This window comes from Cervus elaphus, chromosome 22 (genome assembly GCF_910594005.1).
Source record: "Cervus elaphus chromosome 22, mCerEla1.1, whole genome shotgun sequence".
Classification (NCBI taxonomy): Eukaryota; Metazoa; Chordata; class Mammalia; order Artiodactyla; family Cervidae; genus Cervus; species Cervus elaphus.
Genome location: NC_057836.1, coordinates 4,363,762 through 4,506,943, shown reverse-complemented (window position 1 = coordinate 4,506,943; position 143,182 = coordinate 4,363,762). Strand labels below are relative to the sequence as shown.

The 143,182-nt window shown below is 44.8% G+C and overlaps 4 protein-coding genes and 1 non-coding gene across 9 annotated transcripts; 3 read left to right on the top strand and 2 right to left on the bottom strand.

The window, feature by feature from the left end:
* The first annotated feature begins 4,723 nt into the window (after window positions 1-4,723).
* On the top strand, window positions 4,724-13,398 carry UPK3A (uroplakin 3A). The gene is made up of 6 exons (XM_043882083.1): window positions 4,724-4,822; window positions 5,800-5,955; window positions 6,778-7,057; window positions 8,576-8,658; window positions 10,980-11,112; window positions 13,055-13,398. The coding sequence occupies exons 1-6, from the start codon at window positions 4,771-4,773 to the stop codon at window positions 13,212-13,214; spliced, it is 864 nt and encodes a 287-aa protein (XP_043738018.1). The 5' UTR covers window positions 4,724-4,770; the 3' UTR covers window positions 13,215-13,398.
* A 13,359-nt stretch (window positions 13,399-26,757) lies between these two features.
* Window positions 26,758-51,997, top strand: FAM118A (family with sequence similarity 118 member A). 4 transcript variants are annotated; one of them, XM_043881639.1, is made up of 9 exons: window positions 26,758-26,776; window positions 38,517-38,629; window positions 39,419-39,671; window positions 42,702-42,923; window positions 44,272-44,400; window positions 45,409-45,694; window positions 47,562-47,594; window positions 49,608-49,691; window positions 50,815-51,997. In XM_043881639.1, the coding sequence occupies exons 2-9, from the start codon at window positions 38,583-38,585 to the stop codon at window positions 50,832-50,834; spliced, it is 1,074 nt and encodes a 357-aa protein (XP_043737574.1). In that variant the 5' UTR covers window positions 26,758-26,776; window positions 38,517-38,582; the 3' UTR covers window positions 50,835-51,997. The 4 variants fall into 4 exon arrangements, with proteins under 4 accessions (XP_043737574.1, XP_043737570.1, XP_043737571.1 ...); XM_043881635.1 differs by lacking the exon at window positions 26,758-26,776 and adding an exon at window positions 28,994-29,131; XM_043881636.1 differs by lacking the exon at window positions 26,758-26,776 and adding an exon at window positions 35,696-35,985.
* Window positions 51,998-54,310: 2,313 nt separating this feature from the next.
* On the bottom strand, window positions 54,311-127,381 carry SMC1B (structural maintenance of chromosomes 1B). Of its 2 annotated transcripts, XM_043881634.1 has the most exons (25): window positions 127,245-127,381; window positions 121,224-121,412; window positions 120,035-120,147; window positions 119,742-119,945; window positions 117,172-117,410; window positions 115,253-115,511; window positions 114,185-114,325; window positions 110,646-110,728; window positions 109,865-110,072; window positions 106,637-106,822; window positions 105,177-105,356; window positions 95,771-95,917; window positions 85,703-85,840; window positions 85,286-85,402; window positions 83,282-83,388; window positions 75,682-75,823; window positions 74,738-74,883; window positions 73,014-73,167; window positions 69,500-69,598; window positions 64,122-64,278; window positions 63,459-63,613; window positions 60,982-61,133; window positions 58,989-59,058; window positions 56,071-56,181; window positions 54,311-54,695 (listed from the first exon to the last, which is right to left on the bottom strand). In XM_043881634.1, the coding sequence occupies exons 1-25, from the start codon at window positions 127,351-127,353 to the stop codon at window positions 54,594-54,596; spliced, it is 3,708 nt and encodes a 1,235-aa protein (XP_043737569.1). In that variant the 5' UTR covers window positions 127,354-127,381; the 3' UTR covers window positions 54,311-54,593. The 2 variants fall into 2 exon arrangements, with proteins under 2 accessions (XP_043737569.1, XP_043737568.1); XM_043881633.1 differs by lacking the exons at window positions 75,682-75,823; window positions 83,282-83,388; window positions 85,286-85,402; ... (11 more) ...; window positions 121,224-121,412; window positions 127,245-127,381 and adding an exon at window positions 82,617-82,657.
* Window positions 97,323-97,429, bottom strand: LOC122680935. The gene has a single exon (XR_006336844.1). It is a non-coding gene; the product is annotated as a U6 spliceosomal RNA (small nuclear RNA).
* Window positions 127,382-127,499: 118 nt separating the features above from the next.
* RIBC2 (RIB43A domain with coiled-coils 2) lies at window positions 127,500-138,776 on the top strand. Its single transcript, XM_043881617.1, has 7 exons — window positions 127,500-127,816; window positions 128,663-128,744; window positions 131,108-131,452; window positions 133,053-133,171; window positions 134,561-134,788; window positions 136,937-137,103; window positions 138,595-138,776. Exons 1-7 carry the CDS (start codon window positions 127,703-127,705, stop codon window positions 138,671-138,673), a joined length of 1,134 nt encoding a protein of 377 aa, XP_043737552.1. The 5' UTR covers window positions 127,500-127,702; the 3' UTR covers window positions 138,674-138,776.
* Window positions 138,777-143,182: the final 4,406 nt, after the last annotated feature.

Sequence of the window (143,182 nt, the reverse complement as noted above, 5' to 3'; positions counted from 1 at the left end):
GAGAGAGGGACGGGGTTGCTGAGAGCAACTTGCAGCTGGCGGTAGACGGGTGAGCTGCTTTGAAAGTGACTGAGTCTCCATGCATGGAGAAACTTGTCTTCCAGAACCCCACAGAGGCAGCCAAGACCAAGTGCTTGCTGGGGTGGTGGAGAGGATGACCCCCCGCTTCTCTGACATCAAAGAAACCAGTTCCGGCCTCTCTGGCCCTTGGAGAAACTTTTCTAGGTCAAGAATTTGCAGTCTATAAATTCCCCATGTTTGAGATTCAGAGGAGGCCTGTACAGGGCTGGGTTTGTATAACCTTTCACATCACACGACTTCCTGCTCCACGGCCTCCCAGCAAGCACGTAGTCTAGGCCAGGGTTCAGAAAGATGGTCTGATGGATTGAGATACATGGACAGATTTAAAGACAGGTGGAACTAACATAGTGCTGTAGTCAATGATACTTAAAAAAAAAAAAAAAAAAACGAAATAAACAAACAGCAACAAAACTCATAGAGAAAGAGATCAAATTTGTAGTTACCAGAGGTGGGAAGTAGGGCAAGTGGGAGCTGGATGAACAAAGGCAGGCAAAAGCTACCAACTTCCAGTTATAAGACACTTAAGTACTAGGGTTGTAACCTACAGCATGTTTAGTGGCTAAGTCATATCCAACTCTTTGCAACCCCATAGACTGTAGCCCACCAGGCTCCTCTGCCCACTGGCATTTCCCAGGCAAGAATGCTGGAGTGGGTTGCCTTGCCCTCCTCCAGGGGATCTTCCTGACTCAGGAATCAAACCCACATCTCCTGCATTGGCAGGCAGAGTCTTTACTGCCGAGCCACTGGGGAAGCCCAGTATGCCAATTATCTCAATAAAACTTGAAGTAAAAAAATTGTCAGACAGAAGACTCAGGGTCCCGGAACTGGCCTGATCAAAAGGGGAAAATTATTTTTTTTTTGTCTTGAAAGATTTTATAAAGAATACTTTAAATAATTAATATGGTGGTTTAATACTTCAAAAACGTTGACAAATTCTTGATAAACTACTGATTTCCATGATGTACAACAATTCTAAGGCCCTGTAACACAAAATGTTTGGATAATATCTCTGAATTGCTCTTACAGTCAAATTGTGTTTTTGTTTTCTGAGAGGTTTCATATGTTTCACTCTTCAAAGGGGAAATTTTTTAAATATTGGTATTTGCCAAAAAAATATTTTTGGAACGTCCACGTGGGCACTTGGGCTGTAGCAGGAGGACGCTGGAGGGTGTCTGGGCCTCTTTGTCCCCAGTTTCCCTCCATGGACACCAGCGTGAGTGTCTCCCTGGCTAATCTGCCACTATGAAGTCTGCCAAACAAAAGGCAGCATCTTTGAAGTGGAAACTTGTTTATAAATCCAAAACATTTTTTCTTTGCAGAACATTTTGGGCCTTAGCAGATTATTATTTTAACTTTTTCCCCCAAATATTTTCTCCATATTTGGGCAAGGCAAGAGACCAAGGACTCTTGGCATTTTCTTTTTCAGAAGAAACTGCAGTGTCTCAGAGAACGCAGTGGGTTCCCGGGCCTTCTCTCTTTCTCACGGGGGTTTCTGGGCCAAGCCTTCAACTTCCGCTCTGCTGGCCTCTGACAAACTCCGGTCCACACACCCATGGTCGTTGGACAAGAAGTGTCAGTCCATAAAAATTCCTGGAGGAACACCCCACCGTTTGCTCAAGAGTTCTTTATCTCGGGCGTTTCCTGTTCCCTGGAGATAAGGATCTGTTCTTCCACTTCTTGGCAGGTCAGGGCTAAGAGGCCATCAAGCCCCCACCCTGTTTTACAGAGAAGAAACTGACATCGGGAGAGGGATGATGCGTTTATGCCTTGAGAAGAGAATCTTTTTCTCCCAATGTTTTCACTTTGAAAAATTTCAAATCTATAGAAGTATTTCAAGAAGGGCACAGTGAATATCTGCATCGACGAGTTGCTGACATTACGCTACATTTGCTTTGCCTCTTACTGCGTCTTTCTCTCCTTAAATACGTGTGTTTCAGATGTCGTGACGCTGCGTCCACAAGAACCCAGCGTGTCTCCCTCTGAGCTGTGCTTAGTCGAGTCCGACTCTTTGTGACCCCATGGACTGTACCCCGCCAGGCTCCTCTGTCCATGGGGATTCTCTAGGCCAGAATACTGGACTGGGTTGCCATTTCCTCCTCCAGGGGGTCTTCCCAACCCAGGGATTGAACCCAGGTCTCCTGAACTGCAGGCGGATTCTTTACCAGCTGAGCCACAAGGGAAGCCCAAGAATACTGGAGTGGGTAGCCTATCCCTTCTCCAGGGGATCTTCCCGACCCAGGAACCAAACCAGGGTCTCCTGCATTGCAGGTGGATTCTTTACCAGCTGAGCTACCAGGGAAGCCTTATTGGTGACATTAGGTCTTATTATTTTGTTAAGTTGGTGTCCTTAGATTTCTTCATTTCTTCTTCCCTAAAAATATTTTACCCTATGGTTTTAACATCTGTTCTTTCTTTTTGGCCATGCTGCGTAGTTTGTGGGATCTGAGTTCCCTAACCAGGCATTGAACCCAGGGCCCTCAACAGTGAGAGCTCAGAGTTCTAAGCACTGAACCACCAAGAAACGCCCTAACATCTTTTGAGATTATTCTTTCTTGAATCACTTATTACCAGGATGGCTGTAAAATAGTAATTTTTGGTTTTGTCATTCCCTCTCCTTTTATTCACTGGTGTTCTTCTTTGAAGAAGAATTTCCCCTTCTCCTTTAAAACACTTTTTAGGACTTCCCTGATGGTCCAATGTTTAAGACTCCATGCTTCCAGTGCAGGGGGTACAAGTTTGATCCTTGGTCAGAGAACTAAGATCCCACATGTGGCACAGCGCTCCCCCTCCAAAAAAAAAAGTAAAAAAAAAAACTTTTAAAAAGTATCAGTACTCATTGATTTGTATTTTATCCAATGGATTAAATGTGTTGCTTTGATTATTGATTTTGTGCTCAAGTTCCCCCCCAATCTGGCCACTGGGAGCCCTTTCAAGATCTTTCTGTCCTGTCCCCATCATTCTTCAAGAGCATCTTTTTACTTTCGAGGCTCCTCTGGACTTTCCCCGTCTCAGTCCTGGGGTGGCCGTCCCTCCCTCCAGGGTCCCCGGTGCCATTCCCTGGGGAGAGGAGTTTTGGGTCTAAGTAAGTTCCTTCCAGCTGGCTGTTTTTCCTTCCAGGTCCTCTCAGGAGACAGAGCTGAGGAGTCATTTTGTTACTGTTTCATAACAAAATCGCTAACTGAAAACACCACAGAGCTCTCTTTCCCCTCACTCCAGACCTCCCTCATCCTATGTGAGAGCCTGGGTCCTGACAACACCAGTCCCAGGAGACCCCAAAGTCGCTTCCCAAACGTTCTGCCTCTCACCGCCCGCCCCCCACCCCCACTGCCTCACAAGCAAAGACCAGAGTCTCTTTGTCCTTAGAGGACTCTCCACCAAGGGATCACAGGCAGACAAAGTCCCTCAGATACTGCCCTTTTCTTCAAGTGTTTATGTCATCAGTATCTAACACAGATCCACTAGTTAGTGTTGGATTCCAATTTACATTTTCCTCCATCCTTTTACTTTTACTTCTTAAAGGTAAAATCTAATATTTAGGGTGTACTGGGAGACGTGTACGATTCCTGACTCTGGAGGGAACCCTATGGTCCAGGTGATGACCCCAACACTACTGTCAAAAGTCCCCCCCAATGAGCAGGCCTTAAAACTCTGCTCCATTCCTTCTGAAACAGCCCTGGACTGGCCGCAGGACTCCTGTGCTTCGTCAGCCTCGGGCCCACCAGCAGCCTTGGCAAATCCCTGGCCTCCCTGGACCTTGGCCCTGCACCTGTGAACTGAGTCACACCAGAGGTCTCGGGACAGCTCATGCACCCAGGACTTCAAAGTTTCCACAACACCAACTTCACCCGTTAACCTGTTTCACCTTCACAAGAGCCCAGTGAATGGCACATAGTAGGGTTTCCATAAACAGAATTCCATAGAGAAATTAAGGGCCTCTTTAGTGCTTTTGAACTGTGGTGTTGGAGAAGACTCTTGAGAGTCCCTTGGACTGCAAGGAGATCCAACCAGTCCATCCTAAAGGAGATCAGTCCTGGGTGTTCATTGGAAGGACTAATGCTGAAGCTGAAACTCCAGTACTTTGGCCACCTGATGCAAAGAGCTGGCTCATTGGAAAAGACCCTGATGCTGGGAGGGATTGGGGGCAGGAGGAGAAGGGGCCGACAGAGGATGAGATGGCTGGATGGCATCACCGACTCGGTGGACGTGAGTTTGAGTAAACTCCAGGAGTTGGTGATGGACAGGGAGGCCTGGCGTGCTGCGATTCATGAGGTCGCAAGGAGTCGCAAGGAGCGACTGAACTGAACTGAACTGAACTGAACTGAGCTTACAGTATGGAAACTGAGGCTCAGAGAGGGGCTGGTTTGCCCTCAAGGTCTCATTAGGTGAGAAACGCCCTGAAAACACTGCTCCATCCCCAGTACAAAGCACTTTGGTCAGGGGAAGGAGGGGGGTGGGGGGGTGGGGGAGCGGATTCGGTGAGGAGGGATTCGTGCCCTGAGCACCTCGCGGTCCCGGGGGAGCCAGGGCCGAGTTTATGCAAATTTCCTGCGAGGAGGTCGGGGATTGGCTGGCTCGGGCGGGGGCGGGGCTTGCCCTTGGCCCAGGGCCGACAGGTGCGCGCGGCGGGACAGGCGCGGTCCAAGCTCGCCCCCTGACCACCGTCCCGTCCGTCGCAGCTTTTCCCAGGCGATGCCTCCGCTCTGGGTCGTGCTGGCCTTCGGCTGCCTGCGACTTGGCTCCGGTAAGCGGGGAGTGAGAAGGGGGGGGCGTCTGTGCCAACCGTGGACGGGGTGGGGGGTGTCCTGCACCCCGCAATTCTCCTGAAGGGTCGTGAGAGGCACCTGGATGGGAACTTGACTTATTCACTCCAGGAATAGGCGTGGGTGCCCTGCTCTGCGCCAGGCCCTGTGCAGGCTCTGGGGACCCAGATAGGACTACTAATAGCTAACACTGAGTAATGAGCTTTCTCTGATGGGGATTCGAGGGCTCGGTGCTGGCTGTTACGAGAGACAGACACACAAGGCGCTGCGGGAGAGCAGGGGACGGTCTGGACTAGATTCATGGTGATGCTTTGATCAGGAGGGGAGGCACATTTCAGGCGAAGGAGCAGCACGGAAGGAGGCGGGCCGCAGGGTCTACACTGGGAACCTCCCGCCCATTGTCCATCGGTGTGGCTGGAGCCTGAGGTCAGGGGGTGTGCATACAGGTCAGGCTGGGGACCCATGAAGCAAGGCCCAGAGCTTCAGGGCCTCACTGCCCCTCCAGAGAGACTGGACCGTGTTGGAGAGCAACAGAGATCCCCCAAGGGGCCCAGTGGGAAGGGGTTGCAGTCAGCTTTGCAGGTCAGAGAGCAGAGGGTGCGGGAGGGCTGGTTCCTGGGGTCCAGGTGAAGAGGGTGGATTCAGACCGGCGAGATGCACGGGAGGGGCCGTGGGTTTCTTGGCGACCGGCTTATCTGTTGGGGGGAGCGAGACGGCAGCAGTTCAGCCGGACTGCCTGGTTTCGGCTTAGGATGGCTGGGCTGGGGGAGGGGTACAGGGGCTCTCCCCACGTCTGAGACAAGCTCCTGAGATGGCCTGTGGGGAGAGGGAAAGCCGGTGCCTGGCGCCAGCAGCTGCTCACTAGCTGCAGACCTGCGTGTGTGGGCATGCAGATGGTTGCCTGTGGGTGTGGGCAGTTCTGCCGGGGGTCAGCTCCCATCCTCACTGCCTCCTCCAGGTGTGAACCTCCAGCCCCAACTGGCTAGCGTGACCTTTGCCACCAACAACCCCACCCTCACCACGGTGGCCTTGGAAAAGCCCCTCTGCATGTTTGACAGCTCAGCGGCCCTCCACGGCACCTACGAGGTCCACCTCTATGTGCTGGTCGACTCGGGTAAGGGTCCTGCTGCCCTCGGGCTGCTTTGAAAGGGGCTTTGAGCTGTCTGTAGGCAGGAGGCGGGGAGATAAGACGAGGGTGCTCCATCCATGCAATCAAACCACCCCAGGCACCTCCCTAACACGCTCGGGTATCTGCTCTGTGCCAGCCCTGGGCTGGGTACACCTGCCCTGGAGGGATATCTAGTCTAGAGGGGGAAATAACAGCATCGATCATGGAGCACTTACATCCTGCTTGGTGCTTTGCAGACCTTAGAGCTTAGAGCTTGGTGCTTTGCAGACCTTAGAGCTAATTGTTACAACCTGCCTGCAAGGTGTCCGTTAGGATGCCCACCACAGGGGCAAATAATCAGGGCCCAGAGAGGCAGAGTGACTCGTGGGAGCTCCTGAGCTGGAGATCAAATCAGAGTCTCTGGTCCTCAAGCTCAAGTCCTTCCCAAGGCTTCCCGAGGTGGTTTGAGATGGGTGTCTGGGAGACGTGCTGGCTCTGGGCCAGCCCCACCTGTTCACTGGCAGCGATGCTGGGATCCCGGAGGAGGAACCCAATGACCGCCTCTTAGCTTTCAGCCATTTACAACAGCTCATGTAGGGCCGTGATTTTATTGACTGCCTACCCATGCCCAATCCCAGTCTGTGGGCACTGCGTGGTGTTTCCCTTGAATTTCACAAAGGGTCTAGAGAGATACAGTGAGTGGTCCAAGATCACCCAGCAAGTAAGGAAGAGATCCCAAGGCCCAGCTCGGCACTGGTGCAGAGAGGATGCTTGGGAACGTTTGTTGAATGACTGAGTGAGTGACTCAGCCCAGCACTGCCTCCACAGCCAGCTTCAGGAACGCCTCTGTGCAGGACAGCACCAAGACCCCTCTCAGCTCGACATTCCAGCAGACGGAGGGGGGGAGGACAGGGCCCTACGAGGCCGCGGCCTTTGACCTGACCCCGTGCAGCGACTCGCCCAGCTTGGATGACGTCCGGGATGTGTCCCGGGCCTCGGAGATCTTGAATGCATACCTGATCAGGGTGGGTGCCAACGGGACCTGCCTGTCGGACCCCAACTTCCAGGGCCTCTGCAACCCACCCCTGTCTGCAGCCACGGAATATAGGTGAGTGTGAGCTGCTGCTGGCAGGTGGCAGGTGAGCTCCGACTCAGTGCGGGAGAAGGGGGCGGCCTAGAGCTGGGTGAAGCGTCAGAGGCCACATTCCTTCAGAGCCTACCACATGCCAGGATGTCCTGGGTACCACGAAGGATTCCTGGCTTCCTGGGCAGGTGACCATGTGCTCAGAGGGACTACCTCTTGGCTTAATGCTCTGCCATCACCATCCTGAAATCCTTAATGTTTAAACAAGGGGCCACATTTTCCCTTTTGCACCGGGCCCCACAAAGTACACATCTGATCCCGGCCCATCACCCGTGTAGCCGTTTGTTTGACAGGGAAGGAAGGAATGGTGGTCCAGAAGCGGAAGGGGGTCACTCTGAGAAAAGCTGGGGTTCATTGTGAAGGCTTCTCCCTGCTCCCTACAGTGTACCCCACCGTGGCTCACTCCAGGACCGAGGGTCCCCGATCCACTTTCACACCTATGTCCTGAGCATCTTCTTGGGGCCGAGTTGGGGGCTCAGCCATGACCCAGGCACGGGGGTCTTACCCAGTGCCAAGCCTTGACTACACACACTCCAGTTCCCATGGGGACGCCTGGACCGGGGTCTCTGTACCCTCTGGGCCACATGTGGACCCAGGCCGTCACTCCCCTCCATCCTCTCACAGAGCCCACTCCTCCCCTCTACTCGGCCACCGGGCAGGACTTGAGTCCTGGACGTCCTTGCCCCCGACCTCAACCCTTACCTCTGACCTTGTTCTTCGTGGGAGAAAACCTCTCCCTCCTACTTGCGCCCACCCTACCTAGGGGACTCATCCCAGCCTCTGAAATTCCCATCTTCAAACCTATCAAAGCAGGGGATTAAGCAAAATGCTGGATGGTATGAAGATTTTAAGGGTCTTCATTTAAATGTCAAACTAGAGGCTGTTGATTTCTTTGATCTCAGAACATTCATCCTTTTTAACTGAGGGTGAAGAAGGCCTAAGGCTATGGGTATTCTGTACTGATCACCTGATCTTCCTTTATGATTTGCAACCCTTGATTGGGATTTTCTGTCTATAAAGTTAGCCCTTATCAGAGGGCAGCAGTTTTGCAAATAGATATTCTTCCCTTGGTTATTGTTTTTTTTTTTTAAGTCACTTTTGTGAGACCAAGGACCAGGCTAGGAATAGAGGAAGGCAAAAATGCAAGGAGGACAAATAGGTCAATACCCCGCAAATCAGCTATGTGTGTAATACATGCAGCAGAGAAACAGAGGGGCTCCCAGAGGGACAGCGTAGGCTCTGAGGGCTTCGTGGAGGAGGTGTCTGAGCTGGGGAAGCAGCCCAGGGAGAAGGTGATGCCAATGCAAAGTCCAGCAGCAGCCTGCGGCCAGAACACCCCCCTGCCACTCCACCCATTGTGGCCACCTAGATTTTCATCTCCCACAAGTCCCAGTTCGGCCCCCAACCCCACAATCCCGCCCCCTCCCCATGGCCAAGCCTCATGGGATGGATAAAAGTCATCCCCGCTCCACTTCTTTCCAGGTTCAAGTACGTCCTGGTCAATATGTCCTCGGGCTTGGTACAGGACCAGACTCTGTGGTCAGACCCCATCCGCACCGACTGCCGTAAGTGGTGGGGCTGGGCCGGGGGTGGCCCTCAAGGGAACCTGGGCAAGCAGACTCAAGCCGTCACTCGGAAAATTGTCTCCAGACACGGGCAGGTCACTGGATTAATAATTTTCCCCGAGACCTCATCCTCCCTTGCTCCTTCCCTTCCTTCCTCGAAGGCCAGGTCATGTGACACTGGAAGGTGGAGGACTTGCGGGTGTTTGGATAACTGGTGCGGGTGTTATGGGCTTCCCTGGTGGCTCAGAAGGAAAGAATCTGCCTGCCAGTACAGGAGATGTGGGTTCTATCCCTGGGTCAGGAAGATCCCCTAGAGAAGGAAATGGCAACCCACTCCAGTATTCTTGCTTGGAGAGTTCCACGGACAGAGAAGCCTGGTGGGCTACAGTCCATGGGGTCACAGAGAGTCAGACATGACTGAGCAACTAAGTATGCACTGGCCATCTGGACAGGCATAACTGGAGACAGAATCGACTGGCATCTTCAGCCCTGAGGATGCATTTGCCTCCAAAGGGCAGAGAGGTTATCGTGCATTTAGACCCTAACCCGCCCCTTTGTTGAACCCTGCCAATGATGACATCATTATCACGTAAGATGGTTCCAGAGGCATCTCAGCCACAGGGGCAGGAACCCTGGAGGCAGCAGAGTGCCATTCTCCTGTGGTTTTTCTAAAGTGGGGGGTCTTGCAGGCCCAAGCATCTGCCCATGGTCCTGCCTGTCCGTCCTCAAGCCTCCAGCTGTGTTCTCAACACAGATCTGAGGTTTATAAACTCAGAATCGTGTCTGCTAAAGCTTAGGGGCAACAGAAGTGATTTCCCAGTGTAATTTTGACAACCCATGACCCTCATTTTAGACTTCCCCAGGACTTCCTTGGTGGTCCAGTGGTTAGGACTCCACGCTTTCACTTCTGGGGGCCCAGATTTGATCCCTGGTTGGGGAACTAAGATCCCACAGGCTGCGTGGCACAACCAAAAAAACCAAAGAACTCCGCTGCCACTCACAGTGATCTCGTGGGTCAATTAGGGCTCTGCGAGGTCGCCTGAGGTCACAGGGCCAGTGAGGGTGCAGACGGGCAGGCCTGGGTGCGACTGGGTGGTTCCTCGCCACCCTCCGGTGGCACAGCCATGCTCTGTGGTCCCACTGGATCAACACTGCCCTGGCACCAAGAGTCCCAAGTTCAGTCCCAGCCGCTGAGCCTCACTGCTGTGTGAGCCCTTCAGAACCTCAGTTTTCCCATCTGAGAAATGGGAAGGAATATCCTTGCCCCACTTTCCCAGCAGGGCTCCTTTGGGCAGTCCAGATGAAAGCCCCAGGCCCTGCTCTCTAAGGGCAGGGCCTGGAGGTCAGTCTGCGTGGAGAGCGCGCCCTTGGGGACGGGACAGACCTCCAGCTTGAGGCTGGAGTCTGAGTCCTGTTGAACAGGCATGCAATCTCCCTAAGCTGCAGTAAGTGATCTGCAAATCAGGGTCTCATGGGATCTACCAGGGACACTGGATGGGAAGCGGCCAGCTCACAGTATTGTCCACTTAGGTCCAATGGGTGACACTGGTAAGAGCAGAGGGGGCCCACAGACCCCCTGGCTCCGTCAGATTAGAGACCTTTCAGTTCAGTTCAGTTCAGTCGCTCAGTTGTGTCTGACTCTGAGGCCCCATGGACTGCATCACGGCCAGGCCTCCCTCTCCATCACCAACTCCAACACCAAACTTGTGTCCATCGAGTCGGTGATGCCATCCAACCATCTCATCCTCTGTCGTCCCCTTCTCCTCCTGCCTTCAATCTTTCCCAGCATCAGGGTCTTTCCCAGTGAGTCATTTCTCTGCATCAGGTGGTCAAAGTATTGGAGCTTCAGCTTCAGCATCAGTCCTTCCAATGAACACCCAGGACTGATCTCCTTTAGGATGGACTGGTTGGATCTCCTTGCAGTCCAAGGGACTCTCAAGAGTCTTCTCCAACACCACAGCTCAAAAGCATCAGTTCTTCGGCGCTCAGCTTTCTTTGCTCCGCCTGTATTTTGTTTATAATCTGTATTCCATCCATCTTCATTGGAAGACTTGAGACCGTTTATCATTTAAAATCATGAGAAAAGACAGTGATAAGAGGGTGAGAGTAGACACACGCGAGACAAAGTTGGGGAGTGGAATACGGAGGCGAGTATAATTCCACCTCAGACCCAGGGGGAGGCATTGACCTGGCCTCGCTTCATCCCTGAGAGTTTTGGCTGCCAAGGCAGGCACGCCCTCCCCACCCCTGACCCCCCCCCCCATCCCTGGGAGGAGGCTGGGCGGTGCAGTGTCCAGGCAGTGACCACCTGCCCCCCGCAGTCACCCCGTACTCGGCGATAGACACGTGGCCCGGCCGGCGGGGCGGGGGTATGATCGTCATCACGTCCATCCTGGGCTCCCTGCCCTTCTTCTTGCTCGTCGGCTTTGCTGGCGCCATCGTCCTCAGCCTCGTGTGAGTACCTGCCAGCTGGGGGGGGCGGGGTTTGGGGACACACCCCACGGGAGGCTCTTCCGAGGTGGGGAGAGCCTGGGAGCAAAGCTGCCTTCTGCCCTGGGTGGGGAGCGGGGTTCCAGTGAGAGGGGAGCAGGGTCCCGGGGAGGCCCAGGTCAAGTCTCAGCTGGGTAAGAGGGGCGCCGCGCCGAGGCTCTGTGGATGACCCCAGCTCCGACACAGCGGTGCATCTTGGGCAAGGATCGGGCTGGCCGAAAAGTTCGTTCGGGCTTTTCGTATCATCTTATGGAAAAACCCAAACAAACTTTTTGGCCAACCCAATATCTTATCCTTCTAGGCCTCAGTGCCCTCTTCTGGAAAATGGAGATTGTGATCAATATTGTCTACCCTGTGGAGTTGCAAGGGATAGATGAAATATTACCTCTACTCTACGGCCTGTTGAGCACTCAGGCAGTTGCTGTTCAGTCGCTCAGTCGTGTCCGACTCTTTGCGACCCCGTGGACTGCAGCACGCCAGGCTTCCCTGTCCATCAACAACTCCCAGAGCTTTCTCAAACTCATGTCCATCGAGTTGGTGATGCCATCCAACCATCTCATCCTCTGTCGTCCCCTTCTCCTCCTGCCCCCAATCCTTCCCAGCATCAGGGTCTTTTCTAGTTTCAGGGCAGAATCCAGGTACTAAACAGGTCTTAGCTTTTGTTATCAGGATGGGGACACTGAGGTCTGTGGTGGGGAAGGAGGCCCAAGGTCACACAGCCCGTTAAAACGGAGCTGGCCCCGAGCTCCCGAGTCACCTGAGTCCACGACAACTCTGATGTGCGTCTACTTAGATTAGGACTGGAGGGGTCTCCTGGGGTGTCTGGAGCAGCTAACAGAGCTGCCTGATGGGAAGACAGAAGTGCAGTCACAGGACGGAGCAGGGAGTGAATCAAGGCACCCATGGGTGCAGCTGCTGTGGGAATCCAGAGGAGGGCAGTGCAGATCCTCCCTGGAGTATCAGGGTGGGCTTCCTGGAGGAAGGAATGGCAGGAACAAATTCTTATCAGGACTGGGATGAATTGAAAATTCATGTGCAGTGCGCATCTCAGCAAGAGAGGCAGGAGACCCAGGCAGCTTTAAAGGAGAGGGGGGATGCTTGTCCCAGTGTCGGTGGAGAGGGTGGATGGAAAAGCTTCTTGGAGTGGGTGAAATTAAGTGGAAATATAGAAACTAGCCAGGCAGATTTAAAGACATGTGTGGTGGGTGAAGGACGGAGTAGGGAGACAGCAGTGACCTTGGAAATCGGATTGCTCTCTGGCATTTAGATTAATAAAAACAAATAGTAGATGAGATTAGCCACCAGGGGACTGGTCTATATGGCCAGACCTGGGAGCAGGTGGGATGTGGTTACATCCCTCCCTCCCTTTGGGCAGCATCCTAACCATGGTCCTGTTATCTGACCTCAGTCTGGCTCTTCCATTGGTCTCTCCTACCTGCGACATCCCAGTTCCAGCTGCCCCCAGCTCCCCATTCTTACCCCAGACACACCCCAGTCCTTCCTATCAAATGCCTGAGATGCCTTTCTGTGCCTCCACTCTCTTCCTTTAAGGTCAGACTAACTGCCCCCTCCTCCAGGAAGCCCTCCAGTGGTTTCCCTCCCCGGATTTGTCCACTATGCCTGGTCATTGTCTGCTGTGGTCTGTCTCCCATAGAATCTTAGCTCTTTGGGGACATTTGTCCAGCTCAGTAAGACTTGTAAATTGCCCACCCGGTTCCAAAAGAGTGACGCTTTCCTTAACGCAGGGCCTGGCACACAGGAGGCACTCCAGAAAGACCGGTCTATTGAATGAAGGCCGAAGGTGACCTCTGTGAAAGCCATGTCTAAGCAGAAAGGCCCCTGCCCAGCTGAGGGGTGGGGTTAGCTCTGCGCCCCTAACCCTGGCTCTGTTCATCTCCTCTGTCAGGGACAGGGGTGATGCTGACGGGGCAACAAGTCACGACTCCCAGATCACGCAGGAGGTTGCCCCCAAGTCCCTGGGGACCTCGGAGACCCCATACACGTCTGTGAACCGGGGGCCGCCACTGGACAGGGCCGAGGTGTACGCCAGCAAGCTCCAGGACTGAGCCTGGGCGCCTCTTCTGGGCAGCCACAGTCCCCCTGAGGGCCTTGCCCGGGGGTCTGTGGGGGACAGTGTTCACACCCGGACCCCACCCAAGGCGAACTAACACAGGCCCATGGATCCAACTACAGGAAAGCGCTTAATAAAACTTTCCCGAGATTCAGAGTTCAATAAAGATGTACAGAATGACTGAGATGCTGAATGAATGAATGAATCTCTGTCATTTTGAGGGGTTGCATTGTTTCTCTAGGGGGTGGGGGCAGGGGGCTAGCTTTCAGTCAAGGTGAGGGTGCAGAGGGTAAGATCAGGGCTGATGGCACACCTTCTCCTCTGGAAGGTGGGAAATCAGCGCCCCCCATGCGCTCACGGGAGCTTTAGGGGCCGGCCCTATGACCGGTTCAAGTCCGTACTGGTCAGTGTGTCCTTGGGCTTGGTACAGGACCAGACCCTATGGTCGGACCCCATCCACACCGACCGCCGTAAGTGGTAGGGGTGGGCCGGGGGTGGTCCTCAAGGGAACCTGGGCAAGCAGACGCATGCCATTACTCAGAAAATTGTCCCCAGACACGGGCAGGTCACTGGATTAATAACTTGCCCCGAGACCTCATCCTCACCCGCTCCCTCCCTCCCTTCCTCGAGGGCCAGGTCATGTGGCACAGGAAGGTGGAGGACTTGCTGGGTGTTGGGCCAGCTGGTGCCGTGTTACCGGCTTCCCTGGTGGCTCAGGGGTAAAGAATCTGCCTGCCAATGCAGGAGACCCGGGTTCGATCCCTGGGTCAGGAGGAGAAAATGGCAACCCACTCCAGTATTCCTGCCTGGAGAATTCCGTGCAGAGGAGCCTGGCAGGCTGCAGTCCAAGGGGTCTCAAAGAGTCAGATAGAACTGAGCGACTAAGCACGTACGCACGCCAAATGGGGCACACGTGTGGTTATTAGATGCTATTTGGGGTTTGCTGGCTTTGAGGTCCTGGAAGCCGATCTGGACCCAGGGTGCAGCTCTGTGGGCATCACATTCCCCTCTGCCCCCGTCAGCTCTTTGTCTCTGGAGCTCAGTTTCCCCATTTGTAAATGGGCTGATGTAGGCAGTTAACTTAAGGGTCACGCACGCCTGGGTCAGGGGCACCGAGTCCTCCTGGGGGGCTGGACAGGCTCTCCCAGCCCCGGGTCTCTGCTCAGATGACTCCATGCTGTCTTCTGAGCCAGGTAGCAAGACCGCTTCCCTTTCTGGGGTGTGCAGAACAAGCCAGCCCCACTTCCCATCACTGAAAGAAGAGGTTGGTCAGGGGACTTCCCCAGTGGTCCATGCTTCCAATGCAGCAGGCAGGGGTCTGATGCCTAGGTGAGGAACTAAGATCCCACATGCCACGGGGTGGCCAAAAAAGAGAAGAGGTTTGTCAGAGCAGGTTTGGTTAAAGCAGGAAGCTACCTGACACCGTGAGAAAGCGCCCCCGCGGGCTGATGGGGTGCTCTCAGGACACCGGACCGTCCTCCAGGGCCATGGATGCCAGATGTGTCCAGAGGCACCAGAGGGGTCCATAGCTGACGAGGCAGGAGGTCCCCGTGGAAAAGGGGTAAACCGTCTTTGGGGAGCTGGGGATTGGGGCGGTGAGCTTGGATTCAAGGGCAGAGGTCAAGCATTTACCAGCTTCCAGCCAGTTCTAATTAATCAGCAAAACAATCCAAGCCGGGGGTTGGGGGTGGGCAGGAGAGGCTGGGCTTGGCTGCTGGGTTCTGGGCTGGACTCAGACTTCCCAGAAACGTTTAATGATACATACCCACAGAAGTCATTTTTCTGGCTCACGTCTCAGGTTCTGAAGGAGCCCCTCTTCCCATGACTGAGAGGCCAGGGCTTCCGAGCTGAGTTGTCCACCTCTGCACAGATGTGGCTTCCCCTCCCTCCCACCTCAGGCGTGGTTCATGCATGAGCCGGCCACCACACACAGGTGTGTGACTGGGGGCACGGACATGCCCTCTCTGTGCTTCTCTGACTGCCTCTGCGCGTAGAGAGTCAGGCTGCTTCGGAAGGTTGCTCCAAAATAGGTGATTTTTTCTGAAACCTAATCAATCCCAAGGGAATGTCATTCAATTAAATCCACCCAAACCCTGAGCCCCAAGCTTAAGAAAGCTTGGAGTCACCCGTCTGGTCAGAATAGAAATGCACAGGGGAGTTGTCAGAGGGGAGACCCTGGACAGAGCATGGTCTGACCTTGGACACACAGGTCAGGCTCGAGGTGTAAGAACCAGAGGTGAGATGCCCCTCCCCACCCAACCAGGGCAGGCATAGCCAGGAGGGCTTCTTGGAGGAGGCAGCGCTTTCCTCAATTTCCTACCATCTCTATCCCAGAGCTCCCGAGGCCAGAGGTCATGTTCCATGCCCTGTCCCCAATAGACAGACACTCATTAAAGGTAAAAAGTTCCTGGAATGCCATCTATCTTTCTTGTTTCTCCATTTTTAAGTGAATAATTCTAAATCTGGCAAGCAGTGGAGCACATAGTCTGCTTGACAAGAGAGACGGGGCTAAGCTGCTCTTTGGCGAGGCGCAGCCGGATCCCCTGCACGGTTCCTGGGAGTGCTTCCTTCGGTCTCCTTCCAGGCCCTCCCCAGAGCCCGTGAGGCCACCAGCAGCACCGAGATGACGGGCGCCGCCGCCCCCAGAAGTCTCCTCCTGCTGCTTTGCACAGCCGCCCTCCTGTCCCTCCTTGCCACTCCCCCGCCGACTGACCTTGCTTTCTGACGCTAAAGATTCTATAGCACGTTCTAGAATTTCATATAAATGGAACCACATAGACAGGTCTCTTTTTGTCTGGCTTTGCTCTCCTCAGAACAATTATTTTCAATTACGTCTCTGGTGGTCCCGTGGCTGAGACTCCACGCTACCTATGCAGGCGACCTGGGTTCGATCCCCGGTCACGGAGCTAGATCCCACATGCCGCAACTAAGAGTTAGCATGACGCGGCTGGAAGGTCTCACGTGCCACAGATACGCAGTGGTGTGGCCAAAATAATTAAACAAACACCCCAGACCTTGTTTTGAGATGCATCACGTTGCATCTGCATATTAACTGCTGGGGAGGAATCCGCTTTGTCAACACTCTCCAATTTGCGGATCCGTCCTTCAGCTGGTGATGTGCCATCCGCTTGTTCCCAGCTTGGGACTGTTGTGACTAAAGCTGTGATGAAGATTCGTGTACAACTTCCTGCATGGACACATGTTTCACTTCTCCTGGGTAAATCCCTAGGGGTGGGACCACGGAAAACGCTTTTTACTTTGAAACCATTAGAGATTCACAGGAAGTTGCCCCGAAGCCACAGAAATACAGGGAATACCTGTGGACCCTTCACCCAGTTTTCCCCAGTGTGAACATCTTGTATAACAATAGCATCGTTATATCAAAACCAGGAAGTTAATATTGGGAAAAGCCACAGAGTTTATTCATAGCCGCCCAGTTTCACAAGCACTTATGTGTCTGTGTGTGTTCTGTGTGATGTTATCCCCTGTGTAGGTTTGCGTCACTCCTACCACAAGCAGTATACAGAACTGTTAATGCTGTAAATCAGAAAGAAAGTGAAAGTGAAGGTCGCTCAGTCGTGTCTGACTCTTTGCGACCCCGTGGACTGTAGAGTCCATGGAATTCTCCAGGCCAGAATACTGGAGTGGGTAGCCCTTCCCTTCTCCAGAGGATCTTCCCAAACCAGGGATCAAAGCCAGGTCTCCTGCATTGCCGGTGGATTCTTTAACAACTCAGCTATCAGGGAGGCCCCTATTAGGGGAAAAAAATAAGATACAGAACTTCCCTGGTGGTCCAGAGGTTAGGAATCTGCGTGCCACTGCAGGGTTCAATCCCTGGTCTGGGCAGATCCCCCCTGCCTCCAGGCAACTAAACCCCGGGGACCACGACTACTGAGCCCTCGCGCCCGGGAGCTCTGCAACTAGAGAAGTCACCTTAGGGAGAAGCCTGAGCACCGCAACCGGAGAGGCGCTCCAAGAGTCACCGAGAGAGAAAGCCCGCAGGCAGCAACGCAGACCCAGCACAGCCGAGAAATAAATACACAAAGTAAATAAAATGTTTTTAAAAAGAGAAGGAAGAGGATACAGAACTTTTCCATCACCACAAGGCTTCCTCCTGCTACCCCACTCATAACCTCCCCCCAAACCCCCGGTAATCCCTCATCTACTCTCTCCAACTCTACAACTTTCTTTTAAAAAATTCTGTATAAGTGGAACCATACTGCATATACCCCTTTGAACAAAAATAATTTTTGTAGCAGCATAAATCCCTTGAGGTCTGTCCAGGTTGTTGCAGGTATAAACAGCATATTCTTTTTTATTGCTGAGTTCTGCCCCGTGATGTAAGCGGATCACAGTTTGTGCATCTGTTCTCCCTCTGGAAGGACAGTTTGTTTGTTTCGAGTTTTTAGCTGTTGTGAATACAGTTGCTCTGAATATTTATGTCAGCTTCTTACCTGAACATAATTTCAATTTTTCTGGGTTGAAGACCTAAGTGCTGTTGCTGGATTGCATGGGAAAGTGAATGTTTACTTTGAAAAGAAATCACCAAACTATCTTCCAGAGAAGCTGGAAACCATTTTACAGTTCCACCAGAAGTGTATGGGTGACCAGTTTCTGCACATCCTCACCAGCACTTGGTGTTAATATTTTTTTTAATTTAAGCCCCTCTGATAGGTGTGGAGCGGCTGTACACCTTCACATTCCCACCCCTGGTGTGAGACTTCCGTGGCAGCACTTGGCATGGTCAGGCTTTTAAATGTTGGTTAGTCGGTATGAACAGCTCATGGAGTTCAATATCAAAAAAACAGACAATCCAATTAAAAAATGGGCAGAAGATCTGAATCAACATCGCTCCAAGGAAGACATACAGATGGCCAAGAGGCACAAGAAAAGATGCTCAACATCATTAATTACTGAAAGTGAAAGTGCTAGCTGCTTTTTGCAACCCCATGGACTATAGCCTGCCAGGATCCTCTGTCCAGGGAATTCTTCAGGCGAGAATACTGGAATGGGTAGCCATTCCCTTCTCTAGGGGTTCTTCCTGACTCAGGGGTTGAACCACAGTCTCTTGCATTGCAGGCAGATTCTTTACTGTCTGTAATTATTAGAGAAATGGAAATCAAAACTACAAAGCGGTATCATCTCACACTGGACAGAACGGCCATCATCAAAAAATCTACAAACAATAAAAGCTGCAGAAGGTGCAGAGAAAAGGGAACCCTCATGCACTGTCGGTGGGAATGTAAATTGATATGACCACTGTGAATGTATGGAAGTTCCTTAATAACTAAAAGCAGAATGACGGTATGAGCCAGCAATCCCACTACTGGGCTCATATCTTGAGAAAATCGTAATTCAAAATGACATATGCACCCCTCTGTTTACAGTATCACTATTTACAGTAGACAGGACATGGACACAACCTAAATGTCCAACGACAGATGAATGGATAAAGAAGATGTGGTACATACACACAATGGAATATTCAGTTCAGTTCAGTCGCTCAGTCGTGTCTGACTCCTTGCGACCCCATGAATCACAACATGCCAGGCCTCCCTGTCCATCACCAACTCCCGGAGTTTACTCAAACCCATGCCCATCAAGTCGGTGATGCCATCCAGCCATCTCATCCTCTGTCGTCCCCTTCTCCTCCTGCCCCCAATCCCTCCCAGCATCAGGGTCTTTTCCAATGAGCCAACTCTTCGCATGAGGTGGCCAAAGTATTGGAGTTTCAGCTTCAGCATCAGTCCTTCCAATGAACATCCAGGATTGATCTCCTTTAGGATGGACTGATTGGATCTCCTTGCTGTCCAGGGGACTCTCAAGAGTCTTCTCCAACACCATAGTTCAAAAGCATCAATTCTTCAGCACTCAGCTTTCTTTACAGTCCAACTTTCACATCCATACATGACTACTAGAAAAACCATAGCCTTGACCAGACGGACCTTTGTTGGCAAAGTAATGTCTCTGCTTTTTAATATGCTGTCTAGGTTGGTCATAATTTTCCTTCCAAGGAGTAAGTGTCTTTTCATTTCATGGCTGCAGTCACCATCTGCAGTGATTTTGGAGCCCCAAAAAATAAAGTCTGACACTGTTTCTACTGTTTCCCCATCTATTTGCCATGAAGTGATGGAACCAGATGCCATGATCTTAGTTTTCTGAATGTTGAGCTTTAAGCCAACTTTTTCACTCTTCTCTTTCACTTTCATCAAGAGGCTCTTTAGTTCTTCTTCACTTTCTGCCATAAGGGTGGTGTCATCTGCATATCTGAGATTATTGATATTTCTCCTGGCAATCTTGATTCCAGCTTGTGCTTCATTCAGCCCAGCATGTCTCATGATGTACTCTGCATATAAGTTAAATAGGCAGGGTGACAATATACAGCCTTGACGTACTCCTTTTCCTATTTGGAACCAGCCTGTTGTTCCATGTCCAGTTCTAACTGTTGCTTCCTGACCTGCATACAGGTTTCTCAAGAGGCAGGTCAGGTGGTCTGGTATTCCCATCTCTTTCAGGATTTTCCACAGTTTGTTGTGATCCACACAGTCAAAGGCTGTGGCATAGTCAATAAAGCAGAAATAAAAGTTTTTCTGGAACTCTCCTGCTTTTTTGATGAACCAGTGGATGTTGGCAGTTTGACCTCTGGTTCCTCTGCCTTTTCTAAAACCAGCTTGAACATCTGGAAGCTCATGGTCCACATATTGCTGAAGCCCGGCTTGCAGAATTTTGAGCATTACTTTACTAGCGTGTGAGATGAGTGCAATTGTGCAGTAGTTTGAGTATTCTTTGGCATTGCCTTTCTTTGGGATTGGAATGAAAACTGACCTTTTCCAGTCCTGTGGCCACTGCTGAGTTTTCCAAATTTGCTGGCATATTGAGTGCAACAGTTTCACAGCATCATCTTTCAGGATTTGAAGTAGCTCAACTGGAATTCCATCAACTCCACTAGCTTTGTTCATAGTGATGCTTCCTAAGGCCCACTTGACTTCACATTCCAGGATGTCTGGCTCTAGGTAAGTGATCACACCATCATGATTATCTGGGTCATGAAGATCTTTTTTATACAGTTTTTCTGTGTATTCTTGCCACCTCTTCTTAATATCTTCTACTTCTGTTAGGTCCGTACCATTTCTTTCCTTTATCGAGCCCATCTTTGCATGAAATGTTCCCTTGGTATCTCTAATTTTCTTGAAGAGATCTCTAGTCTTTCCCATTCTGTTGTTTTCCTCTATTTCTTTTCATTGATCACTGAGGAAGGCTTTCTTATATCTCCTTGCTATCCTTCAGAACTCTGCATTCAGATGGGAATATCTTTCCTTTTCTCCTTTGTTTTTCACTTCTCTTCTTTTCACAGCTACTTGTAAGCCCTCCTCAGACAGCCATTTTGCTTTTTTGCATTTCTTTTCCATGGGGATGGTCTTGATCCCTGTCTCCTGTACAATGTCATGAACCTCTGTCCGTAGTTCATCAGGCACTCTGTCTATCAGATCTAGTCCCATAAATCTATTTCTCATTCCACTGGAATATTACTCAGCCATAAAAAGGAATGAAACTGGGTTATTTGTAGACATGTGGGTAAACCTTGAGACTGTCATACTGAGCAGAGTATGTCAGAAAGAGAAAACTGTGTATTAATGCATGTATGTGGCGTCTAGAAAAATGGTACAGATGAACCTGTTTCCAGGGCAGGAACAGAGTTGCAGACGTAGGGAACAGACATATGGACCCAGAGGGGGAAGGGGAGGGTGAGACGAAGCTTAGGATTGACAGATACCCACTCCCATGTGTGAGATAGATAGCTAGTGGGAAGCCGACATATAGCACAGGGAGCTCAAATCTGTGATGACCCAGATGGCTGGGGTGGGGTAAGGGAGGCAGGCCCAGGACGGACGGCATGTGTGCACACACGTGGCCAATTCCCTTGGTTGTATAGCAGAAACTCACGTAACTTTGTGAAGCAATTTTACTTCCCCCACAAAGATGCTGGCCTCCTCATGCTGCTCACGGGGCTCTCAAGGCAGGAATGCTGAAGGGGTTTGCCGTTCCCTTCTCCAGTGGGCCACATTTTGTCAGAACTCTCCACCATGACCCGGCTGTCTTAGGTGGCCCTATACGGCATGGCTCATAGTTTCATTGAGTTAGACAAGGCTGTGGTCCGTGTGACTAGATTGGTTAGTTTTCTGTGATTGTGGTTTTCAGTCTGTCTGCCCTCTGATGGAGAAGGATAAGAGGCTTATGGAAGCTTCCTGATGGGAGAGACTGACTGAGGGGAAACTGGGTCTTGTTCTGATGGGCAGGGCCATGCTCAGTAAATCTTCTGAGCATTCTGGTGGCATGGGGTGGTTTTGATTTGCATTTCCCAGTGACAATGTCGAGCATCTTTAGAAAGTGAAAGTGAAGCCACTCAGTCGTGTCCAACTCTTTGCAACCCCATGGACTGTAGCCTACCAGGGTCCTCTGTCCATGGAATTTTCCATGCAAGAACACTGGAGTGGGTTGCCATTTCCTTCTCCAGGGGATCTTCCCAACCCAGGGATCAAACCCAGGTCTCCCGCATTGTGGGCAGACACTTTACCATCTGAACCACCAGGGAAGCATCTTTGCAGGTCATTATTTGCTGTTCACATGTTTTCTTTGATGAAACGTGTTCAGATCTTTTGCTCAGTTTTAAAAAACTGGGTTGCTCATCTTATTATCAAGTTACGAGTTCTTAGCACATTCTACATCGGGTCCTTAGCTGGATATGTGTTTTGCAAATTGCTCCTTTTACTTTCAAAGGGTGTCTGTCTCTAACCCAGCTCCCCTTTTCTTTACAGCCTCCCCCCACTCTGACTCAGAGTTTACCGCCTGTTTCCCGTCTACATCATCAGCTCCACGAGGGCAGGGCTGATTTCCTCCTGTGTCCCCAGCTCCTAGGACAGCGGGTGTTCATGCCGGTCCCCCTGGCCTTATCATGGCTACTCGGGGGGAGGGCCCTTGACTGGTGAGTGGGGAGTAGCCTGTTGCAAATTTCCAAGCCTGTGGGGATGAGGCCTGAGCTGGAGCCGGGGCACAGTGGGGGAGGACTGAACGGCAGAGAAGAGGAGCCAGGGAGACTTTTCCAAGGTGTTTCTGCCAAGCTCCCCTCCTCCCTTCTCCTGCCAGCAAAGCCGTCCAGCCATTCACACATACCCCGCCTGCTGCCCAGGCTGGCATCGCAGTCCTACCTGCCAGCCTGCCCAGACACAGGTACAGCAGCGGGAGCTTCTCTGGGAAGCTGGTGTGGGGGGAGGTGTGGGGAGGATTCAAAAGGCTTGTGGTCGTTCAGATGCTAAGTCGTGTCCAACTGTAGGCCTCTTTTCCATTAGAACATCTACAGCAAGCATGTGTCACAAGGCAATGTACACCCAGGGTGAGGGTGTGTGCTGTGTGTTATCTATGCAGGTGTGGCCCAGAGATACACAATATGCATTGCTTGTTGTTGTTTAGTTGCTAAGGCGTGTTGGACTCTTTGCCACCCACGGGCTGTAGCCCACCAGGTTCCCCTGTCCATGGGATTTCTCAGGCAAGGATACTGGAATGGGTTGCCATTTCCTTCTCCAGGGGATCTTCCCCACCCAGGGATCGAATCCACATCTCCTGCGTTGGCAGGCGGATTCTTTACCACGGAGGCACTTGGAGAGCCCATGGAGAGACCAGCATGTGGCTTATGATGGATGCTTCCCTGGCGGCTCAGTGTGTAAAAAATCCACCTGCAATGCAGGAGATGCAGTTCCCACCCTTGCACTGGGAAGATCCCTGGCAGAAGGAAATTGCAGCCCACTTCAGAATTCTTGCCTGAGATAACCCATGGACAGTGGAGCCTGGTGGGTTATAGTCCATGGGGTCGCCAAAGAGTTGGGCCCGACTCAGTGACTAAACAACATCAACAATAAACAGGAGTGTACAGTTCAGTTCAGTCACTCAATCGTGTCCGACTCTGTGACTCCATGGACTGCAGCTCGCCAGGTCTCCCTGTCCATCACCAACTCCCGGAGTTTACTCAAACTCATGTCCATTGAGTCGGTGATGCCTTCCAACCATCTCATCTTCTGTCATCCCTTTGTCCTCCTGCCCCAAATCTTTCCCAGCATCAGGGTCTTTTCCAATGAGTCAGTTCTCCGCATCAGGTGGCCAAAGTGTTGGAGTTTCAGCTTCAGCATCAGTCCTTCCAATGAATATTCAGGTTTGATCTCCTTTAGGATGGACTGGTTGGATCTCCTTGCTGTCCAAGGGACTCTCAAGAGTCTTCTCCAACACCACACTTCAAAAGCATCAATTCTTCACTGCTCAGCTTTCCTTATAGTCCAACTCTCACATCCATACATGACTACTGGAAAAACCATAGCTTTGACTAGACAGAGAAAGGAACGTCTCTGCTTTTTAATATGCTGTCTAGGTTGGTCACAACTTTCCTTCCAAGGAGTAAGCGTCTTTTAATTTCATGGCTGCAGTCACTGTCTGCTGTGATTTTGGAGCCCCCCAAAATAAAGTCTGTCACTGTTTCCACTGTTTCCCCATCTATTTGCCATGAAGTGATGGAATCAGATGCCATGATCTTAGTTTTCTAAGATCATGTTGAGTTTTAAGCCAACTTTTTCCCTCTCCTCTTTCACTTTCATCAAGAGGCTCTTTAGTTCTTCTTTACTTTCTGCCATAAGGGTGGTGTCATCTACATATCTGAGGTCATTGACATTTCTCCCGGCAATCTTGATTCCAGCTTGTGCTTCATCAAGCCCAGCATTTTCTGCATATAAGTTAAGTAAGCAGGGTGATTACTCAATATACAGCCTTGATGTACTCCTTTTCCTATTTGGAACCAGTCTATTGTTCCATGTCCAGCTCTAACTGTTGCTTCTTGACCTGCATACAGATTTCTCAGGAGGCAGGTCAGAGTGGTCTGGTGTTCCTGTCTCTTAAAGAATTTTCCACAGCTTGCTGTGATCCATACAGAGGCTTTGGTGTAGTCAATAAAGCAGAAGTAGATGTTTATCTGGAACTCTCTTGCTTTTTCGATGATCCAGTGGATGCTGGCAATTTGATCTCTGGTTCCTCTGCCTTTTCTAAATCTAGCTTGAACATCTGGAAGTTCATGGTTCACAGCAGTGTACACACTCATGCGAAAGCATGTCCATTCCATACACACTGTTGTGCCACCGGGCATCCCCTGCTGTGTGCCCAGGAGGGCGCCTTTAGCACAGAGGTGAGTGGGGTCTGTCCGGGGGCTTGGGGAGCAGTTTCACGCGCACACGTGTTCGCTCCTGTGTTCATCATATGCTGAATGAGGGAGGCCAGGAGCCCCGCACCCTGCAGGGCCAACATCACATGACTCAGTCACCGAGCACGGAGCCGGCCCCTTGGCTCCCTGTCCCGCCACTGCCTTATCTGCCTCGAGTGTGGGCAGTGCTGCCAGGAGGCAGGGCCTCCCGGCGATTTTCCACAGCTCGAGTGAGGCTGCGTGTCTCCTGGATATGTGGGAGGGGAGGGAAAGGCAAGGTTCCCAGGGTGTCCCTTCTGCTGGCTTTGTCCTTGTAAGGCTTCTTGTGCCTTCTTTGTGACCCCATGGACTGTAGCCAGCCAGGCTCCTCTGTCCATGGGATTCTCCAGGCAAAAATATTGGAACTGGAATGAATTGCCATTCCCTTCTCCAGGGGATCTTCCCGACCCAGGGATCATACCTGCATCTCCTGTGTCTTCTGCATTGGGGGCGGACTTTTTATGCGCCAAGCCATCGGGAAGCCAGGTAAGGCTTCCTGGCTGAGCTTTTTGGTGGAGTGTTGAGACTTCCAGCCTATCCCTTGCCTGGAGCTGAACTGATTATTCCAGCTCCACCACCCTGTCACGCCCTGCCCAGGACCCCAGTGAACCTTGGGTCTGACCTCTGACACACCCAGGCCACAGGGTCTTGTTTATTTATAAGATCTGAGCTGGGGCCTGGGACCTTAAGGGCAGGAGCTGTGTTTTAAGGGCAGGAGTATAATCATATAGGGTAGGGGTTCCCTGAAGAAAGAACCAGGTGTGGCTTTCTTGACCTAAGAAAACCCATTTTTGGCTTAAACCTTTTGGGGATCTAAGCCTGGCCCTTGAACAAGTCTCAGTAATCAAAGATCTTAAGACAAGTGAGGGAACACAGGAACAAAGGAAAAGCCGCAACAATAGTCAGCGATAGAACAGAGACCCAGCACCTCCCCGGCTTCCCTGGTGGCTCAGCTGGTAAAGAATCTGCCTGCAATGCGGGAGAGCTGGGGTCGATCTCTGGGTTGGGAAGATCCCCTGGAGAAGGGAATGACTACCTTCTCCAGTATTCTTGCCTGGAGAATTCCATGAGGAGGAATGGCGGGCTACAGCCCATGGGGTCGCAAAGAGTTGGACATGACTAAGCGACTGAACTGAACTGAACTCAAGCCCATAATGTAATACAGTCTTTACCATTTGCAGGAACTAAGGACCCCGCCCAGGGGGAGGATGGAAAGATGGTGTTGACCTTCCTGACTTCAATCCACTAAGGCTTGGATTCTGTTGAACTTTGCCCCATTCAGTGCGGAATTCTCTACTCAAGCCCCTTCTTGAAGATGCCTGTCCCCTTAGCTTAATATTGGAGAAGGAAATGGCAACCCGCTCCAGTACCCTTGCCTGGAAAATCCCATGGGAGGAGCATGGTAGGCTACAGTCCATGGGGTCGCAAAGAGTCAGACATGACTGAGCAACTTTACTTCACTTTACTTAGCTTAATACTTCACCAATTTTGCTGTTCGGGTAGATACTGCTTTGGAAACACCCCTAATAGTTTTCCTTACTTGCTGCAAGTGAGAATAAATCCTTCCTTCTCCTGCTGTTTGGCTTAGCTGTCTTTGGCTTGACACCCTCCAAGAGGTGAGCCCAGTTTTCAGGTAACACGGGTACTCAGGACTGAAACACTGCGTCCCGACCCCTTGTCCAGGGCAGGAGGAACTGTTTGCAGCGGTGGTTACATGTTCCCCATCTGGAACAGTAACGTCGGTGACTTCCTCTCCTTCTTCCTAGGCCTAAAGAACACAGGAAAGGTCTTGGGCAAGTGCTGGCACCCATGGGAAGCCCATCTCTGCTCCTCCTTCAGTGGCCTGAGTCAGCGGCCCCCACAGTGCTCCGGGCTCTGGGGCCCCCAGAGAGTTCACAGGCTGCGGAAACTCAGGAGCAGAACTTCTCCCACAAATGGGAGGCTTCCTGTGGGGGTGGAGACAGGGTGGGGTATGTTAGCCAACTTTAAAATCAGCTAGGGGTGGGGTGGGGTGGGGGGCAAAGACAAACTGCTAAGGAGAGAGGAAATAGTCATTAACTCTGGCTGGCCTGGGCGGGGTAGGGAGTGTGGATTCAGGAAACACTGGAAGGCTGGCAAGAGCAAGTGGCTTTAGATCCGGTTAACTCTTGCTTAGGGCAGGGAAAGGTTTCCAGGGGCAGACAAGGGAGGAGAGGAATATCAACTGGAGACACGAAATCAGCTGGGCGTGGCCCACAGACTCACGGACCCGAACCCTAGCCAGCCCCATTCCCCGTCTCCGGGTGAGTGTATTTCTTCATAAGAACACGGGTGGACACTCACTCATTCACGACATTTGGGCAGCAGTTGTGTGCCCAGCACCGTTCTAGCTTCTGGGCTCCCAGGTGGAGGATGGTGGAGGGTGGGCTCCCAGGGGTGGACATGGGGAATAAGGTCCTGGCTCCCCTGGGAGGGCTGAGGAGACACAGATAATTAGTGAACATAGTTTCAGGGCTGTAAGAACTCTGAAGGAAAAGAACCCTGGGTAAGTGGAGCGAACTGGAGATTTTAGCCAGGCAGTTGGCAAGCAGGGGACCTGAGATCTGCCTGGGTCTGGACCCATCTGGGGTTGGAGAATTGAAGCTGTCCATGAGTGTGGTGCGGGGCCTGGCTGAAGAGAGGTGCCTCCGATCCCACTTAATGGTCTCTTAGTTCAGTTCAGTTCAGTCGCTCAGTCGTGTCCAACTCTTGGCGCCCCATGGACTTCAGCACACCAGGCCTGCCTGTCTATCACCAACTCCTGGAGTTTACTCAAACTCATGTCCATCGAGTCGGTGATGCCATCCAACCATCTCATCCTCTGTCGTCCCCTTCTCCTCCTGCCTTCAATCTTTCCCAGCATCAGGGTCTTTTCCAATGAGCCAGTTTTTTGCATCAGGTGGCCACAGTATCGGAGCTTCAGCTTTGGCATCAGTCCTTCCAATGAATATTCAGGCCTGATCTCCTTTAGGATGGACTGGTTGGATCTCCTTGGGGTCCAGGGGACTCTCGAGTCTTCCCCAGCAGCGCAGCTGGCCTCTATGTCTCTGCAAAGTGTGCCTGCTCCCGTTTTAGAAACTGAGGCCACACTGCGAGCACCTGCAGGGGAGGGCCAACCAGAGGTTCAGCCCCACCCGCGCCCTGCTTCTGCTTCACTAACTATGCCAAAGCCTTTGGCTGTAGGCTTTGTTGTGCCTCTGTTGTGCTTCCACAACAGACTCTGGAAAATTCTTAAAGAGACGGGAATACCAGACCACTTGACTTGCCTCCTGAGAAACCTGCAGGTCAAGAAGCAACAGTTAGAACTGGACATGGAACAACAGGCTGGTTCCAAATAGGAAAAGGAGTCCTGTAAAGGCTGTATATTGTCACCCTACTTATTTCACTTATATGCAGAGTACATCATGAGAAACACTGGGCTGGAGGAAGCACAGGCTAGAATCAAGATTGCTGGGAGACATGTCAATAACCTCAGATATGCAGATGACACCACCCTTATGGCAGAAAGCGAAGAACTAAAGAGACTCTTGATGAAAGTGAAAGAGGAGAGGGAAAAAGTTGGCTTAAAAATCAACATTCAGAAAACTAAGATCATGGCATCCAGTCCCATCACTTTATGGCAAATGGATGGGGAAACAGTGGAAACAGTGACAGACTTTATTTTGGGGGGCTCCAAAATCACCGCAGTGACTGCAGCCATGAAATTAAAAGACGCTTGCTCCTTGGAAGAAAAGTTGTGACCAACCTAGACAGCATATTACAAAGTAGAGACATTACTTTGCCAACAAAGGTCCCTCTAGTTAAAGCTATGGTTTTTCCAGTAGTCATGTATGGATGTGAGAGTTGGACTATAAGGGAAAGCTGAGCGCTGAAGAATTGATGCTTTTGAACTGTGGTGTTGGAGAAGACTCTTGAGAGTCCCTTGGACAGCAAGGAGATCCAACCAGTCCATCCTAAAGGAAATCAGTCCTGAATATTCATTGGAAGGACTGATGCTGAAGCTGAAACTCCGACACTTTGGCCACCTGATGCGAAGAGTTGACTCACTGGAAAAGACCCTGATGCTGGGAAAGACTGAAGGCAGAAGAGGACGACAGAGGATGGGATGGTTGGATGGCATCACAGACTCAATGGACATGAGTTTGAGTGAACTCCGGGAGTTGAAGTAGGACAGGGAGGCCTGGCGTGCTGCAGTCCATGCGGTCGCGAAGAGTCGGATACAGCTGAGCGACTGACTTGAACTGAATCGCGCTCCCCGCGCACTCGACCGCGCCTGCGCCAAAGGTGGGGGCGGAGCCTCTAGGGGGCGGGGCCTCCGGCTCCGAGCCGTTGGTTTCGGGGCGGAACCTTCGCGCGGCGGGGGCGGGCGCGCGGGGGAAGGCTTTGCGACTGTGCAGCGGCCGCCTCCGTTGGAGTCGCGGCTGAGGGCGGCGCGGCGTTGACTTCTCCAGCTCCGCCTCCCATTCCGACTTCGGCTCCGGCTCCGGCTCCGGCTCCGGCTCCGGCGCGCGCGCTGTCGCCCTCCCCGCAGACCGCCTTCGGCCTGGTGACCCCCAGGCGCGCGGCCGCCGGGAGCCCCCTGAGACTTGGACCCGCTGAGCCGGAGAAGGCGTCGTGGGGTGAGCTGACTGGCGGGGGCGGCCCGGGGGTGCCGAGAGGAGAGAGGCCCCCTCAAGACCTCGGGATCCTCAGGACCCGTCCCTGCCCCTCCAGACCCCCCGGCCACTCTCGGGATCCACGGCCGCCTGAAGGATCCCGAATGACCTCGGTGCCCAAGACCCACCCCCAACCCTTCTCTCGGGAACCCCAGCCCCGAGGACCCCCCCCCCCCCCGGGATCCGCCCTGGCCCCCGAGACCCTGTGGGAGTCGCCGGCCACCTTTTGCCCCTACACTTTTCAGGGTCCTCAAGTCCCGAAACCGTTCCGGACTTCCCCCCCACCCCGCCCCGCCCCAGACGCCGAGACCTCCTGAGGCCCTGCCGCCGATTCAGGGTCCCGGGACCCCGAGGATCCTCAGTTCTAGAAACCTCCCCAGATTCCTTCAGGACCCCCGCGACTGTCCCTGACTTTCCCTTCCCAGGCTTCCTTAGAACCCCCCTGGGCCGCGAAGCACCGCCCCCCCCCCCCCCACCTCCACCGTGCTGTCTCTTTCTAGCCCCCCGGATCCCTAGACTGCTGTCCCCACCCTCCACTACCTGCCCTTGAGGTTCAGTCCCTTTATGCTCCCTGTCCACGCAGGTCTGGAGGCTGGGCTTCTCAAACCTGCGGTCTGTGGACCCATCGGGCATCTGTGAAAGAGTTCCCCGGCTTTTGTAAATTCTTAGTATGAAAGAAGCAGAGGTGTCTAATGAGTCATCTGATGACCCTTTGTGGCCGGGCAGGGGGTGGAGCGCTTGCACTGAGTTGACTGTTGCACTGAGGCCAAAGCAGGACAGTGTTTAACTTTTAATGCCCTTTGCTGAGGTTCATATGGCCCCACAGAAGCACCTGGAGAACAGATGTGTTGTGGAGGGAGGCAGAGCTAAGTAGGTGAGGGGCTTGGGGTGGATCAACATGCTTTAAGGTGGTGGTGGTGGTGGTTTAGTTGCTAAGTGTGTCTGACTCTTGGCAGCCTTATGGACTAGTCCGCCAGGCTTCTCTGTCCATGGGATTTCCCAGGCAAGAATACTGGAGTGGATGGCATTTCTTTCTCCAGGGGATTTTCCCCACCCAGGGGTCGAGCCTGAGTCTACTACTTGGCAGGTGGGTTCTTTGCCCCTGTGCCCCCAGGTAAGCGTCTGACTGGAGGTGTAAGACCTTAATGAACAAGGTCCTCAAGCAATTAGAACCTGAAGTGGGAAGAATCCAGCTTTGTTCCCTGAGGCCCCATGCCCTTCGCCCTTTCCTGAATTCCTGCTTTCACTGTCCCTCTGAGTGTGTTTTGGACCAGCTCAGAGCCAAGGAAGGTGGGTGTTGGTCAGTGCATGAGGAGTGAGGGAGGTGTTTGGAGTAGGGGAGATGGGAATGGAGGAAACTGGGAAGCTCAGAGTGCGATGGGGAGGGGCAGGACCAAAGCAGGGGGAACTTTTAAGGCCCAGTAGAGAGTTTGGGAGCTTCCCCAGTGGCTCAGCAGTAAATCTGCCTGCCAGGCAGGAGACCCGGCTTCAGTCCCTGGATCAGGAGGATCTCCTGGAGAAGGGAATGGCAACCCACTCCAGTGTTCTTGCCTGGACAATTCCTTGCACAGAGGAGCCTGGCGGGCTACAGTCCATGGGGTCACAAAGAGTCAGACGTGATTGAAGCAACTCAGCACTGCAGAGAGGATTTGGTCCTGGAAAGGAGGGGGGGGCCATCGAGGGGCTTGAGGAGCAGAGTGAAGATAGATTTTGTGTTTTTGAACTGTCGCTGGGTCTGGTGCAGGAAAATTGGTTGGAGGGAGCAAGACCATGGGAAAGGTGGCAGGTGATCTGGACCAGCATGTTGCTAGCGAGGACCTCACGCGTGGCTGAGCTTCTTAAAGTCTAGACCCAAAGATCAATCCTGCTCTTTCCTGTTTGAGCCCACAGTTTTCTGCCTGGGCACTGGCGTTAGGAACTTAGTCTTTTTAGGAGAGGTTTGGTCCTTCTGCCTATAGGTCACCTAGGACTTCATCAGGGTGATTGTCTGTGTGTCAGGGTGAGTCCAGCGTCCACGCAGGAGAGGGACATGGGGCACAGTGGGTGGGAGGGCAGGGGGGAGAGGCTGGGTCTCAGGAATGGAACCAGATCATGGATTTGGTTTATTAGCTGGGCTTGGGGGTCCTGAGAGTTCAGATGTGTTGTGTCAGAAACATCACTTTGGAGACTGGGACCAGAGGGGCTGAAACCGGAAGCAGGGTGCCTGTCAGCAGTCTAGACTAGTTGAGAGGACCACAAGGTGTGGCAGAGGGTGTGGATTAGAGAGCGATTTAAAAGAGAAAGGCGCACGACTTTTGTTTGTGGAGGTCTGGACTTGGCGTGAGGGGCAGGGAGTCTCTCCCAGTACAATAATAGAAGTCTCTGTCATAATGAAGATGTTCTGTGTTCGTGCCCTCCAGTAAACTCGACACGTGGTGATGTGTGTAGTTTAAGCACTTAAAATGAGACTAGTGTCACCAAGGAAATGAAGTTCACTGTTACTTAATTTTATTTGAATAAACCCAGGAAGAATACCCACTTCCTGCATGGGGTGTAGGGCAATCACACTGTCGTAGGCTTTGCTAGTTTAAATGTTAGCCTTTTTCATGTTCCAGCAACCTTGAGATAATAAGATAAAGGAAATACACGGCTCAGAGAGGCTGAGTAACTGACCCCTATTTGAAGTTGTTCAGCCGGTAAACTCGGTTGTCAGACTTCTAAGGCTGGACTCTCTGGGCTGGATCCTACTTCCTCCCGCAAAGAGCCTCAAGGTCTCTTTCCCAGGGGAGTGAAGTCCTCTCCAGAGGTGGCTTTGTTTCCAGGCTGAGCCCTCCTTATCTGTCTCTGCTAAAGTTAACACAGACTGTTGTGTGATAAGCCGCAGGCAGGGACCCAACAAAACTCTTGTGAGCTGGTTGTTTTGCCTGAGGCTGCTTCTTGCTGCCTCTGAATCTTCCTGATGGTGGCTGTTTATTTCAGCATTCCTGGAGAATGGATGGAGCAAGGAAACAGGTGAACCTGCAGACCAGCCCTGCCATGTGGTTTGATTTTTGTAAAGTGGAAGTGTTTGTTGTTCAGTCGTGTCCAGCTCTTTGCTGCTCCACAGGTGGCAGCCACCAGGCTCCTCTGTCCATGGGATTCTCCAGGCAAGAACACTGGAGTGGATTGCCATTTCCTTCTCTGGGGGATCTTCCTGACCCAGGGATCCAACTAGGATCTCCTGCATTGCAGGCAGATTTCTTTACCATCTGAGCCACCAGGGAAGCCCTGATGTAAAGGTTTGGTAGTAAAAAGAGCTATAGATTAGTGCCTTACATGAACTTTTGGGGGTCACAGTGGACCAGGTGGTGCCTGGGATAGTGGCAGGATTATGGGGCTTGGGCCAGGAGTGAGTGTTGCTTGTCCCCTGACTTCCTGGGGAACCTTTACCAAGACACTGTCTCTCAGTCTCAATTTTCACATTTGTAAAGTAGGGTATTTGACATCACAGAACCTTTAAGACTCCTCCAACTCTGCAGTTCTATAATTTTAGATTTCACTGGAGGTTTATTTTCTATTAATAGAACATCTCTTATTCCTCTTGGGATGGATAACGCTGGTGGTTCAGCATGCCTTAGCCTCTGTACGGGCACATTTTCCCCATTATTGGCTTATCATTGAGTAACATGTCCCTTTGAGTTCTATACCGTGTCACATCCGATGGACAGACTGTTAGTGAACACTTCAGCTGTTGGCAGTATTCCGAGTAAAAGGTCAGGTGTATTTGTTTGCCATCTGAGCCGCACTGATGTTCGGAGAAAACTGGGACGACTACATTTATCATGGTGGTTGGCCTCTTGAAAGGGTTTAATGTCAGCCTTGGCCAGGTGAGAGGTAATAAGAGCCACGTCACAGGGTCATGGGGAGCTTTGAATGAGATCGTGCCTGTAAGCGCGTCGTGTTTGCCCTTGGATCTAACAGGGGTGTAGAAGGTGTCAATAATTAGTGCTGCTTTTTGAACTAAATGGTGATCTGTACATTTTTTGTTAGTGGTGGGTTTTGTTGTTTTCTTGGTTTGAGCAGGTGAGCCCAGGCTACTCTGGAGTTGCTTTCAAGAAGCAAACGGACACGTTTTGATCACTACAGAATAAGGATTTTTTTTCCGCTGCAGTTTATGTCGACTGAATAAAAAGCGTTTGGTTAAGTAGCGTGTTTTCAAATTGAGGTTTTTTATTTCCTGAAACTTGGAAAAAACCAGCTCATCCTGGAGACCTCTCGCTAGTAATGGCTAGGCCAAATGGTCAAGTTTCACCAGAATCCGGGTTAGGTGAGTATGTAGTTGTGGAGAAGTAGTGTTAAAATGAAAGTCTGCTGATGCTGAGGGAGAGAAGCTGGCTGCTGGGGTGTTGACGGTAATAGATAAACCTCTTCAGGTTAAGTGCCTTTCAGGTCTTTGGTGCGCTTAAAATCTTCAGGAGAATCCAATCAGTGATGGGGATGATGGCATTCCCTTTTGACAGATTTGGAAACTGAGGTTCAGAGAGTGGTGATGCTTCTGGTCTCCAGATCCTGTTTTCTCCACCATGGCCCTGGGCGTTGTGGTTTCAGGGCAGGCCTCTCCTTTGCAGTTCTGGAAGCTAAGTTTTTGTCCTTTTGCAGCTCGTTTTCAGCTCAAGTGAACCTAATTAGGCCAACGCACTCGCCAGAAATAACCTCTGTCAGTCAGGTTCCCAATAATTCATCAGTGCTTGAAAACTTCCTCTTGTTGCCCAGTGATTTCTGCTTCTGTGGCCCCCTCCCAGGTCAACTGGGGGAACCAGATTGCTTGGAAAAAGGCAGTTTGTGGGAATCAGGTGAGACTGAGGGCCTGAGGGTGTTAACCGCCAGGGGAGGAGGGGCTCTGCTGACAGGAAGAGCTTGCTTTGTGGCCGGAGGCCTGCAGACCCTGGGTGTACTCACCCGGGTTTGGCCTCCTGTAGGGACGTTCCAGTCTTTAGGAACCACACGGGGATAACACTCAGCTGTCATTTCCAGGTCTCCTGTCCCCTGAGGGCAGCAGGTGTAGAAATCACTCCTCAGGGTGGGTTCCTTGGGTAACTGGAGCAGATGGGGGTGTTGAGGGTAAGAGCTTGCTGCGTTGCCTATTCAGGCCTTCATCTGAATCAAGTCGTTTGTAGTCAAAGGGGTGTGACTTTTCCCACAAATTCTGGGGGCATTTTATTCCATCGCTTGATGGATTGGATACATGAGTTCAAAGCCAACATTTGGAGATTTTCATGAATGTTTACAATGTCCCGTCCCTGTGTAAGAGGAATGTATTTTGAGCATGTTTCCCACATGCCTGCTTATCTCTATGCTCATTTATACTGCTCAAGAACCATGTGATAATTCATTTATAGAAAGAAATTGACTTTTCCTAAGGATATTTTTGAGGATCCCACAGATTTGAAACTTCTGTTTCATGGTTTGTACTTGAGTGAAGGTGTAATTTGTCACAGAAAGTGATTTAAGTTTTTCATTATGCTACTTGTAATAAAGGGCTTCCCTGGGGGCTCAGTGGTAAGGAATCTGCCTGCCAGTGCAGGAGACACAGTTCTGTCCCTGGGTCAGGAAGATCCCCTGGAGAATGGAATGGCAACCCACCCCAGTATTCTTGCCTGGGAAATCCCATGGGAAGAGGAGCCTGGTGGGCTGCAGTCCATGGGGTGACAAAGAGTTGGACACGACTGACCAACTAAAACAACTTGTAATAAAACACTGCTCTTGACAAGCATTTTCTCCCTCCCCCTCGAAACTTTGACTCATTCATTCACTGATGCATGCTTTTTTTTCGTTTCTCTCTTTATCTTGATAAGCTTGGTCTTCTGCCCATCCCTCTCCTCTTTCTGGTGATGTATGGAGTGGGGTGTGTGGGAATGAGGGTTTCAGGGGTCAGCACCTGGGCCGGGTTCAGCTGGACTCTGGCTGGCCGAGCAGGTGTGCTGCCCACTGGTAGCTGTCCTGGAGGCTAGACCAGCTTGAACGGGGCTGAGTCCATTCCAGCAGGGCAGGCTCCAGCCCCAGTGTGCTTATCACACGCCTGCTTGCTTGTTTGCCGACATCCCGTTGGCCAAAGAAGTCATATGACCAAGCCGGAGTCAGTGAGAGGGGCTGACTGGACCAGGGCATGGTGAGGGGGAGGGGGTTAACTCTCCGGCACGTGGAGTTAGGGAGCTGGGAAGAAGGGTTTGCTTTGCTAGCTCTAAGTAACGAGTTTGGTGTGTGTAGTTTGTTGTGTTTTGCGTTAGACTCAGTTAGATGAACATTTATTTAGGGTGGAACATAGGCATTCAACGAGTAAGGCAGTCTTTGACTACTCTGAAGTTCGTTCATAAAATGCTCATAATCTCAAATTTAAGCAGAAAATATCCTATCCAAACTTTTATTCATGACTTTGGATAAAAAGGACAGGAACTGCTTATACAGATCTGTGTTGGGGCCGGATTTTGCTCTCAGAAAATGCTGTTAGGTCCTTGTAAAAAGGAATGGGTTGCTATGATGACTGGGCTTTGGGCCTGCAAACTGCGGTGACGACATGATCACCAGGGAAACTGAAAGATGCGGCTTCTGAAAGGTCCCTGAAGGCTTTTGTTACCATCGTTGTTGTCTGGAAGCTGATGGGCTTAGAGGATGGTGCTGGGGTTGGGGGCAGAGTGCCAGAGGCGCGCCGTCCTGTGGGGACTTGTAGGATCGGGCACTCAGCGCTGCGGAGATCTCCTGCTGGGCCCTGGGTTTAAAAACAAGGCGAGATTGGGGTACTTTCTAAAGTCACTGTGGGGTTTGGCTCTGATAATCATGCTGCTGAAAGAACAGGAAATGAGGTAATGTCTTTAAACATGTAATGTTACAATGAACTGTAAATGTCTAAATATGGGCAGCTATGCAGTTGATCACTGCATAGTTATTGTGTTGAGATTTAATGTGATTGGGTACTTCCTGTGTTGGCGGGTGTGATCCTTAAAGGTAGCCGTCAGCGTTAGAGTCTGGAGGCTCGTCTGCCTGAACGTGCTGGGGAGCCGGCTCAGGCCTTCATCACCCCCTCCTCCAGGAGGAGGACGAGGTCTGAGCGCGTAAGCCGGCAACCGGCCGCCCGGGAGCACCGGCCCTCGCCTGCTACGTAAGTGCTCAGGGCCTGCAGCGTTGACTTGTTCTCTAGGAAAACTGGGAAATCACTTCATTTTGGAGTTAAGTCCAGCCCACAAAAGTTTAAGTTGTTCACACTCTTTTGCAGAAGTGTGCTTGTAGTGTTTAGGTTTTCAGTTTGTATCTGCGATCATACATATAAAGGAGTGTCAAAAGTAGTTGAACAATAATTGAGAGAACGACAGACAGATTTCCAAAGTTCTTCACAGTGGTGACAGTTTAGGGCATGTGACTTCTGCAGTCACTGGGCGCCCAGTGACTGTTCAGACAGTATTCTAAACTGTCGTGTACAGCAGGGTGAGATAAAAGACTCCGTCCCATGTGGGGAAGTGGCGTAGATTATTTGGGGGGCAGTTGGATTCATCAGCTGGTGAGCATCTCGTATTGACGCCTCTTGTAGGGAGGAGTGGGAAGGAGCCTGAGCTCCGTCCTGAGCGGGGAGGCTGGGAAGCCTTTGCAGTGCCCGAGCCCTCTGACTCCAGGGTTTGAGTCCAGAGCACGTTTCCTCTGAGAGGTTCCCGAGCTTGCAGAACTCGGTCTGTTAGCAAGGTTTCCTGTTGTGTAGCTGTTAACACTGAGGGCCGGTGAAGAGCTAGGTCAGCCACTGAAATCGCCAGGCTAGGGCCCAAGGTCGCTTATCCTTGGGATTATAAGGTACAGTGGGAAACCTCAATATTTCTCCTTTCCTTAGAAAGTAGCAGAGAGGAATGGAAGGACCTGACCTTTGATGACTTGGGAGGAGTTAGGGCCCAGCAGCACCCTGGCACAGGGCAGGCGCAAGGGGGCAGCACTGAGCTTGCCTGCAGGCCTGCCTCAGCATCTGGGGAAGGGCCCTGACACCTGACGGCCCCCTGGACCTTCTCCCCTGGGTGGGGGGATGCCTACAGGCCGCTGCACGGGTCTGTGTCCATTTTCAGGGGATATTCTTATGATCCTCTTTAAAGCCTAATGATGCTCCTAGACTGGTTAAGCCTAGTTTCCTTACCCTGGAAAATCATTTTTAGTGACCCAGTTCTGAATGATGGGGGAGGAAAAAAAGATTACACGTGTGAAAGGTGGTTTTTACTTAGTGCGAGTTGGGCTGTGACCAGCAGGCACTTAGGCATTCTGCTGACTACTTCTCTGGAAAGTGTTTTGGCAGCATGTGCTGAGATACTTTTACAGGGTTCATACTCTGTAACTCAGCAATTCTGCTTGTCAGAAATCTCTCCTAAATAAAATTTCAAAGTAGATAAAAGCTTTGTGTACAAAGTTGGTTGTCATAGAGCTCCAGTGATGTCTTGCCTTGGGGGGGGTGGGGTGGATGAAGTGCCTGATGGCCTCGCAGTGGGACAGAAGTTCATGCATGTTGCTGTAACACTTCTACTTATGGACAGTTTTTCTTTCCTCTTTTTTTTCCTTTAGTTTTTTCTCTTTATGAATAGTTTTGAGTAACATAAAGAAATGTTTTTATTAAAATGCATGAAAAAGTAAGATATGACCTATGGTCTCGAATGATGTAAACATTTTCAAGTAAAAAATCTAGAGGGAACTATACAAATGCTAACAGTCATTGCTTGTAGGTAGTAGGATTATGGGCTTTTTAATCTTTATTTTTCTGTATATTTCCTTCTTTACAGTAAATATTAGGTATAGAATTGGTGGAGGCAATATGATTCTGGAAAGATGATAGAATGTGGAGATTGTTTGGCAATAGAGACCTAGCTGGTTTGAGAGTCCTGTTTTGTGTAAGCTAAGAACTGACCTTGGACTCAGACTGTTCCGCTGGACTGGGTGTTAGCGTGGCCGGGCGGAGGCCTGGCATGTCTCAGTGAGCCGCTCGGTGCCTTCGAGAGCGAGGCTCATCCTGGAGACCCGTGTGACTTGCTTTGCTGTCCCCTGACGTTGTTTTCCCTCCCGTGATAAATCCCTGGTGTCCGTGTCCCCGGAAGTGGTCCTGGAGCAGAGTGGTGAAGGGACAGCGCAAACCCCAGCCCTGAGCCGCTGCGTGGCCTCCTTCCCCCGCACTCCTGCCCAGCCTCCTCCCTCCAGAGTCGGGCTTCGGGGCTCCTAGGTCTAAGGCTCTGCCTGGCCTCTTAAGTCACAGGATTAGGAGTGCGGGCTTAGGAACCATTCTGGATTGTGTTTTTGTATGTGATGGTTTTCAGTAATTCTGATTTAGAGAGAGCTCTGGGACCTTTGATTTTAATTCCAGCCTCATCTTTTTCAGGGTACTGATGAAAGAATTTTCACCTGGGAAGTAGAAGTTGCCTCTGAATCTCTTTAGGGCTCACAGATGGATTCAGTGGAAAAGACGACAAATAGAAGTGAACAAAAATCAAGGTAAATGACGTCGAGTGCACCTTCACACGGGTGTATAGCCTCCACTGCAAAGCTCCTCATGTGTTACTTAGTACCTGCGAGGGCCAGTCACAGCGGGTTAGGAGATGGTCTCAGAGGCCTTTGCTTTAACATAAGAAACGTTCCAGGAGACAGTTCTCTTTCTGCCCAAGGAAACCACTGTCGCCTGGCCTCCGCACCAAGCAGCAGGGAATCAGAGGATCACCTCTAAGGCTGGAGGGTGTTGTGGTTTGCAGGAAAGAAATCTCTGACGATAAACGGGCAGGTGATAAACTTTACTCCATGAAGTAACGCAGGAGGAAGTGCTTGCCGGAGAGTGGGTCGTGGAGGACCTGCGTTTTGCCAGGGATTTTCTTTTCTGTCCCTGTAATCAGGGATCATTTATCGTCATAGTTTTGTATTTACAAGCTCTTGGCAGTTTTAAAGGAATTTAAATTGCTGAGCATCTTTGTTTACATACACGCATCACTCTTATCAACACCATGGGGGACTCGAGTCGGACAAGACAGTAGAGTCCCCACGTCCGTTACGGAGTGAGGACTGAACCAGTGAGGTGCGTACACAGAAAGGGAAGTGCGTACGGAGCACAGCGCACAGGCTCGCCCTGCGGTCAGTGTGGCGGGGTCGAGGCGTGTGTCCAGCGCCGGCTGTGTTGGACCCGCCGCCTCACGGACGGACCGCCTCACGGACGCTCACGGCTGCAGCGTCTCCCTCGAGGTGGCAGTGCTTCCATGCTGGCTTTCATTCTCCCCCTCCCTTGTTTTTAAGCAGAAAGTTTTTAAAAAGCCTCATCCGGAAACAGCCCCAGGAGCTGCTCCTGGTCATTGGGACGGGCGTCAGCGCAGCGGTGGCCCCGGGGATCCCCGCCCTGTGCTCCTGGAGGAGCTGCATCGAGGCCGTGATCGAGGCTGCGGAGCAGCTGGAGGTGCTGCATCCTGGGGACGTGGCCGAGTTCCGCAGAAAGCTGACCAAGGACGGGGACCTGCTGGTGGTCGCCCATGACCTCATCCGGAAGATGTCCCCGGTAAGTGCTTCCAGGTCAGTGCTTCCAGACTCCCTGGGGCAGCTTGGCTCGAGGCCAGGCTGGTGAACCGGGAGTACGGGGCTTAAATGACTCCACGAGTTGGGCTCACGAGCCAGAAGTCCTTCAGTTCATCAAGATAGCATCCCTTTAAATGAGGGTCCCAGGAACCTTTAAATGGGGGTCCCAGGCTGCTCTGGGGACCAGCCCAGTAACCTTGTCCTGGTTCAGTGCGGGGCGCGGCCGCCAGCTCTGCTTGGGTCTAAGCAGGTCAGCCGTGACTCCTCACACAACAGGTGGGTCCCCAGAGTGTCAGGGAGAGAACAGAGCATCTTTGTCTCTTCGGGACAGGACCCAGCAAGGAAGAGAGGTTGGCGTAGGGGCGCGTGCTCGCTGAGTGGTGCCCAGAGCCTGTCGGGCTGGTGCAGAAGCGGGGGAGCTCCCACAGGGCGCGGCCGCGTCTTCCCTGAACAGGCTGCCCTTGGAGCGGAGGTCCCAGGCACGTTTCTTCCATTTCTGAAAAAGTACAGCCATCATCTCATCTGGGGCGGAGAGATGTAGGAGGATTCACAGAGGAGAAAATGAAACTGGTACCCAGAGAAAGCGCGCGGCTTGACGGCGATGGCGTTTACAGGGTGTTTACACGCTCACGTGAAAGCCTGGGAGGGGCGCAGACCGTGCGGCCTCCGCCTCGCGCCCAAGGCCGGCTGCCCGACTCCTGCCTGAGTGACCTGAGCGTTCCGGCGGGGGGAGAGCGGCGGAGGGCCGTGCATCCTTCCTGTGGGGTCTGACGCACCACAGACCAGTCGCGTTGTCGCGACATCTGCCAGAATTTGCCCGCTGTGGCCATAGTGACTGTACCAGAGTCTGGGAAGCGTCAGTTGGGTGATGGTGCCAGGTGTGGGTGCAGTGTGAAACACGGGGTGGCTCCATCATAGCGGGGTGGCTACTGCTGGTTTGAGTAAACCAGCTTCTGCGTCCTTTTACCTATCACTTAGGGCTGCGTTCATGCTTCCGGACAGCCGGCTACCGGCCGCTGAGCTCCTCACTCGCCGAGCCCAGAGTGGTCTGCAGTCCGGAGGACCCTCGGCAGGGAGAGAGCAGGGACACTGGGCCGGGGGGCTCTGGGTGGGTCCTGGGCCTCGGGCGAGGGCGTCCCCTCCGAGGGGCAGCTCGGATGCGAGGTTAATCAACATGAGTGTCCGGGGCTTTATCTTTTCTACTTTTTTGTGTATTTTTGAGAACTTCCATAAAGAGCTAAAGTGAGGCCAGTTAGAGTGGCGGTGTTCTTCTGTGTTCAGCTGGTTGGGAGCAGGGACGTGGAGTGAGTGGGGAGTCAGTTTTCCCAGGGGTGGAGTTCTGCCTGGGGATTCCAGGGGAGCCAGGAAGGGCCGGGAAGTTGCAGGCATTTTTAGGGGTAATTGTTGTGACACCCTGTGGAGCCTGAGCCGCGTGCTGGGGTAGGCCAGTGGGGTCGTGAGAGATGGGGTCAGTGGTGGTGGGTCTTGGTGGGGCTAAGCCTCCCAGGAGCGGGGGTGATGAGTCGGGCAGGTGGGGGACTTCTGGGAAGAGGCTGGCTGTTGGTCCTGCTATGGTTTGGGGTGTGGAGGTCCCCGGAGGAGGCGACGGAGGCGTGCAGACGCTGTGGTGCAGGAAGGGTCGCTGGACGTGGACCCACGTGCGCTGTGACATGGCAGTGAGCAGGTCCGCCAGGTCTTCACCGGTCAGGCATGAGGTGCCAGGGACGTGGACGCCGGTTCTCAGGGGAGAAGGAGGGGAACGCTCACAAGAGAGCATGAAGGTGTGGGGGCTCCTGAGGGCAGGCCCGTGGAAATGGATGGGGGCGGGGGACCGGAGCGTCTGGCAGCGGGAGGGGACAGCCTGGAGGGCAGTGGGTCCTGTGGGCGCTCGTGCGTGCACGCCACAGGCCCAGGGCCAGGCTGGCTGGGGCGCCCCGGGGTCATGCGGGCCTCCTTGCCCAGCACCCCCCCTGCTCTTCAGGCGTCCGCCCGCCTCCCTCTGGCCCTGCCGGGCGGCTCCACCGAGCAGCTCTGCTCAAGGCCCCAGCGACCTCGGCGCTGCGTCCCGGGCCCATCCCGGTCCTGACCCCGGGGCTCTGCAGCACCGGCAGCGTGACACAGTGTCCTTCCCTGGACGCCCGCTGCCAGCCCCGGGCCTCGGTGGCTCCCGAGGAGGGAGAGCCCAGGCGGCCCGGAGGTCTGCAGGACCCGCGGGGTGTCGTTCCGGGTCACCAGTCTGACCTCACCTGTGTCAGATGCCCTCGCTCACCTCCTGTCAGCTCCTGCTGGGCGTGCCCTCTCCAGAGCTGCCTCTTCCTTGGCGCTGGGCTCAGAGTCCTGTATCAGTGGTCCTCCCGATGCTCTTGACCCGGGCACCCTCTCCCCCACAGGGCCGAGCCCCCTTTCTCTGCTCTGCTTTGATAGCGTTGATTGCTGTTGACATTTCATTAACATATTGACACACTATCTCCCTCTTCCAGAGTTTTAAAAAACTCTATGAAGTCAGCAGTTTTCTTTCTTTTATAAAAAATACTACTGTCTCTCTTGTTATTGAGTTACTCAGTTGTGTCCGACTCTGGGACCCCATGGACTGCAGCACGCCAGGCCTCCTGTCCATCACCAACTCCTGGAGCTTGCTCAAGCTCATGTCCATTGAGTCGGTGATGCCATCCAACCATCTCATCCTCTGTCGTCCCCTTCTCCTCCCACCTTCAGTCTTTCCCAGCATCAGGGTCTTTTTCAATGAGTCAGCTCTTTGCATCAGCTCCAATGGCCAGAGTATTGGAGTTTCAGCTTCAGCATCAGTCCTTCCAATGAACACTCAGGACTGATTTCCTTTAGGATGGACTGGTTGGATCTCCTTGCAGTCCAAGGGACTCTCAAGAGTCTTCTCCAGCTCCACAGTTTGAAGGCATCAAGTGTCTCTCTGGCACCTAGACTGTTCTCTTGTGCCTGGGGGCTCGGTGGTGGTGGAGAGACGGCGTCTCTGTAACCCCGGTCCTCCTCTCCGCAGCGCACGGGCGACAGCAAGCCCAACTTCTTCCAGGACTGCCTGATGGAGGTCTTCGACGACCTGGAGCGGCACATCCAGAACCCGCTGGTGCTGCAGTCCATCCTGAGCCTGATGGAGCGGGGTACCATGGTCCTCACCACCAACTATGACAACCTGCTGGAGATCTTCGGGCAGCAGCAGAGCAAGCCCATGGAGTCGCTGGACCTGAAGGACAAGACCAAGGTGCGGGGCGGGGCGGGGTGCCCGCGGGCGGAGGCGCGGCGCCAGGGCGTCCTGTGTTGCGATGGCAGTGCGTGTCAAGTCTGTTCCTGCGGTTTTTCCTTACTGTCCTACTGTGAGCGTTTCCCCATCACGAAGCCGTCTTAAGAAGTGTGGTTTTAGATGGAATTTCATTATGAGACGAGGTTATCATTGTTGTGAGCATTTTGCCACAGTTATAAATAGTGCTAAATGCAAATTCTTACCCTTTCTAAAAGTTCCTAGAAAAATGTTAGGGTCAAAGGGTATGACTGTTTTAAAGACAGATGATATAAATTATCCAAGTATTCTCCAGAAAGGCTCCCCGCTTACACACCACAGCTGTGGGAGGGTAACCCACCTTCCTTACCTTGCCAGCCCGTGGCGTTGCTAAAAACCCAACCCAGTGCATTTCTCCCATTGGATGGGGTGCCCATTTTATGCTTTTATTTCTGTTACTGCTAAGGTTGACCATGGTTTCATCGTATCAGCTGAGTTTCCTGTGTGTGTGTGCGCGCCTGTGGGTTTACATCATCCCTGCCTGTTCTTCCCTCACTGCGGGGGCCTCGGGTTCGGTCCCAGACCCACTCCCCACGCAGGGACACCAAGGGCCGCTGGGCTGACGCCTCGTGGTGGAGCTCCGGTTCGCGCCCTCCCCCGAATCATTAGTGACACACGACAGGACGCCTGCTCCACGTCCGAGTCACGTGGCTGCGTCCGTGGGGCCGCTCACTGTGGTACCTGGAGCGTCCAGGATCCAGCTGCAGATGGCAGGGAGCCTTCTCTGGCTGCTCTGCCCGCGCGCGTCGGTTGGTCTTCAGGTTAGTCTGTTTGTCTGAGGTGGTCAGTCCAGCGCGCTGATGGCAAGGTCCCGGGTGTGAAGATAAAAGGAATGTACGTGACGCACAGCTTCTCCAGGACCTTCATTCTGTGTCTTGAAATGAAGCCAGTAGAGAGCTACTTGATAACTTATTTTTTCTGTATGTATATATTTCAGGGTGTAAAATCATTGTATACCTAACAGTAATTAAAATATAATGTGATTTAAAATGGAAACCTTCATAATCTCCCTAAAGTCATCAGTCTTAGCCATTTGCTATCACTTGAAATGTTAAAGATACTTTCTGTGTAACTGTCTTGGTCTTGAAACAGAGAAGTTCTTTTTAATATGGGAGGATGGGAAAACCAGCCCTGACAGCTGAGTTTCTCTTAGGTTTAAAGAGATAATAACAAATCACAGCATCTCTCTTACTTACACCGCGGGTAGGTCTGAGAAGCCGTGAGTCGGGTCGGGCACTTTCCCCAGCCTGTGTTCCTCTGTCTGCCCCGCCAGGTCCTTCAGTGGGCGCGGGGGAACATCAGGTTCGGAGTTCTTCACATTCACGGCTTGTACACCGACCCGTGCGGGATGGTGTTGGACCCTTCGGGATATAAAGACGTCACTCAAGACCCGGAGGTCATGGTACGCCCTCCCTGATGTGGCCCTGGTTGTGCCCCTGGGGCTGTGTGGGGGCTGCTAGCCATGGGTGGTCTAGCAGGGTCCAGGGCTCCTGCCTCTCGGCCCCTTGAACAGAGGCTCTGTGAACTCGAGCGAGCCTCTTGCCCAGGGAGGCAGCTCTGTTTCGGGAGGGCGACTCACAGGCCCAGCTGAGGTTGGGAACGTCCCTCCGTGGCGTCCTCTCTGTCCATCCGGGCACCTCCTTTCCTTTCTCTACTGAGCAGTCTCTTTCAAAACCTAGTCTTCAAATTTCATTCTCTGCAAGGCTTTATTGTTGTCATAGACAAAAGGAGGTATGGCGAAACTGCCTTGTGGCTTCCTGTGAACTCACTTTTTATGCACTTAGAAGCCAAGGGGGTCCTCACTGATGGCTCTGGAGCTCACGGTCTGGTCCGGCTGCCGCTCCCCAGGCACGGGGTGGTGACGGGCTGGGCCCCTCCGCTGCCTTGGCATGGCCGTGGGCGGGCAGGGGCAGTGCTGGCCGACACTGAGCCTCTCTGGGTGTCTGGGTCGGCGATGAGCCTCTGTGCCCCCGCCTCAGGCACCATCACTGCCCCCCTCAGCTCCCCCTCAGCTCCCCTGCCCTCACTCCCAAGGCCAGGCCCTCCCCTCGGAGTTCCCGTCCTCCATTCGTTGAGACAGGTCAGTTGCAGGGACTAGGTGTCTCCACATAACTGAACTGAAGAAAAATTCCATGTCCTTATCGTGTGTTTTGAACATTCTAAACTGCATGTGATTCTGGAGGATTTGAATTGAGAGGCTGCGCTGGCTGCAGGGGTGGGCGGAGGGGGCAGCCGCGGCGCTGACGGGGGCCTGGCCGACACGCTGGCTCCCGGAACGAGCCCCCTCCCTCCCTCTGCCGTCCCCACTTGGCTCCTCTGCGGCTCTCGGGAGAGGCCTGTCGGGGAGCAGCGTGACGCCGTGAGAGCTCGCTCACGGTCGAGCCCAGCCTCCCGGTCGGTGCTCTCGCAGGAGGTTCTCCAGAACCTGTACCGCACCAAGTCCTTCCTGTTCGTGGGCTGCGGGGAGACGCTGCGGGACCAGATCTTCCAGGCCCTCTTCCTCTACTCCGTGCCTGACAAGGTGGACCTGGAGCACTACATGGTGGTCCTCAAGGAGAGCGAGGACCACTTCTTCAAGCACCAGGCAGACATGCTGCTGCACGGCATCAAGGTCGTGTCCTACGGGGACTGCTTCGACCACTTCCCCGGGTACGTGCAAGACCTCGCCGCTCAGATCTGCAGGCAGCGGAGTCCAGGTATGGCTTCTTCTGTTTGTTAGTTTGCTTTTTCACATTTCAGTGTATAAAACCGATGGGATTCTTCCATTCTACCCCCTTTTTATAGATATAAATTAAATGCCATAAAATTGAGAAGTAATTTTACATACCATTAGATTCACCAGTCTTCTTCTTTTTTAATGTTTCTGTGTACTTAAGAATAGCAGATTGGGGTCATTGGCATGGTCGTGATAGCCTGCAAATTGAGTTTTTTAGTTAAAGCTGCGTGTATAGTTGTACACGTCCATTCCTGTCTCAGATGACATGCCCTGCTTCAGATTACCTTAACCGAGAAAGACAGCTGCCCCGCCAGCTCCATCAGCTGTGACCCTGGCAGCCTGCAGACGCCGCTGTCTCACACCTTTATCCTCTCACGCTGCATGTTAAAAAGTTAAAACCGCTGCAGCACAAAACGATCGCATGAAGACTTACTTTCTTTTTTCAAATAACATCTTTTCCCTGTTCTGCTGAAGGCAGCACCCCTTTTAAGTAATTCTCCTCGGCCCTCCTCTGGGGAGCTGATCATCTACCAGGAGTGGCCATGATACATGAGCACTTGTTCAGCTGGTCATCTTGCCATCAGGGCAGCTTGTGGCTTGGAGTTTGTATCATAAAACATGGGTGATGGCAGACCCGGAGAGGTCTGTGTGGGCTCACCTGTCCTTGTGATAGGAGCCCAGACATAGGCACCCACAGGTGGTGGAAGTGGGGTGACCACAGTGCTGCCTGGGCATGACCAGCTGTGGACTCGAAGCCTGGAGAAGGCGAAGGCCAGGGCACACAGTGCAAGGGTGATCTGGCAGCTTGGTTTCTCCCCACTGGCCCTTTTCAGAATTGACGGTAATGAGCAAAAGGGGCCAATTTAAGTTGCATTTCCATTAATGAAAGTGTCATCAGGGTGGCAGCTTTTTACTAAGAGAAGGAGCAGGGAGCTGACACTTGCTGTTGCACATTGCTATGAATCTTATGTCCTTGACCTTATTTCATTTTTAGTCACAGTATCCACTGCTACTGGGCTTCCTGGTAACTCCATGGTAAAGAATCTACCTGCCCTGCAGGAGATGTGGGTTCGATCCCTGGGTCAGGAAGATCTCCTGGAGAAGGAAACGGCAACCCACTCCAGTATTCTTGCCTGGGAAATCCCATGGACAGAGGGATCTTGGGGGTACAGTCGCTTGGGTTGCAGAGTCAGACAGGACTGAGCGGCTAAACAACAAATCCACTGCTACTAAGCAGATGACTTTAGGGCTGCTGAGACAAGCTCAGAGAGGTGGCTCAGTTGCCCATGTTTTGAAGCTGGACTGGGGTCCTGGACTGACAGCAGGCGGACGTGCCCTCAGGGCGCCCCACACAGGCCTGCCTGCTGACTTGGGCAGCAGCTCCTGCCTCCCCCGCTCTCCGCGGACCTCACCCGGGGCTCCCTCCTGCCTGTGTCCTTCTTGGCAGGGGATTCCTGTCCCCATTCAGGCCCCCTTTCCCAGGCCCTAGCAGCTGAGTGGCTTTGACAGGCTGCCGGGGGCCGAAGGTCCTTTGGACTTAGCATCTGTGGCTGTGTCTTTGAGCACCTGTGAGGGGACAGCCTTGAGGTGTCCTCCTGCTGAGAGCAGGAGGTGGGCTGGGGAAAGCGGGGGAGGGGGGTGTGGCAGGGATGGTGCCCGGCTGGCTCGGGGGCGTCATCCCAGGGTGGAGAGGACGGTCAGGAGTCAGGCCCAGCTGCCCCGCATGCTGAGCGCCCCTCAGGCTGGGCAGGGTCCCCACGTCAGAGCCAGCCTCGCCCGCCTCCACCGCAGACGAGGAGGGAGAGCTGTCAGGCGGCTTCTGCTGACTGTTTTCCTTTCTTCTCCAGATGCCGATCGAGTGGACAGTACCACGTTGTTGGGTAAAGCAGACCTTGATTTTCACCAGCCTGGTTTTTCTTTACACATTCTACAGTCTTCCTACCGTCACTTATAAAATCAGAGAAGTGTTTCTCACATTAAATACTTAACCTGTGTTGTGTCAGGATAGCCCCACCAGGACGAACAGCAGCACCTTCATGAGGGTCGCTGCCGCCACGAAGGGGTTAAAGAGACAGCCCTTCAACTGTGGGGCTCAGCTCTGTCAGACAGGGGCCACCTACTGGCGCCAGGAGTGATGTCCTGTCCTAGAGCCCAGAGGCCAGGGGACTGGAAGAGTCTATTTGTATCATACCATTTGGTCTGAGATGTATTAACAGTTAACTTTTTATTTATTTATTTATTTATTTATTAGTTGGAGGCTAATTACTTCACATTTCAGTGGGTTTTGTCATACATTGATATGAATCAGCCACGGATTTACACGTATTCCCCATCCCGATCCCCCCTCCCACCTCCCTCTCCACCCGATTCCTCTGGGTCTTCCCAGTGCACCGGGTCCAAGCACTTGTCTCATGCATCCCACCTGGGCTGGTGATCTGTTTCACCATAGATAGTATACATGCTGTTCTTTTGAAATATCCCACCCTCACATTCTCCCACAGAGTTCAAAAGTCTGTTCTGTATTTCTGTGTCTCTTTTTCTGTTTTGCATATAGGGTTATCGTTACCATCTTTCTAAATTCCATATATATGTGTTAGTATGCTGTAATGTTCTTTAACAGTTAACTTTTGACCCATTCTCTTCAGACATTTTAATTGCAAAGGTTCTGAGTGTTCATGTAAATTTTTCTATTTACTTACTACTTCTTTGAGATGTGACTACTCTGCCTGTCTGTGAACTGACAAGCTGTGACTGAACTCGGGCGCCCCGCGTCCACCCCTGGTGAATGTTGAGCCAGGCTCTCTGGTCAGTGCAGCAGGGGCCTTGGAGTCCTTGCCCATCTCAGCAGGGCCACAGATGGAAACTGGTTAGTGCTGGACGGCTTTGGTTTAGGAATTACTGAAGTTACACTCAGCTTTCCATTTCTAACTTATTTCTATGTGAAAGGACATATTTATTTTAGTTGCTTTCTTTTGACTCCCAGAACCATCCATCTCTGTTGAAAAAAGCAGTAGCTTGACAGACATCTGTACCTAACCACAGGGATTAGTTGGTAAGCTCTTCAGTAAAATCAGATTTACAAACTGGTCCTTGGAGGGTGAATTCTAGAATAGTAAGTGGTTTTTAAATAAAAGTTCTCAATTGAAGTATAGTTGTGGTATGATATTATATAAGTCCCAGGCGTACAATATAGTGAATTCACATTTTTAAGTTGTACTCCATTAATAGTTACAAAACCCTGGCTGTCGGGTGCGCCTGCAGCCCTGGAGCTTACTCCACACCTGACAGTTTGCGCCTCTCAACTCTGCTCCTGCACCACCCTCCCCCATAGTAACTGGGTTTTTTCCTTTGTATCTGTGAATCTTTTTCGTTGTATTACTAGTTACATTTTTTTTAATTCCATGTAATATCCTACAGTATTTGTCTGACTTAACTTTACTTAGCATAATGCCCTCGAAGTCCGTCCATGTTGCTGCAAATAGCAAAATTCTGTCTTTTATGGCTGAGTAGTATTCCATTTTATGTATACCTGTCTACACACACACACCATATTCTTTATCTTCATCTGTTGACATTCACTTGCTTTCATATCTTGGCAACTGAAATCCTGCTGCTGTGAACACTGGGGTGTGTGTATCTTTTCTAATTAAGAGTTTTGGGAGGTTGTTTTTGGATATATACCCAGGAGTGGGATTGCTGGATCAAATGGTAATCCTATTTTTAGTTTTTGAGAAAGCATGATAGTTTTCCACAGTGGCTGCCCTCGATTAATTCCCACCAACTGTGTATGAGGTTCCCGTTTCTCTACGTCCTTGCCAGTATTTGTTATTCACGTTCTTTTCCATGAGAGCCATTCTTAGATAAGGTTTTTAATAAAAGTTTTCATCTTTCAGGGAATGCATGCCAGGACTGTGCAAAGAGGAAGTTAGAAGAAAATGGAATTGAAGTTTCAAAGAAACTCAGACAGTCAGATACAGGTACACGGTCTGTCCTTTCTGGGCCACTGCAGGTCGGCGTTGCTTGTAGGTGTTTGCAGTCACTGTGCTTTGCCTCAGTGTTCCTGGGCTCTGGGGGAAGGAGCGATGCGTACATTGTTCCAGCTGCCCAGAGAGACCCACTTTAAACGTTTTTTGTTTAAGTTAGCGTGTTTCTAAAGAAAAACCCGAGAGAAGCACACGAAACGTAAGCTCAGCCCAGTGAGTTTTCACAAAGTGAATGACTACACCCACGCCGCCGCCTCCTGCTCAGATGAAGCACTGTCCAGAGCCTGCCCAGCCCAGCCCGTCCGTTTTACTCGCCCCTCACCTCTTCAGGGGCGGCCGCTCTGCTGACTTGTGTCACGTCAGTGTCTGACCCTCCAGGACAGAGTCTTTCCCTCCAGACCCTCTCCTGCTGCTGTCTCTCCGTGTCGGGGGTTCCTCGGTCGCCTGCTGCCGTGTCAGAGGGTGGCCTGGGCGACTGTCCGCGTCGGCTGTGCGGATGCTGCTGCTGCATGCGCGTGGCCCGTCCCACCCCGGCCGACCTCCGCGTGGTGGTGTGTGCGCCTGTTGGCAGCAGAGCACACTGCCTGGTGGGCTTTGCTCAGGAGCGGTGGGCTCGCCAGCCCGTGGGCTCCTTGGGGATGCCCCGCCCACAGCAGCAGCCTCCTGGCCAGACGGCTCTGGCCGAGTGGAGAAGGCCGTCTCGTCTTCCTTACGGAAAGCTTTGTCCCACTGCGTGTGGGTGAGACCCAGGTTCATCCTCTCGGAGCTGCAGGCAGCCCTGTCGTGCACACACCCTGCCAGTCCGCAGGCTCCCGCTGGATGTGTGGTGAAACTGCCCCTTCTCCAGCCCACTAAGAAGGGAGCGTAATTCCTATTCCTGGGCTGAAATTTCCACAGAGCTTTGCAAATCTAATGTCATAACTGATTTTGTCCCCTGATAGTATTTATAAGTCAGAAAGCCATTTTTAGACAGTAGCCACTGTTTCCATTATGGAGGTATTTTCAAAGTCTTTAGCACATAAGAAAACTGTAAACAGCCTCTGCAATAGAGATCCCATTGCAAATACTTTTTTAAGATCAACTTTAATGTGGTATTCCTTTCTTTTTGTTGAAACAGATGACGCTGGAGGGTCTTGAAATCTTTAAAACCAATAAAAGCTGCAACCTGAAAACCAGCCTTCTGTAACCACAGTGCCATCCCCAACGAGGACGAATGTTAGAGAACTCCACACAGGCTCTCTCGATCCTAAACCATCGAAGACTCCGAGAGCCACGCGGGTACGTGCCCTCGAAGCTGGGTGAGGGAGTCTGCCGCGTGCTGAACTCTGAGGGGACGCGTGCACACAGCAGGTGTCCTGTGTGAGGACTGACGAGACCGCTCCCTCAGGGGCCAGAGCGGCGGGCAGGGACATTCCTGGTACTCCCAGCTCCACGCGACACGCCTCCTCGTGAGGTGGTCTTTCTCCTCCAGTGAAAGGGGGAGAGTAAAGGCTGTCCAAGCAACAGTAGTTGCCAAAGAGAAAATAGCACACGAGACACTTAAATTTTATAATTTTTGTGTGGAAACATGTTACTGTAGAAAAAAAATTAGAAGTATGTTTGTTACATTGTTAACTACCGAAGAAGGAATGGATGCTGGAGGCACTGAGGGAACTAGTGAGGGTGCCTAGATCTGTAGGGCTTCTTTGGAGTTCTGTACTTGCAGTTATTTTGTTTTTTTAAAGAAGGGCAAATCTACCTACTACTAAGAAGTGAAGTCTCCAAGAGGCAGAAGGCCTTTTCAAAAGCACAGGGCAGTGTCCAGGTGCATCATGTTACAGATAACCGAGAAACTGTAAGTGGAGCACAAGACCAAGTTTTAAACTTTTAAATCCCAAGCTCTCCTAGCCTTTATTCTAGGGGTTAAGGTCCAGCCTTTCTGTTCTTATCTCTTTCAAGTCCTCTCCCCGCGGCCCGCATTGAAGGATTTGCAGAGTGAAGACTTGACAGAGACTTGTGGGAGCACTATAACCGTCAGGGCTCACGGGGGCAGACAGCGCGCTGCTGTCTCGCAGGCCATGTACTTGTGCCCACGGAGTCGCTCTCTGACCCTGGCACCGGCCCCGCGTGGCTTCTATGCCGAGGCTTCCGTGTTAACAGCTCCCCACAGGTTTAGACAAAGGGAAGAACAAGGACCAGGAACAGGGAGTGAGAGAGAAGCCAGAGAGCTCCTTAAGACCTTTTTTTCTTCCTTTTTGAAGCATGGAAAACAAATCTTTTATGTCACTCTGGTCAGAAATAAAATTTTATCTTCAGCTCTGTTTGCTCGTCCTGTCTTTGGTTATGACACAATGTGGTATCATGTATTTAATGAGAATTTTTACCTTGAATTGTGAAATTGATTACTTGGAATATTTAAATATTTTTGAAAAGCAAACATCTTAAGTTGGCTTTTAAAAAATTGATACATTTACAAAATGCAACCAAGGCAACATATGTGAAAGTTGGTCAGACACAGGATACAACAATATCGGGCTTCCCAAGTGGCTCAGTAGTAGAGAACCCACCTGCCAATGCAGGAGCCGCAAGAGCTGCGGGTTCTATCCCTGGGTCGGGGAGACCTCCTGGAGAAGGAAATGGCTACCCACTCCAGTGTTCTTGCCTGGAGAATCCCATGGACAGAGGAGCCTGGTGGGCTAGTCCATGGGGTCAAAAAGAGTTGGACACGACTTAGCCGTTGAGCATGCAGCAATATTAAAGCATAGAAATGACATGAAACAGGATATAAAACTGGAGAAGGAAGAGTCCGCTCAGGATAAGCTTTGAGCACCACAGAGAATCAGAGGCCTCCCTGCTATAATCAATCAATGTGTCTATAGCCAGTTCTGCTGTGACTCTTACTTTGAGATGAAAATTCATCCCAGCATGATTGATACACTAGAAGCAATCTGAGCACAGGCCTCCCTGGTGCTCAGCGGTAAAAAACCCGCCAGCAATGCAGGGGCTGCAGGAGACCCAGGGTTCACTCCCTGGGTCGGGACGATCCCCTGGAAGAGGGCATGGCCCCCACTCCAGTATTCTCACCTGGAGAATCCCCATGGACAGAGGAGCCTGGTGGGCTACAGTCCATTGGGTCGCACAGAGACACAACTAACGTGACTTAGCACACCTGCACACAAGTATAATTTCATCTCTGAGAAAGAGTGGGTCAGGGAGTGACTAAGTATGGCTTTGTTTGCTGCCTCAAGCTAGAATAGCTTTTATATTTTGTGTTAACTATTTAGCGTGTGTAAACCCAGCTGTTTATTAAGCTCCTGTCTCTTTATCTGGGGAGCGGGGGGCACGGTTTCCCATCACCCTGAGGTTCTCACTGTGTGCTTCTGCATGGCATGCGGGTTTTCAGGAGCACGGGTATACTGCGTTACAGCAGAACAGTGATGTACTCTGAAGGGTCAGGGGCACTCCATGAGTCCGAGTTACGAGACAGCATAGCCCAGGCAGAGGTCAGGGTCTGCCCCGAGCCCGTGTGGCGTCAAAGGGCAGTTCAGTGTTAGGTGCTGGCCGTCAGGAAAGAAGGCGGTGGTTTCGGTGGTGTTCCCACCACTGAGAAAGGAGCAAGGACAGCTGCAGTGGCACCTGGGAGCTCCAGTTCTTAGGGACAGAGTGCATTTTGTTTACCTGAAATAATATTGTTCAAAAGTGACTCACTCCATTACTTTAGGAGGCCACTCCTTGATTAAATGGAACTTGGGCCCAAAGCAGCCTTAAATACAAGACGACCGACCACCAGTACCTTAGAATTCTTTAATTCCGTTTTTTAAATGGAAATGAAGTACTATTGAAAACTAAAACTTTCTTTCCTATCCCTAACAGTGCAGAGAGGGTCCACTGTATCCTTGGGCTACATATCTGTAGACTCAGCCAAACTTGGATTGAAAATAGGAAAGGGAATTTCCTGGTGGTCCAGTGCTTAAGACTGTGCTTCCACGGCAGGGGGCACAGGTTCAATCCCTGGTCAGGGGACTAAGATCCCACAAGCCACACCACATGGCCAAAAAAAAAAAGGAAAATAGTTGAGAAAAGATGTTGAAAAGTTCCAAAAAGCAGTACTTGAGTTTGCTGTGTACAAGCAACTAGTTACATAGTATTTACATTAATATTAAGCATTATAAATAATAGTAGAGATGATCTGAAGTATATGAGAGGATGTGCATAGGTTATACGCAAATATTATTACACCAATCTGTGTAAAGGACTTGAGTGTGCTTGGATTTTGAGATCCATGATGCCCAAAGATAAGGACGACTGCTTCCCTGTGAAGTCACTGTTAATTGGGAAAGCCTGTGTTCTTCAGTGTTTCCTTAACAGAAATTATATTCAGAGAACTTTAAAAGGCATAGAAGCAGACATAACTCAATTTCATCTTAAAATTTTTTGTGTTCCTAAAATTGCAGATTGTAGACATTTGAAATTAGGCTTTTTTATTGGCATTTTCAATATTGACTTCAGTTCCTCTGAAATAACTTTCCATGAAACAGTTTCAACACCCTATAACTATTTAAAAATTATGAGTTTCCCTTAAAGATTACTTAAACATACAATAAGACAAAATTAGAGTAAAGATGATGCAGGATTCAAAATTTTCTGACCGGCTTTCAGAATTCAAGTTTAAACTGTGGTGGTTTCTTTGTTAAACTCAATCAAAGCTGACTCTCATGGGACACGTTACCTACTGGAGTGGGGCCTGGACACTCCTTCACAGAGGTGAGCTGCAGCATCTCTGCCTGTAACAGTCAAGCTTTTCCACAAATGCCACAAAGGCCGCCTAGCTTCTGCTCCAGAAGCAGTTTGGGTCTGAACTGACCAGACTGGCCTGAGCACCGCTTGGCTGCTCCCGGCTCAAGGACCCTCTAGGTCCTACAGGGACTGGCGCTGTCTCCTGCTGCTTTCTCTGCCTTCAGTATCTGGATACTGAGAAAGATCTAGGGTCAAAACTCGGCTGAACATGCAGTCATCGTGCTGAAATGGAGAGAAGACAGTTAAAAGTCAGTGCCAGTAGAGAGTAAGTGGTATTAAATGTAAAGTAACAGCCATTAGTGAGTCTGGATTTGCATTTTAAAGGAACCTCCTTATAGCCATCCGAGGTGTTAACTTCTGCATTTCCATCAGCTTTACGTTTTGTTTTTGGTAAGGGCACCAGAGTACGCCACCCAAAAATATGCCTCTTTTGCATGTGCATTGTTTTGAGCCAGAGGCTACTGAGAACCAGCAGATACAGGAAAAGCTCTAAAAGCTGAGCACAAGTTTCCCTTTTGTAAAGGAAATTTACATCTATGTAAAGGTGACATCCTCTGCACTCTGAACTCTTCCTCAGTGGAGAAGGCACTCAGTCAGCAGAGCAAATCCGACTGAACAGTCTGGCTACTATGCTTTCTCGGGTCACTGTCCCATTGCTTGCCTTCCCTTCCCAGAAGCCCCAAGGGCCTTTTGCTTATTTTAGCCTAGGGTGGGCTACAAGTCCAAGTTCTCACCCCTCTGAGTTACTCACTGCTGGGTATGCCCGCGTGTATGCACGATGCACATTAATGACCCGTCTGGTGTGACTGACAGGGCCCAGCTGAGACCTGGGTTCACCCCTGAAGAGTTCGCCCCTCCCCTACACAGTAGTGAGAACTTTCACTTCTCTCTGGCAGCATGCTTCCAGTGACCCCCTGACATTAATTAGGCACAGGAAGGGAAATTTATTTTATTTTTGGGGGGAAATTTATTTTTAATCTTAGCGCTTTTTTTTCCCAGTTTTTAAAAAAAATTCATTTTTATTGGAGTACAGTTGCTTTAATTTTTATCTTAAAGGAAAACTCAGGAAGTAATACCTAATAATTGTTCAAGCACTGAGTGATCTGGATGAGCTGCTCTGCTGCATTAGCTCAGCTACGTACTTTCAACGGCTTAAGAAACGGAATTACAGAAATTACTATACAATTTGGAGCTTTGTCAAATTCTTTGTTTTTTCTTTTAGTAGTTTTGGAAGAGAAATGGTTCCTTGTTAGTTCTACCACAGTGCATTTGTTGTTGCTAAAACATTCAAACACAGAAATATGGAAGATAATATCAACAGTTTACTCTGTGTAAGTTAATGTGTACTATTGTTTTAAAAACAAAATTATACTTACTGTTGTGCAGTTTTTTATTTCCCTTTTCACTTAAAATATAACTTAAATTTCTGTGTACTGCCATAGAAAAATATCTAAGTAGTTACTATTAAGTCTCATTTGACTAAAAAATAGTTAGGCCTATATTAATAAACTGCAGAAATCAAACAGTATCTATACTAGGAACTTGTGGTGTCAGGACACACTATAAGGTGACTTTATCTCTCTTTACTTATCTTTACCTCTGGATAGATGCCTATCAGTGCATCAGCTTTGGAATAGAACTCCTCTTTCAGGGAAATGATTATCATCTGAAACTGTTCCTGAGTCTGCTCTTTGATGTAACTTGACACCTGGGAGGAAACAGAAAGCACACGTTTCATCAGCAAAGGCCTCCTTTCCAGGCGCTTTGAGGACAGGCTCTACAGGTTTCTGAATCTGCCCATTTTAGGCGACGAGGCACTTACTTCTCTCTGTAAACTCAATAAATCCACTACAGAAATGGAAATAGTTCAGGCTGTAAAATAAGAGGTTAGTAAAAAAATATATAAGGCTCATTAAATCTATGATTGAAAACTTGGAAGAATATTTTTAAGAATAAAACTCTAACTTAAGATACCATGATGTGAATAGGCAATCAGTCTTGACAATAAGAAGAAACTACCACTCGGATATTTTGAGGGTAAAGGGTGGCATTTAAACTTCCAACTTCCTATATTGCCATCAAAGCCTCAAGATGAGAAAAATATGGCAATTATATATTCATAATCCATAATCAACTCATTTGGTTAGAGGGGAACTCAAAGACTCCTTCAGCAGGCTTAATTCCAAGGAATAAGAACAAGATAGACTGAACAGAAATGGGTCTTGGTGGACAGACTCTACTCAGAACTTGGAAAATTATGAAGAACACTGTGAACTCAAACTACAGTTTAACAGATTTCTTGCCAACACCCTGGATTTCTCTGCAAGCTTACACTGTGTCTTCTCCTGACTGCACTCAGGACACGAAGGACACATTTTGGAAGCAGGAATGGCAGCTGCAGTTGAGGAATGAGTCAGCAGTTGAGGTGAATGATGAGAGGGAGAAAATGCTTCAGGCTAAGAGGCTGAATTCACGGAAGGAACTCCCTCATTAGAGGCAATGGTAGCCACTATGAGACAGGTCTTAAAAAGTCTTGGGATGTTGACAGAATGGAAGAGGAGATAGGATGCAAAAATGTAAGGCATGCATTTTGCTAGGAGTCACCTGTGATAAAGTTTGGGTACCCTGACCACAAGCGGGAGTGGAAGCTCCTTCACAGTTGCTCATATTACATCATGCTCATACTCAATTCAGCAGTGGGGTGCCAGGAACATAAATCTCAAAGGGAAACTGGAAATTAAGAGGCTTTTAGTACATAGGATAGGTGCCAATAGAAAAGAGTAGTAAGTAAGACCTAGTACTTAAAGATTCCACTAATACAAACATCTAAATTTTGCTAGAAGATATGGATATATTGGGCTTCCCTGGTGACTTAGCAGTAAAAAATCTGACTGCCAATGCAGGAGATGCGGGTTTAATCCCTGGTTCGGGAAGATCCCGGAGAAGGAAATGGCAACCCATTCCAGTATTCTTGTTTGGAAAATCCGAAGAACAGAGGAGCCTGGTAGGCCACAGTCCATGGGGTCACAAAAGAGTCAGACATGACTGAGTGACTAAACAACAATAGAATATGCTTCAGTTCCCCTTCAAAGAGAAGGGGAGTGTACGAAGTCCACAGTGATAGAGCCACCCCCGCCCCCCACACAGAGGAGATGGGATACAAAGTGCTAAAATTAACCTCCTGAGGGGAAATTCTCCCAAATGAGTCCAGCCTTGGAGTCCAATTAGCTGATACAGATTGGCTGGCATTCCAAAGAGATGAATCAAGATTCTCTTTTTACTCCTGTGTTTCCTTCTCCCGATCTTCCCAACATCTCTAGCAGGTCACAGAACGTGGCTCTGACCTGTTCTCTACAAGTTTCAGGGGACTCTTGATTTAGTTCCTAACTTTTGTGGGTGTGGCATTGATATGCTATTACGTATACCGTGACATGTTCAAAAAGCAAGGCCCTATTGAGATCTGGGTTAGATGAATACAGCCTGGGAAATGCTGGGAGATGACACTGTTGCCACTAGAAGTTACCCCAGGCTGTAGCTCCTGGAAAGTCCCTGCATCTCCCAGGCATCACACAAGAGGCTCAACAGAAAGAAATCAAGGGAGGTCAACTTCAGAGACTCAGGGTGGTGCCCAAGACTCAATACACCTCTCAGGGCTGGACTCATTAACCAAGATTGTAAGACTAAAAAGTATAACAGAGAATGCCAACTTAACAAATTACTAGAGACCTTCTCTGTCAGCATGACCAGAGCAGCCTCCTTATAAACAACTATAAATGCAAAGTCCAGTCACTTCTGGAAGGCTGATGAACCTAGAATCAAAACCAGGAGTTTAATTCGTCTCCTTCCGGAAACGGATGGCTCTGTCAATAGGACCACGGCCCAGGGTCTCTGCAGGATGGGGCTGCTAGCATTTGCCTCCATCCGGTGGTCTCCTTCCAGTCTACCCCATTCTCATGTCCGAAGTTTACAGTCAAGGTGTGTGAGGCGTCTGAGAGTCTCGCAGGCGGTCTGTCCGTCTGTGTGCTGACCTTTAGGCTGATTTTCAGTTGTGTCCTTAGTTCCCTTATGGTCTCGAATACTGAAAACAGGGTTATGTGGAAACGCACTAGCTGATGGGAGACATTTTAATACACGAAGGGGAGCAAAATTTTGAACTGTAATTCCTTTGGAATTTTATTTAGATATGTTATTTTGGTCTTTATTAAACAACTAATTTGGTCCTATTTGCCATATGGTCTACTTTTAGACCCTCTGGGTCCCAATACCTAGATTTGGGGAAAAGCAACTCACCCAGTAGCAGTGTTATGGATCCAGCAGTGATCCTTACTTAAGTCCCCTAAACCCTGAGTGAAAACTACTTCCCTGAATCATCTTATTTTTAGATTTTTAACTTAGATTTTGCTTTTATACAGCAACTGTCAAACTATGTTTGTTCAGAGTAAATTGCCTTCTAACTGCATCCTGACCCTTGAATTGTAAACACTGTACTGGAAGTTAAATCAGAAAGGAACTTACTTTGCCAATGTTAGTATTGTCCAGCGCTGCATCTACTTCATCTAAAACAAAGAATGGAGCAGGCCGAAAACTAGAAAAAAATTACAATCAAGTCAGTTACAACTTTGTTTTACGAGACCTGGAGGACAGGACTAAGAATGTTCAGAACAAATAAAACGTGTCGTTTCGTATGCCTTTGTTTAGGTCACCAATGGCCTCTATGTCGATAAATACAGTGCTCAATTCCCAGTCCACATCCCTTCAAAGGAAGGTGGATGGAACCAGGGCGGTGCTCCCCAGCTTCCTCTGAGTCAAGGACACCAGGGTCCGCTCCCCGCCCCACCACTGCTCCAGGTCCCAGTCTCCTCTGCCAGCTCCTCCACAGTCTCCTAACTTCTCGACACTGTGGTGCCTCTGGGGCTCAGTGATCAGAGCACTCTTCTAACTAGATTCTTTGATGATTTCATCTGCTCTCAAGGTTTTAAGTATCATTCATTGATGGAATGCTCTCACATTTCTATTGACAGTTCTGACCTCTCAAACCCTTGCCTCACTGGTCCAATGGCTTACTCAGTTTCACGTGGGTGTCTGCTCAAACTCAAGCAAAATCAAACTTTTCACTTACCCTCAAACCCACCCCTCCTGTGCTCCTCTCCAGTTCAGTTAATGGCAGCTCTTATCCCTCTAGTTGATTAGGCTCCCTCCTACCCCGTGCCTCGTCTGCTCTCATACTAGTCCGAACCGCCACCATCTTCAACCCTGATTGCTAAAACAGCTCCCTAAACCTTGCGCCTGCCACTGCAGACAGTCTGTTCTCTACAGGCACCAGGCTCACTCAGACTCATTTCTTATGTCTAGAATATTCTTCCCTTAGAACTCTTCTCTAGAACACCCCACCCATGTGACTTGCTCCCTTAATTTCTTCAAATCTTTGCTCAAATATTACCCTTTCAAAAAGCCCTTCCCAGAAGATTTTTTAATATTGCAAACCCTTCCCTGTTACTACTGCCATTCCCTCCTTTGTCTCTATAGCAACTGTCATTTTCTAACAGTCTCTATATTAGAGAATTAATTTACTAATACACCTTATTTATCATCTGTCTTCCCCAACTAAAATTAAGTCTCTTTGAGGCAGGGTATTTGTTTTCACTCCGGTCTCTCCAATGCCCATTAACACCACTCAACACAGTAAATATTTAATAAATATCTGTTGAATAAATGGATGGGGGTGACACCTAGTAACAGTCGCATTCTGCTAAGAATCACTCCACACAGGTTCCTGTTTAAGTCTCTGCCTCCTCTTTTTCTCAAGTCTTCCTGCATTAATGGCATCTTCTTTCCCTTTCCTATCATCACTAATTCTTTATCCTTCTTGAGACCAGTAACAAACAGCTGTAAAACTTATGTGTTGATCTTTCTGATCATGAAAATAGAGAGGCTCTATTATCTATACCTTAGTTCTTCATCTAATGCTTTGAATGTTGAAAAGTTAAATGCTTTAATTTTAGCTAACATTTTTCCCATGATTTATTTTACAAACACTCACCATCATCAGTGGAAATGAGGAGGTTAAACTTTTTTTTTTTCAGAAGAAATACTTTGCTTAACATTCCTTACTATATCACCGATCTCTGAATATGGACTAGGAAAATAACATAAAAGTTAGCTGTTTTTGTTTTGTTTGGATTTGTTGTTAGAATTGTCTTTTGGCAATCTTGAATTCAAAACTGACCATTTGATACCCCCTTTTCTCCTTTCTTTTCAATTAAGCTGGACATTAGCAGCTTTTGATAATAACAAATTGAATAAAAATCTGTCAAAGACTGAATTCTCTCTTAAATTTGCTGTCTAAATTATTACAGGCCTATAGCATAACCTGAATTGTCTGGCTGAAAAAAAATTTTTTTTTACCACATACGCTGCATAAAGACAAGTAATTAGCAGACCTTCTGTAGGAAGGGCCGTTTGTGGTCTCTGCCTTGACGCAGAGTCAGAGGGCTCACTGTGACCGTACCTGTGCACAGCGAACAGGAGTGCCAATGCGGCCACGCACTTCTCTCCCCCTGACAAGTTATCCATCGGCATGAACCGTTTGCCTGGGGCCACACAATTATAGCTGATCCCCTCCAAGTAAGGCTCTTCTGGGTTCTCTGGGCTAAGAAATGCCTGAAACACATGTTATTTATTTAGCAGTATCAGAAAAGCTATTAGTAAGGTTCAACTTGGAACTGTAAAATACTATTGGTTCTGTTTTTCTCCATTTGATGGAAAAATATACCAATACTTGTAAATAATGTATTCAGCTCTACTTGTAATCAGAGATAACAAGGTTCACTGGATGGGGAGTACAGGGAAAACATTCTGACACACACAGAAGATAAACTCTTCCCATCAGTCTGCTGTTCAGAGTTCAGAAGCATATGCTGCAGTCTGACTGAAACAGCCTGCATTCACTTCTTCCACTGGTCCCCTCATCAAATCTTTACTGAACACCTATTATGGGTAAAGTCTATAGGAACAGAGATGAATCCTGCCCTCAAGGAGTTAATGGGTTTCTTCTAGTCTTACTTTATAAAAAATGAGTTATTTTTTGGATTAAAGATCTAAATGTAAGACCAGAAACTATAAAACTCCTAGAGGAAAACATAGGCAAAACACTCTCTGACATGAATCACAGCAGGATCCTCTATGATCCACCTCCCAGAGTAATGGAAATAAAAGCAAAAATAAATAAATGGGACCAAATTAAACTTAAAAGCTTTTGCACAATGAAGGAAACTATAAGCAAGGTGAAAAGACAACCTTCAGAATAGGAGAAAATAACAGCAAACAAAGCAACTGACAAAGAATTAATCTCAAAAATACACAAACAGCTCATGCAGCTCAATACCGGAAAAATAAACAACCCAATCAAAAAATGGGCCAAAGAACTAAACAGACATTTCTCCAAAGAAGACATACAGATGGCTAACAAACACATAAAAAGACACTCAACATCACTCATTATCACAGAAATGCAAATCAAAACCACAATAAAGTACCATCTCACGCCAGTCAGAATGGCTGCTATCAAAAAGTCTACAAACAATAAATGCTGGAGAGGGTGTGGAGAAAAGGGAACCCCCCTACACTGTTGGTGGGAATGCAAACTAGTACAGCCACTATGGAGAACAGTGTGGAGATTCCTTAAAAAACTGGAAATAGAACTGCCATATGACCCAGCAATCCCACTACTGGGCATACACACCGAGGAACCCAGAATTGAAAGAGACATGTGTACCCCAACGTTCATCACAGCACTGTTTACAATAGCTAAGACATGGAAGCAATCTAGATGTCCATTGGCAGACGAATGGATAAGAAAGCTGTGGTACATATACGCAATGAAATTCTACTCAGCTATTAAAAAGAACTCATTTGAATCAATTCTAATGAGGTGGATGAAACTGGAGCCTATTATATAGAGTGAAGTAAGTCAGAAAGAAAAACACCAATACAGTATATTAATGCATATATATGGAGTTTAGAAAGATGGTCTCAATGACCCTATATGTGAGACAGCAAAAGAGACACAGATATAAAGAACAGACTTTTGGACTCTGTGGGAGAAGGTGAGGGTGGGATGATCTGAGAGAACAGCACTGAAACATGTATATTACCATAGGTGAAATATATCACCAGTCCAAGTTCGATGCATGAAACAGGGCATTCAAAGCTGGTGCACTGGGATGACCCTGAGGGATGGGATGGGGAGGGAGGTGGGAGGGGGGTTCGGGATGGGGGACACATGTACACCCATGGCTGATTCATGTCAATGTATGGCAAAAACCACTACAATACTGTAAAGTAATTAACTTCCAATTAAAATTTATTTAATTAATTAAAAAAAACCACCCCACCACCACCACCACGCTATTCTTGGTTGAAATTCTAAGTATGTGATTCAAGATTACTTCAGTCATAAAAGAATATCATGAGAAAGAGGGAAACCCAAGTATATATAACCTGGTCTACATCTTTTGTCCACATCCAACTGCACAGTATTTGCTGTGGGTCCTGATCACGGAAGGGAGAGACCAGCACGACAAGGGGCGTGTCTAGACTTGAACCCTGCCTCTAGTTCCTTCCCTCTCCACAGACCCCACATCAACCTCTTTCCCCTACATTACCCTAACTCTACTGCAGAGACCACTCACAGCTCTACAAAGTCAAATTAGTACAGATCACAGAATTCCAGAACTGAAAGAGAACTTGGAAACCAGATGATCTAACCCACTCATTGTGCAGATAAAGAAGCAGGACCAGAGATTTTGACTTGCCAGGATGACTAGACCTAGAACACAGGTCACTGTGATAACCAGTTTTCATGAGCTGACTTTACCCAGTAAGTGGGTCGCTCAAGAAAGAGTGATGGTGATTTACCACCATTAAAGAAGAACAATACAAATAACACAAAGTTCCTACTCATAACTGAGGGTGAGAAATACATACTTGGGCACTGTTGTTTCTGCAGAGCTTCTTGTAGATTTGATCAATTGAGATTGAGATGTGCTCAAAACACTGGTTGAAAAGATCGTATCTCCTTTTTTTCACCTGTTCAAACTCTTGCCTACATATTCTGGCTTCCTTTCTGCTGGCCTCAAAAGCTAAGAGAGAATCAATGTTCTTTATTTTGGAGATCACTGAGGGCTTTTCTTATTTTAACTTTAAAGCATAAAACATTTTTAAGCGAGATTTTGAGTTTGGCCATCTTGAATTAAATCTACCTTCAAAACATCTCAGCTATTATTAAGTCCAAGAAAATGACTATTAAAATTGATGAGCCCCTTTTCTTGGTAGGGCTGATTTTTAAATAATAATAACAAATTCCAACAGAGTATCTAGTATGCCTCTTGTGCTGGTATGAAATAAGACACTGTTCAAAAATAACCAATATACCTGTTTTTAAATTAAAGCAAAACTCTTTTCAAAAAGGAAGAAATTAATAATTCAGCATTAAAAGTACATTACTATAAGATAACAGAAGAAAAAATATATATACATATAATCAAAACAAAGGAACAGTTCAGGGGGGATTATTGGTAAATGTTACAGAAATCAAAACCCCTAATACCAATGAATATGATCTTGCTATCAACTAAAGTTTAATTTCACCGTCTGTGGACTCCTGAAACTTGTCTCTGACAGTCTTCAGGTTCTCCACGGCTCTTAGGTTTGGGGCTGCTGTCTTCAACAGGATATCTTCTTGGGATGCTACTTGTTGTAGGAGGAGTCTAAGTTGGGCCTCAATTTCTTTATCAGATTGTAGAGCCTATTATTGGCAAAGAACAGCAGTGATTAGCATGCCACTTTGATCCAAACTGCTGAGGTAAGTAGGCACAGGGTCCTTCAGGGTACGGCCCCTATTTCCCTCGCTCTGCATCCAGCCCTGCCGGCCCCGGTAGCCCTCTCTGAGGGCTCAGGCATCATGGAGGCTGCCCTCTTGAAACACACTTCACCTTACTATTTCTTAATCTGGCTTAAAAAGTAAACAATTCACATTATTCCTTCTTTTAAAAAATTTTTTTAATTGGAGAATAATTGCTTTATAATACTGTGTTGGTTTCTGCCATAAATCAACATGAGTCAGCCACAGGTATTCATGTGTCTCCTCTCTCTTGAACCCTCCCTCCCATCTCTCTCCCCATCCCACCCCTCTAGGTTGTCACGGAGCACAGAGTCACAAAGCAAATTCCCACTGGCTATCTACTTTACATATGGTAATGTGTATGCTTCCATGCTATTCTCTCAAGTCACCCCACCTTCTCCTTCCCCCACTGTGTCCACAAGTCTTTTCTCTATGTCTGCGTCTCCATTGCTGCCCTGCAAATAGATTCATCAGTACCATGTTTGTAGATTACATATGTAAGCATTAATATACAATATTTGTCTTTTTCTTCTACTTATTTCACTCTGTATAAAAGGCTCTAGCTTCATCCAACTCATTAGGACTGACTCAAATGTGTTCTTTTTAATAGCACTGTATATGTGTACCACAATTTCTGTATCCATTCGTCAATGGACATATACTCGTTCATTAAAAAATATTGATCATCTACTATGTATGAGGATTCAATGATGAAAACTACTCTGTCTTTGCCCTTAAAGAGCTAACAGGGAAGTCAGACATGCAAACTGGCGTTGACAACAGTGTGAAGCTCTCCACCAGGTAAGCGTGAGCACTATGGGGCAGCAGAAGGGATCCAGCCCATCTGGTTCTTGTTCAGTCACTAAGTCATGTCCAACTCTTTGCAACCCCATGGACTGCAGCAGGCCAGGCTTCCCTGTCTTTCACTATTTCCTAGAGTTTGCTCAAACTCACGTCCATTGAGTCCACGATGCCATCCAATCATCTCCTCCTCTGCAGCCCCCTTCTCCTCCTGCCCTTAATCTTTCCCAGCATCAGGGTCTTTTCCAATGAGTCAACTCTTGGCATCAGGTGGCCAAAGTATTGGAGTTTCAGTATCAGTTCTTCCAGTGAATATTCAGGGTTGGTTTCCTTTAGATTGGTTTGATCTCCTCGCAGTCCAAAGGACTCTCTGTGTTCTTCAGCACCACAATTTGAAAGCATCAATTCTTCAGTGTTCAGCCTTCTTTATGGTCCAAGTTGCACATTCATACATCACTATGGGAAAAACCATAGCTTTGACTATACAAACCTTTGTTGGCAAAGTGTTGTCTCTGCTTTTTAATATTCTGTCTAGGTTTTTTATAGCTTTTTTTTTCAAGGAGCAAGTGTCTTTTAATTTCATGGCTGCAGTCACCATTCACAGTGATTTTGGAGCCCAAGAAAAGAAAATCTGTTACTGTTTCCACTTTTTCCCCTTCTATTTGCCATGAAGTGATGAGTCCAGATGCCATGATCTTAGTTTTATGAAAGCTGAGTTTTATGCCTGCTTTTTCACTCTCCTCTTTCCCTTCATCAAGAGGCTCTTGAGTTTGTCTTCACATTCTGCCATAAGAGTGGTATCATCTGCATATGTGAAGTTGATATTTCTCCTAGCAATCTTGATTCCAGCTTGTGATTCATCCAGCCGGGCATTTCACATGATGTACTCTTAGAAGTTAAATAAGCAGAGAGGCCATATACAGCCTTGACATACTCCTTTCCCAATTTTGAACCAGTCCATTGTTCCACGGCTGGTTCTACCTGCTGCTTCTTGTCCCACATACAGGTTTCTCAGGAAACAGGTAAGGTGGTCTAGTATTCCCCATCTCTTTAAGATTGTTTCACAGTTTGTTGTGATCCACACAGTCAAAGGCTGTATCATAGTCAATGAAGCAGAAGTGGTGTTTTTCTGGAATTCCCTTGCCTTTCCTATGATCCAATCAGTCAATCAGTTCAGTCGCTCAGTCATGTCCAACTCTTTGTAACCCCACGGACGGCAGCACGCCAGGCCTCCCTGTCCATTGCCAACTCCTGGAGTTTACTCACACTCATGTCCACTGAGTTGGTGATGCCATCCAACCATCTCATCCTGTCTTCCCCTTCTCCTCCCCGCTTCAATCTTTCCGTGCATCAGGGTCTTTTCCAATGAGTCAGTTCTTCACATCAGGTGGCCAAAGTACTGGAGTTTCAGCTTCAGCATCAGTCCTTCCAATGAATATTCAGGACTTATTTCCTTTAGGATGGAATGGTTGGATCTCCTTGCAGTCCAAGGGACTCTCAAGAGTCTTATCCAACACCACCAGTTCAAAGGCATCAATTCTTTGGCGCTCAGCTTTCTTTATAGTCCAACTCTCACATCCATACATGACCACTGGAAAAACCATAGCCTTGACTAGATGGACCTTTGTTGGCAAAGGTCTCTGCTTTTTAATATGCTGTCTAGGTTGGTCATAACTTTCCTTCCAAGGAGTGTCTTTTAATTTCATGGCTGCAGTCACCATCTGCAGTGATTTTGGAGCTCAGAAAAATAAAGTCAGCCACTGTTTCCACTGTTTCCCCATCCATTTGCCATGAAGTGATGGGACCAGATGCCATGATCTTAGTTTTCTGAATGTTGAGCTTTAAGCCAACTTTTTCACTCTTCTCTTTCCCTTTCATCAAGAGGCTCTTTAGTTCTTCTTCCCTTTCTGCCATAAGGGTGGTGTCATCTGCATATCTGAGATTATTGATATTTCTCCCGGCAATCTTGATTCCAGCTTGTGCTTCATCCAGCCCAGCATTTCGGATGATGTAGTCTGCATATAAGTTAAATAAGCAGGGTGACAATATACAGCCTTGACATTCTCCTTTTCCTATTTAGAACCAGTCTGTTGTTCCATGTCCAGTTCTAACTGTTGCTTCCTGACCCAAATACAGGTTTCTCAAGAGGCAGGTCAGGTGGTCTGGTAGTCCCTTCTCTTTCAGAATTTTCCACAGTTTATTGTGATCCACACAGTCAAAGGCTTTGGCATAGTCAATAAAGCAGAAATAGATGTTTTTCTGGAACTCTCTTGCTTTTTCAATGATCCAGCGGATGTTAGCAATTTGATCTCTCGTTCCTCTGCCTTTTTAAAATTCAATTTAAACATCTGGAAGTTCACAATTCACGTACTATTGAAGCCTGGCTTGGAGAATTTTGAGCATTACTTTGCTAGCGTGTGAGATGAGTGCAATTGTGTGGTAGTTGGAGCATTCTTTGGCACTGCCTTTCTTTGGGATTGGAATGAAAACTGACCTTTTCCAGTCCTATGGGCACTGCTGAGTTTTCCAAATTTGCTGGCATATTGAATGCAGCACTTTTACAGCATCATCTTTTAGGATTTGAAACAGCTCAACTGGAATCACCTCCACTAGCTTTGTTTGTAGTGATGTTTCCTAAGGCCCACTTGACTTCACATTCCAGGATGTCTGGCTCTAGGTGAGTGATCATACCATTGTGATTATCTGGGTTGTGAAGATCTTTTTTGTACAGTTCTTCTGTGTATTCTTGCCACTTCTTCTTAGTATCTTCACGTGCTTCTGAAGCCTAGCTTGAAGGATTTTGAGTATTACTTTGCTAGCAGGTGAAATGAGCATAACTGTATGGTAGTTTGTACATTCTTTGGCACTGCCTTCCCTTGGGATTAGAATGAAAACTGACCTTTTCCAATCCTGTGACCACTGCTGAGCTTTCCAAATTTGCTGATATATTGAGTGCAGCACTTTGACAGCATCATCTTTTAGGATTTTAAATATCTCAGTTGGAGGTAACCCTTAAACTAGAACCTAAACCATGAACAGAACTAACTTGAGTGAGGAGAAAAGGGAAAAAGTGTGGCAGCCATTACCTTCCCGGAAAACTTTCTTGACCCCGTAGAGGCATTATTTAACATCTGATAAAGCTGTGTTTTAATTCGTTGGAGGAAAGAATTTTTTAGAAGATGCTGAGTAAACTGGTTAATTTATGTACCTTTTAAGAAACAGATTCTTACCTCATACCATATACAAAGATAAATTTAAGATAAACAGGAAAAGAAAAAATCATTAACAGGAAGAAAATATTTATATTAATGTTGTAGGGTAGGACTTATTAAATATGAAAGCACTGAATAACCTATAAAATAGATAAGAGGTTATTTTCTGATTTCCCAAAGCACCACAATTAACAATGAAAGAGCTCAATAAAGCTAACAAAATATATTAATATTAAAAACATGAAATAAAAAGACGTGGTGGTTATTGCTACTTGACACCCATTCTCCATTTCTTCCTTTCTAACAGAGCCCATGTTTGGCCATGTCTCCCTCACAGGGCCCATGAACCCTGCTCGGCATAAGCTGAGCCCATCCCACTCCAACAGTGACTGGTCAGGAGTGAACATGTGACCCAATTCAGGACACTGTGATGAGAGGACAACTGCTGGACCTCTGTGGAAAAGCCTTTCTTCAATCTTAAGAACAGCACCACTACAAAAGGCACTCTCTCTTCTCTGAGGGCTGTGGTTGTACTGGCTGGAAGGCAAGAAAGGCCAGAGTCATTTTGCCCTCATAAAAGAAGCAGCTTCAGGACAAAATCAAAACACAAAGCAACATATGGTTACACGGGTAACAGAAACAGAGTCAGAGATTTTAAATTAAAGAGACCATGAAACTGGATTTCCGGACTGTGCTCTGCCGCTATGAAGAACTTGTCACTTCCTGAGGTACTGCACTGAGACGCCGACAGGGTGATTCAGGATGCTGGAGTGTGTTGGCTACTTTTGTGCGTTTCAGGACTTCTCAATGACTTTTTTTATTCATTGTGAATCTTCAAGAATGGAACAGCCTTTCAAAATACTGGCAGAAACTTCTTCTTTGACAAGATCTTTCATGGTATTGGTATACTACAGAGTGAGAAATGCTGATATAAACACTTTAAATGTTTTAAGCATTTTATATGTAACCTGTTTATACTATTTCTTTAAAAACTATTAGGAAATCTACTTTCTCCCCTAAACTATGCTCTGTCATCTAAAAATTATTCTGTAGGATTTAAATACTCAATACTACCATGAGTTACTCATAAACAACAGAAATCTTCCAGTTACCTTCAAATCCTCTCTTAGAGAGCTGTAGTCCACCTCAATGGCTGCTTCTTTTTCATATATATCAGTCGTTGCCTGGGTACTTTCTGCTTCAGTTCCCAACTGAAAAACACACGAAGCCCCTTCCTTGTTATCTGAAAATGGTGTTCTCTACTCTTATGTCTGTCCCAGGTCCTCCAGTTGATGGCCACCTCACTCAGATTAGAAGATAAAAGCCTTATGTAGGCCAGCAAGGCCACAGTGATCTGACCTCGGCTTCCCCTTTAACTTCACTCTGTGTTAGTCTCCCTGCTCCAGCCAACCTGGGCTCCCGGAACAGACCGTGTACACATCCATTTAGGGCTGGCAAAAGGCCCTCTGCCTGGACACCCTTCCTCTACACAGCTGCATCTCTTCATCTCTTACCTCGTCTACTAGCCAGCTACCTTCTCTCAGGACATCCAGGGCCTCTGCATCAAATTCTCTTTACTTCCCTCCCTGCTTTATATTTTCTTTAGCCTATACCACTACCAAACACATAAATATTTTATTTGTCTACCATTTGTGTCTATCTCTCCCCTAGTAGAATGTGAAGGAAAGGATTTTGGCAGTTATATTCATTGCTGTAGTCTCAGTGCCTACTGCAATGCTGAAAACATGTATTTCAGTTTCAATATATGTCACTCTCTGAATGAAGAAAGAGGAGGAAAGAAGGAACAAATAAAGAAGCACTTATTCAGCTGCAGACTGGCCTTTGGTGTAATGCTGACACCAAAAGCAAGACCTACAACTTAAGAGAAAACCCCTTTCTCACTCTTTTACAGATGTTCTCACCTGAAACAAACCAATAAAACTACTTTTGGAAGTAAGTCCAATTTAACATTGCACTTTGAAAAAAAAAATTGCACTTTGTATTAAGCTTCTATACGAGTCACCTAATGCCTTGCTATTGGAAGTGTGATCACTGGGACGGGGAGAGCGGGCCTCACCTGGGAAACAAGGTCCCCAGGGGCTTCAGTGCACAGCAGGGTTTGGGAACCAGTGATCTGGTACAGTCTTCCCCACAACATAAGAATCTCCTATGAGAACTCTGGCAGATGTAGGTAACTCATCCCATGTCTGCACACGTCCCACGGAAGGGAAATCTCAGTTCTACCTTACAATAGTTGTAAGACGATTCCTACAGCTGCATAAGACAATTAATTCTATGTGGTGATCCTTGTCCAGCCTTCTGGAAAGAGACAATTTATACCCGATGCCTTTTCAGTTTTGGGATTTAGATGACCTTGTACAGAACCCTCATTACATGGCTGCTGTCCATGAGGTCACAAAAGAGTTGGACACGACTTAGCAACTAAACAACAACTAGATGTGCTTGTAAAATTTCAATCAGGGTACTCACCACTAGAGGCCTTCCCTCTTTCTAGGAGGAAGTATTCCCTAGTAAAAGAAATCTGACTCTGTGTCCTCCATCCCTAACCCCAGTGTCCACCTGAGGATTAGAAAGAACAAGTATGTTCTGTCTTCTGTGACATACCTTCTTCTACTGGACGGGAATAACCATATTCCCCAAGACTTCTCTTCTCAGCATGACACAGTTTGGGCCTTTTCACTATCGTGGACACTTTACTCTCAGAAAACATCATGCTTTAGAAAGTAAATGCAACATTCCAAGGTGGTTTGACCAGCACAAAGTAGAGCAGAACTATCACTTTTTAGATAATGATTCAGTATTAATCCAGCTTAAGGTATTAATACGTGCTTTGAAATAACCCACTATGAATATGAAAGTCATTCACCCTAATAAACAAGTACATAATTTCACATTCATGGTGGGCACATATGTTGGAGAATACTTCTGAAAGTTCACTAACTGAAAAAACAGTAGGACCAAAGCATCAGCAGGAATACTTGACCAGCAGCATTTACTTAGATGTCAGTCATTAAAGCTGCTGCTGCTTCTACACTATTCTATGACAAACCTCTTCTAAAATTACAGCCTTTTAAATAGACTTTCCATTTCTCTCTATATTATTGTGAGTACTGCTTTTCTGCTGCCATCCACTTCTATTACAGACCCTCCCTTCCCTCTTTCTGCACCCTTAAGAATGGACACATGACCCAGAATGAACCAGTCAGAGTTCTTCCTCAGGATTTTTCTAACTGAGGGCAGGAGAGGGGTGTCTTCCCCCTCTGGTCAAAGCTAGTGGTTACAGTTGCAGCCATGTGAGGAAAGCTGATCTGAACAAATAAAGCCAATACATACTAAGTTCTCCACAGTATTCAAATTCCTGGACCACGTCACAGAGAAGGCAGCCTCCACTTCAGTCCTATCCCGTTACCTCCCATTCCCCCTTTAAAGCCATCTGAGTGGGGCTCATGACATTTGTGGCCAGTAAAGTGGCTTCTCCTTTCCTTCCATCTGGGATGTAATCTCTGCTAAAACAGAGAAAAAAGACTCTTTTTTTAGGCTGAGTCGTGCAGCTTACAGGATATTGGTTCTCTGACCAGAGATCGAACTGGGGGCCCTGGCAGTGAGACTGTATACTCAAAAGACTTTTGAGTATAATATAATACCAGAATTATTCTATGAGAAGTAGTCAAAATCAGCAAGAGAAAAACTGTTTCACAGTTGCTTCATACTGAAGAAACCAAAGGATTGAATGCCTCTTCTGGAGTAGAAACTGGAGGGAAATGCATGGATTTCTGACCGGTGGCAAAGCAGAAAGGGGAGGAAGGAGGTGGAAGGGGGACTACAGGGAAGAAATCACTAAAGATTTAAAAGATAATTTGAGAGGTAAAAGAACTATGTTCACCATCCTCTGCATTAGCTAACAGTAAGATACTCTTCTTGAACTATGTCATCATATCTTTACTAACATGAGCAGCAGAACAAAGGGTATATAAGCGTCCCGCCGACCTAGAGTACTGTGTAGTATGAATGTGATGAGAAAGCAAAGGAGGCTAACAGAAAAACGTCCACCATGAGGAGACTTCAGTCTCCTCTTCTGATTCCCTGGTATCTATTATCACCTTCCCCATACTCTCATCACCTGGACAGACTCAGTGAGGCATGTTTCTACTGAAAAGGACCCCAGGTTGTTGGTGAAGGTGCAGAACAAGATCCTTGCATGCACCACCAACAGTGTTCCCAGAGCACAGCACTGCTCATGCTATCAAGCATGTGTCCCTGCCTGCAACGGACTGTGGCTACCCCCCTCCCCAGAATGCCCCTGAATGCCAATGGTCTAGTTCTCTGATTCCTCTTGGGTGTCTGTATACAGGTAAGAAACTGGCCCTATGGAGCTAAAAGGATATGGATTAGTAAGAGAAATAAGAGAGCTATACAAAGTGCCCAGTCTTCTGGAATGAGGATCATTTTGCTCTTTTCCCCTCCCAGACGAGATGTTTTTTCTGCTCCTAATAAAGCGTCAGAATAAGATTAAGAATCTGCATGGCTGCAACTTCACTAAGCAGACAAAGGCTTACATAAAATTCCACACAACTGTACATATTTTAAAATCACTTGCTAGCGTACCTCCACTTCAATGATGTCATCCAGTGACCCCAACAAAAGAACTATTTCAATGTCTTGAACTTTGCAGTCAAGCAACATGTTATGCTTCTCTAATCGATTCTGTTCCAGAGAACTCTGAAGGATCACAACTTCTTTTTGCCATTTTCCCACTTCCCTGTAAATACATAGATATGAAAAAGTGATCATATTTTACTAATTACATAAAGTTCCATCAAGGAAGAAAAGCATGTTTATAAACTTACATGAAAAAAATATTTTTTCTTTCAAGTGCTGTTAAGGTGCAGAGTTAGCCCATGAATGCTTTTAATTTAAACTTTAACACTCCTGACAAAGGCCACGAATACAATTATTTAATCCAAGGGAACATTTCCAATAATAAACATTATTACTTTAATCAGGCTAGCAAGAATACAGTGCTCTCCAAGTTACCTTATTTTTAAATCTATACAGTTTTTCAAGCTGTATCTCTCTCAATATAAGTTCTACATTTTAGAACCTCAAACCAAGAGAGAGTCTGTTAGCAAGATAAATGTCTTACCAATTAAGTCATTAACACACCTAATAGTCTAAACGTTTTTACTACCATCACCACCACTAATGTAAGGCCTTCTATCTTAACGAGGGCTTAGGAGTTTTACCAGCTGAAAACAAAAGGGGGGACCTTAAAGAGGACCTAGAAGACTAAAAATAAAAGAAAATAAGAATTATATGTTTTTCAAGAACCTGATGATAGAGATGTGGTTCTATTTAAATTAAATATGAGCCAAAAAAAATCATGCGTAAACAAACTTAATTCCACTCAAAAATCTAAAGACAAAGAATTTTCTTGCAGTATCTTGAAACACTAAGACTTTGAACATTGTGAAATATTCAAGAGTTTGAGCAAAAACAGAGCTCTCTGCATCTGTTCACTTATGGTTGTGTCAATCACACAGGAGAGCAGCTGTCATTGGTTCAACAGGCCAGTGGACTCAAAGTGCTACTGATCACCATCACAGCAAATACATGCTCATCATATGCCAGGTACTGTTCTAAGTACCATTTAACCCTTACGACTATTCTATGACATAGGCACTATTACCATCGCCACTTGACTGCTAAGGAAATGAAGGCACCACATATAAACAGCAGAGCTGGGGCCTGGAACCATGCAGTGTGGCTCCGGAGTCTACACCTCCCTCGCTATGCTTTGTCACACAGACCCGCAGGGCCTTCCCAAGAGGAAGGGACCGGTGTCATGGAGATTTACGGTAAGGAAGCTGAATCTCCAACACTTTGGCCACATAACGCGAAGAATTGACTCATTTGAAAACACCCTGATGCTGGGAAAGATTGAAGGCCGGAGGAGAAGGGGATGACAGAAGATGAGATGGTTGGATGGCATCACCGGCTCAATGGACATGAGCTTGAGTAAACTCCAGGAGTTGGTGATGGACAGGGAGGCCTGGCGTGCTGCAGTCCATGGGGTCGCAAAGAGTCAGACTCGACTGAGCGACTGAACTGAACTGAACTCTTTGTATAGATCTGTTTTTACTCATTTAAAAGTACTATTCACTCTAAACAACTAACCACCTCTCTTGGTTTTTCCCCTAAGTTGCAATGCTTGACAGATACAATAGGAGACCAAAAGCCACAAAAGGTACATATTCAAATAATAAAACTTCTATAATAAATTTCAAATCGATGGTAAACATTTTTTAAACACTGATAAACTTCTTAATCACCTATCAATGGCCAAAAACTTCTTTCGTTCCTCTTCAATTTGAGCTTGGGCTTTCTCAACGTTGGTATTCTGAGTGACAAATTCATCCTTAAGGTGCTGCTGTTTTTCCATGAGTTCATCCACGATTTTCAGACAATTTTCTTCAACCTGTATGGAGATGATTTACATTATAGGTTTGCCATCTTTTACATTAGTAAGGCCAACAGGTCATCTTATTATTAATACAACCATACCAGTCATTCTAAGATAAACCCTGTCCTGCATGCTGCCAGAGCCTCCACTGTAGAATGTGACCCACTCCTGTTTACACTCCCAGGTAATCACTACCTACCTTTCTCTTTCACTTTGGATTCATTTCCCAGCTTGCTGCCATCTTACTTCTGTTTCCACTGTCCAGTGAAAACGTTCTTCCTACCAGACTTTACCTTCTTGGCTTTAACTTTAGCCTTGTCACTTTAACTTTGCTCACTTCCTTTCTCCTCACACCCTGGGGATCGTGGCTCTCCTCAAAACCGAGGCAACCACTCCTTCCGGAACTCCATCCTTGTTCCACTGCTCTTTGCGCCTACTCTCTGAATTTACACAATGGATTCAATCCATTCCCATAAACCAGCCTAGACGTCTCCTGTTATCCACGTACTTGCTAACTACCTGTCAGAAATTGCTGTTTAGATGTCACACAGGGAAGTCACGCTCCACAGGTCCAGAATTTTCTCTCCTTAATCTCTCCTCCTTTCCACCAATCACCCAAGTGAGAATTCAGGACCATCCTCTCAACATCTAGTAATTCATGAAGCTGTGCGGACTTCACATCAAGTATTTCTCAAATCTGTACCCCTCCCCCACCTTTTATCACTATTAGAGTTTTTCAGGAACTCAACAAATGCTTATTCATCAAAGAAAGTCATCATTTCAATGACACTTTGGTCACATATCATTAATTACCTTCTTTAGGTTATCAATGTCTTCTCTACCTTTCTGGATAGTTTCTTTTAATGTGTTTATCTTATTCAGTTTCTTCTTCAGCTGATTGCGACTATATTCAAGTTGAATATTAAGCCGAGTTTTTTGTTTCTCAAATTCTAATCTAGTATAATAAAGTCAAGCATTACAAGTGGTAAACAGAGTCCTTTAATTTTAAAAAATTTTTTTGGTTTTTATTATGGAAAACTTCAAACAAATATAAACATAAAAAAAAGAACACTACAATGGATTCCCATACAGCTATTACCCAACTCTAATAAGTAATTCATGGTCAATCTTGTTTTACCTATAATCCCACTTATTACTCCTTCCCATCACTGGATTATTTAAAAGCAAATTTCAGACATCACGTAATTTCATCAATAAATATTTTAATGTTTCTCTGAAAGTGAGGTGACTTTTAATACATAACCATAAACTTCTATAGGTAGAAATGATAACATCCTTAATATCAAAGTGCTATCTTTGCCAAATTTCCTGATTCTCATTAATTTAAAAAAACTGGTTTGTTTGAATCAGGATTCATATACTGCATATGAGTGTGTTTCTTAACTCTTTTACAATCTATAGTTTCCTTATCTTTTTCTTTAAGTTACAATTCATATGTTTATTCTATTTAGTCAATTTGTCTTTTCAAATAGTAGTTCGTTCACAAACTTCAAACTTGGGAGTTCAAGAACATGTTCTTTGCTGACGTACTTTCCCACTATGTGAACTTCATACACTCCCCATAAAGAAGTCCAGTATCAAAAAGATAGTTTCTTCAGTAAGTGGTGCTCGGAAAATTGGACTTCTTTTATATGTAAAATAAAGAAATTAGAACATCCTCTAACACCATATACAAAAATAAACTAAAAATGGATTAAAGGCCTAAATGTAAGATCAGAAACCAGAAAACTCCTAGAGGAAAACATAGGCACAACATTCTTTGACATAAATTGTAGCCAAATTCTTTGTATGTCAAACTCTTTGACCTATTTTTTTGAATCTGTCTCCTAAAGCAAAGGAAATAAAAGCAAAAATAAACAAATGGTACCTAATTAAACCTGTAAGTTTTTGTACAGCAAAGGAGACCATTGACAAAAGGAAAAGGCAACCTATTAAATGTGAGAAAATATTTGCAAATGATGTAACTGCTAAGGTGTTAATATCCAAAATATACAATCAGCTCAAACAACTCAAAACCAAACAAGTAACCAATGAAAAAATGGGCAGAAGATCTGAATAGATATATTTCCAAAGAGGAAATGCAGGTGGCCAACAGATAAACAAAAAGATACTCAACACTGTTAATCAACAGGGAAATACAAATCAAATTCACCTCACACCTGTCAGAATGGCTATTGTTAAAAAGAACACAAATAACAAATGCTGGCAAGGATGTAGAGAAAAGGGAACCCTGGTACACTGTTGGTAGGGATGTAAATTGGTACAGCCACTATAAACAATATGGAGATTTCTAAAAATAAAAAAAGAAGACTAAAAATAGAACTTCCATTGTGACCCAGTACTTACACTTCTGGGTACATATAAAAAAAAAACCCTCTAAATCAAAAAGATACATGCACCCCACTGTTCATAGCAGCATTATTTACAATTGCCAAGATATGGACGCAAATAAGTGTTCATCAACAAATGAATGGATAAAGATGTGGTGTATATATATATACACACACACATGTATTATATACACACAGTGGAATACTATTCAAATATAAAATAGAATAAAATTTTGCCATTTGCAACGTGGATGGACTTGAAGAGTATTATGCTAAGTGAAGTCAGTCAGACAAAGACGAATACTATATGCTATAACTAATATGTGGAATCCAAAAAAATACAACAAACTAGTGACTATAAAAAAAAAAAAGAAGCAGACACAGAGAATAAACTGTGGTTATCAATGAGGAGAGGGATGGAGAAAGGAGCAACATAGGGGGAGGGGATAGAGAGGTACAAATTAGTGGGTATACAATAAGCTACAATGATATACTGAATAACACAGGGAATATAATCAGTATTTTATAATAATAAATGGAGTATATTCTTTGAAAACTATGAATCATTACACTGTACACCTGTAACTATATAATACTGTGTATCAACTATAAATCAATAAAAGTCATATCTTAAAAAAAAAAGAATTCCAATATCAACTGTAGCTCATCCTTTCTCCATCTACCCTCTCTCACCTAACCTTATAGAATCATTCATATAAGAAACATGTTAAAGCACTAACTGTATCAGACACTGTGCTAAATACTACTAATACAAAGGCAACAACAGCAGTAATGACAAAAAAAGAGTAATATTTAATGTGTCGTTCAGTTGCTAAGTCATGTCCAACTCCCTGCCACATTATGGGGTGTGCACATCCAGGCTTCCCTGTACTTTAGTATCTCCCAGAGTTTGCTCAAACTCTTGTCCATTGAGTCAGTGATGCCATCCAACCACCTCATCCTCTGTCGCCCCCTTCTCTTCCTGCCCTCAATGTTTCCCAACATCAGAGTCTTTTCCAATGAGTCAGCGCTTCACATCAGGTGGCCAAAGTATTGGAGCTTCAGGATCCGTCCTTCCAATGAATGTTCAGGTTTGATCTCCCTGCAGTGCGAGAGACACTCAGGAGTCTTCTCCAGCATCACAGTTCAAAAGCATCAATTCTTTGGTGCTCACCTTCTTTATGGTCCAACTCTCACCTCCATACATGACTACTGGAAAAACCATAGCTTTCAATCTATGGACCTTTGTCAGCAAAGTGATATCTCTGCTTTTTAATATGCTGTCTAGGTTTGTCCTGGCTTTCCTTCCAAGGACCATGCATCTTTTAATCTGATGGCTGCAGTCACCAATCACAGTGATTTTTGGAGCCCACAAAAATAAAACCTGTCACTGTTTCAACTTTTTCCCTTTCTATTTTCCATGAAGTGATGAGACCAGATGCCATTATCTTAGTTTTTGAGTGCTGAATTTTAGGCCAGCTTTTTCACTCTCCTGTTTTCACTTTCATCAAGAGGCTCTTTCGTTCCTCTTCATTTTCTTCCATTAGAGTGGTATGATCTGCATATTGATATTGTCATTGATATTACTTCTGGCACTCTTGATTCCAACTTGTTATTCATCCAGCCCGGCATTTTGCATGATGTACTCTGCGTATAAGTTAAATAAGCAGAGTGACAATATACAGCTTTGACATACTCCTTTCCCAATTTGGAACCACTCCATTGTTCCATGTGCAGTTCTTATTGTTGCTTCTTGTCCTGCATACAGGTTTCTTAGGAGACAGGTAAGGTGGTCATCTGGTAGTCCCATCTCTTAAGAATTTTCCACAGTTTGTTGCAAATCACACAATCAAAGGCTTTAGTATAGTCAGTGAAGCAGAAGTACATGTTTTCCTGGAATTACCTTGCTTTCTCTATGATCCAACTAAGGTAGGCAATTTGATCTCTGGTTCCTTTGTCTTTTCTAAATCCAGCCTGTACATCTGGAAGTTCTCGGTTCATGCACTGTTGAAGCCTAGTTTGAAGGATTTTGAGCATGACCTTGCTAGCATGTGAAATGAGTGTAACTGTATGGTAGTTTGTACATTCTTTGGCACTGCCTTCCCTTGGGATTGGAATGAAAACTGACCCTTTTCCAGTTCTGTGGCCACTGCTGAGTTTTCCAAATTTTTGACATACTGAGTGCAGCACTTTACAGTACCATCTTTAAGGATTTCAAATAGCTCAGCTGGAATTCTATCACCTCCCTAGCTTTTTTGGTAGTAATGCTTCCTAAGGCCCCTTGAGTTCACACTCCAGGATGTCTGGCTCTAGGTGAGTGACCATACCATCGTGGTTATCTGGATCATTAGACCTTTCTTGTATAGTTCTTCTGTGTATTCTTGCCATCTCTTCTTAATCTCTTCTGCTTCTGTTAGGTCCATACCATCTCTGTCCTTTATTGTGCCCATCCTTGCATTAAATGTTCCATTGATATTTCCAGTTTTCTTGAAGAAATCTCTCATTTTTCCCATTCTGTTGTTTTCCTCTATTTCGTTGCATTGTTCACTTGAGATGGCTTTCTTGTCTCTCCTTTCTATTCTCTGGAATTCTGCACTCAGTTGTGTATATCTTTACCTAGGCTTTCACCTCTTCTTTTCTCAGCTATTTGTAAAGCCTTCCGAGACAACCACCTTGACTTCTTGCATTTCTTTTTCTTTTGGATGGTATTGGTCACTGCCTCCTATTTTACAGTGTTATGAATTTCCATCCATAGTTCTTCAGGCACTCATCAGATCTAATCTCTTGAATCCATTTGTCACCTGCACTATACAATCATGAGGGATTTGATTTAGGTCATACCTGAATGGCCTAGTGGTTTTCCCTACTTTCTCAATTTGAGCCTGAATTTTGCAATAAGGAGCTCACAATCTGAGCCGCAGTCAACTCCAGGTTGTTTTTGCTAACTGTATAGAGCTTCTCCACCTTCGGTTGCAAAAAATATAATCAATCTGATTTCAGCATTGACTATCTGGTGATGTCCATGTGTAGCCATCTCGTGTTGTTGCAAGAGGGTGTTTGCTGTGACCAGTGTGTTCTCTTGACAAAACTCCATCAGCCTTTGTCCTGCTTCATTTTGTACTCCAAGGCCAAACTTACCTGTTACTCCAGGTATCTCCTGACTTCCTTCTTTTGCATTCCAATCCCCTAAGATGAAAAGGACACCTTTTTCTGTTGTTAGTTCTAGAAAGTCTTGTAGGTCTTCACAGAAGCAGTCAACTTCAGCTTCTTTGGCATTACTGTTCAGGGCATAGACTTGGATTACTGTGATGTTGAATGGTTTGCTTTGGAAATGACTGAGATCATTCTGTTGCTTTTGAGATTGCCCCAAGTACTGCATTTTGGGCTCTTTTGTTGACTATGAGGGCTACTCCATTTCTTCTAAGGGATTCTTGCCCATAGTAGTAGATGGTCATCTGAATTAAATTCACCTTTTATTGTTCATTTTAGTTCACTGATTCCTAAAATGTCAGTGTTCACTCTTGCCATCTCCTGCTTGACCACATCCAATTTACCTTGATTCACTGACCTAACACTTCACGTTCCTATGCAATACTGTTCTTTAGAGCACTGGACTTTACTTTTACCACCAGATACATCCACGCTGAGTGCTGATTTCACTTTGGCTCAGCCTCTTCATTCTTTCCGCTTTCCTGGTGGCTCAGAGGGTAAAGCCTCTGCCTGCTATGCGGGAGACCCAGGTTCAATCCCTGGGTCGGGAAGATCCCCTGGGAAGGAAATGGCAACCCACTCCAGTATTCTTGCCTGGAGAATCCCATGGATGAAGGAGCCTTGTATGCTACAGTCCACAGGGTCACACAGAGTCAGAAATGACTGAGCGACTTCTTTCTGAAGCAGGGATTAATTCCTCAAAAACACATAATGATCCCAAATATGAATGCACCTAATCACAAAACTTTAAAAATCATGAAATATAAACTGAGAAAACTGGAAGAAGAGAATGACAGATCCAAAAGTACTTGGAAATTTCAAAACTCCTCTCTTAGGGAACACTAGACCAATTAGACAAAGAGTTAATAAGTACACAAAAGACACCAATCAACTTGACTTAAAAGCTACTCAGAAAATACTCTACCCAATAGAACAAAGCACATTCATTTCAAGAGCACACAGAATATTAAGATATAATACATGCCATGCTATCAAACAGCATCAATCAACTTAAAAGGATTTAAATAATGCAAAATATATTCCTTATCACAATAAAAATCAGTAACAGAAACATATCTAAATCCTCCCCCATCACAACAATTTCTGTTAAATTAACAATACTTCTAAACACCCCATAGATCACAGAACAAAACCACAAAGAATATTAACAGATACTTTAAATGGAATGAAAATGAAAAAAAAACATACCAGAAGCAGTGGGATAGAGGTGCTCCTTTAAGCGGTGCTTAAAGGAAAATAAACAGCTTAAATGCTTATATTATAAATGAAGAAAAGCATAAAATACATAAAGCAAGCTTCTATCTTAAAAAGTAAGAAAAAGATAAGTAAATTAAACCCCAAATAAGTAGCATCAAGGAAATAAAGAAGTTAAGAACAGAAGTCAACTACATAGAAACAGATAAACCATACAGAAAAATCAATGAAGCCAACAGCTGGTCTTAGAAAGGACCATAAAATTGATACAACTCTAGCTAGACATCAAGAAGAAAAGAAGACAAGTTAGCAATATCAGGAATGAAAGGGCCATCAGTACAGATCCTACAAAACTGAAAAGGATGAAAGGGGAAATGTTAATAACTTTATATTAATAAATTTGATAACTCAGATGAAATACACAAATGTTATTTTCAACACACAAGCTACCAAAGCTCACTCAAGAAAAAAAGATATCCTGAATGGCCTTATATCTAATAAGGAAACTGAATTTGTAATTTTAAAATATTCCCATAAAGAAAAGTGGGTAGCACCAAATGGCTTCACTTGCAAAATTTACCAAACTTTTAGGAAAAAAATAATAAAATTCTACAAAAACTCTCCATGAAAAAACAGAGGAGAGAATAATTCCTGACTCATTTTATGAGTCTGACATTTCCTGATACAAAAATGTAAAAAGGAATATTTGCAAGAAAAATATAGACCAATACTCTCATGAATACAGATACAAAAATCTGTACCAAAAGTTTAATGAGTCAATCCAAAAATATTTGAAAAGAATAATACAACATGACCCAGTGGGGTTCATGTTAGGTATGCTAAGTTGGTTTAACATTCTAAAAATCAATCACTGTAATTTAGTATATTAGTAAGCCACCTCCCCCCAAACTCCAACAGTATTATTATCCCAATAGATAGCAGAAAAAGTGTTTGACAAAATTCAACACTCACTTAATAAAAGAAATTTCAGCAAGCTAGAAATAGAAGGGAATATCCTCCTCCTTTCTGGCAAGTGGCCTGAGGCTGCTTGTTTATAGAAAGGTCATACAATTTTATCTACATATATGGGTATTTACAGAGAACTAAGTACATTTTTTCCAATCAGTCAACTCTTCGCATGGAAAAAATATACTTAGTTCTCTGTAAATATCCATATATGTAGATAAAATTGTATAACCTTTCTATAAACAAACAGCCTCAGGAGAAGGGGACAACAGAGGATGAGATGGCTGGATGGCATCACCCACTTGATGGACATGAGTTTGAATAAACTCCAGGAGTTGGTGATGGACAGGGAGGCCTGGCGTGCTACGATTCATGGGGTCACAAAGAGTCAGACATGACTGAGCGACTGAACTGAACTGAACTGAAGTACATTTAAATAACCACTGTGTGTGTAATTTTTTCCCCATTCTCTTACTGTGCATATTTGTGCTTTTTCTCTTTAAAAATTGTGGAATAAAAGAATTAGACTTCTTTATAAAAACTGCAATGTTTATTAGCTATTTCTTGATGAACTGAAATAAATACTACCTCAGGCATAATTCCTTTAAATTATGAAATAAGTTACATTTATATATAAATAATTGCTTACCAACATCTTTTAATAAAAATACCTTTTTTGATCAGCTTCCTGTTGCTGTTTAATATGCTTGTTCTCAAATTCACGAATATTTTCTACACCGATTTCTTCACAGAAGTGTTGAAAAATATCATCTTCAACCTTTTAAATTATTTTAAAACCAAATGGTTTAACAATCAATTTTACAAAAATATATAGACAATCCTTAAATCTATGTTTTTCCCACCAAGATTTTCTGGATTAGGACAGACTATTCACTACTCTGTAAAGTTGGTGCTTTCTCTTTAATTCCATAAACTACACTTACCTAATTTCAAAGTTCTTATTCTAAAAACTAAATAAGAAAGTTCACAGTGTGTTCTGACAGAACAGCATTGAAACAAGTATACTATCAAGGGTGAAACAGATCACCAGCCCAGGTTGGATGCATGAGACAAGTGCTCAGGGCTGGTGCACTGGGAAGACCCAGAGGGATGGGATGGGGAGGGAGGTGGGAGGGGGGTTCAGGATGGGGAACACATGTAAATCCATGGCTGATTCATGTCAATGTATGGCAAAAACCACTAAAATATTGTAAAGTAATTAGCCTCCAAATAATAAAAATAAATGGAAAAATAAATAAATTAAAAAAATAAAATATTAAAGAGCTTAAAAAAAAAAAGAAAGAAAGTTCACGGTGGCCTTTTAAGTGCTTTGGCTTTACGAAGTGTTTAATACAAAATTGGAATGTTTACTTTAGCCATACCAAAACATAATATTCTACATAAATAGAGAAAATATTTTTTATGAGTAATACTACAGATTCTTAAATAATATAAAACCAAGAGGACTAAAGCATAGAATTAGCACTCAGAAAATTTGGAAAAACTAGAATAAGCCAAATTCAACAAAGTAACATTTAACATTAATATTTTAAGTTTCCCTAGTGACTCAGAAGGCAAAGAATCTGCTGCAATGCAGAAGACCTGGGTTCAGTCCCTGGGTTGGGAAGATCCCCTGGGGAAGCGAATGGCTACCCACTTCAGTATTCTGGTTTGAAGAATTAATTCCATGGACAGAGGAGCCTGGCAGGCTACAGTCTATGGGATCGCAAAGATTTTTAAAGCCCAGCATTTATGCACGATTATAGGATAAGAGAGACCTGTTTTAGACACAGGACATGTAAAAGTTTCAGACTTCAGTTGAACATAAATTAAATATGAAAGTGATATGACTAATGCAACAGTAATCTATAAATTTGTATAAGGAGATAATCCAAGTCATGGAAAATTATGTTTCTGTGTGCAGAGTTCCAGAGTACTCTATACTGGTCAGACAGTATTTTCATGTTATTTTTTGTTCTAGGCATTGACAACAGAGTACCCAAAGGCTGGTTACCAGAACTGGCCTTAAATCCATAGTAAATATAAATAAATAAGTAATTAGCGGTATTTAACCTGGAAAAGATAAGGGGCAACACAGGGTAGTTTCAAATCATGTGGTAAAAGGCAGAACTAGAGGCAATGGGTGAAAGTTACTGAGTGATGGTGTAGCAAACAATTTTTTAAAGGTTAAAGATAAGCAACAGTGGAATGAATTAAGCCAGAAAGTTCCTGTTACTTTATAAGCAGAGGTTAGATGATCATATCTTTAGTACCCCAGAGCCAAGCAGCTGTGCCTGGCATATAAATAAATGTTCAAGACAAAATTACTGAGTGAATACACAACCTTAAAAGATGAGACAAGGGACCAAGTTCTTTCCTTCTTAGGCAGTGAAAGAAAGAAAATGACTGCAAATTTTACAATGGACAAGGAGAGGTTGGACAGCTGAAGAGAATAACCATGTACTAGTAGTCATCGTCTCTTGAGATGAGCAATAGTGGGTCTCAAAAAATACAAGGAATACAAGGAAATTAATACAAGGAAATTAATTTGGCAAACCAGTAAAACTTAGCATTTATCAAACTTTGCTTTAACACATACTGAAGAAGGCTTAAATTTGGTATCTGGTCTAGAACCAAGCCACATGCCATTTAGTAATAAATATATCACTCATAACCTTATCTATCTTTCGTTGAAATTCTTTAATTCTTTGTTGTCGTTCTTTGATTCCTTCACTCAACATGGCACATTGAGATTCAATATTTAGTAGTTCACTTTGTAGCTGAGATTGTTCCTGATTATAAAAAAGAAAAAATGTCTTTTTAACATGGCTATTTTAGCTTTATATAGTAAAGCCAAAAACATGACAGGTATCTTTCAGAAAAAAAAGAGAATCTGTGAGATAAGGTAAATTCAGGTACAACTGGATAACAACATTAAAATAAAGTCATAAAAATCAAGTAACTTAAAGGACTATAATATGCCTCAATCACAAGGGAAAGTATAAAAATTACATGGTGCTTTATAAATGTAATTCCTGAAATTCTATACCTTGGTCCTAATTTCCATTAAATTTTATGTAAATCTATATTACCCGGTGAAAAGCAGCAAGGTGCTTCTTTTTAAGGATTTCTAGTTCACTTTGTGCATATTTGAGTCGTGTAGTAGTTCCTTGTATTAGAGCCTGTATTTGTTTCAAATCTGCTTCCTTGCGCACTATCTTCATTAAATCCTAAAAAGAAAGGGAGATATAATAACATTTTATAATAGACAACACTTTCACTTTTCACAGTACTTTCATAGATCATAAATCACTGCTTTTTACATGTAACCATATCCACAACTCTACCTTCCCTTCTTCTGATAAAAGATTGGGCAACTAAGTGCATAAGTCATCTGGAGTAACCAAGATGCCATACAGCCTCCTCAGAAAACTCACATCCTCACAGGAAAAAGGCATGAAAATGAAGAATGGGGAGTGCGCGTTCTATCCAAGGCACATAAATGGTGTAAATGAGACCATGCGATCTTTGTTGCCTTTCTTTAGTGCGTCCTTGGCTTGCCTCATCCATTTCCTTCTCTCTTCACCTATCCTATTGCTCAACCAAATAAACTCCCTCATATATGTTCTTCTATATTTTTACTTCAAGTCTGTATATGAAAACATGTGTATACATACTCACCTATATGTTTTTGTCAGTCTTGTTTTGCAATTTCAGAATCACATTCAACATACTTTTCTACCTCCTGATTTACTCATTCAGTTACTCACAAAAGTCAACTGATAAAGCTTTAAATTCATTCTTTTAATGGTTGTATATTATTCCAGTGTGATTGTAACAAAATTATTTCACTCTTAATGATGGGCATTCATTTTGTTTCCAGGTTTTTGCCACCACAAGCAGCACTGCAGTAATACACTTCTGTGTGTACCCTTAAACACTGCTGTTTTTATTTCCATGCAATAGATTCCCCAGAGTGAGATCAATGGGTCAAAGGTGTTCATGTTCTTATTATACTAGCTGGTACTAACTGCTCTTCCAAAGCTTTAACCATTCATATTCCTATAAATGATGTATGAGTGAGTATGTGTTTCTTTATAAGCCTACTAGCATATATATTTTTCCCAACTCTTATTGATACACATGATGTAACCCTGAGTACTATATTCTATATTGAGAATTTTTTCGGGTTTACTAGCCATTTCTTCTATGGACTGCCTAAACCCCTCCTTTGCCTAGATGTTTCTATCATGGCTTTTTCAAATCAATTTATAGAACTCTTTGATAGTACAGAACCAACAGTCTTCATTTAAAAGTTAAAAAAAAATTATACAATGGCTTTTATCCTCATTTAAAGTACTACTTTTAAGTTTTCAATCTATCCATAATTTATTTTTATATGTCACAATATGGAGCACAAAATTAACTTCCCCTAGATATGCCAATGAAAGTGAAAGTCGCTCACTTGTTTCTGACTCTTTGCAACCCCATGGACTATACAGTCTATGGAATTCTCCAGGCCAGAATCCTGGAGTGGGAAGCCTTTCCCGTCTCCAGAGGATCTTCCCAACTCAGGGATCAAACCCAGGTCTCCCACATTGCAGGCGGATTCTTTACCAGCTGAGCCACAAGGGAAGCCCAATACCATTTACTAAATAATCTCTTCTTTTCTCGCCAAACTAAAATTTCATTTTGCGCTGTGCTTTGTCACTCTGTCGTGTCCCACTCTGTGACCCCGTGGACTGCAGCCCACCAGGCTCCTCTGTCCATGGGGACTGTCCAGGCAAGAACACTGGAGCAGGATGCCACGCCCTCCTCCAGGGGATCGCCCCTAACCCAGGGATGGAACTGAGGTCTCCCGCATTGCAGGCGGACTCTCTACTGTCTGAGCCACCAGGGAAGCCCAAAATACCATCCCAGTTGTATGTTAAACTGTCAAATATAACTGGGCCCTATTTCTGAAGTTCCTATTGTTTCTCAATTAACCTGTCCATTAGAACTTCCAATATAAGTTCTACTGCACACTTTTGTTACATATTTTTTGACTAGTCTCAGGAAATTCTTCATTTGTAAGGATTAGAGAATCACTTTATCAAATAAAAAATCCTTGCTAATATTTTACTTGAACTTGCATTCAAATTATATTAATTGGAGAACTTCTAACCCAAGAAAATAGTATGTCTTTTCTTTCCGTTGTCTTGTCCTTCAGTAAGATTTAGTTTTCTAATAGTTACATGTCTTTATACTTATATTTATTTCTATTGTGAGTAGAATATTTTCCCCATTTTAGATGCTTTTTTACGGTATAGAGAAAAACTTCAGAGTTTTGTTTCTTTATGTAGCCCTCTCATTACTTTATTAAATCTAGTAAGGTTTTAAACTACAATCTTATCAACAAAAGGTTAGTTTTTCTCCTTCTCAAAAATTTATATAAATTATTTCATTTTGTGCCTAAATATAATTAATATAATTTCCAAGACCATGTTAAATAATAACAGTGATAGCAGATATCTGTTTACTTCCTGATTTTAACTAAAATAATTTTTATGTTTCACCATTTAATCAATTATTTCTGTTGTTTTGGGCAAGAGATATTTACTTTTTTAAAGTAAATTTCCACAAATTACTCTTTTACTTAGAACTTTAATTAGGACCAGCTGCTGATCTTTATAAAATCTTTCTAATTAGGATCACATGACTTTTCTCTTGCCTTTAATTTGTAAATATAATTGATTATATTGACTGATGGCGACATTGAAACACCCATGTATTCTTAGAACAAATTCTATTCAACAGATATATTTTTCTTTCATGACATTGCTAAATTCTCAATAGTGATATTTAAATTAGAAATTACACATTATGCTACAAGGGAAGTCTGTCTTTAGTTTTATTTTTGTGGCTATCTTTATAATATTTGATATTAAAGATATACTACCTATATTAAATAAACTGAGATGTTTCCATCTTCTTCTATGATCTAGAATGGCTTACATAACATGAGAATTATATTAGAACTCAGCTGTAAACCCATCTGTTCCTAATCTTTTTTAATTGTGGCAAAATATATATACAATTAATCATCTTTGTCATTTTAAAGTGTACAGTTCAACAGTCTTTAAGTACATTCACATTGTTGTGCAACCAACTTCCAGAACTCTTTTTATCTTATAAAACTGAACCTATACCCATGAAACAAGCTTCCATTCTATTCCCCAGGCCCTGGCAGCCGTCCTCTACTTTTCTGCCTCTATGAATTTGACTACTCTAGGGACCTCATACAAGTAGTAGTATCATACAATATTTGTCTTTTTGTAACTTACTTATTTCATGTGCTTCTCTGGTAGCTCAGCTGGTAAAGAATCTGCCTGCAATGCAGGAGAACCTAGTTTGATTGCTGGGTTAGGAAGATCCACTGGAGAAGGAACAGGCTACGTACTCCAGTATTCTTGGGCTTCCCTTGTGGCTCAGCTAAGTAAAGAATTCACCTGCAATGCAGGAGACCTGGGTTCAATCCCTGGGTTGGGAAGATCCCCTGAAGAAGGGAAAGGCTACTCACTCCAGTATTCTGGCCTGGAGAATTCCATGAACTGTATATAGTCCATAGAGTCGCAGAGTCGGACATGACTGAGCGACTTTCACCTTCATGTTCTATTTCACGTAGCAGAACATCTTGAAAACTCACCCATTTAGGCAGCATGTGTTAGTTTCCCCCCTTTCAAAGGCTGAATAATATTCTATTATATGTATAGGCCATGTTCTGTTCATCTGTTCATCTATTGAACACTTGGGTTGCTTCTACTTTTTGGCTATTGTGAATAATGTGTTATGAACATGGCTACTACATTATGAATAATACTGTTATTATCTAATACTATTAACTAGTATTATCCAGATCCTGCTTTCAGTTCCTTGGGGTATATACTCAGATGGAGAACTGCTGGATCATTTGATAATTCTATTTTTAATTTCTTGTGAGTTGCCACAGTTTTCCATAGCTGCCTCATTATTTTACATTCCTGGAGTCTCTTTTCAATGGGAGATCATTCAACTAACAGTGGCTTGAAAAAACATGGCTTTATTTTTCTCACACAAAAGCAGTCTACAATGATGTGGTTCCTCAACAATGGTATCTAACTTTCAGCTTTTTTTTTTTTCACACTTTTCATTTTGTATTGGGGTATGGTGGGTGGTGGTTTAATTGCTGAGTCATGTCCAACTCTTGCAACCTCATGGACTGTAAGCCCACCAAGCTCCTCTGTCCATCCGATTTCTCAGGCAAGAATACTGGAATGAGTTGCCATTTCCTTCTCTAGGGGATCTTCCAGACCCAGGATCAAACTCACGGCTCCCACACTGCAGGCAGATTCTTTACCACAGGGAAGCCCGTATTGGGCTTTTAACAAACAATGTTGGCTTCTTAATACAATGGCTTTTATACTCAAGCTTGCTCTCTTGATATAAAACTGCTGCTGCACCTCTAGCCCTCTTGACTGCATTCCAGTCAGGAAGGGAAAAATGCAAAAGACAATATGAACATTCCCATTTATACTGCCAAAACTGTCACACGACCTCTACTAGCTACAAGAAAACTTAAGAAATCAAATTTAGTTTTATGATTCTATAATAGATGTAAGCAAGGAAGGAAAGGCTGTGGATAGGTATTAGGCCAGCCAACTACACCAATCCCTGCCACTGTCTAATTTTTCAAATGTTCCACTTTTTTCTTGATTAATCTTGGCAATTTATATTTTTCTGAACATCATCCATAAAGATTTTCAATTTTTTAACTATATAATTATTTGCTTATAAGATTCTCTTAAAATTATTCTAATTTTCTCATTCCTAATCTGTATATGATTACTTCTAACTTTTCTTCCCTTCATTAGAGTTGCAGCGTTTATCTATTTTATGAGACTTTCAAAACAACCAGTTTTTAGATTCATTTACCCTTTTCTACTTGAAGTTTTCTATTCAACTGTAGCTTTAAAAATTTTTGTTATTGTTCTGGTTGTTTATTTTGTGGTTCCAATTTCTTAAAGTAATAAATTCCCTTATATTTCATTTTTATTCTTTAATAACATATTTTCCTCTTGATATAGCTTTACTGTATCTCAAAGACTTTTGTGTTCACCATTTTTGAGACATTTTGCAATTTTCTTCTTTATTACTTGTTTGATTCCCAAACTACTGACAGGTACATTTCTTAATTTCTATGTAGACAAAAAAAATTTTGGTCACTATTTCTATTTCATTAAATTATGATCAAGATGATCTATAAAAATCTCTAAAAAACTACTGAGGTTTCCATTGTGGACAAGCATATGATCAGTTTTTAGTGTTTCACAGATAATTTAAATAATATCTCAAATTTATTGAGCACGTGTTTTGTAAAGTTTACATTAACCTATTTAATCCTCTTAACAATGCTATGAAACAGTACTATTACTATATCCATTATTATTGATGAGAAAATTAAAGCATTAAAGCATTTAAGTAACTTACTCAGAGCCACGCTGCTAGTAAGTGTTAGAAATAGAATCTGGATTTAACCTTACTGATTGAATTACCAATTCCTCTAAATTATTGTTTTTGTCTACTTAGATGTGTCCAATTTTGAAAGACATACATAAGTGAAATGCTTCATTATAATTTCATTTCTGTTAACTAGTCTTGTTTTAAATATTTAGGCACTATGTGCTGCAAAGAGGTTTAAAACGGAGATCTTATTTTTTAATACATAATATCCTTCTCTATTCAATTTACTCAATAAATACTTATTTAAAGCTTACTATGTAGTTGAAGATTTTTAACCTTAAAGTTCACATTGTCTGATATTGTTACTCCTGTTCTTTTTTGTTTGCATTTGCCAGGTGCTCATCTGTTAATTTTCAACACTCAATTTTAAGACAACTTCTTACAAATGACATTTAGCTGAGTTTTGCCTTTTAAGCTATGATGATCTTGGTCTTTTATTAACACATACATTTTTATTTACGTCTTTATTTTGGCTACACTGGGTCTTCGTTGCTGTGTGCAGGCTTTCTCTAGTTGTGGGGCACAGGCTTCTCACTGAGGTGGCTTTCTCTTGCTGCGGGGCACAGGCCCCAGGGCACAAGCTTTAGTAGTTGCAGCACATGGGCTCAGTAGTGGTGATGCACTGGCTGAGCTGCTCCACAGCAAGTGGGACTGGAATTCCTGGACCAGGGGTCAAATCTGTGTCCCCTGCGTTAGCAGGCAGATTCTTAAACACTAGACCACCAGGGAAGCCCGACCTTGGTCTTTTAATGGGAAACAAATCTACTCATGTTTACGATAATGATTAATAAGCAAAAGTTTTATTTCCCCCATCTTACTTGTTATCCTTTATTCTTTTCTTGCATTATTGTTGCTATTAGTGTACTTTTAAACACTCTAGTCCCACCCAACTCCCTCCACCCACCAAGATACAATCTTCAGAATATTCTTCATCTCCTCACAGGTAAGATCTCTGGGACATATTCATTCCTCTCTCCATCCCTAGTTCCCAGGTTTTGCTGAGTTAGGTTAGCACTGTTCATTCATTACCATTAGGTCTGTTCTAAGGCATGTGCTGCTGAGAGCACTTTCTCTGGTGTGTTTGCATGTGGAGCATGTGGACGATGTTGTCTCTGAATCTGCTTATCTGCAGGTTCCTGAAACGTAAATATCCTGGGATGCAGTGCTTCTCCCTCGACTGCCTATAGCTCTTACTCTAGTCTCGACTAGTTTTACAGTCTGATACAAGCTTAATTTTTTTAATGTATAAGGAATCTTTCTGAACGGGGGTGACGTGTTTTAGCATTGCCTCTAAAACCTACGACTTAGGGAATTACAACTACATCTGTGTTAATGTGTGCCTTTTCTCATTAATCCCACATGGAACCGTGCATGTCCTTTCAAGTGGTAAATTAAGGTGGATCCTCAGTTTAAGACACATTTTCTTTTTTTTTAAATTACTTCTCCTCTGTGCTCCTTTTCCAATTTCTGAAAATTTTATTATTCTCATACCAAGACTCCTGAGTCTACCTAAGTTTCTATTTTTCTCACTATTTTCTTATCTTTGCAATTTTTCCCCCCTCACTGAGATACTATTTCACTTGTCTTCCAGGTTATTAATATGGATCTCAACAATGGTGATCCTATCCTGCAATCCATCTATTGCATTTTATAGTTTAGAAACACGTATTTTTTTCTCGTGAAAGTCTTCTTGTGTGTGGGGTTACAGAGAGGTCAACATTACACTGTATCTCCTTGTGTGTGTTAGTTGCTCAGTCATGTCCGACTCTTTTTGACCCCATGGACTATAGCCACCAGGCTTCTCTGTCCATGGGATTCTCCAGGCAAGAATACGTGAGTGGGTTGCCGTTTCCTTCTCCAGGGGATCTTCCCTACCCAGGGATCAAACCCAGACCTCCCACACTGCAGGCAGATTCATTACCATCTGATCTACCAGGGAAAACTCCGTATCTCTTTACTGCTTCTATTTTTTTTGTTCAAGTGTTGATGGCTCCTGGAACACCTTAAATGCATTTATGCATTTTTTTTGCCTATTTGAGGTTCAGGCCTGGGTTAATTAAAGCACCCCTACTAGCAGATGCACCACAGATATTCTCCACACCCAAAGGAAAGCAAATACAACAGAAAATTGCCAGTGTCCCACTCAGAGATAGAGGAAAAAATGTCTCTGGTCTCCCTAGACTCTCACAAACTCAGCAATGGGGGGGCCATAACCTACTAATATTTAGCTTCATGGGGGTTAAGACTAAGCATATTCACATGGGACAAATATTTAACCTTCCTCCAGGACTCCCCTGGCTTCCCTGGTGGCTTAGATGGTAAAGCGTCTGCCTGAAATACAGGAGACCCGGGTTCGATCCCTGGGTCAGGAAGATCCCCTGGAGAAGGAAATGGCAACCTACTCCAGTATTCTTGCCTAGAAAATTCCACGGACGGAGAAGCCTGGTAGGCTACAGTCCATGGGATCACAAAGAGTCGGACACGACTGAGCTTTCTCTCTTTTCTTTCAGGACTCCCCTATGCCCCGATTCTTCTCCCAGCTCCCTTCAAAGATCAAAAGAGAAGCCCTACCTCAGTTTTTCCTGGTGGCCTTTCCCAGAACCCAAGATCTAATTCACACCCATCTCTCCACTAGGGTCAGGTGAGAGACACACAGGTGGGAACCTAGTATAAACACGGATAGGAAAGCAGATTCATTCAAGCTGCCACCTTCCTTAAACTCCCCCTGTACCTAGGCCTAAATTTGTAAAGTCTTTAAAAGTTGAATTTTTGTATACCTTAGATCAAAGCATAGTTTGTGGTCTCATATTTATAGAAAAAGATTAAAATTAGCTGAGTAACTTTGCCAGAACACCTTGAATCAAAAATTGATCATTTGTATAAACAAAAGAAGAAAGCTAAATAGGAAAAATAAATAAATAATCTAAAAGCATTATCCTGATTTAGTATCTGTTAAAGTTTACATTTCAAGTAAATTTGTGTGTGGGATTATAATATTCAAATAAATGATACTTTGGGTGGAAGCATTACTGAATTTCTTTTGTCATTTTCAGAAAGAATAATGTCTTCCTGGGCATGACATTGAAATCCAGAAGTTATAAAAGATTAACAAATTTGGTTACATAAAGATTAAAAGTACGTGTGTGACAAAACAAAGTTAAATGTCAAACAGATACTGAAGAGTAAAAATAAACTTGTGATACACACAACCTGAATTTCAAAAGCATTAGGTTAAATGAAGAAAGCATAAAACAGAAGACTACTACTGTATGATTATTCCATTTATATGAAACACTAAGTGAGAAAAAGGTACAGTAATAGAAAGCAGACTGAGCTGCCAGGTCCAGAGGTCCTACGGAGTCCAGGGGAAGGGAATGACTACAAAGGAGCCCAAAGGAATTGTGTGTGTGTGTGGGGGGGGTTATGGAAATGTTATATACCAGGATTTTGGTGGTAAATACATACACTTGTTAAAACTTACCAAACCGTACACTTAAAATTGGTGACTGTTATTGTATATACATTATAATATAGCCAACAAAAAAAGCTGAATATAAAGTATATTTACAACATACTTGCTAAGAAGCAATTTGCTTATTATACAAATAATTCTTAAAGTAGCTAATAAGACAAATAGCCTAATAATAAGTTCACAGAAGAAAGATTAATACAAGAGTAAATAAATAATAAATATGAGTAAATGCTCAACTTCAGTTATAAGAAATGCATATTCAAACAATTAGATTACATTTTTTTCTTTACCAGATTGGCAAAAATTAAAATATTTGCTAGTATCTAGTGTTGCAATCTAGGGACATATACACTCTACTACAGGTTTTCTTTCAATGGGAATTTAGCACCATCTATCAACTTTTTAAATACACACATCCTCAGACCCAGAAATCCCACATGTAGGAAATCATCTTAGAGATGTAAGTAAAGGTATACTAACAACAAATATTTATATAGTACTTATATTTTTGTCAAGCATTAAGCATTTTATCTCGAATAGCTGATTTAATCTTTAAAGTAACTCTTAAAAGCTTCAAGGTAGGAAGGGGATAGGGAACTTGCCCAAGGTCATACTGCTGTGGGCAAGTCAGGATTCAAACTCAAACAGTGTGGCCATAGGATTTATACTCTCAGGCACTGCGTTACTTTCTCTTTCCAAAGGAAGTTGAATGCTGCCTCATTTGTAATAACAAAAACCAAAGTGACACTGGTTAAAATCTATATAGTAAAATAGCAGGAAGGACTCATTAAAAAACAAAGTAGCTCTCTATATGCTAAATGAAAACATTGTCCATGTTGTGATACTAAGTAAAAAGTTTGTTGCAAACACAATCAATAGCAAAAGTCTATTATAAAACAAATCAGGAAAATAATACATAGACTTGCATATACAGAGAAAATTTTTGGAGTATATGCATCAAACTATGTGTAACAAATACCACTGAGATGTAAGGATGGGCAAGGGAAAGGTTTTTATTTTTTACTTTACTCCATTCTGCATAATTTGACTTCTTTAAACTAAAGGCATGGTACTTTCATTACCTAAGAAATTAGCTTAAAAACACAATTACTCTACTTAGTATTTTACAATTTTTACAACATGGATTTACCTTTAATTCTTGGATTAGTTGGGTCCTCCTGTCTCTTAAATTCTTTAACTCTTTCTCATCCCAGCATCTAGCCTTGGATTTTAAGTCACTTGACCCTCCAGAGATCACTCCAGATTTTAAAAATAATGTTCCATCAAGAGCTACTGTCTGTAAAATTAAAAATATTTTACCTTGGAGAAAGGCACATGAAAAAGATAAAAACAGAATATAACACAACAACTTATACAGCTAAGAATATGTAGTTATGAAAAACTATTTACTGAACTCTATTAATAAGACAACCAGCTTATGAGGGACACCAGCCAACAAACTCTGTTTTGTATTTCAGGCACAAATGAACAGCAATATAAAAAGTTCAAAATAAAATTATGCTAGTTTCAAGCATATTCAGTATTGAGAAGAAAAAAACCAAGAGTATTTGTATTTATTTATTATTTATTTTTCTTATTTTTTTTATTAGTTGGAGGCTAATTACTTCACAACATTTCAGTGGGTTTTGTCATACATTGACATGAATCAGCCATGGAGTTACATGTATTCCCCATCCCGATCCCCCCTCCCACCTCCCTCTCCACCCAATTCCTCTGGGTCTTCCCAGTGCACCAGTCCCGAGCACTTGTCTCATGCATCCCACCTGGGCTGGTGATCTGTTTCACTATAGATAATATACATGTTGTTCTTTCGAAACATCCCTCCCTTCTCCCACAGAGTTCAAAAGTCTGTTCTGTACTTCTGTGTCTCTTTTTCTGTTTTGCATATAAGGTTATCATTACCATCTTTCTAAATTCCATATATATGTGTTAGTATGCTATAATGTTCTTTATCTTTCTGGCTTACTTCACTCTGTATAATGGGCTCCAGTTTCATCCATCTCATTAGGACTGATTCAAATGAATTCTTTTTAACGGCTGAGTAATATTCCATGGTGTATATGTACCACAGCTTCCTTATCCATTCGTCTGCTGATGGGCATCTAGGTTGCTTCCATGTCCTGGCTATTATAAACAGTGCTGCGATGAACACTGGGGTGCACATCTCTTTCAGATCTGGTTTCCTCAGTGTGTATGCCCAGAAGTGGGATTGCTGGGTCATATGGCAGTTCTATTTCCAGTTTTTTAAGAAATCTCCACACTGTTCTCCATAGTGGCTGTACTAGTTTGCATTCCCACCAACAGTGTAAGAGGGTTCCCTTTTCTCCACACCCTCTCCAGCATTTATTGCTTGTAGACTTTTGGATAGCAGCTAACCTGACTGGCGTGTAATGGTACCTCATTGTGGTTTTGATTTGCATTTCTCTGATGATGAGTGATGTTGAGCATCTTTTCATGTGTTTGTTAGCCATCTGTATGTCTTCTTTGGAGAAATGTCTGTTTAGTTCTTTGGCCCATTTTTTGATTTGGTCATTTATTTTTCTGGAATTGAGCTTCAGGAGTTGCTTGTATATTTTTGAGATTAATCCTTTGTCTGTTTCTTCATTTGCTATTATTTTCTCCCAATCTGAGGGCTGTCTTTTCACCTTACTTATAGTTTCCTTTGTTGTGCAAAAGCTTTTAAAAATATGGAACGCTTCACGAATTTGCGTGTCATCCTTGCGCAGGGGCCATGCTAATCTTCTCTGTATCGTTCCAATTTTAGTATATGTGCTGCCGAAGCGAGCACAAGTATTTGTATTTAATATCTCATACTTTGCATCATATAATACTGTATTTTATTTATTTAATACTGTATTTTAAAGACTCTGACATCACATGTCAAAGACATTATTAGAAAACAGCCTTAGTAACTTTAGAATATCAAAAATATCATGTACTCTAAAATGAATATGAAATTGGACCCCAAATTTTAACTGAGTCAAATGTATAAAACAGCTTGAAATTTAGTTTTGCTTTACGGAACAAATGAAAGCAATTCTCAGTGTTTTTAAAATGTGTCTAATTAATTAGTCAAAGCAGAGGAGACAGCCTGTCGAGGACTAAAGCCATGTAATGTAAACTAAAAACAAAAAAAGCCAACAGGAGCCTCATTCATTCCTAGATTCAGACACTCTGTGTCACTGCTGTGTTTGAGACATTCTATACTGGGGACTGGAGTGACCAAAAGAGAGTCCAATATGGCACTAACCCTCATGAGTCATTCTAGTAAGGAAAAGAAACATATAAACATATCATTACAATGTAAAGTATGAGACAACAGAAACAGAGTAATCTGGAAGCATAAAATGGGGTGTTCCAACCCAGCCTGGAAGGTTTGCAGAAGGCTTCCAGAGGCGATGAACGTGAAAACGTTTGATACCGTCTTATCAAAGGTATGAGTTAGAATTAGATTAATTATATTTAACAGAAAACTTAGTCTATTTCTCTTTTGCAATTACAGAGATAACATTCCAGTGTATGTATGGTGGTTGCACAGTTAACCCACACTCCTGTAATACCGCTCTACCACCCTTAGTATTTTACTTGGATTACCCCTCAGAGGAGACCTGCCTTTTATTTTCTGGAAGGCCCTGGGGGCTTCCTTCCCTCCCAGCTGTTAGCTTGGCAATGAGTTTTCTCATCAGGTCTGAACTCGGGAAGGACACTAGATCTCTACCAGATACCAACAGCAATGGCATGGAAACTGAACTCCTGCAGGTGGTCTCTGGTCCAGAAGGAAGTTTCCCTGACTAGGAAGCCCACTGTTACGTGATCACCTTACTCCTCTGACCTCTCCATAAAAGCTTCCCTCTCCTGGAACACTTTTCAGTTCAGTTCAGTTCAGTCGCTCAGTCGTGTCTGACTCTTTGTGACCCCACGAATTGCAGCACGCCAGGCCTCCCTGTCCATCACCAACTCCCGGAGTTTACTCAAACTCATGCCCATTGAGTCAGTGATGCCATCCAGCCATCTCATCCTCTGTCGTCCCCTTCTCCTCCTGCCCCCAATCCCTCCCATCATCAGGGCCTTTTCCAATGAGTCAATTCTTCGCATGAGGTGGCCAAAGTATTGGAGTTTCAGCTTCAGCATCAGTCCTTCCAATGAACACCCAGGAATGATCTCCTTCAGGATGGATTGGTTGGATCTCCTTGCAGTCCAAGGGACTCTCAAGAGTCTCCTCCAACACCACAGTTCAAAAGCATCAATTTTTCGGCGCTCAGCTTTCTTCACAGTCCAACTCTCACATCCATATATGACCACTGGAAAAACCATAGCCTTGACCAGACAGACCTTTGGTGGTAAAGTAATGTCTCTGCTTTTTAATATGCTATCTAGGTTGGTCATAACTTTCCTTCCAAGGAGTGAGCGTCTTTTAACTTCATGGCTGCAGTCACCATCTACAGTGATTTTGGAGCCCAAAAAAATAAAGTCTGATACTGTTTCCACTGTCTCCCCATCTATTTCCCATGAGGTGATGGGACCAGATGCCATGATCTTAGTTTTCTGAATGTTCAGCTTTAAGCCAACTCTAGCACAATTAGAAAGCATCAATTCTTTGGTGCTCAGTCTTCTTTATGGTCCAACTCTCACATCCATTCCTTGGTAGCTCAGCTGGTAAAGAATCCATCTGCAATGCAGGAGACCCCAGTTCAATTCCTGGGTCAGGAAGATCTGCTGGAGAAGGGATAGGCTACCTACCCCAGGATTCTTGGGCTTACCTGGTGGCTCAGCTGGTAAATACTCTGCTTGCAGTGTGGGAGACCTGGATTTGATCCCTGTGTTGGGAAGTTGCCCTGGAGAAGGGAAAGGCTACCCACTCCAGTATTCTGACCTAGAGAATTCCATGGACTATTCCATGGGGTCGCAAAGAGTTGGATATGACTGAGCAACTTTCACTTTCACTCAAGCCCAGAGTATATGGACCTTTGTCAGCAAAGTGACGTCTCTGATTTTCAACATGCTGTCTAGGTTTGTCATAGCTTTCCTTCCAAGGAGCAAGAGTCTTTTAATTTCATGACTGCAGTCACTATCCACAGTGACTTTGGAGCTCAGGAAAATAGAATCTGTCACTGCTTCTACTTTTTCCCTTCTTTTTGCCATGATGTGATGGGACTGATGCCATGATCTTCGTTTTTTGAATGCTGAGTTTTAAGCCAGCTTTTTCACTCTCCTCTTTCACTTTCATCAAGACGCTCTTCAGTTCCTCTTCACTTTCTGCTATCAGAGTGGTATCACCTGCAAATTTGAGGTTGATATTTCTCCTGGAAATCTTGATTCCAGCTTATGATTCATCCAGCCCAGCATTTCACATGATGTACTCTGCACAAAGCTAAATAAACAGAGTGACAATATACAGCCTTGACATACTCCTTTCCCACAACTGAACCAGTCAGTTGTTCCACGTAAGGTTTTAACTGTTGCTTCTTGATGTGCATACAGGTTTTTCAGGAGACAGGTAAGGAGGTCTGGTATTCTCATCTCTTTAAGACAGGGACTAAAATCCCTAAATCAAAAGTTGATCAAACATCTATGTCCATGCTCTTAACAATCACCATGTTATAGACCTCCTTTAATTCTAAAAATGAAATAGGCAGCAATTCATAAAATTATAGGGCTTTTAAAAATAGTTTCTAGGTTTATTAAAATGTTTACTTAAAAAGTAAACTTAGTATCAAATAACCTATTTTCATTTGATTGACAGTCAAAGCCATTCCGGAAGGACTACAATTTCTATTTCTAGCCTGCAAATTCCTTAATTTATAGTTTACAATGGTTGCTCAGTGCAGTCATCCTATGCCTATTTGGGGGGTTGCATTCCCAAAAAAATACCTTAGATGGCACAACTGGGATCTCATATAAAATAAGGAGTTGGAGGAATTTTTAAGTATTAGTAGCATTAAATAAACATTCCAGAGAGCCCAGCTTAGGAAAAGGAGGATTTCTTTGGCATTAAAAATTTACTCTGAGGTATATCTGATCATTCCACTGAATCAAATTCAACTGTTTGAAGAAATTTTGTTTCAGTGTTATAAGCTGCTAAAGCAGATCCTCTATAACTTTTGTGTTATACAGGCTATACGTATTTTCAAGCTGTCTTTCACAGGTATGGAAAATAATATACTTTAACATTTCCTTTTATTTTTGAATGGGTAAGATATTCACATAGTTCAAACTCCAAAAGATACAGGGCATAGAGTAAAAAATTTCCCTGGCATTGCTAGGCCCCCCCACCCAGTTACCCTCCCCAGAGATAATCAATGCTGTCAATTTCTTATGTATTCTTCCAGAAATATTTTTGCATAAATAAATACACATCTCCTTTCCTCATGTTTTACACAAATGGTAACATAATAAACACTAGTCTACTCACTACTATTTTAAAACTGACTATATCTTGGAGTAGTCATGTACAGATTTAAGAGCTGGACTATAAAGAAAGCAGATCGCTGAAGAATTGATGCTTTTTAACTGTGGTGTTGGAGAAGACTTCTGAGAGTCTCTTAGACAGCAAGGAGATCCAACCAGTCCATCCTAAAGGAAATCAGTCCTAAATATTCATTGGAAGGATTGATGCTGAAGCTCCAATACCTTGGCCACCTGATGTGAAGAACTGACTCATCTGAAAAGACCCTGATACTGGGAAAGATTGAAGGCAGGAGGAGAAGGGGACAAGAGAGGATGAGATGGCTGGATGGCATCATCGACTCAATGGACATGAGTTTGAGCAAACCCTGGGAGTTGGTGATGGACAGGGAGGCCTGGCGTGCTGCAGTCCATGGGGTCACAAAGAGTTGGACACAACTGAGCAAATGAACTGAACTGACAGCTTGGAGATTATCTGACACTTGTACATAAAGAGTTTAATTCCCTCTATTTAATACTATATAGTGTCCCATTTTATAAATGCATTATAATTTTACTGAACAGTCTTAAGCAAATTGTTTCCAAATTTCTTGCTACACACAATGGTTCAATAACTAAATCTTGTATGTATATCATTTTATACATATATGAGTTTATGTGTATGTAAAGTTCTGAAGAAGTACAACTGCTAGACTTGCCCTTCACAGAGATGGCACAAATTTACATGCCCAGAGCAGTGAACCCAAGGGTCTCTTTCCCCATAAAGTGTTATCAAACTTTGATGTTGATCAATTTGACAAGTGAAAACAGTATTTCGGTGTAGTTTTAATGGGATTTCCTGTATTTTAAGTGAGGGTGAGTTTTCATATTTAATAGCAATTATATTTCCTTTTATGAACCTGTTTGCTCCTCTCCTTTGTCTATTTTTCAACTTTATTTCTGTTCTTTACCTGATTGATTTGTAGCAAATTTTCTTTTTTATGAGTAGAAAATATTTTCTCTGGTTTGCCATGTCTTTTGATTTTGCTTATAATCTTTTCTATGCAGAAATGTTTATGCTTATGTAAATTTACCCATAGCCATTAATAATGGCTAACCACTCCAGTATTCTTCCCAGGAGAATGCCATGGACAGGAGCCTGGCAGGCAACAGTCCATGGGGTCACAAAGAGTTGGATATGACTAAGTGACTAACACTTTCACTTTTCACCCATGTTTTTAGCCTTGGGGTTGGCTTTTTTTATTTTTGGTCATATTGGAAAGGCCTTACTATCTCTGAGATGAAGAAAAAATTTTCCCATAGTTTCTCTTGGTACCTTTACAGTTTTATTTTTTAACATTTACAATTCTAATCCAGGAATATACTGATATAAGGTATAAAGTATAGATTCAACCATATTTTATTCCAGATGATACCCAGTTTTTTCAACCTACTGTACCCTGCATTTTTAATTCTCTCCTGTTTAATGTATTTAATTTTTGGAAAAATGATGTTTTCATAGATTACCAGTTAGTTAATGACATTTTTCTGGATCTGTTTTTTGCTACATCATATTAGAAGGGTAAAGCATAAACGAAAGTGAAACTCGCTCAGTTGTGTCTGACGACCCCATGGGTGTCGTTGTGTCTTTGCGACCCCATGGACTGTAGTCCATGGAATTCTCTAGGCCAGAATACTGGAATGGATAGCCTTTCCCTTCTCCAACGGATCTTCCCGACCCAGGGACTGAACCCAGGTCTCCTGCACTGCAGGCGGATTCTTTACCAGCTGAGCCACAAAGGAAGTCCAAGAATACTGGAGTGGGTAGCCTATCCCTTCTCCAGTGGATTTTCCGAACCCAGGAATCAAACTGGGGTCTCCTACATTGCAGGCAGATTCTTTACCAACTGAGCTGTTAGGGAAGCCCAAAGCATAAACAGATATATCTATATATGATTTACAGAAATAACCATCCAGTCTATGGGAAAAGGAAGCAAATGATTGTTGTTTCTTTGCTTAAGGGAAATGGATGAAATAATCACATGTATTGAAAGAGACTCTAGATTTTAAAATTTTGTTACATAAATTTTTAAAATATTTTTAAGATTGAGTTATAAATATCTTAATGACTAAACTACAGCTAGCAAAATCACTGTAATTTATATTATTATATAGTTTACATATACTATATGTAGTTTATAAACTAACAAAAATATAATTTTGTGATGTAACTTGCAATGTGTGAACAAAGAAAATTTTAAACCACATTATCAAGTCAATGGAAAGACATCAAGTCCATGGAAAACAAAAAGCACAAATTAAAAACCTCAGATGATTTCTGTGAAAATATGACATCTATCCAAATGTCTCCTGCATCCTAAAACACAGAGAATATTCTTCAAGTGGAATAATAATAATGGGAAGAAGAGTCCCTGGAATATACTTCAAGATAAAAATATGATATATAAAGCTGATTAAAATTTTGAAATAACAAAAAGAACAAAATATAGCTTAAAGGGGTAAGGCATATTACTATGAACAAGATATAAACCATAAATATATGGTGAACAAAGGAAGAGTTAAACACAGTCTTATCTTTATGTGACTTCTTTAAATTCACCACACAAATCTTCAAAAACCAATTTTACAAATATACAAAAGTCAACTTTAGTATAGTTAATGAGGTAGCAAAGTAAGGAAGATATCTTAGTAGCTCACTTATTATTATTATTAAATTTAATATAGAGAAATCAATGACAGAGATCACATTAAGATTATTATAGCTACAACTACTGAAGTGTATGAGAAGTTAATCGTATAAGACAAGTCAATACATTTAATGCTGAAAATTCCTATCTTTCATAAGAATAGCCTGCGTTGTGTTAATTTGTGATTCTGGACATTTCACATCAAATGTGTAAACTGACTAGTAAATACATCAGTTATCACTTTTTTGAGAGCTATTTCCTGGGCACTATAAAAGCATTTTGCATGTTATTACTTATTTAATCCTATAACTCTATGAAATAAGTACTGTTATTTCCGCCACTTTAGATGAACAAACTAAAAGGTTTAGAAACTTGCCTAAATTAACATAATTAATTACTAAGTCGTATCACTGGTCTTTTTTTTTTTTTGCAAGTCGCTCAGTCACGTCCGACTCTTTGCAACCCCATGCACCATACAGTCCGTGAAATTCTCTAGGCCAGAATACTGGAGTGGGTAGCCTTTTGCTTCTCCTGTGGATCTTCCCGACCCAGGAATCTTCCCAGCCCAGGGATCAAAGCCAGGTCTCCTGCACTGCAGGTCGATTCTTTACCAGCTGAGCCACAAGGGAAGCCTAAGAATACTGGAGTGGGTAACCTATCTCCAGTGGATCTTCCCCACCCAGAAATCGACTGGGGTCTCCTGCATTGCAGGCAGATTCTTTACCAACTATCAGGGTATCTTTACCAGCTATCAGGTTCTTTACCAGCTATCAGGGAACTGGTTAACTGGTTTTACTCCATAGTTAATGCCCTTAAGCACTATGTTATCACAAAATAGTTTTTTAAAAAAGACTGTATCACATAATTTGAATAATTTTACACTGCTTAATTAAATACAAACTCTATTTCAACTGAGAGGAAAACAGTATTTTTAAAACCTAAATTATTTGAGAGACTAATATTTAGTAACCTCATTTCAATTGTGCTATTTCTATATAACTTCAAATCTGTTAAAACCTTGAATGTGTAAAAGGACAGTTAGTAGCTTCATTAAACTATAGAAGAATAACCGAGAATGTAAAATAAGCACCTAAATTCTTTCATGGTATTCAGAAATGTATGTATTATTTGTAAATACAGGGAAAATCTGAGATCCAACAGGGACATTTATTGTATATATAGTTAAAAAATTAACAGCTTTAGGATATCACTACAACAAATCTAACTTCCAAAATATGATTTCTGATTTGGGGAAATATTAGAGAAATTAATTTTTTGAATACTTAACATTATAAAAATTACTGCAGCCATGAACATCTTAGGTTGTTAGTCTTCCTCACATAGGAGAACATGTGAAAGCATATATAAATATTTGAATATGTAATATGTTAGTCTTACAAATACTGCTTTAAATTATCCAAAGCTGCAATTTAAATCTCTTACTTTCCGTCTTTCAGGTCCAGCGAAGGCAATATGCCTTGCTTCTTCCAGAGTCTCACAGACAAGGCCATTTCCACACACAAACTGAATTACTTTCTTCAGCTGAGGAAACTGAGTCTTTATGACATCAATCACCATTTTACAGCCTTTAATCTCCCTTAATCTTTCATTGATTGGTTTGATCTAAAGGGTTTAAAAAATACTTGATATATATTATTAAAATATAAACCAAATACTCAATACCTTCTTTTTCAAAGAACATATATAGACATGACAGTAAGGGATGAGTAGCATGCACTTACACACAATAAAAGTTTGACGAGAATCCTGATGAACAAATACCCCTGGCTTCATTTAATATTTTTTAAAAAGACACTTCATCAAATGTCAGAAGATATAATTTCCAGATTAAATTTTATCACTAACTAGTTGGAATTAAGCAATGACTGAGAAACCCTTCCTGCTCTCAAAATCATAAAATCTAGTGGGAGAAAATACCTATTTATATACTTTCAAAAGAGTGGCACAATAGTATGGAACTCAGAAAACCATTTTAGGCTTAAATATCAGGAAAGCTTGTAGATCCCCTTTGACATGATTTAAGTTGGGTTGATAAGGAGATCAAAAGATATTTGCAATGTGTTACTGAAAACCAGCAAGTATAGTTTCATTTTCATAAAACAAAAACCCTATATATAACCAAAATATATGTGCACATGTAAATATTATGTAAATTTTAGATACTCTTAAGACCTTTCAATACATACCTCAAAGCTCAAAATTTAGCTTGCTCCACCAATAGCTGACACATATTTACTGGACCTCACATTTACAACTGAAACTTTGGGTTAGCATTTCACTACAGAACATATGTTTCATCCTTCTCCAACATACTATGCTACAGGAGAAAATAAATTGCTGGCTAGTGGTACACTGCTAGAGCAATGTGCTCAAAATCATGAAGGTAAATTATGGCAAAACTAGATTAGGAAGAAATGATATGAAGGCAAGAAAGACAGCAGCTGCTGCTGCTGCAAAGTCACTTCAGTCATGTCCGACTCTGTGTGACCTCACAGATGGCAGCCCACCAGGCTCCGCTGTCCCTGGGATTCTCCAAGCAAGAATCCTGGAGTGGGTTGCCATTTCCTTCTCCAGTGAATGAAAGTGCAAAGTGAAAGTGAAGTCGCTCAGTCGTGTCAGACTCTTCACGACCCCATGGACTGCAGCCTACCAGGCTCCTCCGCCCATGGGAGTTTCCAGGCAAGGGTACCGGAGTGGGTTGCCATCACCTTCTCTGGATATTATTCTTTGCCTGTCAATATATTTACACCAGCCATCTGAATGACTAACTGGCATCCAATCAATAACTTTGTAAATCACTACCACAGTCTCAGGCAATAAAGACATACTTTAAAAGACAGAATTTTATCACTACTAAATACTAAGGATTACAAATTTCTTACATCAAGGTAATCTAGTGCAAGGAATGTCTCAGGTTCAGCTCTTTCCTCCTTCAGAAATCGAATACAATCTTTTGCTACCTTTTCAGAGGCTACAACAATGGCAACCATGTACCGACCAAAAAGTTTAGTAACAGCCAGCTGGTATTTCTTATGGATAGGATGACACAAGTCAAGTAGTCTTCCAAACTTAGCAGGTTTCAAAAAGGAGAAAAAAACAAACACATTAATGAGAAACATATAATTCATCACTTTTTAATGGAACAAAGCAGCACAGACCAAACTAATTTTACAAAATTATAATTTAACAGTCTCAAATGGAAAATAGAAATAAATTTCTGGTGGCTCAGACAGTAAAGAATCCGCCTGCAATGTGGGAGACCTGGTTTTGATCCCTGGGTTGGGAAGATTCCCTAGAGGAGGGCATAGCAATCCACTTCAGTAGTCTTGCCTGGAGAATCCCCATGGACAGAGGAACCTGGTGGGCTATGGTCCATGGGTTGCAGAGAGTCAGACACAACTGAGCTACTAAGTACTACACAGCACATGAGATATGTTAGGTGTGTCACATTTCATTTAACAAGAGACTAGTAAGGAGAGACTAGTCATACCAAGGTATTAAAGTATTTTACAAAGCTAGTGATTAAACAGTATTCATTCATGACCTTATTTATTAAGTAAGAATCTGTGAGGCATCTACTGCATGCAGGTACTGAGCCAGACACTGGGTAAACATGCCTGAACAAAACAGATCCTCTAACAATCACAGAGCTTTCAGATTAGTAGGGGAAGAAAATAATCAATAATTGTATGCATGTACAAAGCAGAGTTAAAATAGACACTGTGACTAAGCACAGAGTGCTCTGAGAATATATAACAGGGACCAGGCTGACCTGCAAGCCAGAGATGGCTTCCCACAGAGAAGTGTTTTTGAGGATCAGTCAAGAATCAGACTGAAGTTCAAAAAGTCTAGAAAACATCAGAATGCCAGCCGTCCTGTATCAATGCTCCCTAGCATTGTATTGTATCAATGTATTGAATGCTCTCGCAGATTCAATTTTACATCTTTAGACTCTTCATCCGCTAGGTTCTATGTCAGAAATACCAATTTCTTTATGATAGATCATCATTGTCTTTAATATTTATTATCTTGTTTTTTCTTCTCAATTCAGTCATGATTAACTCAAATCTGACTTCTAGGTCAGTAATTTGATTTTCAGCTATGTAACCCACTTTTTGCTATTTGCAATTTATTAGTTCAGTAATGTTTGTTCTTGATTTGTTTTCTTAGCTCTACAGTTTTTTTTTAATTTTATTCTAACTCATATTTGAATTTGACTTTGTGAATTCAAGCTGTTATTAAATTGTCTACAGCACAAAAAACTTATGGGGGATTTTGTTCTGCAACTTTCTTCCACAAGGCTATTTGACTTCTAAATGCCTTTTATTTTTTTTTTCTTTTAATATATGTACCTATGCGACTTCACTTTCACTTTTCACTTTCATGCATTGGAGAAGGAAATGGCAACCCACTCCAGTGTTCTTGCCTGGAAAATCCCAGGGACGGCGGAGCCTGGTGGGCTGCCATCTATGGGGTCACACAGAGTCGGACACGACTGAAGTGACTTAGCAGCAGCAGCAGCAGCATGCTGCCATACAGCTTCTCTTCACCTTTCCTGTATTTAATGTGGGCAGCTCTGTGTAAACCATTTATTTTCTGTGATGGATAATTTTTTTTGATTGTCTCACTTAAAACTGAGATGGTAAGCAACAAATGATGGACCAAGTATTTTCTGTTCTATATTCCAAGAATTTTCTGATTGCCCATCACCCAGACTTGAACTGGAGCGGGTTCCCATACCCTCCTCCTGGGGACCTTCCCGACCCAGGAATCACATCGGGGCCTCTGACACTGCAGGAAGACTCTTCACCAGGTGAGCTACCAGGGAGCCCAGGGCTTGAAAAGCGAGGGTAAGTAAGAGCTGTGCTAAAGCTATGCACATATTTTACTTGAATAACTGAGTTTTGTTCTTTCTTCAATTAATATCCCATACTAAGGTTTTTCTTCTTGGGGGAAAGAGAACAAATCCCGTTTTGGGGGAGAGGGCTTTGAATTGGCTTCTCAATTTAATGAAGAGCTCCAGAGCTTTCACTTCCATCTAAGAGAAGCAGAGGTCCATATTCTCTGATTCAATTTGAGTGCTAGTTTTTTACTCAGAAGGAAACAAACAAAAGTTTGCTTCTTGCAAAATTAAGGGATATTAAGTGAGAATTCTCAGGAATTAATTATCAGTTTGCCTTCTGCAGAATTAAGAATTAACAATGCTATATTTTAATCTTTAAAAACAAATCCTGGACTATTACTATTTTCTGAAGGTTAATAGAGCATGATGTATGAGCCCCTTTCCTCTTTTGGTTGTTGAACTAGTTTTTCACTAGTTTTTGTGATTTTCCTGGTATTGGGGTAAGAATTCTGTGACCCACCCTTATTCTTCTATCACTATCTAGAAACTAAGACTAACACTTAAGAGTCAGAAAGGCAAAAAGGATGCTATAAAGGAAATGAAGATGGGTGACCAGAGAAATAGGAAAACCAACAGTGTGGTATCAAGGAGGCCAACAAACAAGTGTTTCAAAAAGTGCAAGTGGTTAACAGTGTCAAATGCTGAAAAGGAAGGCTGCCATGAAACAAGGAGCACACAGTGTACACTGGTGTTAGTGACAAGAGAGTGAGATGACAGACCCCGATACCAAAAGAAATAATTCTATGAAGCTGACACCTCACATAACACGTTAGACATTGCTGCATTGGGGCTAATGAAATAAACTAGTAATACTGGATGAACAGTCAGATTTAGAGAATAAAAATTCACTGTTCAAAAGCAGGCCAACAATATCCACTGAAGAAAGTACTTTTTAAAAAAACTGAAGTCATGAAGAAAATGAGGTTTGAGGCTATGTGTCTACAAGGCAACAGACTATTTCATATACCCATATCCTTTGGGGATATCTGGACTTTCTGGGTAATGTGTTCATATCAATGTTTCTCCCCAATAATTACTTACCTATAGACATTACTGGGGATTATATACATTTTACTGCAGTTACTATTATGCCTTAAATATAAATAATAAAACACAAAATTTATAGGTTTCTGAAATAATATTACCTCCTAATAATTTCAAATTTTTAATCACAAATAAGAAAGCTTAGCCTTTTTATTTCAATTACCACTGAATCTGGGTAAAGTCTCTTAAGGTGTTCCAGAATCTCTGCTCTCTTTTGCTGACGTTTTCCTTCATGGGTATCAATTCCAGCATTCTGCAATTCACTTCTAATAAGATTCAACTCTTCATTAACTTCAGACATTCTTGATTTTGTTTTTTCTATTTCATTCACTAAGTTTTCCTCCTGCTCTTTTTTTTCTTTCAAGCAATTCCTATATGACAATAACAATAATACATTATACAGCAAAAAGAAAAACCAAAATTTAGGAAGTGCAATACACTCTAGCCTGGCATCACAGGGGAATGGGATAGTGCTCTATCAATTTCAAATGATGAAACATACAATATAATAAACCTAGCACCAAACATGAGCAAAAGATATTTTAATCATTCTTTCTTGAGTCAAAAGATACATATTTCTGGATTCTGAGAAGAAAGATCACTCACTATAACCAGAGCAATCATCATGAGCTTAACAGTAAGTAAATATCAATTTAAAAGAAATTCTTACTGATAGAATACTTAGGTGCTGACAGTTTTCATGACATACTTTTAATATAAAATATCAATACCAAAGGAGAGTTTTAAGTTTCACCACTGTTACACATTTATATTTTCAAAATCTCAACCTTAAGTGGTTAATTATAGTTTTTAAATATCTACAATGAAATAAAAAAACAATGGGAGAGTGAGAACATTATGATACAGGGGAAGCATTCACCACAAATATACAAGACCCTTGAGATACAAGAAAGCTGCAAGCAATTTTTTTTTACTATACCTACGTGCATGTTTTTGTATACTCCTCCAACTTCTCTATTCGCTTTTTATGATCTTCTATTTGTTCCTTTATTTGTTTTATATTTTCCTAAAACAGGAAATGAAATCTGAAATCAATTATAGCAACTCCAAACAAATAGTTTTTCACTAGATGCCTAGAACCTATAATAGCATGCATGTGTACATGCTAACTCACTTCAGTCATGTCCAATTCTTTTGTGACCATTTGGACCTTAGCCAACCAGGGTCCTCTGTCCATAGGATTCTCTAGGTGGGAATACTGAAGTGGGCTGCCATGCCCTCTATTCCAGGGGATCTTTCTCACCCAAAGATCGAACCCACGTTCTCCTGCAGCTCCTGCCCTGCAGGCAGATTCTTTATTGCCAAGCCACTGGGGAAGCCTATAATAGCATAAGTTGTTCTAAATTTGAAATATACATATATTGTTCTAAATTTGAAATATATAGATAACCATATGAAAATTCTCAGGAGAGTAAATTTTAATTTTGAAAAGGCAGTATGGTAAAGAGTTCTGAGGTTTTAGGAATCAAGGTTCAAATCCTGGCTCCATCATTTACTAGATATCTATCTTCAGCAAGTTTACTCTGGTAACTTCAAATCCCAAGGGGATTATTTTCAAATATCTATATACAGTCATATCTCTCTCTCAAACTCATTCAACAAATATTTATTCACAGCCTACCATGTACTAGAAACTACAGATACTATAATGAACAAGACAGAGTCTCTGCTCTCAAGGACTAAGGTTTGGTGGGAGAAACAGACAAGTAATTCCACTAGAGTGGCTCAATACTATAACTGTATAGGAATCTAAAAGGCAACTACAGGTTCGTGGAAGGAGAACTTCACAAGTCTTGCTCCATTCACTTTATCACTAAGTCCAAGGATTGTGGTAGTCTTAATTTGTTTATCTTTAACCTTTTCCCTGTCTAATTCATCCTGTGCATTACAGCAAGATTAATCTTACTCCTTTACTAAGTGATCTAGAACCAGGAGTTGCCACAAAGCAAGTCGCAATAAATGTAAGAAAACTAAAACATATCAAGCATGTTTTCTGACTACAACCGAGAATAGAAATCAAACAGAAGGAAAAAACTGCCAAAAAAACCAACATATGGAGACTAAACAATTATTATTAAACAACCAATGGATCACTGAAGAAATCAAAGAAGAAATTAAAAAAAAATACCTAGAGACAAAACACAATGATCCAAAACCTATGGAATGCAGCAAAAGTAGTCCTAAGAGGGGAGCTTATAGTGATTTAAGCTGAGGTAGCAGTTCAAAATGGCAACCCACTCCAGTATTCTTGCCTGGAGAATCCCAGGGATGGCGGAGCCTGGTGGGCTGCCGTCTACGGGGTCGCACAGGGTCGGACATGACTGAAGTGACTTGGCAGCAGCTCTGAATGGGAGATGTTTGCAAACAATGTATGTGGTAAGCGGTTAACATCCAAAATGTACAAAGAACTCATACAACTCAACATAAAAACAAGAACTAATTAAAAAATGGGCAGGTTATCTGAATAGACATTTTTCCAAGGAAGACATACAGATAGCAGGTGCACGAAAAGATGCTCAACATCATCAGAGAAATGCAAGTAAAATCACAATGAGATATCATCTCACCCCTATTAGAATGGCTGTTATCAAGAAGACAAGTATTGGCAAGGATGTGGAGAAAAGTGAACTTTTATGCACTACTGGTGGGAATGTAAATTGGTGCAGCTACTATGGAAAACAGTATGGCGATTCCTCACAAAATAAAAAGAGAACTACCATGTGATCCAGCAATACTAATCCTAGATATTTTAGTGAAGAAAAGAAAAAAGTAATTAGAAAAGATATGCACTCCCTTGTTCACTGCAGTATTATTTACAATAGTCAAGATATGAAAGCAACCTAAATGTCCATCGATAGATGAATGGATAAAGAAGGATGTGGTATATATACAATGGAATATTACTCAGCCATAAAAAAAGACAGACAAAAAGACAAAAAAAAAAGATATTGTACAAATGAAGAAATCAAAGTTCAAAGAAGTGAAATGATTTAGTTATACCAACACAGTCAGGGACAGGACAAGACTGGATGGAAGCCAAGTCTCTCTTACTCTAAGGCAGAATAGTATACTGCTGTCTTGATGGTCACCTCACATGCAGACTATTAAGCTCCTCTTGGGCTATGTCCTTAATGTTTCCAAATGACCTTTCACTTATGCTATTCGTTTTTTTCCCTTTAGTTATGCTCCTCCTAACCTCAGTGGACTGACCTACTTATAAGAACAGACAATAGCATCCACCTGTGCCTATCATCATGTTGTTGTTCAGTCGCTAAGTTATGTCTCACTCCTTGTGACCCCATGGACTGCAGCATGCCAGGCTTCCTTGCCCTTCACTATCTCCCAGTTTCCTCAAGCTCCTGTCCATTGAGTCAGTGATGCCACCTGACCATCTTATGTTCTGTTGCCCCCTTCTACTCCTCCCCTCAGTCTTTTCCAGCATCAGGGTTTTTTCCAATGAGACAGGTCTTCACATCAGGTAGCCAAAGTATTGGAGCTTCAGCATCAGTCCTTCCAATGAATATTTAGGGTTGATTTCCTTTAGGATTGACTGGTTTGATCTCCTTGCTGTCCAAGAGACTCTCAACAGTCCTCAGCACCACAGTTCAAAAGCTCAATTCTTTGGAACTCAGCCTTCTTTATGGTCCAAATTTCACATCTGTACGTGACTACTGGAAAAACCACAGCTTTGACTATATGGACCTTTGCTAGTAAAGTGATGTCTCTGCTTTCTAATACATTGTCTAGGTTTGTCATACCTTTCTTTCCAAGGAGTAAGCATCTTTTAATTTCAAGGCTGCAGTCACCATCCACAGTGATTTGGAGCCCAAGAAAATAAAATCTGTCACAGTTTCCACTTTTCCCCTTCTATTTGCCATGAAGTGGTAGGACAGGATGCTATGATCTTAGCTTTCTGAATGTTGAGTTTTAAGCCAGCTTTTTCATTCTCCTCTTTCACCTTTGTCAAGAAGCTCTTTAGTTCCTCTTTGCTTTCTGCCTATCATTATACAAGTATGCATAAAATGCTTACTGACTATGTGAAGGAAGACACTATTTTTATGTTATTTTTATCAGTTTCTTTATACTTTTTATTTTACTTATTTGGCTGTGCTCAGTCTTCACTGAGGCACGTGGGCTTCTCTCTTAAATTTGGTGCATGGGCTTAGTTGCCTCACGGCATGTGGGATCTTAGTTCCTCAACCAGGGATCAAACCTGCATCCCCTGCATTGGAAGGCGGAGTCAACCACTGGATCACCAGGGAAGTCCCTACACTGTCTATATCTTAGACTATGAAAGAGCACCTAAATGGTACTAAGCAGTCTAAAAGTCTAAATTAAAGAAAATTTAATTAATTCCTCATATCTGATGTAAAACCATTTATATACTTAAAAACAAATATAAAAAGGGAATAAAATTTCATGAAAAATAATTCTAAATCATTTATTGCACAAACCGAGGTACCTGAACTTCCCCATGTCTCCTCTTTTCAAATGCCCATCTATCTTCATCAGACCTCTGTTCCCACTGCAGCTTTTCCAACTGTTGGGTCATTATAGCCACTTTCTTTCTTACTTGTTCCTTAAGTTCTTTATACTGAACCAGCTGTATAAAGAGCATTTAACCATTGATAATTAATTTAAAGAAGTGTGAGAGGAAATTCTCTCTATATTCTTTACTAGCAGATAATTAAACTTATAAAAATGTTTTATATAAATTATACTATAATTAGCCATCTTCTCCAGCTAAGACAGCATGAACACAAAATGAACATCTTATTTAAAACTGTTTAGATAGATCAACAAGGTATTCAAAACCAACTCTATAAGGTCTCTGTAAGAAATTCTGTAAGAGAAAGCACATTAAAACTCATTAATGGTCCAGAGTAAGAGGAGTTCAAAGAAAATTACGTATTTTTCTATTTATACAGTCACAATTATTTTAGCATATATATTGTGAAATAAAGTTATCATAAAATTAATGAAAAAGATACATAATAGAAATTTAGTTGAAAGAATGTTTGAAAACTCTGAATTACAAATTTCTGGATATCTATTGTCGACTTCTATCTTGTATACTAAGTTGGATATTCATTAATCACTTAACATTTTAAACAATCTTAACCAATTTCCCTCCTGTCAATTAAGTGATCATGTCTCTTCAAAGCCATATATAATCTGACTTTTAACTTTTTAAAATATTCATGAGGAAAAAATAATTACCTTAAAAACATATGAATATAATTCATTTTATTACAAAATGATACCATGTAATCTTGCTGAAGTATTTTCTATGACTTTAGTTAACTCACAAATGTTATGATGTCATCTACTTTTATAAAGAAAAAACAGCCTAGTGTAAAGATTAAATTTAGATTCTCCATATAGGCTGAAAAATCAAAATCCCTATAGTTTAAATTTTGCAGACAATCTCTTAAAATAATCAGAAAGAGAAGTCATCCTTTAAATTCTAATCAAAAGGAAAAGCTGAAACAATAAAAACAAATGATTTCCCATATGCCAACTTTTTCACCTGACCAGCTTCTAGTTCAATGTCTCGCCCTTTATGTAACATTTCTTCCTCAATCTGCTTTTCAAAACTTCTCCATGCACCATCTAAATCAACCAGCTCTGTCTCTAAGGCTTTTATGTCATCCTCCTGTTTAGAACATTGTTTTTCACTGTCCTTTATTGATTTTTTAGCCACATCTAATTTCTTGAGGTGGTGAGAAGTATTTTCTTTAGCTTTAATGTATTGAGGCCTCTTCTGATTTAACAGTGCTTCAAGAGATCTAAAAAGAAAAATAAAGTTTGCTTTAAAGGAAAATTTTATATAAAGGCAAGAAGCTCTTCTGATCAAATTATACAGTTAAAAAGAAATGCTAAATATTGACTTTCAGAGACTGTAAGCACATCAGTGGTTGCCAGGTAAGAGGGAAAATCAAATAGGTGAAGCATTGGGGAATTTTTAAAGAGTGATAAACCACTCTGTATGATACTGCAGTGATGGTCATATGACATCATGCATTTGTCAAAACCTACAGAAATTTATAGCTCCAAGGGTGAACTTTAACACACAAATTTTATAAAAATCACTTAAAGGCGAGCGATCCCAGATAAAATATACAAAGTGACAAAATAATCTAACTGTAGTACAAATGTATGAAACAACCTTACTGAAGAGCGTAAGGGGAAACGTGTTAACCTAAGTAATGCTGGAAATGAGCAGAGTCCATAAAATTAAAAGCAAAAATAATTATACACAAGCCTTGTACTCTAGTTGATAAATTTGCTTCCCACAGGACATGGTTTAATAATTCTGGTACTGCCATACATGATTACTGGAATTGAACAATTAAGCAAATGGATATAATGTGGGACTTTCCTCATAGTCCACTGGTTAAGACTCCATGCTCCCACTGCAGGAGGCACGGGTTCAATTCCTGGTCAGGGAATTAAGATTCCACATGCTGTGTGGTGCAGCCAAAAAGCCCCCAAAAAACCATCAATAATGATGGCAGGCTGATACTATATTAGATAGATGATTTAATAATATAACACATATATTAAAAAATTTATGGTAGAGTCACTTTATTTATTTACTGGCCACACCATGTGGCTTGTGGGATTTTAGTTCCCCAACCAGAGCTTGAACCCCGGCCCTCAGCAACATGAACACAGAGTCCTAACCACTGGACCACCAGGGAATTCCCTGTATATGATACGCTGATGTTCCTGATGTACTATGATAATAATGGCATTTTACCTATGTGGTCTTCTTCCCCCAAACCCATAAACTTGTCTAATTATGAGAAAACTAAAAGAGAAATACTAATTGAGATACAGTCTACAAAAAGCTTGACCAATGCTTCTTAAAACTGTAAAGGATACCAATAACAAGGTTTAAGTCTGAAACTGTCACAACCAAGAGGACCTTAAGAAGACATGATAACTAAATATAATATGGTATACTGGATCAGAAAAAGAACATTAAAACATAAAAAAATGAATTAAGTATGGAATTTAGTTAGTAATAATGAATAAATATGGATTAATTAATTCTGACAAGTGTAGCATACTAATAATGTAAGATGTTATTTGTTGTTCAGTAGCTAAGTTGTGTCTGACTCTTTGCAACCCCATGGACTGCGGCACGCCAGGCTTCCCTGTCCTTCACTATCTCCAGGAGTTTGCTCAAACTCATTTCCACTGAAGTGGTGATGCCATCCAACCATCTCATCCTCTGTAGCCCCCTCCTCCTCCTTTTCTAAGTGAGAGAAATTGAGTGTGGGGAATATGGGAACTCTCTACACTACCTTTATAATTTTTTTGTATATCCAAAAGTATTCCAAAGTAAAAAGTTTATTTAAAAATTCAACTTTCAAAGCATCACTTAATATTCCTATCAATCTAAATAAAATCCAGCTGTTAATAATGATTTTGAAAACTCACTTTAATTCTTTTTCTGTTTGTTGTAGTTGTCTGCTCAACATTCCATGTTCCTTTTTCTTGGCTTTAACTATGTTTTCATGATGAGAAAGAGACTCTTTTGTGACACTCAAATTCTTATTCACACGCTCTAACTCAGTATATAAAAAATTAATTTTTTTCTCATTGTGATACAGTCTGAAAAGCTGCAGTTGTATCTTGTTAATTTTCAGTTCTTCAAGGAGATTCTGGTAACGGTCTGCCTACAACAGTGAAATTCAACAACAGTTAAGAGGGAGTATATCTTACACTGACCTATCATAGACTCAACTAAAATACTAACAAATGATCTCTAATGAATTTTCATTTATATCATTAACAAATTATATTCTTGCCCAAAGTACCATTATTGGGAGAAGGCTTCTGCATATACTTCTACAATAAACCAGTGAAGGATTTTATATTCATGCACACAGTGGTATGGTGGTAAGAACCGTATGTTAGTCACTCAGTTGTGTCCGACTCTTTACGACCCCATGGACTGTAGCCCACCAGGCTCCTCTGTCCATGGGATTCTCCAGGCAAGAATACTGGAGTGGGTTGCCATTTTCTTCTCCAAAAGAACTATTTGGGGCACCCACTAACGGAGTCCTATCCCACTTCTGTCTTGACCTCAGAAGTTTGGCAAGCAAGTCTGACATCAGCTTCCCCACTTGTAAACTAAAGGAAGTAATATCACTTTTAAAGTTCTAGCGATTTTAAATTCAAAGATTCCAGGTAAAATTTCTTCTATAGAATGCAATTTTTTCTATGAATAGAACTAATAGGACTGTTAAAGTTCTAAATTACATGTGAGATGGGAGAATTTCCTGAGTATTTGTACCATTAGTAAAGAAAAAAGGAATGTTCTACCTTAAGAAGAAAACTCTTAATCAATGAAATATTCCAAGTAACAGGTAAACAGCCATCTGCTAGGATGTTAAAAATAATCATGAAGTTGGACTATTCTAACTATCCTTATAATGTTTAAAAGTTCTGCAATTCTATTCTGCTATAAGCTCTTTTAGTATATTACAAATACTATACCAAGAACACACACACACTTATAAAAATCTGAAGCAACAGAGAAAAATCACTAACAAGGAACACGTCCACCTTTCATTTATTTTTTCAAATATTTATTAACTGGCTATTGTGTGCCAGGCCCTCTTCTATGTGCTGTGAAATATGGTAGGGAACAAGGTAGAAAGAGTCTCTGCTCTTCATAGATTACAACCAAGTTATCCTAGTGGGGCAGGGAGGGAAGCTGAGTCAGAGAATAAATAAGCAATAAATAATACACAAGATAATTTCATACAGCAAAATATGCTACAAAAGAAACAAAATAGAGTAATGCAATAGTACCAGCGAAGGGATGCTAATTTAGATTGGGAGAGTGGACAGCAAATGTCTGGCTGAGAAAATGGCTTCTTTATGAAAACTTGAATGAGAGTATTAGTCATGTAAAAATCAGGCACACAATTATCTAGGCAGAGGAAACAGCAAAAGCTCTAGAACACAAGAGAACGTGGTATTTTCAATAAATGATAAAGGTCAATGTGGTTGAAGAGTAAAGGAAGTTAAAGTTTCAGAGGTGAACAAGAGGCAGATCAGTAGGCTGGGAAGGGAGACTAGATTCTCAGTGCAGTGGAAAGCACTGCTCCAAAAGAGATTTTATGTAAAACAATGGCAAAATCTGCTTTGCATTTGATAAAGAATACTCTAAAGGCAAACAATAATCAACAGTTTACAAGGCACTACACCAGGCGCTGTGAAGGGCACCAAGAAATACCACAGAATAGCATTTACAAAGTGTGACCATGGCCTCCTAGAGTTCCCGAACACCCTTTCATGGAGCCCCTGAAATCAAAACTATTTTCATAATAATACTCAGATTTCATTTGTCTTTTTACTGTGTTGACATTTGCACCAATGGTGTAAAAGCCAAAGGAGGGTAAAGTTCCTAGGTCTCACCACAGGTTCAACACAGAAACAGATATGAGAATTCACTGTTTTCTATTAAGCCAGATATTCATGAAATTATAAAAAGGTAAAACAATACTACCCTTCTAATTATTTGGTTTTAGAAAACTCAGTTTATTTTTCATAAAAATATGCTATTTATACTAACATGCAATGAGTTTATTATTGCTATTTTTAACAACAATAAATCATCAAAATATAATTTTTAAATGTCTCAGTTTTAATTTCAAATACAATAAATATTGATAGATAACTCTTTGGGGTCCTCAATAATTTTTAAAATATAAAAGGATAAGATCCAAAAATCTGAGGGCCTCTGCCATGTGAGATATAAATCCCTCAAGTTTAATTTTAGTTAGGAAAATCAGACATCTTTGCAGCTCAAGTTGTCCTGCCTATTTCGGAGAAAGAAACCCAAACAGTGGAAAATAAACCAAAAAGTTTATCTTTGATGAATAATGGGCTTTACTTACGTTATTAAAGGAATTTTTTTAGTAACCCCAAACCAGTACTTAAAATTCTAACACAGGTTTTGCATGCAACACTTAATTGGTTACATCATGACATCTTACCTCTTCTTTCTCTAATTTTGCATGTTTGCGCTCTGCAGCTACATTTTTTTTCTTATTAAAATTAAATTGTGCATCTTCTTCGGCTTTCTGTAACTTTCTTTTCTTTTCCTCATATTCTCCTATAAGCTCTCTTGAACTGCTGATTTCCTCAAAAAACTGGGTTCTTTCTTTGGGTTTTTTCATTGAAATTGACTCCACAGTTCCCTTTCAAAAATAGTTAAGCACATCAACATATAAAATATGGTAATACATTTTCAAAATCATGAATAAAATAAAATACTATCACCACTTACCTGAAAAACCAGACAGTTCCGTGCTTTGACTATTATGCCTATCTTTTCCAGCTCTGTGATATAAGCAGAACGACTAACAGGATTATCATTAAAACGATATTCTGAGCATCCTCCTAAAATAAAAGAACAAATGCTGTTATGGGAAGTATAAATACCAGCTATATATCAAAAACTATTGAAATGGCCAGTTATGGCAGTAATATACATGTTAATAAATGCATTTAATCAATCAACAAATGCTGAGTGTCTACTAGAAGCCAAGGAGTATTCTATAGCAGTGAACATAACAGACAAAAGTCTCATCTCAAGCTTATATCCTAGTAATGGAGGCAGACAAAAATGAGATAGGTAAGTAAAATAAATATCACGTGGGAAAGTGTTTAGTGCTAAGGAGTAAAATGGAGGTAGGAAAGGGGTATGGAAGTTTCTGTGTAGGAGAAACAGGCATTACTATTTTAACTAGGATTGTTTAATGGTCTAAGTGTGTCTCCACTGAATTCATGTGATGAAATCCTAACCCCAAAAGTGATGGTGTTAGAGGGTAAGGCCTTTGGGAGGTGATTAGGTCATGATAGTGGAGCCCTCATGAATAGTATTAGGGTGCTTATAAAATAAAAAGATCCTACAAGGCTCCCAAGTCTCATCCACATGTGAGTATACAATGAGAAGTCTGCAACCAGAAGAGAGCTTTCATCCAACCATGCTGGCACCCTCATCTTGGACTTTTAAAAAACAAAACCAAGAGGCATCTATTTACAGAAGCCCAGTAAAATCCTAGTATAAATAGAAATATATATATATATATAACTCTGAATCTTATTTACTCAGGAAATACAAAGATTTGCGAATAAATCATAATATAAAAAATCAAATATTTCATGCAATTTGCTTTTTCGTGCTAGGATAAACTTTCTATACAAACCAAAAATATGCATTTATAGTTACTTCATCACTAGGAAAACCAGATAAAGATACATAAAGAATCTCAGGAAGGACTTTTATGATATCACCACCTTTGAGGTAAACTCCCTCTTTCATTTTAACCAATAACCAGGGAGAAAGACCGCTATCTGACAGTACGGGAATTTAAATAAATATGTCTGCTTAAATAAAAGTCCAGTGGAGAATCAAATAGGTTCTATTATTTGCTTCTGATATCTGCTATCCCAAGGGAAAAAAAAAAAAATACCTCGGATAGTCCTTGCAAATGTCTTCTCTTCTCCACTTTCTTCCAAATATACAACTTTTACACTTGCAGAAGAAGAAACAGGTTTTCCAATGTGTGCTCCATGAATAAGTTCTTGAATATTTTTCACTCTTAAATTAGCTATTTTTTCTCCCATTACAAAACTAAGTGCATCCATTACATTAGATTTCCCTGGGGAAGGAAAGACAGGAAAAAAAGTTATTTATTTTCAATGATAAAAAGTCTTGCCCAGCGCCAAACAAACCAGAGTACTAAGGAAAGTGAAATACAACCGATGCGCTAGTGCTAAGTCACTTTCAGTCGTGTCCAACTCTCTGAGACCCCATGGATGGTAGCCCACCAGGCTCCTCTGTCCATGGGATTCTCCAGACAAGAATAATGGAGTGGGTTACCGTTTCTTTCTCCAGAGGATCTTCCTGACCCAGGGATGGAACCCGCATCTCTTATGTCTCCTGCACTGGCAGGCGGGTTTTTTACCACCAGTGCCACCTTGGAAGCCTGATACAGCCGATATACATGTCTAAGTAGTAGTTTTTCCTGCATTCAAAAATGCATGTGACTGAAAAATTTTATGTAGATAACTGGTTTCTATGTAGCTATGGTAGAGTATTAAGTGATATAAATGTAAGGATCTATACCAGATCTAAGCCTCAGCTCTCTCCCACCATCAAGTATTATACCATGGCAAATCATTTAACTTCTCCGAATTTCGGTTATCTCCACCTTAGAAATTTTAAGTGTCACATTTTTTTAAAAGGGTATCTTCAGGATTTTCCCAAGGGCTAGACTAGGGTTGCTAGAATATTTATGGTGGGTTTGTGTTGAACAGCGTAGATCAGTTACATAGCATGTCCAAGGCTGTTATCCTCTGAAAATCTTGCTTACAAGATTAGCAGGTATTGTGGGATTAGGATTTGGATTCTGTGAGGATTCCCACCACTTTCTTTTTTCTGGCCATACCCCATGGCTTGTGGGATCTTGGTTCCTCACCAGGAAATGAACCCATGCCCCGTGCGGTGGAAGCAGCATGGAGTCTTAACCCTTGGACCGCCAGGGAAGTCCCTCCACCACTTTCTGTTAAGAATGCATCACTGTGCCTAAACTGTTTGTATAAACAATATGATCTAGGCTGAACACTTGCTTTCTTTCTTGGAGTCTGGAATTTGGGGGAATGGAGGTACTTATGTGACCATTCCCTAATATAAACCCTCAGAGTTGAGTCTTTAACGAGTCTTTGGTTAACAACATCTCATGTGTGTTGTCACAACTTGTTGCTGGAAGAATTAAGCCTGTCCTATGAGATTTCACTGGAGGAGGTTTCATGGAACCTTGCAACTGGTTTCCTAGGGTTCCTCATGTGCCTTTTCCCTTTGCTGAGGTTTCTTTGTTTCCTTTCACTGTTATGAGTAACAGTCCTGGGTACAACTATATGCTGAGTCCTATGAGTCCTCTCAATGAATCACCAAAACTGGGGGTAGTCTTGGTGACTCCCAACTCAAATGGCAAACTGTTCTACAACCAGGAGCACATAGTACAAAACAATTTCCAAGGTGCAGTGTCATTTCAGCTACAACTATCTCTGTTTAATGTTTTTTCTTTTTCACATTCATTCCCTCATATCCACAAGCAATTTAAATTTCTCATGCCAAAAGCAGAAAAAGTAACATAGAAGAATATTGCAAATTACTGGAAATATGGCTTAGTTTGGAAGTTCATGGTCTTTTAAAAAAGAACTAGAAGTGGTTAAAAATGCTGCAAATATAATTAGCTAAGTTTCAGTTAACCAACAGGTATGAAACATGACTTTTTTGGGGGTTAATCGATAATGTGCAGATTGAAAACTATTGTATGATGGTTACATATATAGAAGGTGAAAGTCGCTCAGTCGTGTCTGACTCTTTGCAACTAGTCCATGGCATTCTCCAGGCCAGAATACTGGAGTGGGTAGCCTTTCCCTTCTCCAGGGGATCTTCCCAACCCAAGGATCAAACCCAGGTCTCCTGCACTGCAGGCAGATTCTTTACCAGATGAGCCACAAGGGAAGTCCAAGAATACTGGAGTGGGTAGCCTATCCCTTCTCCAGGGGATCTTCCCAACCCAGGAATCAAACCAGGGTTTCCTGTATTGCAGGTGGATTCTTTACCACCTGAGCATATGTAGGTTACATATAGAGAATGTTAATTGAAGTTATTAAGTCTGATGGTAACAGAATTAAACAGAAATTCATTTTAGCAATCCTTATTTAAAATCTGCCTAAAATAAATACCTCCCCATCCAAATTAATTCATTACATTAATCCTTTTGTGTGCTAGGTCATAATGATACAGTAAAAGAACAAGAGAGATGACAACCCTGTCTAACAAATGTTATAATATACTAAAAAGTCAAACAATAAACAAAAAATAATTATATATTATAGTAAGTATCGGTGAGGAAACAAACTGAGGGGTGAAACAGAGGGTAGCTGGGAGACGTAACTTCTGATAGGATCAAGAAACATTTATTAAGTAGGGACTTCCCTGGTGGGTCATTTAGTAAAGAATCTGCCTCCAATGCAGGAGACCATGTATTACCAACCACCTACTGACAAAAATGGATGAATGAATGAACCAACCAAGTTAAGTTTTGTAATGGTCAGAGCAGGAACCTCTGCTATAAATAACTCAAAATCAACATCAGGAAAATAATTCTGGAAGAGTAATATTTTAGACTATCATCACTTGATGAAGATGAACCAAATATTCAAAGATCTAAAAATTACAGTATCACTCTCCCATCTCAAAACCTCAATTTTTGCCACTCATCTGCCCTCTTACCAAGAGCTGCTAAGTCCCTTCTGATTTCAACTCTGCATATCTCTTCCATTCTTCTCCTTCCTTACCATTCTTCTAGTTTTTCAAGCCCTCCTTACTTTCAGAAGACTCTTAGCTGGACTCAAATTCACTCTCTTGCCTCTTCAAATTCATTCACTCATTCTACAAAATTTATGGAACACCTATTAATCAGGCATTCTCCTAATTACCGAGGCTAAAAAGAAACAGTATGTGGGATTTTCCCTTAAGGTGCTTACAGCGGGGAATATTATCAATTTTTATTGAACTTCATTTCATAAATTAAAAAGCAGATGCTCACACAATCATATTTTGGGGTTAGGTGTCTAATTCCAAAATCTATACTCTTCCCATTAAAAGCAGGAAATTATAACTTACTACAGTAAGTTCTAAGCTAAAATTAATACACAAAAAACTATGAAGCACTTAAGAGCAGCACTAACTACTGGAGACTCTGAATAGGCTTTGCAGGAGAAACTTATGGGCTAAATTTTAAAGAGGAAGTAGAAGTCTGGGGAAGTGATGCTGAAGGTAAACATAACCGTTACAGGAAAAGAGAATAGCTTGATCACAGGTACAACCGGGAAAGCAAGGTACCATTCTAGTAAAAATCGACTTCCCAGATGGCACTAGTGGTAAAGAACCTGCCTGCCAATGCGGAGACATAACAAACTCTGGTTTGATCCATGGGTTGGGAAGGTCCCCCATGGCTATCCACTCCAGTATTCTTACCTGGAGAATCCCATGGACAGAGGAGCCTGGAAGGTTACAGTCCATAGGATTGCAAAGCGTCAGACAAACTGAAGCAACTTAGCACATTATAGTAGGAAAAGGGTAAGTAATGATACAGAGAGTCCCTTGGACTGCAAGATCAAACCAGTCCATCCTAAAGGAGATCAGTCCTGAATATTCATTGGAAGGACTGATGCTGAAACTGAAGCTCCAATACTTTGGCCACCTGATGCGAAGAACTGACTCATCTGAAAAGACCCTGATGCTAGGAAAGACTGAAGGCAGGAGGAGAAGGGGACGACAGAGGATGAGATGGTTGGATGGCATCAAGGACTCGATGGGCATGAGTTTGAGCAAGCTCCAGGAGTTGGTGATAGACAGGGAAGCCTGGCGTGCTGCAATTCATGGGGTCGCAAAGAGTTGGACACAACTGAGCAACTGAACAGAACTGAACTGAATATACAGAGATGGAGCAAAGCTTGCAAGGTTGGGAATGACAAGAGAGAAACAAAACTTGATGCTGAAGATTATAGGAAGCTACAAAGGATTCCAGGAATAGCAGTGACTTTTTCAGATATGTTTTAGAAAGATTTCTAAGACAACCCACCAGAAAAATGGGCAAAGAACATAAAAGGGCAACTCAAGAGAATCAGTTCAGTTCAGTTCAACTCAAGAGAATGAGAAATACAAAAGACCCTTAACCACATGAAAAGACACTTGAGTTCAGTTCAAGTGTACTGAGTGGAGTTCAAGACTTTGCACACTCATTTCAAATATCACACCATTGGAGATGCAAAACAGAATTGAGCAACCCTTCACATAACCATCAGTTAAAAGATGAAAATCACCTGGTGGTGGGCTCAGTAACTTCCTGAGTGGAGTCAGGATAACAATGCAGGAGTGATTACAATCATCATTTTTCAATGTTTTCTGATAACAGAGTAAAATGAAAATGAAGAAATACATTACAGAGAAGAGGCAAGGAAATCAAATATGTGAATACATCTAAGCTCAGGTATTCCTTCACGTGGGCTTCCTGGTGGCTCAGACGGTAAAGTATCTGCCTGGAATGTGGGAGACCTGGGTTCAATCTCTGGGTCGGGAAGATCCCCTGGAGGAGGGCATAGCAACCCACTCCAGTTTCTTACCTGGAGAATCCCCAGGGACAGAGGAGCCTAGTGGGCTACAGTCCAGGGGGTCACAAAGAGGCGGACTGAGTAAGCACTCTTTCACATATACTAAATGCAAAAGAAAACCTTCAACAACAGCTGTTTCTAAAATGCAACAGAAATTTCACAACACTTCCACAATAATTATATTCCAGATTTGGTGTGCCCAGAAAGCACACACTTAAGTGTCCTATTTGTGTCTGTCATATAAATTAACTTACTGAGGCAACAGGTATCTTTCAACTCAAACAAGGTTCCTGAGCTAAGAAAGGAAATCTGGACTGAGAAAGGCAAACTGGAGTCTCCAGATTTGGGAAAAATCTCAAGGTCACTATTGTTTTAGGGCTTACTCCCACCTGCTTTGGGTCATTATCCCACTCTTTCCAAACATGTAGTCAAGCAGAACCTGGCCAGGCCCCAATTCCAGTCCAGACTCTGCCACTTACTGGGCTGTCTTGGAAAGTCATCTGGACCCTCTGAACCTCAGTTTCCTCCACTGTAAAATGGAAATTATATGTATTTGGGAAGATTAAACAAAAAGAAAGGTGCCAGGAATTTGGGGAAAGTTCAATTATCACAGTCATTTCCATAATAATCCTGCGAAGTTTCCTTGGATTCAAATGGTTGTTCGAGCCCCTTGGAACCAATGACTTCCTCCCCATCTGGTTCCCACTATGTCATCTGAGATGAGAAAGGGAAAGGGATGGAGAGGAGAGCAACCACGGCTAAGGGCAAGAGGAGGAGCCCACAGGGCAGAGGAGCAGGGGCGAAGGAGAGGAGTCCAGGGTGGAACCCTCGGACAGAGGGTGCAGGCCGGGGGTCTGGCCTGGGTGGGGTCCGAGGGCCGGGGTCAGAAGGCAAGGGTCAAGCCGCTGGGGATGCGGTCTGAGGGTCGGGGAACTGGGGCAAGGGTCAGGCCCCTGGGGGTGCAGTCTGAGGGTCGGGGAGCTGGGGCAAGGGTCAGGCCCCCGAGGGTGTGGTCTAAAGGTCTGGGGGCCAGGGCAGCGGGCGAGGGTCAGGCCCCTGGGGGTCGGTCTGAGGGTGACGGTCGGCCGGGGCGGACGGCGAGAGGAGGCTCCTTGCCACTTCCAACCCGCCCTGGACGGAGTCTGAGGGTCGCTTCCCACCCTATCCTGCATCCCACCCCGTCCCTGAGGTGGGTGGCGAGGGTCGAGCCTGAGTCCAGGCCTCGAGGCCTCCCTCACGTCTCCTCAGGCAAGAAGCGGCTCAGCCGACTGCGGCGGGAGAAGACATTCTAGGTCCTGAGTTACCGGAGCCGTTGGGGCCGATGATGCAGGTGAACCTCTTGAAGGGGCCTATGACCTGGCGGCCCCGCCACGACTTAAAGTTCTCCACAAGCAGCACTTCCATACGGCCCATGGCTGCGCCCTCCGCGCCTCAGCTGCGTCCTCACACTCTGGCGGGGAAAAGCGCGGGAAGCTCCTCGTGCTGTCTCGCGAGAGGAAAGCGAGAATACCGATGAGCGCTACGCTGTTTCTTGGCAACTGGAGTTGTTTACGTTTCCAAGGAAACCGAGACTCCATGCCTCTGGCGCAGTGAGAGAAGGCCGATTGAAAGCCTCTTGGGCAAGCTCGCATCCTGCCAGACTCCTGCCCAGACTCCTAAGGAGCCAGCCTCGCTGGGCTTGAGTTTGTTTTATTTTTGTTGTCTTTTCTTTTAATCTCGCCTGTTTTTGAACCCTCTTAGAATTTATTAGCAATTCGCAGTCATGGAGGTGGCGCAGCCCAAGGACCTGCAGGAAGACTTGGTCTTGGCCAAAAGAAGATATGCGGAGCTGGGCAGGCAGAAACGGATTTTCAACGCCAGGAACAGGATCATTGGGGTGAGACCCTCCGGATCGGAAGGGAGAGGAGCCAGGAGGGAATGGCGAGGGAGGGGAGGGGTCGAGGGGGCGGGGGAAACAAGAGAGGCGAGCAGCCAGCGACAAGAGGAGATGAACCGTTAGAATGAAACTTTTGATCCAGGCACAGCTGCGGACGGCTCCAAGCTTTGCCGGGAAGAATTGTTCCACGTATCGAGTTTGCGGAGGTTGAGGGAGACCTCATAACAGACCGAAAAATGCTCCCTGTCACTTGCCAGACAAGCAAATTGAGTCCTGCAGCGGGGAGCGAGCTTGCCTGGAGTTAGTGGCCAGAGACCGGAATGCGGTTCTCCTCTCTCTGAGCCAGACTTTCTACATTGCCAGGAATTTCCTCCAGTCCATTCAACAGACAAATGCCAGTAGAGAGAGTTCTTATTTTGTGGCAAGCCTGAGCCAGGCCTAGGAGATGAGGAATAAGGCGATCCTTGACTTTGTGAAATTGATAGACCAGCGGACGAGGCAGGCATTAAAATGGTCACATTATAATGCAGGGAAGTCAATGCTGTGTGTGTATGGGGGTGGGGGGTGGAGCACAGGGTGCCAGGGAGCACCAACTAGGGCTGGGAGGGGAAAACAGGGCTTCCCAGAGGAGGTGATGCTTAAGTAGTATTCTGAGGATGAGGACCTACTGACTAAGAAAGGAAGAAGGAAGCTTTGGGGAAAGTTAAAACAGGCTGAAGAACCAATAGAGGCACACAAGGGCATTTGGGTATAAGACGATTTGGTTTATAAAAAGATAAGTAGGATTGTTATCAACTGAATAAAATTGTCTGGCTCTTATTCTCTCCCATTGTTTTCCTTTCCCAGGGAGACACCACGGCCTGGGATGCTCAGGTTTGTGACCAGAACATAAAAGCAGCAACTGAAAAAGCGAGAGAGGAAACCTTTGGTGAGCATTCTCTAAATGGCCGTTGAGTGGTTCAGGGCTGTGTGCCTTAGACCCAGGTCACATTCCTCACGTGTGTAAAGCCTTATCATTTTCACGCTCTTCTTCCTTTTAAAATTTCACAGTTTCTTGTGCTCAGTTAACTTAATGCACCGATTCTTCCACACTTGAAAATTAGCTATTGAATTCTATATGAGTAGGAAATATATTATGAGCAGACATGTATATTTTTCTGTTTTCTTTAAAAACTAGGTATGAAAAACCTCACACACACACATATTCTCTACCAAAAGCTCAAGACCTTCTACCAGGGACAGCTGGTAACAGTAGACAACACACACTCTTGAGCCCATACCCCAGAGCTGACTCAGAACCAGGCCTGGTTCAAGTAACAGTGTTCTGGCTTGTGGATCAGATTCTCAAATAGTATTCATTTCTGCCCGCATCATGTCCAACAATGTCTTTTGAAGCACCATAAGGATTTTTTGAATAGAAAAAAAGGATACAAAATTATATGTACAATGGGTTATCAATTAAGTTTAAATATATAAATGTGTATAAGTTAAAAATATATTAAAATATGTTTAGAAAAAGACACAAAGGAACTATACCAAAATATGAGCAGTGGTAAATTTGGAGTGATGGCATGATGAGTGAAGTTTACTTTCTTCTTTATCAGCTCAGTTCAGTCGCTCAGTCCTGTCTGGCTCTGTGACCCCCAGCCTGCAGCACACTAGGCTTCCCTGTCCTTCACTATCTCCCAGACTTTGCTCAAACTCATGTCCATTGAGTCAGTGATGCCATCCAACCATCTCATCCTCTGTCACCCCCACCTCTTTTGGCTCTCAATCTTTCCCAGCATCAGGGTCTTTTCTTCTTTATAGTGTTTCATATTTTCTTTTAAAATTCTAGTGTAAAAGTAATTGAAACCTGTGATAAACCATAATGGAAAAGAATATGAAGAAGAATATATATACATATATATATATATATGTATAACTGAATCACTTTGCTGTATAGCAGAAATTAACACAGCATGGTAAATAAATTAACTTCAATACAATTTTTTACAAAAGTAATTCAAACCTACGGGAATGATGTGACAGACATATACGGACCCACCACCAGACTAGATGTGAACGTTTTGCCAACCTGGCTTTAGATATCTTATATTAAGAATGATTTTTGAGAATTAAGTGTTACACAGAAGTAGCTAAAACTCTCCTCTATCTTACTATTTTCTTCTTCGTCCCTCCTCAGAGGTGTGATCATTCCCATGCATGTTTCTGTGCTTGTACCGTCCATGTATGTATATCCATGACAATATAAAATTTGTCCGTGTGTTTTACATTTTTACATAAAAGATGTATTGAAAGTATCCTTTTGCAACATTTAAGAAATTCAACAACCCCCAGAGGAATCGGGTGGAGAGGGAGGTGGGAGGGGGGATCGGGATGGGGAATAAGTGTAAATCTATGGCTGATTCATATCAATGTATGACAAAACCCACTGAAATGTTGTGAAGTAATTAGCCTCCAACTAATAAAAAAATTAAAAAAAAAAAAAGAGTCCATTGGAACTAAAAAAAAAAAAAGAAATACAATTAATTTTGTGTTAAAAAAAAAAAAAAAGGAAATTCAACAACCAAAAAAAAATAAAAAAGAAATTCAACAACCTATTTTGGGAATTGGTAGGTGATCTCCATACAGAATATTCATTTTAATTGCTTTATGATATTTTCTTATGTGAACTTTAACCACAGTTTCTTCATTCCTCTGCTGGTGGCTGATTTAGGTTTTTTTCAGTTTTTTAAATAATTGCAAACAATGTTCACAACTCCCCTGCACTGTGTCCCAATGCTCATGTTCCTGGTGGACCCGGAAGTGGAATTGCCGGGTCATAGCATGTGCACCTTTTCAGTTTTAGGGGATGTTGGCAAATTGCTTTCCATGGTTATAGAAGTACCGAATTACACTCTCACAAGCAGTAAATGAGAAATCTCTATGTTTCTTCATGTCCTTACTAATACCTGCTATTTTTAGCATTTTAAAATGTTTCTTCAATTCACTGGATGTTTCCCATCTTGAATGGTTGATGATCTTTTCACAAGTTTAATGATCATTCCGGTTTCTCTATAGTGATTTCCCTTTTCCCTTCCTTTGCCCCGTTTGTGCTTAGGTTGTTTGTTTTTAAGTTGATTTGTAGGTGCTTTTTTATATTCAGAATTCTAATCCTTTAATGGTTGTGTTAACCTTTGGGAGAGTTGGATGACTTTTAGAATCACTAAAAATTATTTTTTTGGGTGAATTCAAATTTCTTTCTTTCCTCTGAATCTTTCGCTAATGAATATGCTGTATCTTTTCTAGCTGCTGAAATGAGACAAAATGACAAGATCGCATGCATATCAGAAAACCGGGAAAGGAGAGATAGGAAAAATCTCTGTAAAGCTATCAGTGATTTCCAACAGAGCTTTCAGAGGCCGGAAACGCGCCGTGAATTTCACCTCTCTGACCCCCTAGCCCTTAAGAAAGATTGTCCAGCCCGGCAGTCAGATTATGATGCTTGGAATACAATATCAGGAATGCAGAAATTCATGGGAGAGGATTTAAACTTCCATCTGAGGAAGAAATTCCAAGAGGAACAAAACAGGGAATGGTCCCTGCAACAGCAAAAGGAATGGATGATTGGTCGGGAGAACCAAAAATGTGCAGGTAATAATAGAACCAAAAAGACAAGTGGGTCTCAATACTTTGTTTAACAAATCAACCCCAGTTTGTTTGTTTTTTCTTGTTTCATTTTTGTCTCTGAAGTCTCACTAACAGGCTACTGTAGCCACATGGCCAAAGAAAGAGACATCAGAACCTGTGTTTCAGGATTTGGACGCCTTTAGTCACACATCCATCATGCAGGAAACACTTTCTGAGCGTGTGGTCTGTCAGGGCACCCATGGGATCCTGGAGCCCAGGGTGACTCAGCTCTGGTCTGGCCCTCCGTGTGCTCACAGCCTGCTGGGGAGACAGTGGGAAAGACATAGGTCTAGCCTATGTCAGTTCGTGTCCAGTAAGACACTTGGATCATCCCCCGAACCTGACCATCCCCCTCCATCAATGGGAGCTCTGTTCTTTCTGCTGCTCCGGCCCGAACCAAGTCATTGTGACTCCTTCCTCTCAGATGCCGCACGCGTTCCCACAACAAGTCATCTCAAGTTCCAACCACCATCACTACCTCCACCACTACCACTAGACTCAAAGGCCAGCACATCCCAACTGGATCACCAAAGTCACCTCTAACTGGCCTCCCAGCTTCTGCCCTTGTCTCCCTACACTCTCTTCTCAGCCCAATAGCCAGAATGATCCTGTTAAAAAGTTAAACTGCTGAGGGACTTCCCTGGTAGTCCAGTGGTTGACAATCTGACGTCCAGCACAGGGGACACAGGTTTGATCCCTGGTAGGGAAACTAAGATCCCATATGCCATGATACAACTAAGCCTGCATGGCAACTGCTGAGCCTGCGAGCTCTAGAGCCTGCTTGCCACGGCGAAGATCCCATGTGCCGAGGCAAATATGTATATACGTAAAGCTGCTACTTCCCTGGTGGTGCAGTGGTTTAGATTCCATGTTCCCAATGCAGGGCACATGTCTTAAATCCCTGGTTGGGGAACTAAGATCCCCCATGACTTACAGCATGGCCAGAAATAAAAAATTAAGTGGTATCCTTTGTTCAAAACCAATAGCTTCTTACTTTACTCATTAATGGTGTCTCACTTGGTAAAGAATATGCCTGCAACACGGGAGACCCAGGTTCGATCCTTGAGTCAGGAAGATCCCCTGGAGAAGGGCATGACAACCCACTCCAGTATTCTTGCCTGGAGAACTCCGTGGACAGAGGAGCCTGGCGGGCTACAGTCCATGGGGTTGCAAAGAGACACTACTGAGCGACTAACACTTACTCAATAAAAACCAAATTTACTTCAAGTACCAGCAAGGCCTTCACAGCCTGACCTTATCTCCTACTACGCTGCCCCCTGAGCCCTTCTCCCTTGGTGCCACAGATATGCGTGCTCAGTCGTGTCCGTAGACATCACCAGGCCACAGTGATGATTACTAACACTGCCAGGCGCTTGTCTAAGAGCTTGGCTTGAATTAATCATCTTCGTCTCCCATGAGCCTTCCACCGCGTCCCCCTTCTTCTGATGGGAGCATGTTGGGGAGCGGACGCAGAAACAACGCTCTGCAGGGCACTCTGCACATCTGGGAAGGATGTGTGCCTGGGCAGGCACACAAGCTTTGACTGTATTTTTCTTCCTTTCAGAGGAGCTCTACTTGAAGACAAGGCTGCAGTTTGACGAGACAGCCAAGCATTTACAGAATCTGGAAACCGCCACCCGGAAGGCGGTTTGTGCAACTGTGAAAGAATTCAACAAGAACCAGGTGTACACCCCAGGCCTGTCTGGAGGGGGGAGACACACAGCCACCTCCCTGGGGTGCCCCAGTCTTCTCAACTCATCAGTGACAGCCATGGTTATTTATTTATTTATTTTTTTGGCCACGCCACGTGGCTTGCAGGATCTGAGTTCCCTGACCAGGGACTGAACCCAGACGATGGCAGTGAAAGCCCAGGAATCCTAACCACTAGGCCACTGGTGGACTCCCAGAATATATATATTTTTAAATCTCTGCAACAATTATCTGATCTTATTAGTCACTGTGTTCAACAGCCGTGTCAGAGAGGCACCATGAACTCGATTGATCAAGAAACAGGCTCAGAGGGAGGAACTGACTTTCTTAGAGACAGCTGAGTACTAATCTGATTTGCTTTGGCAGATTCAAACACTGGACTTCCAAATACTACAAGTCCGGTATTCAAATCAGACGTGTCCAATTACAAAGCATGCACTTCTGTAATGTAGTGAGGCTGGCCTTCTTGTGAGCACCTGCTGTGTGCGGGCACCCAGCAAAGTGCCCCGTCTGTCCAATATTAAAGGGAACTGATTTCATCCTTCTCTTGACTTGACGGAGAGATAACTGTAGCCCAGAGAGGGAAGGTGTCTCGCTGCAGGTCACACAGCGAGGGCCTGTCCCTTCTACCCATCGCCTTCATGTAAGCAGGGATTTGACCAGGAATTTATTTGTCTCGGGGGCTGAGGTTGCCGGGCAGTAGGAGCACCTTTTAGAAATCACCGCTTCCACGAATCACGTGGTTGGAGGTTCTTTGTGGCCTGCCCTGGGTGACCAGGACCACAGGGAAGGGTACACAGCCCTGTCCTGGGGGTGGGTGAGGCCAAGCCGAGGGGAGATGGCTGCCTAATGGGGGGACGCGGTTCCCTGCTTTGGCAAATCACTGCAGACAAAGACCTGCCGGGATTATGCACGTGACCAACTGGTAGCGATCCTCTGAGCCCAGCCCACTTGCCCAGCATCGCCCAGGCAGCCAGGGGTCCAGGGACCTCCCCACATCCATACCTGACAAGTCTCCACCCACCCGCCCAGGAGCCCTGTTTAGCACATTCTTCCTTCAAGGGCCCCTTCAAGGTTTGCCAGCCTGTGCCTCAGTCCCACCAGGCTCACTTAGACAATGTGTTGAGTTGCTTGGTCATGTCTGACTCTTTGCGACCCCATGGACTGTAGCCTGCCAGGCTCCTCTGTCTGTCGGATTCTCCGGGCAAGAATCCTGGAGTGGGTTGCCATGCCCTCCTCCAGGGGATCTTCCCGGCCCCGGAATGGAACCCTGGTCTCCTGCATGGCAGGTGGAATCTTTACTGTCTGAGCCACCAGGGAAACCCCTTCAGAGCATCATCCTTAATATCTTCCCCTGCGCAGGCCCTGGAGTCAGTGGAAAGGAAAATTCAAGAGAGAAAACAAGAACAGGAGGACAACCTAGCAGAGATCTCCAACCTACTGCGCGGAGACCTGCTCTCGGAGAACCCGCAGCAGGCAGCCAGCTCCTTCGGGCCGCATCGCGTGGTGCCCGACCGCTGGAAGGGCATGAGCCAGGAGCAGCTGGAGGAGATCCGCCTGGTGCAGAAACAGCAAGTCCAGGAGAAGCTGGTGCCTGTCCGCTCCCCCCTTCCCCAAGCCCCCCAGTGTTCCCTCCACCACCACCCCCCTCCACCCGCCCCAGCCCTCAGACGTGGCTCTGTGCTCCCTCCCGCCTTCCTGAAACATCTAGTTATAGCTGCTGTCACCCTGGGCCCCAGAAGCTGCCCTCAAGGAGTCCATGTTCCATTTGTGGGGGAGGACAAGAGTGGAGTACTCCCGCAGGTGATGGATGCTGGGGAGGAGAGGAGGCTGGGGTGGGGCGTGAGGGTGCTGGGAGTGAGGGTCATCACGGGACTCAGGGCCTTGAAACAAAGGTCTGAAGGTGGGGGGAGTCACCCGGGGAGAGGATTCTCTCTGCAGGGGCGGGAACTGCAAGGACCACGGCCTTGGGGAAGGAAGGCCTGTCTTGACCGCAGCCACAGTGCGGGGGGTGGGTAGGGCTGTATTGCCTTGAGGGGCTTCTCTGGAGCCCCTATTTGCTGGCGAAATAGGAGGGTGGTCAGCAGCTGAGGGGGACGGGTCAGGGTAGGAGTTTTGCAAGAACCAAAGTGCTAAAAGGTCGTCTGGAAAGGGGAAGGGGCAAGTGGCCAGGCAGCCCCATCTCCCCTCCCTCCCCCCACTTTGAGTCCCGGTCATGAACTTGAAGTGACCCTTGTGAGTAGGGCCATGCTCGCCTATTACGGGAGAGCTGGGACTCAACGATGCTCAGGGCTTGCCTGGCAAGTGGGGCCAGGTGGGAGGCTCGGGGTGCCCAGGTGTCTGCCAGGGGGTGTCAGCTGTGGACGCTGGGCTGAATGAGGAGGAAGATAAAGACACACGGAGCTCAAGGGGCCGTGGGGGGCTGTCGAGTCCGAGGACTGGCAGTCACAGTGTGGGGGAACCCCGTGGGAACGAGGGTGTGGAGAGAGAGGGGCAGGTCCTCACTGCGGTGGACGGGACTCCAAGGTGAGACTCGGAAGGGTGGTGGTATTGGCAACGACAGGGTGAAGGCAGAGGTTCCCAGAGCAGGCTGTCTGGACCAGCCGCACCTAGGAACTCGAGAGCGATGGAGATTCTGAGGCCCTCGCCAGGCCTGCTGAACCGGAAACACTCAGCAAGTGCCCCCTGCCCGCCAGGGCTTCTGATCCCCGCTGGAGTTCGAGGACCATGGGCATCATTTGCCCCCTGGAGGGGATGGCTGAGAGATTGGAAGGGGGTCTTTGGAGAAGAGGCAGAATCACTGGGAGGCAGGGAAAGGGTCATCTCTGAGGATGTCGAAATGACGCGAAATCACTACAGGAGAGAGATTTGGAGATGTTCTCAGACCTGCAGAGGATGGGCGAGGCTCCCACGGGGTCCGCAGATGACAGCCACGCTTGGTGTGATGCTGTGGTCGGTGTGAGCTCCCCAGCAGATGGGTGCGGGGAGGGGCGGTGGCCTGGACCAGGAGATGGGGAGCAGGTCGGGCAGCTCGCCTTGGGAGGGGATACAGACGGCAGCCAGGGGGTGAGGCAGGGGAGTCAGCCCAAAGTGGGAGGAGCCTGAGGCTGGCATCAGGATGCAGGGGACATGGCCACCTTCGCCAGGCCCGGCTCTGCCCTTCACAACGGTAGTTCAGCCCAACTGCCTGGCAAGGAAGTTCGGCCATCTGTCCCGAAAGCAGCACTTTTGGTCTGATTTTCAGTCTCTGTAGAAACTTACTTAATAAGCTAGAGAAACACAAAAGAAGAAAAAATCCCACGTGAAATCTCACACCTAGAAGACCCCTCTCCCATCCCCCCTACATGCCTTCTGGTATCCTGTCCCTCCCGGCTCCTCTTCTATACAAGGACATAATTTGGGAAGTTGAGATCACGCTAAGAATACTCTGTCTCTTAGTGTGGGCTTCTATGTCCCCATATTGTTCCCAATTCTTTTGTTTTTTTAACTAGAGCACAGCCAGGCATTTTTTTCCTAATTATTTTATTTATTTGGCTGCGTTGGGTCTTAGCTGTGGCATGCAGGGTCTTTATTGCACCATGTGAACTCACTTGTGGCAGGTGGGATCTTAGTTCCCCGATCGGGGATTGAACCCGGATTGGGGTCTCGGAGCCTTAGCCACCGGACCACCAGGGCAGTCCCCTCTGAGGCTCTCCTGCTGGGGGACGGGCGGTGGTGAGTCGCCGCTCCTCTCTGCAGAGGCTCCAGGAGGAAGAGCGCCAGCGAGACATGGACTGGGACCGGCGGAGGATTCAGAAGGCTCGCGCCGCTTTGTTGTTTGAGCGGCAGCAGCGGCGCCAGCAGCGTGGCCTGCGAAGGGCCCTGGACTGCAGCAACCTCAGCCTGGCCAGGGAGCAGCTTCTGCAGTGAGTGCCGGGCGGCGGGGGGCGGGGCCTGGGGGGCGCGGGGAGGTGGGGGGAGGGCTGGGGAGGGGGCTGGGAACAGGTCAAGGCCAAGGGCGGGGGCAGGAGGGCCCTGGGAGCACCGTCGAGGGCACCAGGCCTGGGGAAAGGGGAGGTGAGAGCTGGTGTCGTGCAGGGCCCACGGAGCAACCTGGCTCACCTTCCCTGAAGCCTTCCCGCCCACAGGCCCAGGACCCTTGGGGTATCTTTCACGAGGTCCCACCCCCGCCCCCCAACCGTAGCGGCAGCGGGTGGGGCTCTGGCACAGTCACTCAGGAAAGAGGAGCCGGGAGAAGGCTCAGAGCTAGGAAGCCAGAAATCAAGTGCTAGGAAACCATCGGTCCCCACGCAGGCCAGGGAGGGACGGAGACTCCCCTGTGCCCACATTCCGTAGACACCCCTCCCTGGACAGTCCTCACCTGGGCGCCGGCAAAGCCCAGCGGGCCCGGACACAGGTGCCGGTGACGGAGTTCGCGGAGGGCCCCGGGAGCCCCAGGGGAGCACTCCGGGTGGGCTTCTGGGAGGCGGCATGTGGCTCAGACACAGGGGACGACGGTGCCAGCTGCCCACCGCAGGGAGGGCCCGCCGGGCAGAGGGAGGGGCTCCTGAGCTGCCGAGAAGAAGCAGTCTCTTCTTCCCTATGGACAAGCCCCAGGAGTAGTTCAGACTTCCAGGTGCAGAAAATGTCAAATGCAGATCAGTAGGTGAACCTGTCCGGAGAAGGCAATGGCACCCCACTCCAGTACTCTTGCCTGGAAAATCCCATGAATGGAGGAGCCTGGTAGGCTGCAGTCCATGGGGTCACGAAGAGTCGGACCTGACTGGGCGACTTCACTTTCACTTTTCACTTTTATGCGTTGGAGAAGGAAATGGCAACCCACTCCAGTGTTCTTGCCTGGAGAATCCCAGGGACGGGGTCGCACAGAGTCAGACACGACTGAAGTGACTTAGCAGTAGCAGTAGCAGGTGAACCTGTCACTAAAAACACATTATTTATTTAACTTTTAAATCTATCTATTCTTCAAGCTCTGGCTTGAACTCAGAGGGGACCCACAGGTATTTTTTTCCAATCAGATGTCTGTGGACTGGTGGCTCCATCTTTGGGGGCCTCAATGAGGAGAATTAAGGGATCATCTCACAGAAATCAAATGGGAGGAGCAAGCGTCTTTACAATCACGGAATTCTAAGATGTCCCACATCTCGCACGCACAGGTCCCTAGGCTAACCAGCCAGTTCAGTTCAGTTCAGTCGCTCAGTCGTATCCCACTCTTAGCGACCCCTTGGACTGCAGCACGCCAGGCTAACCAATCAGCAGCGACGAAACGCCCCTTCTTCCCCTTGAGCGCATAGTGCTGGGATGGATTGTGTCTCCTGGGGATAAGACACCAATAAAAAGTAGAACATTTAGGAAGTCAGGCATTTGCTGATTTCTTTTTCTCCTTGTTTCGTTATCAGGAAAAAACATATGAAGGAACTCTGTACCAATCACGCCACTGAAGATTATTTCACACAGTTTAATACAGGAAGTCGATAAGGAAAAATTCACCTTCCTTTCCTCTGAACCATTTCTGTATAAAGCGCAGTTATCTTGAAGAGTCATAGCTGTTAAAAAAAAAAATGCACCCTTTGGTCCAGAAGTACCATTTGAACTGGATTTTTCCATTGTAGACAAAGCTTGATTAAACCTCTTCCTGTATTTCTATGAGGAGGATTCCTGTCCACTCAACTCCGCTCCGACCGTCTCCAGAGCACCTCTGGGTGCTGTGGACCCAGGGATGAAGGCCTGCAAGTTAGACTCTCGGTTCAAGTCTGGAGACACAGGTTCCATCCCTGGGTCGGGAAGATCTCCTGGAGGAGGGCATGGCAGCCCACACTCACAGGCATCATTTTATTTATTTATTTTAAAGAGTGTCATGTTTGTTTATTTCTTTTTATTTTGATTTTGTTTATTTGACTGCACTGGGTCTTAGCTGCAGCGTGTGGGGTCCTCAGTCTTCATTGCAGCACACAGGAGCCTTTAGTTTCGGCGTGCAGACTCTCATCTGTTTCCCTGAAAAGGGCCGGAACCCAGCCCCACGAGCTGGGAGCACAGAGTCTTCACCCCCGGACCTCCCAGGAAGTCCCCACAGGAATCATTTTACCTGCTTCACATGGAGTGGACTAATTGCTCCCTCAGCAGCCGGGGGTGGGTGTTCACATTACTCACAGTCTTCAGGTGAAAAGCCTGAGCTTTTCACACATTAAGTGACTTCCCCGAGGTCACGCTGACGGAAATTGGTGGACCTGGGGTCGAACTCTGAGAAATCTGGCTCTCAAGCACTTCTCTCTCCTGGCTCCCACGCGTGTGTGCTCCGTCACCTCAGTCGTGTCCGACTCATTGTGACCCCATGGACTGTAGCCAGCAGGCTCCTCTGTCCATGGCATTCTCCAGGCCAGAATACTGGAGTGGGCTGCCATGCCCTCCTCCAGGAGATCTTCCCGACCCAGGGATGGAACCTGTGTCTCCAGCATTGCAGGAGGATCCTTTACCCACCAAGTCCCCTGGGAAGCTCCCCTGGCTCCCATAACGAGACCCAAAACCAGAGTGGCCAAAAAGGCAGAAGTTAATCTCCTCCTCCTGTCAGAGCCCAAGTTGAATGGTGCCGCCTCACTGCCCTGCCACCTCCCGTGACGCTGTCACACTGTGGCCGGCTGGGAGGAGAAATCGGGAAGGAAGAGGATATGAGAACCCATGCAGCACACCTGGGCCACGGCTCCCGAGAACTGTACATTTCACCTCTGCTCACACCTTAGTGGTCAGATTGCAGTCACGTGACCGTGCCTGGCTGCCGTGGAGCTTGGGAGGCTGAGCTGGCAGCAATTCCCTAATGGTGTAAAAGATGGAAGAGACCCACTGGGGACAGCTAGCTGTCTGCCAGAGGGAGTCCCGAATGGTGATTTGGAATTTGCCAGAGGGGAGGTGGAGAGGCAAGTTACATGGGGGAGGGTGGGTTAGGAAGGGAGTTTGTCCAGCAGTAGTGGGGTCTCTAGACCCCAGGCCCAGGATCGCTGGGTCACACTCAGTTACCGCTCCTCCTCCATGTACGCGTCTTGATACACACAGGGCCAGTGGCAAGGGGCAGCAAGTTCTATACACTTCAGTCATGTCCGACTCTTAGCAACCCCCATGGACTGTAGCCCGCCAGGCTCCTCTGTCCATGGGATTCTTCAGGCAAGAATACTGGAGCGGGTTGCCATTTCCTTCTCCAGGGGATCTTGCTGACCCAGATGATCTTTACCATCTGAGTCATCAAGGCAGCCCTTGGTGGCACGTCATCGTTAGCCGAGATGGAGCCGGATACACCCGTGCTAGCAGCTCAGCTCATGTTCCCTCGGTGTCTAAACACAGCTCCTGTTCTTCCCACGCTCAAAACCCTTCACTGGCTGAGGTTTGTTAGGTTTTCCCACATGGATCAGTTGGAGCTGGACACCCTCCTGGAAGCAGGTTGGGGGTGGATAGTTTCCTGGGGCTGCCGATAACAAAGTCCCACACACTAGGGGAGGCTGCGCCTTAAGCAGCAGAAATGTGCAAAGTTCAAGAGGAAGGTGTCGGCAGAGCTGCTTCATTCTGAGGCTCTGCAGGAGAACCTGCTTCTGACCTCTCTCCCAGCTTTGGGGATCTGCCAGTGGTCTTTGGTGATCCCCGGCTTGTAGATGCATCACCCACATCCATGCCTTCCTCTTCACGTGGCGTTTTCCTGCTGAGTCTGCATCCAGATTCTCCCCATTTTTTTTTCTTCAGATTCTCCCCATTTTTAAGGCTGTGGTTGTGCTTGGTTGCAAAGTCATGTCGGACTCTTGCGACCCCATGGACTGTAGCCCACCGGGCTCCTCTGTCCATGGGATTCTTCAGGCAAGAATACTGGAGTGAGTTGCTATTTCCTCCCCCAGGGGATCTTCCTATCCCAGGGATCGAACTCGAGTATCTGGCATCTCTTGCACTGGCAGGCGGGTTCTTTTTACCACTGAGCCATCTGGAAGGCCCACTTTATAAGGACACTAGCCATATTTGATTAGGGTCCATCATAATGACTCTGCCTAAACTAATTACTGGAGAATTACTGTTGAAAGAGTCAGACACGACTTAGTGACTAAACCACCATCAAACTAATTACATCTACAATGACCTTATTTCCAAATACGGTCACGTTCTGAGGCATTAAAGGTTAGGACTCTAATGTAACTTTGAGGGAGGGACACAATTCAGCCTTTAACAGGGGGAATACAGAGGGCCCCCTGGCCCCATGGCTTCCCAGGATCATCCCATTAAGAATGTTGCTGTCCAGGCTGAACAAGCCGTGCTTCAAGGAGAACACTGGTTGAGTGACAGCCTCTGTAGATTGTTCGCCTTCCTGCTTTGGGGCAGGAAGGTAGTGGGTGATGGGGAGCGATGTCAGCCCATTCAGTGCACACCGCATGCTCTTCACGTCCTGGATGCCGTGCCAGGCTCCAGGCTAGGATCTCTTCCAGGCTAGTGGGAGGTCCAGATATGGAAGTAGGTCCTGGCCCAGAAGCAGGGGGGTGGGGTGAGGGGGGGTGGGCACAGGCGAGGAGGGAGACAGCGCGAGGAAGATGCTGCAGCCATCAGTAATACTAGTCCTGTGCTTGGACTCATGCGGTAATACTAGTCATGTGCTTGGACTCATGCGGTAATACTAGTTATGTTCTTGGAATCATGCAGTAATACTAGTTCTGTTCTTGGAATCACGAGTCCAAAGTGGAGAGGCTTGTTTTGACTCTGAATTTCACGTCCTTCCGGAAGGTATTCTGCAAAGACAAAGCTTGAAAACTTGCAACTTGCTTGCTTCAAGTGTGCCCTCTGCTGGTGATCAGCAGTGCGGTACATTCCCAGACGGGATGAGCCCTGTGACTGATTCGACTACTGCACGCCGGTGGTGGGCAGGTTCTTGCAACACCCGTGCATCACTGGGTGTTGCGATTGCCATCCTGCTGAGAGAAAAGAAGAGAGGTGGAAAAATCTGACCTTCCTTTGAAAGCACAGCCAGGGTCCAGGCGCGGTGGGACCCTCTCCATGGCTCCTCTAAATGGCCCCATTACGATTTTCCAGACGTACACACTCGAGAAGTTTTGTTTTTTGCTTTTTCGTTTTTTTCCCAAAACTTATTGTGAAAATTTTCAAATATTCAGAAATACAGTGGTATAGCCAAACAGTGGGACACTATTCTTTGCTTTAAAGAAATGAGCTATCAAGCCGTAAGAAGACATGAAAAGTGGTGATGGTGGTCTAGTCGCTCAGTCATGTCCAACTCTTGTGACCCCATGGACCGTAGCCCGCCAGGCTCCTCTGTCCATGGGATTCTCCAGGCAAGAACACTGGAGTGGGTTGCCATTCCCTTCTCTAGCGGATCTTCCCAACTCAGGAATCGAACCCGGGTCTCCTGCATTGCAGGCAGATTCTTTACCAACTGAGCTACAAGGGAAGCCCCAAGAAGACATGAAGGAACCTTAAATGCTTATCACAGAGTGGAAGAAGCCAATCTGAAGAGACCAGACTCTGAAGGCTTCTCTGATGGTTCAGTGGTTAAGAATCCACCTGCCAATGCAGGGGACACAGGTTCGATCCCTGGTCAGGGAGCTGAGATCCCACATGCCGTGGGACAACTAAGCCAATGAGTAAAGCCCCCACACCTGGAGCCCGAGCTCTGCAACAAGAGAAGCCACAACGATGAGAAGCCCACACACCGCAGCAAAGAGTAGCCCCCACTTGCCGTAACTAGAGATAGCCCATGCTCAACACAGCAACAAAGACCCAACACAGTCAATAATAATAATAAAAATCAACGGATGCCAGGGATTTGGGGGTGTGGCTGTAAATAATGGGAGCACAGAGAATTTTTAGGGCAGTAAAGTTGTTTCATGTGGTGCTCTAGTGGTGGATTGGACTACAAAGAGTTGGACTATAAAGAAAGCTGAGCACCAAAGAATTGATGCTTTTGAACTGTGGTGTTGGAGAAGACTCTTGAGAGTCCCTTGGACTGCAAGG

Coding starts and splice junctions, on each gene's coding strand:
- UPK3A (XM_043882083.1), top strand. CDS start 4,771: ATGCCTCCGCTCTGGGTCGTGCTGGCCTTCGGCTGCCTGCGACTTGGC. Junction 8,659..10,979: donor CCCCATCCGCACCGACTGCC/GTAAGTGGTGGG, acceptor TGCCCCCCGCAG/TCACCCCGTACTCGGCGATA. Junction 11,113..13,054: donor GCCATCGTCCTCAGCCTCGT/GTGAGTACCTGC, acceptor CTCCTCTGTCAG/GGACAGGGGTGATGCTGACG.
- FAM118A (XM_043881639.1), top strand. CDS start 38,583: ATGGATTCAGTGGAAAAGACGACAAATAGAAGTGAACAAAAATCAAG. Junction 42,924..44,271: donor ACCTGAAGGACAAGACCAAG/GTGCGGGGCGGG, acceptor CTGCCCCGCCAG/GTCCTTCAGTGGGCGCGGGG. Junction 47,595..49,607: donor GGACAGTACCACGTTGTTGG/GTAAAGCAGACC, acceptor TTCATCTTTCAG/GGAATGCATGCCAGGACTGT.
- SMC1B (XM_043881634.1), bottom strand. CDS start 127,353: ATGGGCCGTATGGAAGTGCTGCTTGTGGAGAACTTTAAGTCGTGGCGG. Junction 105,357..106,636: donor TTGCACTAGATTACCTTGAT/GTAAGAAATTTG, acceptor TAAACCCTTTAG/ATCAAACCAATCAATGAAAG. Junction 85,841..95,770: donor AACTAATCCAAGAATTAAAG/GTAAATCCATGT, acceptor CTTTCTTTTTAG/GATTTAATGAAGATAGTGCG.
- RIBC2 (XM_043881617.1), top strand. CDS start 127,703: ATGGAGGTGGCGCAGCCCAAGGACCTGCAGGAAGACTTGGTCTTGGCC. Junction 127,817..128,662: donor CCAGGAACAGGATCATTGGG/GTGAGACCCTCC, acceptor TTCCTTTCCCAG/GGAGACACCACGGCCTGGGA. Junction 128,745..131,107: donor AGCGAGAGAGGAAACCTTTG/GTGAGCATTCTC, acceptor TATCTTTTCTAG/CTGCTGAAATGAGACAAAAT.